The sequence below is a fragment of the Neopsephotus bourkii genome, unplaced genomic scaffold (genome assembly GCF_033783945.1).
Source record: "Neopsephotus bourkii isolate Nb327-2 ecotype Australia unplaced genomic scaffold, CSIRO-AGI_Nbou_v1 NB_196, whole genome shotgun sequence".
NCBI lineage: Eukaryota > Metazoa > Chordata > Aves > Psittaciformes > Psittacidae > Neopsephotus > Neopsephotus bourkii.
In genome coordinates, this window is record NW_026900709.1 from 1,273,916 (window position 1) to 1,418,094 (window position 144,179).

The 144,179-nt window shown below is 39.7% G+C and overlaps 3 protein-coding genes across 6 annotated transcripts; 1 reads left to right on the plus strand and 2 right to left on the minus strand.

Annotated features, from left to right (window-relative positions):
- Nucleotides 1-5,120: 5,120 nt before the first annotated feature.
- GLS (glutaminase) lies at nt 5,121-72,274 on the plus strand. 2 transcript variants are annotated; one of them, XM_061376562.1, is made up of 18 exons: nt 5,121-5,519; nt 13,727-13,823; nt 14,307-14,428; nt 20,905-21,034; nt 21,784-21,863; nt 23,717-23,880; nt 30,162-30,220; nt 37,769-37,801; nt 38,069-38,127; nt 39,285-39,351; nt 39,868-39,918; nt 42,391-42,567; nt 43,661-43,792; nt 45,379-45,471; nt 67,512-67,573; nt 68,485-68,561; nt 68,723-68,786; nt 68,991-72,274. In XM_061376562.1, the coding sequence occupies exons 1-18, from the start codon at nt 5,170-5,172 to the stop codon at nt 69,145-69,147; spliced, it is 1,974 nt and encodes a 657-aa protein (XP_061232546.1). In that variant the 5' UTR covers nt 5,121-5,169; the 3' UTR covers nt 69,148-72,274. The 2 variants fall into 2 exon arrangements, with proteins under 2 accessions (XP_061232546.1, XP_061232552.1); XM_061376568.1 differs by lacking the exons at nt 67,512-67,573; nt 68,485-68,561; nt 68,723-68,786; nt 68,991-72,274 and adding an exon at nt 46,304-46,711.
- A 2,396-nt stretch (nt 72,275-74,670) lies between these two features.
- On the minus strand, nt 74,671-98,275 carry STAT1 (signal transducer and activator of transcription 1). Of its 3 annotated transcripts, XM_061376502.1 has the most exons (24): nt 98,130-98,275; nt 96,225-96,353; nt 95,475-95,619; nt 94,101-94,199; nt 92,704-92,799; nt 91,938-92,016; nt 90,751-90,842; nt 90,007-90,158; nt 89,579-89,737; nt 88,137-88,229; nt 87,677-87,736; nt 86,385-86,414; nt 86,209-86,302; nt 85,273-85,314; nt 84,713-84,796; nt 84,082-84,180; nt 83,446-83,581; nt 81,586-81,641; nt 80,405-80,499; nt 78,084-78,223; nt 77,302-77,487; nt 76,574-76,649; nt 76,019-76,121; nt 74,671-75,489 (listed from the first exon to the last, which is right to left on the minus strand). In XM_061376502.1, exons 2-24 carry the CDS (start codon nt 96,350-96,352, stop codon nt 75,466-75,468), a joined length of 2,268 nt encoding a protein of 755 aa, XP_061232486.1. In that variant the 5' UTR covers nt 96,353; nt 98,130-98,275; the 3' UTR covers nt 74,671-75,465. The 3 variants fall into 3 exon arrangements, with proteins under 3 accessions (XP_061232486.1, XP_061232488.1, XP_061232495.1); XM_061376504.1 differs by lacking the exon at nt 86,385-86,414; XM_061376511.1 differs by lacking the exons at nt 86,385-86,414; nt 87,677-87,736.
- A 2,711-nt stretch (nt 98,276-100,986) lies between these two features.
- Nucleotides 100,987-141,295, minus strand: STAT4 (signal transducer and activator of transcription 4). The gene is made up of 23 exons (XM_061376517.1): nt 141,148-141,295; nt 139,480-139,624; nt 126,984-127,082; nt 126,118-126,210; nt 124,167-124,245; nt 121,690-121,775; nt 120,669-120,820; nt 119,358-119,516; nt 118,393-118,485; nt 117,508-117,567; nt 116,048-116,065; nt 115,875-115,968; nt 114,971-115,015; nt 111,549-111,632; nt 111,186-111,284; nt 109,856-109,991; nt 108,287-108,339; nt 107,369-107,463; nt 106,786-106,922; nt 106,200-106,391; nt 104,860-104,926; nt 104,238-104,346; nt 100,987-102,129 (listed from the first exon to the last, which is right to left on the minus strand). Exons 1-23 carry the CDS (start codon nt 141,273-141,275, stop codon nt 102,103-102,105), a joined length of 2,250 nt encoding a protein of 749 aa, XP_061232501.1. The 5' UTR covers nt 141,276-141,295; the 3' UTR covers nt 100,987-102,102.
- Between the last annotated feature and the right edge of the window lie 2,884 nt (nt 141,296-144,179).

A 144,179-nucleotide genomic window follows, 5' to 3' on the forward strand; every position in this document is an offset into this window, starting at 1 on the left:
AGATGACCTTAAGGTCCTTTCCAACCCCAACCATCCTATGATAAGCCAGCCTAAGTGCTCTGACCTTTGCTTAAATGCAGGCAGCAATTTTACATGTCCGTTCTCAAAAGCAGCTACACGTGTTCGCGGACTCAATTCCCTGAGCTCCCAGGCTCTCTCATGCATGCTCAGCTTAGACATCTGGGATACAGTGGAGCAGCAGATGATGTTGTCCCTTGTTTCTGTTTGTTAGCACAAGGTTACCAAAGCTAATATTTGAGGATCGAGAACATGAACAGAAGATCCAAGTTTGCTTCCACTCCGTGGCCTTCTGTAGTATCAAAACCTGGACCGCAGTTTAATAAATGTTATCAGAATTAAGCATTAAATATGATTGTGGGTGGAATGCATGGAGTTTGGAATGCTATGATTTAGGTATATTATTGCACAGATAACATGCAGTGTGCTGGGTACAGCAGAAAATATTTCTTGGGTAGGTAATTTGTTGTTTTCTGAAGGCGAATGTTCTGATGTGTGAAAAATTTTATACCTGAAGAGTGTTATAACTGATAATGTGCAGGAGGAACGATGGTGCTGTCTCACTGGTGAAGATGAAAGGAAGCAAGTTAACAAATAAGAGTAATAGGAAAAAATTATGCCAGTCTTTGCAGATCATCTTCAATAAACCTACTTCTATTGTTTGCTTGCTCTGTAGTATACACTAGAAAACATCATGTATTTTCTGTTCATGTTAGGAATGTCCCAAGCCCTTGTAGTCTCTCTTCATTTCAGTCTCAGCAAATCATCCGCATATTTTTGTTCCCTTTCTCTGAATTAATTCCTCACTGTCCCTATTTGCCTGGAATGAGAGTGATGACAAATGAGCTGTGGTCTCATTGACACACAACACGGAGAAGATGATTTTGATGTTTTTTCTATTGCTTGTCACTTGAGGGTCACTCCCTCAGCTATCATTTTCCAGGTAAATTTTTCATCTGAATATTTTCCTCCTTGTTAGCTTTCTGAGCTATTATGCCTAAATATCCAAGCCTTCATTTTTTTTTTAGATGAAACTAACTTTATTTACTGCTTATGTTTCTATACTCAGAGGAAGCTACACTGTATCCTTGATACAATCCAACAGGGAAAATTTCTTGTCACTGAGCACTTTTCATTTGAATCAATATCAGAATGTAACCCAAATGTGCAGCAAGCTAGCCTCACAAAAGAAAAAGTTATTTTTAGGAGCTGCTGCTAGAGTCGGTAGGATTACTCTGAATAGAGTATAAATTGTGGTGTCTGGTCCTCAGTCCTCTTTTGGAAAGCATTACCCAGCAACAAATGAAATGGAGCCAACACAACCATTTAAAATGGCAAAGTAAACAGTTCGTGTTGTAGTCAAGATAATCCTTAATTTCTGCTGCTTATCTGAGATCTGCCCTGCCTATCTGATGGGAGGATTTAACCTTCCTGAAAGCTGTTACCAGTGTATGTGCTTGAACTGAGAAGACCTCTTTCCACCTGCTTTTCAGAGCCCTTTCTCCTAGAAGATTAGTACCACTGTGCCCCTTTTAGAAAGAATATCCTCTGAAATATGGATTATTTTTAGAGGCATGTACTAGGAATATTTTGCTACAATACAGCTTAGGGGAAATACTTAATAATGCCTGTTTAAAGAATCCACTTTTTTTCTTTACAGAAGAACCACAATGTCTTAAATTCTCACCATTTTTGTCTTACAAAAGTACATGTATATTTGTAGAAATTAAAAAGAGAATCATCAGCTTATGGTAACTGCCAGTTGTGGAACTAACTCAAAAGAAAAGCTACATGGAATTTTAATTTAAAATTTCTTTGCACTTTGTTGGAAACCATTTTTGTCATTTTCTGTTTCCTTGGGATACTGTGTGGAACACAGAATGGCAGAGCAGATGGCCTGTCTTATCTTTCTATAGAGACAACCAATATCACCCTGTGTGAGAGGGAAGTCTAAAGAGAGTTTCACAGAGGTATGGGAAAGCCTGGTCCAACATCAGGATCAAAAGAAAAATAAGAGTCAGTTTAAAAAGAAAAAAAATTAAATCAATCTTTAAATTAAGACCCTCTAGTATACCTGCATCTTTGGGAGGAGGGGAGAATCACTGAGTGATATTTCTCAGGCTTAGTCATAACAGGAGCAGGGAGTGATGGTCTGAAATATGCAGTAAAAGTTCTCAGAATAGGGAGTGAGTCACTGCTGCCCTTGAACTTTGTGAATCTGAAACTATATTTATCATTTTGCATTGTTCCTGAGCTGTGTATATGCAGTTCCACTCAGAGAGCAACTTGCCTTTTCTGCCCTCACACAAAAGGGAATTTCCAGGGAGAGAAGTTGAGGATTAATTTCTTTAAGTGAGTTTTAAGAAAAGATTAATTGAAGAATGTTTGTGTTGGGAGATTACTGAAGATGCTACTGAAAGGTTAAATAAAGGAACTAGGCAGTAGCATGCAAAGGGGGGGGGGGGAAGAAAGGAAATGAGTAAAATTGAAGAGTTCATGTAGGGTTAAGAATGTAAGACAGGGTGCTGCCATGAGAGGCAAGTGTTTTTGTTAATGTAGTACTTTTTTCCTTTCCTTCCCACAACCTTATCTGCACTGTTTTGAACAGAAGCCAGAGTGCTGAAAGGAAAGATCCAGATCTTTACATTTTGCATTCTTCCTCTTCTCCCCCTGCCCCTACAGGATAAGAAACTAGACAAGTTTTTGAATCAGGTCATTGCTAAACAGCTGGCTTGTGAAAGAGCACAGCTGTCACACCAAAAATATCACCTTGGCACTAAAAGTCAGCAGGATGTCTTGTGTCTGCAGAACTGTGTTCAATTAGTGGCCAAATGCACAGACTGGAAGCATACTTACTGTCTAGTCCTCAGCAGTAGCCCATGTAGGGAGGAGAATGGAAAAGGTGCCTGAAAAAGTTCTATCTTTCTTTCATGTAACAAAACTTAAAAGATGAGAAATATTATTATTGTTATTGGGTGGCGGGACAAAAGAGGCAGTTACTGGCTTGCCGAAAAGACTTGGCAAATGGAAATCCAGAATTAGTTCCAGGAAATATAATAGGTAATGTAATAAGTATGTGAGAACTGTAGGTACTTTGCATTTCTGTATGTGAAGTAACTGCAGTACAGGATTACATATCCCACACTGATATTTCAAGTTTCCTTGTTCAGTGGGAAGGAAAGCCATCAGTGCGCTGAGGCTCATTTTATAGGCATAGATTATCAGCTATCTTAAAATCTGCTTCCAAAACCCCTCATGGCTGTTGTGACAATTTATTAGCATAGGGAACTCCTGTGGGCATTTGTGCTGCTGTGTAAGTATAAGCAAGGGCTATTCATGATGTCTATTAGTAGTGATTGTCTCAAACTTGGAGTGCGTGGAAAACGGGTAACAAAAACCCCTCTGTGCTTTATTTAAGAGCAGTTAAATATGCCCAGACAGCTGAAACATTCAATCTGGGAGGATGGTGTGTGGTGGAAACTAAAATATCGGTATCTTCAGAGTAAAAGATTTCCAATAAAATGTGCAGCAAGATCATCTTAACTCAGAACTACAACTTCTCCACCTCCAACCTCTCCTATAATAAACATACTGAAAGAAATAAACCACCATGCATGGGGAAAAAATTGCTCACAAGGAAATTTCGCAGTAATAGGCTCAGAACTCCAGATGTATTTACATTTTTTTCTCACAAAATGATGGCTCTTGAAGTGAGAAAACTAGCGACTATTTCAACACTGGTTTCCGTGTTGGCATTACTGATGAATTAGGATGGCAGCAGGGCTCCTCTTCTACTGTTACCCATAATGGGTACAATTTACTAATATAGATTTGCACTCATCTAGGACAAATTTAGCTATTGGTTATGTGAGCAAAGAATTTCACTGAGTAACTGCGAAATCCATCACTTCAAGATGCTGTATACTGGCAAGCAGCATGCTGAGATGCTGTGACAGAAGCTTAACTATATGTAAGGAGTGACGTTTATACCCTGTGCTGAAGCCTTACAGTTACTTTCTGCCAGTCTTCCCACTTTGGCCTTTGGCGTTGCATCACTATGGGTCGGTGGCTCCCAAACTGAGACCTGTAGATGAGTAGGAGCGGAATTTTCACACTGATTAATGTTTGATGATGTGAACAGGAAGAGCAGCTGCACCCAGCTCAACCAGGTGCTTTGCTTCTTGGTTTGCTTTTGAAGTTGCATGCTTTGGCCTCCACCAAGTTTCGACATCCAGCTACACCATTCCGATTCTGTTGCAAGTGCATGAAAACCTGTTACCGGGTCCAAATTGGTCTCAAGAGCTTGGAAACTCCTAGTCCCCTTAAGGGCATTTCTAATGAGCTCCAGTCCTTTCCTATAGGGCCTGACGGTGGGGGGCCGGGGTGCCTGCCTTCGCGCTCCTCAGGCCCGGCAGAGGCGTTGCGCTTCGTAGTGAAAAACATGAAACTGGGGGGAAAAAGTAAATCACCCGTTTCCATGGCAACCTAAACCTGACCCCGCGGGAGCCCAGCCTTTTTCTATCTCCCCCCTGCGCCCCTTACACGTCCCAGAGGGCGGGAAGCACCGCCCGGAGGCCCGCGGGGATCCCCGGGAGCGCCCGGCGCCCTGCAGGTGCCAGCCTCACCCCTCTCTCCTTCCCCGCCGCCGCTGGGCCGCAGCCTGGGCCCTCCCGCGCTTGCCAGGGGTGGCGGGTACTCAAACTTCCCACTCTCTCAGGAGCCGGGGCCGGTAAAAAATGGAGGCGGTGGAGCAGGGTGCGGTGACCGCGATGCGGAGCCCGCTACGCCCCGCCGCTCCCCTCGGCGGGACCGCCCGCTAGGGGGCGCTGTTCCCCCCCGCCGGCTGCACCAGCCCCCCCTCGTCCTTGCCTGCCCGCGGGCCCCCGCGCGCCTCTCCCGCCTCCTCCCAACCCCCCACGCTGCGCCGCCGGCCTCGCGCGTCGGGACCTAGACTGCCCGCGGGAGGCTCGTCCTGCGCCGGGGGGCGGGGCCTCGGCTGGAGTGGCATCCCTGCCTGCCAATGAGCGCGCAGCATGCCTGACAGTTACGCGGTCGCCGCCAATGGGATGAGCGGGGGGGCGGGAGCGGTGGGGTGCGAGAGGCGCCGCAGGCCGGCGCTTCGGAGCACTCGGCGGAGGGAAGTGGCGCAGCATGATGCGGCTGTGGCGATCTGCGCTGCTGCGGGAGCTGCTGCTGCTCGGGCCGCCGGGGCCGGCTGCCGGCAGCGGCTCGGGTACCGGTGCCGGCACCAGGGGCCGCCCGTCGCCGCTGGCTGCCTTTGGAGCGAGCCCGCCCGTCTCCCGCCGTGGCGGCCCGGGGCTACTGCTGCCGCCGCCTTCGGCTAGGGGTTTGTGCACTCGCTCGGAGGGAGCCTTGGAGGAGCCGGGAAAGGGAGCGCAGGAGCCGTCGCCGACCCCCGGCGAGCCCCCCGCCGACAGCGGCCACAACAATAACCACGGCGGCGGCAAGGAGCTGGCCGGAGGCGGCGGCGGGGGAGAGAAGTGAGTGCGAGGGGGGCGGCGGGGCCGGGCCGGGCCGGGCGGCGGGATGCGGAGGCGCCATGTGAGCGCCGCCTTCCAGTCGCACGCGTGGTGCTTGCGGGAGGGGGCCGGGCGGGGCGCGGGGGCCGCTGTCCCGTCAGGTGCGAGGGCGCAGGCATCGCCTCTCCCGCGGCCCTGCCGCTGCTGGCTGGGGTCGGTGGGCAGCTCATGGGGCGCGGTGCGGGCCTGTCCGGCCCGGTGGGGTCCCGCGAGGCACAGAGGGCGGGCTCGGAGTGGGGAGGAAGCACGAGCAGACGCGTGGCCTTGAGGAACGTGTGTGCCTCTCGGCGCTGCCCTTGCCGCTGCTCGCGTCCTGCCGCGCCTTGAGCTTCCACCGGGCTCGGCGTCCCTTCCGCATACGGCCGTGCCCGTGTCTTGTTTCAGAGCTCGGAGCCAGCGTGTGTTAGTGTGGCTTTTTCTAGCGCTGCTACTTGCATAAAAGGTGTTTTCCTATGGAAGTGAAAGCTGTGTCATCTCACGTTAATTATTAAAGGCGGTATACATGGTGTGTAGTTCTGCCCGGGAAGTTTAGCAGCGCTGTCTTCATGTCTGCACCTAGTGCAGCTGGGGATGGGTAATGCCACAAATGTTAATAGGCGCTACAGAATGCGACCCTGTGCCAAGAGGTACTTATACGTCCCTACGTGACAAAGGTACATGCATGTCATAGAATAAGATTGTATGTATTTGTGAAGCTAATATTCCTTCGTTAGGAACGTGAAATACTCTTCACAGAATTGGTCAGGGACAGGTGTATCAGCTCCAGTTTGTGATGACCAGTGGCTGAAAACACGGAGAGAGTATAAAGACAAGGTAAATGGACTGATGGCTCTCTAGCATTCTGCTCTGGTAGTCCTCAGCATCATGCAGCTCTTGAAGAAGCCTTGTTCATTTCTCACCTCCCCGTCTGACAGTTTGTCCATTGCTTGTTTGAACCTGGATACACTTAGTAGCTGATAACCATTTACATGAAGTTTGACAGATTAACTGCAGTCCCCATGAAGACGCATCTCCTTTGTGTGTGTTCAGAGCTTGCCCGTTGGCTTTCCTGTAGGCAGCCTGCGTGTCTTATTTGTGCTGCTTTTGGGGCAGCCTAATTGAAGTCTAAACTGAAGTCACTTTCCCAGGCTTTGCTATGCTTATTGCCTAGATATAAAAATCAAAAGACAGAGGAAATAAGGCCAGTAAAGGAATACCTTGTTCTAACAGTGGACGAAGTCTCTGTTACCCTGATGCTAAGAGGAAGTCTTCCACAAAGCCAGCTAGGAAGGCTGCAGCCCTTAGCTCAATAGTTCTGCTTTTGAGTTGTGGTTTTGGGTTGGTTTTCTTTTAGCGTGAACTTCTACTTCAGCATGGCATGCAGTCAGGAAAAGAAGCTCTCTTCTTGTTCTTCTCTTCAGTAAGTGTCTTAGCTGCTCAGCTTTGTTCAAGCCTTTTGTTTCAGTGGGATATAGTCTTCTTTAAAGGTATCGCTTAAAATTGCTGCTGTCAAAATCCTTTCAAAAATACGTGCAAGTCGGGTTACATAACTATGTACAATATAATACACAATTATATGTGTATTATTACGATTATTTTAGTTATAAAATTGTTCATCATATCTGAAGTCTTTGATTTAGCTCTATATGTAACGTTTTGAAACAAAAATTACTCAGCTGTGTCTGAAGTAGGTGTGGTTTATAAAGGTTGTACTTATGTTTTCAATAAGAAATACAGAAAGTACCATTAAAAACAAGTGTGCCAAATATGATGGGGTTCTGAGAATGCTGAAAAGGTAATATATTAAAGGGGTAACATGATCTTAACCTGAGCTTTCATAACAGCTTCCTACGGCTAGCATCAGTTAGGGAAATCATGTCATTTCTAGTATGTCTGGTAAAGCTATGTAGTCACAACCAGTTACACACTTTAAGTCATTTTTGGCTTTTGACAAAAGGATGTATTTGAAAGTCAAATGCTCATTCTTTGAGCCTTACTGCAAAATGAACAAGGAAATATGACACGTAGCATGTAGTTATGAACAAGTAAAAAACTGGAAACAGTTTCTTTTCAGTTCCAGCTCTGCAGGAATTCCTGGTGACGTGTTAGCCAGGCTGCTGGATACCTTCCTTCTTACTTTCCTTGATGCAGAATTATGAAAATCTTCCTTAAGCATTTGTAAATGGTACATTGCATGTGATCATCACTTCTGTATTAAGACAGGGTTTGGAAGAAAAGTTCTAAACTGACAACTGAGCTAAGTCAGAGCAGTCTGTGTTCTGCTGATTCCAGCGCTTTGCAATCCAGAAGTATATAACATTTGAGCTCTGTTTGGCAGATGGTTTGTGGGCCCAACTGGGAAGACAATAGTCCTTTTTAGGCTTTCCTTGTTTTGTTTGTTTTGGGGGTTTACTTTTTTTTTTTTCCCTCCTATTTGCATGTAAGGTTGTTGTTCTAGGATACTGGAATAACCTACAGTGTCAAAAGACAGCACTAAGATTTTCTTGCTTTGCTTGCCTGAGAGTCCTCATTTACAGAGAGTGGGAGTTACAAGTGAAAACCTAAAATGTTTTGTGCAAAAAGTATACAGAAATGTAGAACAGTTTAACTCCTCATAGAGAGAATAAATGATGAGGCCTGTGGCTGATGAAATAACTAGTATCCCATTGCATAACCAGATCCTTCCATGTATTTTTTTTTTCCCTTAATATTTTCCATCACCTCCTAATCCCTGCTATCCAGTCTTCACCCTGTGCATCCACCTGAAACTAGAAATTTCCTTTCCTTTTGGAAAGGAAAAATATTTGAGCTTAAACTGGGACTGGTCACACAATGGTAATTTTGATTAGTGAAGGCTGTGGATTAAAATGCAATCATTTCTATATGTCCATGCCTAAATAATTACAACAGAATAACACGGTACAGTCCTAAATGATAAACTTGTATAATATTTATTACTGTTTACTTTTACTTTTGATATAACTGTGTATTGTTCACTTTTACTTTCATTGTAAGTATGCATTGTTCTTGCATCTTATACTGGACAGTAGTAGGATCAAACATAGTTTATCTAAGCATAAGCTGTTTCTAAATTTTAAAGGCCTTATGAGGGTGAAAGAGAGGAGCAAAGTGTGAGCAACCCTGATTTTTAAAGTGTAGCTAAATTGCAATACTGGTGAGTAGTAGTATGTGGAATATAGCAAATGCTTGATGGAAGTGTGTTGGTCTGGGTTTGGGTTGGGGTTTTTTATTTCTCTTTCCTTAGAATGGCAAGGAAGTGGTAGCACTCCTTTTTAAGGACAGAGGTGAATTTTGGAGATGTCTTTTAAAGTTAATTTTGCTTTTGCATCCAAGCCAGATTCAACTGTAAAGGAACCAGTTGTATAGGAACTGTATAGGCAGCAGTTCATCTCACTGTTACTCCTGTCAGTGTGGCTGCCACACTCGCAAGAAGCTGCGCTTCCAGTACACCTTTCATAACTTCCTTAGAGGCTAAGGTTTTGAAGCAACAGTTCTTGTTTTTACTGTAAACACTTTGACATCTACTAAAGCATGCCTGTCTTTGGTTTAGGTTTATAAATACGTAGTTTTGTCTGAATCTCGGTAAGTTCTCAAGTAAATAAATGGTTATCCACCAGTGTTAATGGGATCAGTGGCTAATTATGCAAGTGGCCAGAAGACAGTTTTTTAGTGACTTGGGTGTGTGTATCTCTTAGTTGGAGATGGTTGTCTGTAGTATGGTGACAACGTCTTTAAGATACCTGTTTTAGATAGTGACTAACAGCTGCGGGTTGCAGCCATTGCAGCTTTTGTAGAATCATAGGATAGTTTGAATTGGAAGGGACCTTTTAAAGGTCGTCTCATCCACGCCTCCTCCAGTGAGCACGGACACCTTGGACTAGGTCAGGTTGCTCAAAGCCCTGTGCAACCTGACCTTGAATGTTTCCAGGGATGGGGCATCTACTATCTCTCTGAGCAACCTATTCCAGTATTTCACCACCCTCATAGTAAAATATTTCTTCCATATATCTAGTATATTTCTGCCCTCTTTTAGTTTAAAACCATTACCTTTGTCCTATCACAACAGGCCCTGCTAAAGATTTTGTCCCCATCTTTCCTGTAGGCTGCTGTTAAGTACTGAAAGGCTGCAATAAGGTACTCCAGGCTGAACAATTCCAGCTCTCTCAGCCTTTCTCCATAGGAGAGGTGCTTCACCCCTCTGATCACCTTTGTGGCCCTCCTCTGGACTCACTCCAACAGGCCCATGTCCTTTTTATGCTGGGGCTCCCAGACCTGAAGGCAGTTTTCCAGGTGGGGTCTCACAAGAGCGGGGTAGAGGGGCAGGATCTCCTCCTTCAACCTGCTGATCACACTTCTTTCAATGCAGCCCAGGATACAATTGGCCTCCTGGTCTGTGAGTGCGCTTTGCTGGCTCATGTTCAGCTTTTCATCAGCTGATATCCCAAGTCATCCTCAGCAGGGCTGCTCTCAATCCCTTCATCCCCCAGCCTGTATTGATACAGGGGGTTGTGCTGACCCAGGTTCAGTACCTTGCACTTGGCCTTGTTGAGTCTTATGAGCTTCATGCGTGCTGATTTTATGAGCTTGTCTAGGTCCCTCTGGATGGCACCCCTTTCTTCAGGTGTGTCAGCTGCATTGCTCAGCTTGGTGTCAGCTGCAGACTTGCTGAGGGTGGCACTGAAATCCCACTGTCATGGCACTGATAAAGATACTAAACAGTACTGGTCCCAGTATGGACCCGTGAGGGACTGTTGTTGGGGACAGTTGTGACCTCATATTTTCATGACTGGTGCCTTAATAATGAACCTGAAACTATTATTAGCAGTATCATATCCTTATATGTTTTGTTGTTCCATAAATCATGTTCTGCATTTTAGCAGTTGCATCTTCAAGTACAAGGTGGGAATTTAATCTCTTATATTGTAGTGATTCTAATTCAGTTTTTGTAAAAATGAAATCCTCCGTGTAATCTGGTGGAAGTATTGTACTGATGCAAAAGGAGGAGGTGAAGGAGGGAACAATACAAATTGCAAAGTCCCTGTGCTTGGAATTCCTGCTCTCTCTCTATATATATGTATATATATGTATTCAAAAAGCAATGTGGAGCATCTGCCAGAATTCTAGTCCACAGCTTGGATTACCACTGAAGAAGTCTGGTTGTGTAATAGTCTGGTGATTAATTATTATTATTATTTTAAGAAGGGAAATAAGTATCAGAAGTCATAATTCATGGAGTGACATAGACTGGATTTTTTTCCACTTTAATTCAGCGGTGGAAATTGCAAGTTCCCTGACTTGAAGAACATCTGTTGAACAGCCCTGTCATGCTAAGTGTGCTCGTGGTGCCAAAACATAGCTTTTAGGTTAGGCAAACATTAGTTACTGACATCACTGACCTGATAAACTGCAGAGCAAGCCTTTCCACCTCTATTTAACTGATAAACTTTATCAAAAGATGGACTATTTGACAAAGAGCAATTTTCTGTAAATATATTGAATGCCATCCTCTTTGCTTTGCCAGCCAGTGCATATCCATTGTTTAATTAGGCTGACTGACTCAATATTGAAAGCAGCAGATGTGAAAGATACAGAAACAGTGTCAAGAGATAATTTATGCTGCAAAAGGTGCAAATATATTTTTAATAGATTAAAATCTCATGAAGAAGCAGGTAAAAATCTTGGTGAAATGTCTGAAATTTTTTGTTCCACACCCTCCCAGATAAAAACTCCACATTTGGAACAGCTGTTACATTCTGAGTAATCGCTCAGGAACTTGTAATTAAGTAGGTTGTCAGTTAAAATTACTCAATGTGTTCCCCGGATTGTCTTGTCAAGGTGAAATATGAAAGTTTTCTCTGTCAGACCTTCAGCAATCCAGTAACAAGTCTTGTAGCAGAGGCATTCCTTAAAACATAAAATGTCAACATTTTGGGTAACTTTGTTAAATGCGGTGTGTAGGGGTGTATGCTGTTAACTCAGAATAGCTGTAAAAAAGTCCATAGCTGCAGAGTTAGGCTGCAGGTAGGGGCTGAAATGATAATTGGTATGTTGGTAGTTCTGGTTCTGCTGGCTTGACTGGATGTACTGTTCTCAAAAGATTGAAAGTGCAGTGTGCTTCGTGGAAGGCCTGAATTTGCTTTAGGAAAAAGGTTGTTCAGTGATTTGCTTGAGGTAGTTGCAAGTTATTTGTCTTGCTTGAATTGCCAGCCTGTCTGTGCATTAGTCAGCTAGCATCATTAAAAAAAAAAAAACCAAAAAAAACCAGACTGGAAGACAAGGAAAGTTCTGTTGGTTTACAAAGCTGTCTTCTGTTCATAGTATGTAAGTACAGTGTTTTAAATAAATTGGAAAATGAGAAGGGAGATTTTTACTAACTGGTTTTCACTGCTAGTTATGAGGAAAGGAGGGAGGCAAGTTCAGTCTAGTTCGTCTTAAATTTAAAAAGGCACTTGGATGTAATCAGATTTTATCAAAACCAATCATAAATGTGGCCTGTTGTTGAGATAGAATAAGCTAGTTTTGGGTGGGGAAGGAGGATTAAATGTCAGTCTGTGAGATTCCACTGGTTTACCTAGGATCTGTGCTTAGTTATAGTTTTTTATTTTTGTAGTTTTAACGCTGGGTACTGCTCTTCAAAGATTTACTAGTCTTGTGAAAACTTTAGACCTGCTTTTTGTATGCATATTCATGTGTGTATAAAAATAGATACATTGCCACTGAACATTCTAGTTTGGGGCAATAAATGTTACTTAATTCTTTATATATTTTTATTTATAGTAATGGGTACTAAATTTATGTAAATAGAAAATTTATTCATTTAAATATTTTATATATTATTTAAATAACAAAGCATATATACTATAGTAACAAACTATTGCCAGTGTTACTAGATTATAAGATTGAACTTTAGAACTGTTAGCTAAAATAACGTAGGACTGCATATTCTGCTTTTCAGTTAGTTTACTGCTGTGTTTACTAGAGAACTGTTTTGGTTTTGTTTATTTTTTGTTTGTGAAACATTGGAACACTGGCTTTCTCTAAACTGACTTTGTCTGGAAACAAATCTAATCACTTCAAAGGACTAAAATAGTTGCTCTGAAGCCCTTTGCTGTCATTGCCCCTAGCAGTTTGGAAGTGTACATTTTGGAAGTCTGTGCTATGATGCTGTATTTAACAGGGGAGGTGTGAACAAGTGAGTGCTGTCTTGTGCTCCTGCCTGCTACAGGGTGCTTTGGAGTATCAAGGGAAGGGAAGACTCCAAGGTTAAACGAATAGAGAGCATCCAAAGGCTTTGAGGGAAGGCTGTCAGTATTAAAAGGTTTCTTTCTTGAAAGGAATCTTGATGCTTAATCTGGTAGGTTTCCTTCACATTTCAGTTAAAATGGAGATGTAAGTTATGACAAAGAGACATACAGTAAGAGTATTTTGGAGTAAAATGCTAACACATAGAATATTTGGAAAGCCAGTGTATTTCCTTCGATAAACATAGTGACCATTGAAGATGTATCTACACTGCATGTTAACCTTGATAAATATGCATGATGTGAGTTACTGCTGCTGCCTGAGCTGGTTCAGGTTACTGCATTATGCAGGTAGCTTTACTTGCTTTCACTGTAACTGATGTAGCTGACATAAGCTTCTAGAAGGGCTTTAGGACTCCTATTAGGAGTTCCTAAAAGCAGGACTAGTTTGGTGAAAATAATATGCATTTATCACCTCTTGCTTATAGAATCACTGGGTCAATCTGCTCTTACAGCTTTATTATGAGGCATGTAGGCCTTTGAGTCTTATAAATACTTTATCCTCTGTGTGAGATACACGTCTGTCCTTGGTGACATCAAGAAGAAAGAAAAGTGATGAATCTGCTAAAAAAAAATCTAAATAGTATCTGAGCAATAAATCCATGTTAGTAAAAATATGACTACGTTGCAGTTAAGAATGCTTGCCCCTGTAAAGGATATGTATGCTACGTGTAATATTACTGTTGTTTTCCTGTTTAAAGCTGAATTAAGCTTTGTGTTCACTAATAAGTGCGTGTTGAAATTAGTGGTAGCAGCTGTATTGGTAGTGTAAATGTGCTTCTTCCTTGTAAATAATGCAAAAATTTGTATAAATACAAATATGCACTAATTTGTCTTTTTTTTTTTTCTTCTTTTTTTTTTTTCCAGTAAAGTGAAGCAAGGGCTCCTTCCTAGCTTAGAAGATCTACTTTTCTATACTATTGCAGAAGGACAAGAAAAAATACCAGTTCATAAATTCATAACTGTAAGTTTCCCCTTCTGGAGTGCTATATGAAAGCCTACTGCAAGGTTTTTTTAACATTCTAAATGCAAGGATACAAAGCAAAGAATTTATTATACATGGATAGCTGCAGCAAGGAATGTAGCTAATTTTTCCCCACCCCCTGTTTCTGTATTTAAGAGAACGAGTGTACTTCTGTTGTTACTACTTTGCTGTGCAAAAGAGTATGCTTTGAAGCATCTGTGCTTCTGGCTGGATTCGGTAGTGTTTGCACACGTGTAAAATGCAGTTTGGCCACTGTGGATTTCAATGATTAATCCTTTTACATAAGATGCAGCCAAAATGGCAAAAGGAAATGGTGAAAGGATCAAAAAACTGTCAAAATGTCTCTGTGTTTAGAGCGCAGTATCAGATGGCTCTCATCTTGATGAATGAGGCTGAGCAATAGAGAACTTGATAGTAAAAACTTATATTCTCATTTTAGTAATTATTGTTTTATTGTAATAGGCACTCAAATCTACAGGATTGCGTACATCTGATCCCCGATTGAAAGAATGCATGGATATGTTAAGATTGACCCTTCAAACAACTTCAGATGGTGTTATGCTGGACAAAGACCTTTTTAAAAAGTAAACTTTCTGTCGATAATGTAATAGTATAATTCTGGATGAGTGTTGTCTGTGTGTTACTGACTGCTCTATTGGGAGAGGCGTATATAAATCTATGCATAACTAGAAGAGGAGTCAAATGCACACTCCTACTGATGCTATTTTCATATGAGTTTGTTATCTGGTTTCATGGAGCAGATGGACTGTGCGATCTCCCCAAGAGTTTAATGTATCAGTGTTGTTTGCATGCGTATCTGACCCCATCCTTCAACTCTGGGTCAGATGCCAAATGAATTGATTGAGGCAGCAGGGAGTATTTAGTATGAGTACATAAAACTTCTCTCTCACTGCCTCACCAGTTTTTAATCTGGAGTTCAGGGTGCTGCTTCTGTATAGTGAGACATAGGGAGTACAGATATAGTATATGCATATACTGTATCTGTATGTATACACAGAGTATATATCTGTACTCCCATAGTTAATTCTAAAAGTGAGTATATGAAAAATAGAGTGACATTAGATTTTAGGATATGTAGAGATGAGAGCAGTTAGGACTGTAGTGACTGTTCTGGTTTGTTTTGGAAAAGATTTATGTGCCATATTTTAGTGGTGCTTTTTTTTTTTTTTTTTTAAGAGAAGTCTGTGGTTAGTTAGCTGAACAATATAAGCACTGTTCAGGTTGTCTTCAGTTCCTTCCAAGCACACTCCTTTGCTCCCCTGCCTACAGTTTCTATGGGCTGAAAGATTGGAAGTATAGAGGCTGTTAAATCTTGACATTAAATTTGTAGAGTGTTTTTGAATAAATATCTTTATTCCAGGGTAAATGACATAATATCTAAAACTTGCTTCTTTTGTGAAAAGTATACTTTTCTCAAAATGGTACATTTTTGCTGCTCTATATAATTGTTTTGAATTTGTAAATGAATGCTGTTTTCTCTTACAAGTTGAAATAAGTATGTGTATAAAAAAGTGTTTATGTACAAATTGTGTGTATGTATTATATGTATATATTAGTGTATATACGTTTATTAAGTATATAAAGTATATCGTATATGGCATATACTTATATATTTACATCATTTATTTAAATATAAAGTATATATGTCATGTGGGTATATATATATATATATAAACATTTTTGGAAGTACATTGAGAAAAAATTGTGTGACAGGATAACAAACCAGTCAACTCCTTAATCGAATTTAGGATACTTCTTAAAGGTACATCATAGACTAACTGTATTCCTGTATTTAAGTCCAAGACCAGGTCTTCAGTGGTTATTTGTCAGTGCAGTAAAAACTCTAATTTGTTACAGTCAGACACCTTCCTGGGTTTGTGGTAGGACTGGAAAGAAAATGCATTTGCTATTATGCATTATGCTTATACTAGAAGGCTTGTTTGTAGTAGTAAACTGTGGATTATGTTTTAGGCAAAGGCTCTACATTAAAACAAAAGACACGTGATTGGAATTTAGCAAGATTAGTGTATTTTTATGTCACGGCTCTAGGATTTGAATCCCTTTGTTAGAGGAGTGCTTGTTACTATGACAATTTTTAGAACTCTTACATGGGTTGCTTCTTGTGTAGGAAGAGTTTTGAGCAAAGACATACAGAGGGTGGAGAAGCGAATCTCTTTCCACATAGCAGATTTTCCTGCACAGCAGCAGGTGTTAACCTTTTTTATAAATTATCCCTCCCCCAACTTCAGTTTTATGTTCTTCCCAGGCACACTGCATTTGCTATGTAGAGACTTGTGCAAGGTTTCCGTGGTTTTTATTCTTCTCCAAGTACTTAAGGAGTGAAATACAATAATGTATCTACTTGGTTGTACTTACCTCAGGACTTTGAAGCTTCAGTTCCCTAAACTCAAAAGTCAGTGGTATAGTTCTGCTGAATTTGAATCCAGAGTTGCTATGATACTCAGATTGACTCCACAACTCATTAAAGTAGGTATGCTTTATTCAGCTGAGGCGCATGGGGGATAGTTCCTCCAAAGGCATGCGCCCCCCAGCGTCATTCTTCCCTCTACGTTTATTCTCTAAAGTGTTACATATGCAATAACACGCCTATACATATTCATATCCTATTCCTGCTTTATATTACAATAAGCTAAAGCTTCCTTCACGCCTGCACAGCACCTTCTGGTGGTTGTGGGTAGGGGTCTTGAGATGAAGTAAACGAGTCTTCCTCATTCTTGAACTTTTCACCTTCATCTTGTACACATGCTTACTAGTCCCCAGGCTTCGGTTCAAACCATAGTTCCAGTCTCAGCCGGGTCTTCACCAGGTGTGTGGTGTTGCAAGTGGAAACTTTGACCACCAGCTCCCCTTATCTGATGTTCTTTCCTTTCTTACACAAGTTTACATTAAGCACCAGCAACACTTTTAGACAAATACTTATTGTTAACTAAAGAGATTGAAGATAATCAGAAGAATAACATAGGTTTAACATTTGGTTATTAATTCAGGCCCCCATCAGCTAGATCATGTAAAGCATCAAGAATAAATGATGTGGAATAGTGTTAGCATAAGCTTGACTGAACTGATGAAGTCCATTAGAAATTACCTGTAAAATATGTTACCTCATGCATCTGTGCCTCTAACAGAAGTTTCAAGATCTTTTTAGCGATTCTAAACATTAGGCTCCAATTTGGCTAAAATTGCTTTATTTTGGAGATTTTTGGCTTTACAGTGCTCTCCACCGAAATAAAACTTTTGGGGAAAAAAAAAAATAATCCCAGTTACAGGGACAACAACTTGGCATTTTAATCTTTTATCTCCAGAGCTTCTGGAGTTGAAGGGTTCAGTGGTGCACATTTTGGACAGAGTGGTTTAGCTGTTCATGTTGCATCTACTTAACATAACATGGTCTTTGTAGAATGAGTGATACCTCACTTGAGAGCAGCATGTTCACTGAGAGCAGAAGAGCAGGCTGGTTAGTCTGCTCTGTGAATTGTTTTCTCTTTTTTTGGTACCTTACGGTACTACTTATGTAGTAGTAGCACTCTAACTATTGTTATATGAAACTTACACAGCTCTACAAATATGAAAGATCATACACACTAATCTTCAGAAATCTAACCGAAAAAAGAGAAGACTTGCAAAAAGCTGTATTTCTTATCTGGCAATATTAGGGTGAGAAGAAGGTGTGAGGCAATCAGAAAGGTGTTATTTTGAAAATGGCTTACACTTGGGTGGTATGAAAGCTACTGAGTAACAGTTACAACTCAGGTTTAAACCTGATTCTTTTTCATATTGATTTACTTGGCTTTGTAGGCTTAGGCTTTGTCACAAGGTGATGCCTGTCCTGCTTTATTGACCTGGAGCTGTGGACTTGCTAGCCAAATTTCCTATGATCTGTGGGTAGGAAGCAGCAATCTGGGTATGTTTTATGTTCTAAGCTAGACAATCTGTTGCTGGATCTCAGACATGGTTATCTATTTGTTGCTGAGGTGCTGTGCTGCTACCTAGCAAGTCCTGAGGAAAACCTTAATTTTAGTTGTGCTTAACCCAGATTATTAATAAATGTTTTCATCCTCTTTGAGCAGCTAGAAAAGTTTTGACAGAAGATGCAGAGGACTTCTGCTGTAATACTAATACTTCATTTGTCAAAATGACATCACTTTTCTTTCTGAAATGTTTAGTAGATATATTTACACTTCTACAGACCTAATCTCGCTAGTTGGAAATAAAGTTTTACATTCCTTTCCATAATGCTTATACTGTAGCTCTTAGAACAGGAGAAAAGGTTTCCATTCAGTTATATAGGTAGCTGAACAGTTCTTCAGAACTGGTGGGAGTGCAGGCTGTTGTGCTTTGTTCTTATTTTAGCAAGTATTTACTTGTGTAGGGAAGCAATAATCAGCAGTGTGAGACAGAACTTGAAAAAGAATAGTAAACATAACAAGTTGTATGATAAAGGAAACAAAATGATTCTATTGTTACGCTAAAGCCCGAAGATTCAATTTAAAAAAAAAACCAACCCCAAACCAAACATCAGACAACCCAACCAAAACTTAAATTTACATTCATGTTATGCAAGTTGATGAAAGTTGTTACAGATGGTAAGACTCTCATCCTCATAAAGCAAGTATATTGGAATCCTCATAAAGCAAGTTTGGAAGACCTGTTTTCAAATAGAGAAAGAAATGCTTGGATTGGGATTTGACAGGGCAGCTTTTATATTTTAGGGTGAGATCATAAAGCTTGGGGAAATGGAAGAATTTGAGGTTGGAAGGTTTTTAGTCTACCAATCTTGAACACTGCTAAAGTATGTGGGAGATAAGGTCTAAGCTGTTTGTCGAATTTGATTGTAGAAAGGTTTTTATTTATCAGTATATATATTTATTTAAATTCCTTCCTGATCTTTACCTGCTGCTGCACTTGCCCTCAGCCTGAGACCATTAATCTCTGAAGGGTTACCTGGAACATAAACTGGTTGGAAACTCTGGTGGGGTGGATATGTCAGTTGCAGAATATTAGAGGTTGTCAAGGCTAGTGTTGTGTTGACTGAAAGTGTTACTTCCCTGTTAATTAGAGTTTTCTAGGACCTCTTATTTTGTCCATGCAGTAGTAGTTCTGAATACTCATCTAGATTAGTTAAACTCCTGTGTTTGGTTTAGTCTGTGAGTTCATATAATTTGCCTGGGTTAAGGATAAATGTCTAGGATAAACACCCAGGCACCGACCTTGGCTGAAGCCTGGGAACAACAGCTGCTTGCAAAAATGGGTAGTGTCCTTAACCAACATAGCAGTTTCTGCAGTGATTTTCAGTCTCTAGGAAGTGAGCATCCTAGACTTGCTGTAAGTTAGTACAGGCATAAAAGCCCTTCCTGTTTCAAAAATGTAATGTGGTTTCAGAGGGTTGTATTTCAGTGCATGCTGCATTCTTTTCCGTGCTTTTTACCAAGTTGTTCTAATAGGCCTAGCTGACCCAAGGAGAGTGCTTAATGCTGTTGGGGTGGTACAGACAATGTAGGACTGCATCTGAATTTTAAACATAGAGCATGTTACGTTGTTACTCCTTCTGCACATGTAGGTGCCTTAAGTGTTACTAATTACTGTTGAAAAATGGTTGTTGCACCTGGAGTAAGTAACTGTAGTTGGTGGCTGCTGGGAACAAAAATTAACAGGATTTTTTGCAAGATAAATAAAAAAGGAGTGCATAAGCATAACAAATTGCAACAAAACCAACTCAACTGCAGTGTTAAAACAGACTAACAAGTATATTACAGAGCGATTCTGAAGATGGAAATAGAAGATTCTCTAATGTTTCTTGTTCGCTCTTGAAATTCCTGTTAGTTGAATTTGGGATAAAGTCTCCCAAGTCCTTTGAAGGATTTCACCCTGAAGGTTTAAAAAAAAGAGAGGGGATTCAAAGGGAAGGTCATTCTGTCTGTTCATTGGTCTTCATGCATCTTAGTTTTGAACTGGCAATAACTTTTAGTAATAAATTATTGGAAGTATTTATTCCAAGTGGAAATATTTCCCTAAAAATTAGTGTATTATTTCGTTGTTCTTAATTTTCCATTTGTCTGTATTAACAGTTTTGTTTCTTTTGTTATTACTGCCAGAAAGCAGAGTATGAATGTGTTAACTGTTTGGAGTTAAACCTCCCTTTCTCTTCCTTGCACTGGGATGGGGCTGTTAATACCCTTTATCAGGTCATATTTTAACTGTTGTGATAACGGCTTCCAATTCCCACCCCTCCTCCTGCTCAGCCCCCACTCATGGCCACACCACTTCCAGCAGCATGCCTGAGCTTGTGTTTCTGTCCTCCCTTTCATCTGTTTCTTCTCGATAAGTCCTTTCCTTTTTACTTCTTCAGTTTTTTAAATGTACCAGATGAACTGATGTTTGGAGGGTGTGGGTGATAATGTAACTGTGTTCTGGGCTAAAAAGCAGCAAAGATGCCTTAGCTGGTGGTAGTTTGAAGCAAGAGACTTGTAGTATTGCTCACTGTTAACTTTTGCTTAGTTTAGAAAATGTTGAGTAACTCCACAGGTTTCGCTCGTACTAGCATGGAACCTTGTTCCAGTTTGGTTTGTTGGCAGGGTTCTCACTCCATTCGTGGTGAAACTAGTTGGAAGTGAGACAGACCAACAACCCTGAACCTTGGAAGTTTGACCTGACTCTGAAATTGGTGCTTACTTGGACAAGAGCTGGGTTAGAGGACCTTCATGTCTTGATCTTAAGAAAGTGGTTGGTTAGATCCCTTATGGAAATTTAGATGCTAATTGAAGGCAAATTGATAGTGTCTAGCAGGACAGCCTCACAAACTTCAAAGAAGAGCTTTAAGTAAAAAGGCATAAGAATGAAGGCAACGAAACATTTGTAAATAATGTAAAAACAAATTTGCGTAGTAGAAAAGACGTGTTCTTGTGGGCATATAACTTCAAGGGACTGATGGTCCTTATTTAAATATCATGTAATTGCTACTTAACTAGGCTTTTTGGCAGTACTTTGTCAAAAATACTAATAAACTTTTAACTTCTTGCAGGTGTGTACAAAGTAATATTGTGTTGCTTACTCAAGCTTTCAGGAGGAAATTTGTCATTCCAGATTTTATGTCGTTTACATCACATATTGATGAGCTCTATGAAAGTGCTAAAAAGCAATCTGGAGGAAAGGTAACCTCTTTGTAAATTCAACTTCAGACTTCTGTAGATTTCTTAATATTAACCAAATACATTCTTCATTGTTGAAGTGGACAGGTTTTTCTTAATGTTTTAGCAAAATGTTAAATTGATAACTTGCTTAAATAGTTCTGGAAGTTCAGTTATGTCTGCAACTTCTAAACTGTGTTAGAAATACAGCTTCTTACCTCTAACAGTCTTTACAGTTTTGAGGTCAGAATGAGAAAATAGCATTGTTCTTTATTTTACATAAACTATACATAAATTATAAAACTGCTGTACAATTTGCCAGACTAAGCAGTATGTAAGAAAAAAAAATCATGCTACCCTGCACAACTGGCTAGGTTGTGTGTCAAATAATTGCCAACACCGTACCTGTGTTCATAATTAAAATTTACTCTAGTGTTTATTTCTAATAAATAAATTGAATACCCTTGAACTTTGTCATATGCTAAAGTTTTATGTGCTTTGAAAAGGTGAACATGCTGTAACACAGAAGGGATTTCTTGCAGAATGTGCTGAAGTTTACACTTTGAAAAAAATGGTTTGATAATGCTCTATACAATATATTATGAGTATAATAATTTCTAATGAAATTTTAGGTACACTAGGTGGTAATTAGTGGAATAATGCAGTTGTATGTTGTGCATCCTTTCCGTTGACATTTATTTTAATTAATGTCTGTTAACACATAGTTAAGTATTTTGGATGTTGTAATGTCTCTCTATTTATTCATGTAATAGGTTGCTGACTATATTCCACAACTGGCCAAATTCAGCCCTGATTTGTGGGGTGTGTCACTTTGCACAGTGGACGGACAGAGGTATATTCTAACTTTTAGATTTTGCTATTTCAGTTACTTGAACTATTTGACATATACACCACTTCATGTTATCTAATGGCTTAATAAAGGAAAAGCTTTATTGGAGTTGTTAAAGAAGTAAAATACACTTGGTCATTTTTCTTAACTTTTTTCAACTTTTCTGTTTATCTGAATTATTTTGCTCTCATAAAATATTGTTTAAATAGTATTTAGAAATACTGTATTTAAAGCTGGATTATGTTGTATTTATGATCCAAACAGTAATGCAGCTGTGTGTAATTATCATTATGAAAGGACAGGATAGAGACAATGCTTATGTAGTATTAATCTTTGGAGGTTTAAGATTTGTCTAACAGTATGCAAGCCCCAAGCTGTATTACTTTTTCTGTAGGTCACGATGTACTTGAAAGTTAATACCTTTTCTGCATTTTAATGTTCTTACTGTACCATTTTTACGTAATTGCTGTATGTCACCAAAAAAAAAAAAATCTGATCCATATTTAAAAAGAAAACAAAGATAGGGAAGCCATACAGAACTTAACATGATTTTGCTTTTTAGTTTCATGGAACTTTGTCCTGTAAGGGTGTATATACATCTTGAGCATAGCTAGAGTCATCTTACTTTTATTTTTCCTTCATTCGTAACTCGATGTAGAAGAGACAGTTATGAGCTGGTATAAAAGGCTGTCTCACACCGACTATCTGAGAAGTAAGGTAAACTATTCCATGTCTGCCTCTGTGACTAGACAGTATGAGATACTCATCAGCTTGCATGTCTCTGCTGGCCTGCAGTTTGGTAGGTTATACTGCATATTCTGACTGACATAATTTTTAGGTGTTGAGGCATTCCTGAAAAGAGCATCAGACTTGCTTATGGTGGTTGTGGATTGGTGTTCATTTTAATGTTATCTTTTATGTTTTGTATGTTTGTTTCTTATAGAGCATATGGCTAATAATCTGTAGGGGAAGAGTTGTACAAGTGAGCTGAAGTCTTTCAGCTTCCTGCTAAAGTGTCTGAATTATAATCTATTAATGGTAAAACAGCTTTAAAAGTAAAAATATTCTCCCTTTTCAAAATTTTAAATTGGCACTTTGCTTTGTTTTGCATACTATAACATGTACTAATGAAAGTTTTTATGATGTTAATTTTTATAACGTTTAATTGTGTGTAATGTTAGTTTTTATAATGACAAAATGGTTTTGTGAGTTTTCTAAAAAAAAGAGAAGAAAGCAAACTTTGGATTTTTGCCATCAGACAAGTGGTTGCTTGGAGCCTTTTGCTCTAGATTGGGCATATGATGCTTGTATGAGTCATTCTTTGATGCAGTCTTAGAGGTTGAAAGTAAACTGTCCAAAAGATAGCATTTAATAATTGCTGTAAAATACCTATGCCATTATCAAGGGGAATGTAAATACAGCTACTTAATTATTGCCCTCAAGTTCTAAAACTGAATTGAATCTCATCTTTGTTTATATAAGCATGGGTTTGTATAGAGGCTATATTCATGTTAGCTGTAGAGTATGTGTTTGCAATTGAGTAGGGTAGGTGTACTAGAGGTCTGAGGTGATTTTATTTTCTCTGGTACAGACCCATTTCTGAACATCGTTTATTTTGTTATATTTGCAGTAATCACCAGCACCTGACTTTGTTATGCTTAGCCTACAGAGGCAATTGTTAAAGCCTTTAAAGCTTTTTTGACATGTTTAAAATGAGACTTAGTAGTAATATGCATTTGGGTTTGGGAGTCTTTTTGTTAATAGTTCTAATACGTTATAGGATGAAGCATTTACCACTGTACTTGCTACAGCTGGCAAACAAGAAATTCAAAATCTCTTTGTTTTGTTTTTCCCAGGCATTCTGTTGGTGATACCAAAGTGCCGTTTTGTCTCCAGTCCTGTGTAAAACCTTTGAAATACGCTATTGCTGTTAATGATCTTGGCACAGAGTATGTGCACAGATATGTTGGTAAAGAGCCTAGTGGATTAAGATTCAACAAATTGTTCCTGAATGAAGATGGTAAGAGATATGTAATACTTAATAATGCAAATAATTTTAGAAAATTACAAAACAAGCTATGCAGGGTTTGGTTTTTTTTTGTTTGTCCGTTCATTTTGCCATATCCTCTTGAGTCTTACTATTAGAAAATGTCCCAAAGTATTTTGCCATCAGCAAGGTAGGCTTTGTCACTTGCTTTAGCCTAATTTAGAATGTTAGTAAAAGATGTTTTATTACTTCTGTTCTATCTGCTAGTTATCCAGCTGTAGGAAAAAACAATGAATTTTGATAAAGCAAGTATTTAAAATGTATATTTATTTAGATGAGTTGATAGCATGCGTTCCTTAATAGTGTCTTCTGTAAAAAGGCTGGTGAAAGAATCAAAGACGTTAAACTGATTTTAAGAAACATTTATATTCCTTCCTTTCTCAGCCGTCTGAGAAGCAGATGCTGGTGCCAAAGGCCAGCACTGGGCAGTTTCCAGAAGGCAAAACTGAACGCATCTTCCCAAAGATTATTCTAAACTGAATTTGGCGACTGATTCAAAGCACTGTATTTTTTCCCTGTGGCAGGAATGCTTTAGCATGTATTTTTCATACATTACTTACCTATATTATTTCTTTTTCCTGTTATACTAATTCTCAAGCATTAAAATGTTATTTTTAAAAACATTGTGGCAAAAATCTGAGTTGAGTGACTCATGTAGCCTTAGAGGAAATACTGGGTGTTATCTCTGAAACACAAATGTTCCTTCTAGCAGAGAACAGGCAACGTTTTCGTTACCATGGTATTGAAATTAATATTTAATTAACAGCATAGGGCTTGGTTTATATTTTGGCAAGGACTCTATTGAATTCTGACTTAAATATCTATATTATTGAATATATTAATGGTAGTTAATTATATTTAGTACATACCTTACAATCATCTTTCCAAACTTATACACAATTTTTTCCTTCTTTTTTATGATGTTAGTAAGTGGTAATGAAATAACCAGCATGCATATATATGGCCAAGAGGGAAAGAAGCCTTTTGTCAAGCTTTGCTTCTTGTTTTTGCTTTCCCAGTTTTTCCAAATACATGTCCTAAGAAAACTTACAGATAAAAAAAAACCAAAAAACCAGCTTTGGTGCTGAAAATTCCTCATTTTTTCTTTGGCTCAATATAAGTGTTTGGTTTTGTGTGTGTTCATTGTGGTTTTTTTTTTAATTTATTTTTAATGGAATTATAGACAGTGTAATAATTTCTTTTTTATTGCTACTTTTAAAATTGAACTATGAGGAGGTGAATTGTTAGGCTGGGGTATTTTATATTACGGTTAGACTTCAAGAGTGCTTGTAAGACTGATGCAATAAGAGAATTGGGATTATTGAAAGTTTCACCAGTGTGCATGAAATTCATAGAGAAGACTAATTCACATGGTAAAAGTTGTAATTTTTAAGTGTGTGCTTGTGTGGCTGATATAATTGACATGAGAAAAATGTGTTAGAATATAACCTGAAAAGCTTCTTAAACAATGGATTTAAAGCAGAAGGTAGGAGTCTAATAAATAGGAACATTTCAGTTATAGGGAGATAGAGAATTTGAGTTTCTGCGAGTGAAGGAAGAGGTGGGAGGAAGGGATTACACTTAAATTAACGTACAGAGATTTAAATGGATGTGTGAAGTTTGGATATGTGGAGTATTTGGCAGTTTAAACATACATAACTACTTTGAAGATCAGATTTGAAAATAAAAAATGATATTTATTTGCTTTATGACTGTTATAATTGAATTTCATGTTTGTAATCAGGATTTGATGAAGTGATATACAGGTATTTGAAAACTGGTTAGCTATTTTTTGTACTTACTGCGTTAAAGATTCAATTTCTTTGTTTACTAGTATTGAGATTTGAGCAAGACTATTACAAAGCAATTTTAAATCAGCTAAAAATGTCAACTTACATGATTCTTAGTAACATTGTTTTAAGTTTTGAATAAAAATTGTGCTACACAATAGAAATTTGGGAATTTCTGCAGCTTTATTAATATTAAATTTTAACACTTTCTTTTAATCAAAAGGAACACATTAAACAGTTCAGAGTTCTGGACGAATAAAGCAATTCCCATGTTAATTAAAACAAGATTTTTATAGTTGATTAAGTAGATCAGGAATCTTGCATAGTAAAATGTATCTGAAGTAGGTATCATCAGGAATAATTTTCCTGGTTATGCCATTGAGCAGTTTGCAGTTTTTTTCATGCCTATTGAGTTTATGATGCAACATGTCTGACAATACCTGTATGCATGTACAGTTAATATCTCTTATCCATACACATGACCTTCTCTTGCTGCTGATCTGTAAAGTTAGTGCTGTAATATAATTTTGTAGAACTTAGTGCAGTAATAAATGTTGCATTGTAATTAAATGAGGGATCACTAGGAAACTGTTTATTCTGCTGAAGGATTTTGTTAACTGAAGACATCATTCTTTCTGTAAGTTATTATCTTGGACAAACACTGTGAGCCAGTTGTACAAGAAAGGCCTAAGGCGAATGATGGACAAAAAAGGTCAGAAGAACTGGCAGAGGAAAAGCACTGTAACTTGAGCTTATTAGGGGAAAGGTCTGGTTTGTCTATGGCTTAATTTCATGGCAGGTTGGTAGAGCAGTTGTGCGAACTGTCAAACAGTTTTGAGATATTAAAAATTATGTATTTTTCACCATTTCAGTAGTGATGTTCAGTGGAGGCGTTTTCTGCTAACTAAATATATTTTCTCTTATTTTGAATTTAGATGTACCTATTAAATATGTTACAGCTGTCTAGGTAAAAGGCTGTTCCAGACAAGTATCTCCTTCCCACAGGGAGCACAGTGCTTCCCACAGTGCACAGAGGCTATTAGGTGGATGGTTTATGCAAGAGGCAAACTGTTGAATCAGTGGTAAACTTAATCAAGGCACCCCAGATAAAGGCAAAGGGTTATTAAGACTTGTGCTTTTCATTAAGGCTAAAAACATGAATTTACTCCAGAATGCAATGATACAGTAATACACAACTTCTCTGCAAGTCTCATAAAAGATTTTTTTCAGTCTGAGCAGATCATTGCCTTTGTTATTTGATTATATATAATGTATGTGTGTGTGTTTATGATGTGCGTCAGTTAGCTTTGCAGAGTTTGATATCTCTTTCTAACAATTAATAGATGCATTTGTTCACCTTTTTGTTGCAATTATGTTATCAACCTTCATTGCTTGTTGTTGTACAGTGTGGAATACCCTTGCGGATGGTACCTATACATCCCTAAGAGGTGAAAAAAATACTGGGGAATGGAAGTGTTATTGATGGGAGTGGAAGACAGCTCTTCTTTGAAATAAGCAGGAATCTTTCAGAAGATTTTATTTAGGCATCCTGGCCCTTAGAAAAGGCCAGTATATAGTAAGTCTGTGGAGAGTTTCTTCATTGTAGAATAGAATAGACTAGACTATTTCTGTTGGAAGTGACCTACAACTGTCATCTAGTTCAACTGCTTGACTGCTTCAGGGCTGGCCAAAAGTTAAAGCATGTATTAAAGGTGTTGTCCAAATGCCTTTTAAAGGCTGACAGGCTTAGAGCATCCACCATCTCTCCAGGATGCCTCTGTAGCTATTGTGGCAAGATAGAAGGGCTATCTGTCAATTACAGTTATCTAACTAGGGGAGGTGTTAAATGGTGTTATCTGGTGCTTTCACTATCACTATCTAGGGATAATAGTGAAAATTTCTTTCCTGGGACATAGGTACTCTGACAAGGTTTATTCTGCTTAGAAGAGGCAGCAGTGGATTAATAGAGAGTTGTCAGAGCTGTAACGTGCTGGTATTAGGCAGCAGGAGACCCTCAGAGAAGAGCTTTTGTTAGTGGGTGGTAAGCCAGACTGCTGTATATCCCCATAGCTGTGAATGCTTCCACGATGATTTTTCCTAGCTGACTTAATCAAGGTGGGAACAAAACACAACATCAGAATTTCACAAGCACATTCAGAAAAGCCCATGTTTAATTTCATCAGAAGGTTCTTGCCATTCTTATGTGAGGGCAGCACATAGAGGTGTGTTGATTGTGAAGGGGCCAGAACTGGTACATGTAGTTTGAGATTCTAAGCAATGAGAGGTGGGAATCTGCAGAGTAGAGGAAAAGGTAACCAAGAATTCCTTGTAACACTGAAGATAAGTGGAGACATCTTCAAGGAAATGAGATGCAGTAGAATTTCTGAGGGCCTGTACTCTGTGGACGTATCACATTGATAAGCTTTTGAGTTCCCAAATGCTAAATAAACATTATATATCATTTTTAATAAAATATACATGTGATGTGTAGAGGGCTGTGTGCAATTTAAGTCATTAATATACTTATGGACTGGAATGATAGCTGATGTTGATGAGAGGAAGTGGTATACCCTAAGTGTAGCTAGAGTAAGAAATGCACAAAGCCAGTGTTATGTTGGACTGTGTGTCTGGAGTTGGGATCTCCAGCTGAAAAACTGGAGAGGGCTTCAGTGAAGGACTACCAAAGCGTTGTGCAGTCCTGGGCACGCAACTTCAAGGAGCAGTTGAAAGAGAAGGTTAGGAGCTCCCCTGGGAGCCACTTAAAACTCTTCAGGAGCAATTGCAAAGGTGAAGGTTTGTGTAACTCTTCTTGGTAGTGGCAGGTGATATAAAAAGGGCCAGCGGCCTCCCCACTGTGGCTTGGGATGTGCAGGCTGGATGTTAGGGTAAACTCTAGGAGGATCAGGATTGCTGGAGAGTTAGAGGATTTGCCGTGTTTGGTGGTTTTCAAGACTTGAATAAAGGCATGACTGACCTGATGAAACCTTGGCAATAGCTTGGCTTTGAGTAGAAGGGTGGAGGAGATGACCTCCAGATGTTCCTTCTGACCAGCAGTCTGTGATGCTGGGGTTTGTCATTTGACTTGAAATGCCTTTGGCTGGTTTTCAGGTTTATAGTCCCTAAGGAGAGAGTTGGGAAGCTACAGAAGTGCTACGTTTTTCTTACTCAAAATCTGTTTTAAATCAAAAGTCAAATATATTTGACTTGAGTTATTGGTCTTAGCTTTTCACTAATATAATAACTTGATTTTTTTCTTTTTAAAAAGTTCCTTTTAATGTTGGTTTTCTGAAAAATATTAAAAGGAGCTTGAGATGATTAGTTTTTTGAGATTATCTGATAGTTCTATATGCCTAAATGCTATTGACCATCACCAGTGTAATTTTCATTACAAAATACATGTCTGCCTATATACTGTGAATATGAGACTAATCTCCAAAAAGCAATCATCTCAAATTCTTTTTAAAATGTGTGTGTATGTTATATGGGAATAGTGAACTATGTGTGTGTTTTTAAAATAAATATTTTGGAGATAAAGTAACTGCAAATAAAAGGAAGAATTCAAACTTATCACAATATTAATGTATTGAGAATTGGTTGAGGTTTTCAGGCACCAGAACTCTCAAGAATCAACATCCTAGTTTAAAGGCACAGCAAAAATGTTAGTTAATACAACAACAAAAGAAGATAATTAGGAGGTAGATGTTAATGAATGAAAGTACTTTTGGAAAATGGCTGAAAAGGAAAGCTTCTTTTGGAAAAGAAGGATTCATTCACATGAGCAGATAGAATGACTGGGAATGCAAAAATACTGTTAATAGGGAGGTTAGTGATGAGAAACTTCAGTGTATTAGGTACATGCAAGTCAATTATAAAGTAAGTTCTAGTGAGGATGAGTAAATTTTTAGTTGCATTTCAGGAACTGCCAATAGGAACCTCTTGATTTTTTTAAAAAGAAACAGGATTTTGTATTCATGTGCAGAAATAAAGAAATTCAAGAACTGGAATTCTTTTTGTTTAAGAACCTGTCCGAATGCTTAAAATCACTGAGGCTTGGTAACTTGCAGGAAAAATTGGGAAGTCCTTTAGGGATTGTTCCACTTAGATGTGTTGCACTGATCAAATCTTGAAATGCTGAGGAGGATTCAAAATCTTCAAGAAAAGAAATGACAGCAAACAGATAAATTTACTGGGCTGTTAATCAGTGTAAGGCTAAGTGTCTTCTAAAGTGTAAAAATACTTCGCTCACAACTACAAAACCTTCTGTATAATGTTGGACTAAAAAATTTTTAATTTAGGATGGTATTCCATAGTCATAACTTTCAGTCATACATTAATACCTTAATATTTATAATTTTTCTCTTAAATGCTAGTTAATGCTTATAATTTTTCTCTTAATCACTCTTCTAGTTTTGTTTGACAAATGTGTCTTGGCATGTACTTGTAATTGAAAACTTTATTTCACAGACAGGCCTCATAACCCTATGGTGAATGCTGGAGCAATTGTGATCACGTCTTTAATCAAGGTAAAAAGTTAATTTTTAGTTTCTCTTGGAGTATTTTAATAGAAGGTAGAAAAAGTATTTTGTGTAGATTGTGAACTGTTTTCGCGTTATTGGATGGCAGTTTACTCATGAGTAGGTAGACAGGATCTGATGTTTTGAAAACTTCCAAACAAGTGCAGTAGTAGATTAGTTGGTTTTTACAAGTAACAGTGTAGCTGACTCTCTTTTTCCTTAGAGTTTTTAGTTTTGTTTCCTTCTTCCACTGCACAGTACTTGATACTCTCTTGAGAGAATTGCCTTATACTTGTTAAATGCTAAGAATATATCCTCAGGAGTATACTCTGTAGCACTCAGAAACATGTTTCTGAATGTCTAATGCTCTTATATAGTATAAAGTTACAAGAATATTTCTTGCTGTGCAAAAGAAATGCACGAGACTATAACCTGTACAGTAGCAATGCAGCTATATGTCAGTCAGTCGTTGAATTTGTCTGCTATTAACATACTCTACAACTAAATTGTGTTTAACTTCGATGCTACATAGTTTCTATTGGTATGTTAAATGTGCTTTCTCAAATAAGTATGTTTGGAAACAGTTACTTGTGTTTTATGGAGTAAAGCATAGCTGAATAACGACAAAAACGTCTTTAGTCCATGATCTTGAGATTTCTAGAAAACTGTATTTGATTTTTCCTTAGTATAGCTGTATGTATCTCTTGAAGTTGTAAGTGGCACAAATTCCATGTAATGCTAATGTTTGCCAGATACTTTATTTGTATTTTCTGCCTTTTGTTTGGTAGCCACTGGTACAATAAAAATACTATTTGGTTTTATTTTTCCTGAGGGTACCTGCATAAAACTGTGGGGAACGTGTCAGTCCCCTGGAGTTTTGAAGTAGAAACTTAATACTGTTACTTCAGAGGTCTAAAAATCTTGTTTTTCTTTTTATGTTTCAAGGTCCATCAGTGTTTTCTACTTCCTATTTCCAAATTGTTGATTTTTTAAAATTACTTAGATCATGATTTTCTGTTATTTTATATTTAAAGAAGGTATAAGAACTCCTGCTTAAAGACATTTATCTTTAATAGCTGTAGGTGAAAGAAAATGGCCTTAAGTATGACAGGTAAATTTATTCACATTTAATATCTTTTTAAAGGTTGACTGAGCATTGAAATTCACTTTGGATAATAGTGAATTTAAAAAACCTGACTGAACACATTTGTTTGAAATGTTAGTCCTACTACAACATGCCCTACTGGTCAGAAGGCAAGACACAAGCATGTGCCTCTTGAAGGCACGTAGTTCTTGATAAATGGTGTACTTCTGAATAGATAACACGGATTTGTTTACTGCATGCAATTGTGGTATTTGTTAGAAGGTTGGGGGATTGTTTTTGCTGGGTGGTTTTTGTTAATTTCTTTTTTTCCTGTAATGTTCTTATGAAGAGTATTGCATTGCACTAACATTTTTTGCATGTGGTAGCTGCACGTCTAATGGACGCATATCTTATCACACTCTATTACTTGTTTCCAGTGTGATTAAAATGTAGATTATATTATGTACTGCTTACACTAAGATACCATTTATCATTTGAATAACTAACCAAAGTAAACATATTCTGAGGAAAATTACACAGAGGGTCACAGGTACAAAGTTACTTAATAGTTGCATTTGTTGTGAAATAACTTCTTCTCAGTCTCCCAACTTAACAAAATTCCTACTAACTATGCAGCAATTTAAGTGATTGGCATCTATATTTGATCTAATCTAAGTCTTTATTTTTATTTTTTTTTCTGGAAAAGCTGGCTTCATTAACCCATGTTTTGCCCTCAGTTCCTGTGCATTCATTCTGTCTGTTAAGGTGTTACTTGCATATCTTGAAGACTCTGTATGGCACTTAGAGTCCAAGAAAATTGAGAGGTTCTTAAACATGGTTGCATTCAGCATGTATGACATTCGTCTAATGGTAACATGTTGTTAGCTATAGAGAGATTGTTGCTGTATTTCACTGTTAAGAATACTTTTACCTCCTTTGATAGTCATTATTTTACCTTTTTGAGAAATTGATTCAAGAAGTCTTCCAAAATTTACGTACATTACACTGAATTTAGCAGCTCTTAGTATGCACGCTCTTGCACACAACTGTCCTTAGTATCTGACACAAATTACTAAGAGATGATGCTTTTTGTCAGAATATGTGATGTTAATATAACATTTGGGGGGGGGGAGGTGTGGGGGGGAAGGATTCTTAGCATCATATCCCCAGTTCCAAATTTAAGAATTTGGTATACACACTATGGAACTTAGAGCATAGACCTAAACTGTAACGTTACATTTAGTCCTTGCTACTCACAAGAAAGTGTGTGTGCATGTTTAGTACATTTGTTTGGCTTACTTGGGCATGACTATGTCATACTTTTACCAGCTTACGTGATTCTTCTGTTGTCATGTGCTTGGAGCTATGATATATTTACATTTTGATGCTTTAGTTCATGCCTCTGTTCTAACTGTATTTGCATTGCACTCCACAGACTTTATGGCAATTTAAAGCATGTATCTACAATAAAATGCTTTAAAAAAAGGACCTCCTGTGGGCCAGTTTTAAGGAAATAAAATTTTCAAAACCCCTAAGGACCTTTTCCTTTGTTTTTAATTGTACAGCCATTTGCCTTTATTACTGCTTACATAAATTGTATAGCAGCAACAATTTTCAAATAACTCTTACCAAAAAGAAAATTGTGGCAGCAATTACAGAAGTTTGTGGAAAAGTGATATTTGATAAAATGGTAAATTCTTCCATGTCTCCAAGGAAATACAGGTGCTTGAAATCAGAAGATTCAGATTTAGTACAGATTCAGTGCTTTGTAACCACTCAGCTTTCTGTACATCACGTTGACTAGGATGAGTCTTCATTGCCTGTAGTATGAGTAGGTATTTAGTGTTTGAGCTGTTGTTTTTCTTCTTAAACCTCAAACTCAATTTTCAAAGCCTGAGAACTCTAGAAATGTCAGTGTTTGTGTCAGCAGTTGCCCACTTACATATATCTTTCCTGACTGGGGAGGATGGCACATTAGAGATGCAAATGAGGTGAAGAGAAAAGGTTTCAGAGTGAAATATGTAGAAGGAGGCAAATGGCTATGGAAGGAATCACCAGAGATTCAAGATTCCATCTGTAGATAGAAGTTTTCCTAGTAAAACAGCAGATACAGTGTTTATGAATCCTCCAAGTACTGACAGCCACATGCACAATCTTACACAGACTGTGATAGACTAGAATGCTCAGTGAAGGGGGAGGTATTCTGTGATGGCAGATTAATGTGGGAAGCATTTAGACATGTTGGGGTGGCACAGCAATAATCATAGTCCTTGCAGAAAAAGTGGTGTACAAGAAGATGAAAATGCTGATCTTACTGACCCTGAAGAAACTTAATTCAATGAAAACTTTTTGTTGTTGGTTTGGGTGTTGTTGTTTTTGTTTTTGCTTTTTTTTTTTTGTACAAAACATGGAGGTGTATCTGATATAACAGTTGGACTTGATCTTAAATGTCTTTTCCAATGAGGCTGATTCTATGATATATTTAAGAGCTTTCTGAATATGCTGATAAGTCATAAAACAAATGAGGCAAAGTGTGGTGGAAAATCCTGTCCAGCTGTGCCAAGGATCTGTTTGCTGTTGGGATAGTTACTGGGAAACCTATACAGTTATGGCTTACTACGTGAGGAGTGGGGAAAAACACATGGTTTATTGGGTATATTTGACAATATAGTTACAATAAATAGTACAGGTTTAGCTTAATTGCTGTATGCTACCCATTGCAGTTACCCTTCCTGATACACTGATGTGTAAATGTACATACATACCACCTTAAAATATGTGTTGGCGTTGTGATCTTCTCTGCCAGATATTTGTCTTTATTTTGGTGAAGTTTCCTCTCTTCCTGAGTTATTAATTTTCCTGTAGTAACTAATTTTGGATAGAATATACTTTCATGTTATTCTGCACTTGCTTTTTATTATAACTTCAGTGTATTGAACATTATTTGGCATAAAATATGTAGTAGTGATGTTTAAAATGACATATGTTGAATGGTCACATATAAATATTTTAATACCTGAAGAACACAAATAATTCCTACATGTATTTCAAATAGTAATAGTACTGGTCTTAGTGGGTCAAATGCTGTCAGTGACAGTGTGCTCTCAAGTATTTCAGAGCTGCAATGGCATGCTAAGCAGTCAAGAGACCAGTTCTCACAGAAAAGGTCCAGATTAACACATATAATTAAAAACATATGCAAGTACAGAAAACTAAACACATTATTAGTTAATGTAAAATGCACAAATGTAAAAAATATTTTCTTGCGTCCTTGACATAGTATTAAGATTATTTTATTTCCTGTGGATTTTTTTCATACAGTGATAGGTTATAAATTTGGCTTAAAAAAAAACCCCTAGAAATTATTTAAAAAATAATCTTATATTATTAGAAGATCATAAACTTCTTATGATCCAGATGTTTTTATTAGCTTGGCTTAGATTGAAAATTGAAAAATGACTTTAACAAGAGACACGTGGTAAGAGCTCATGTGGTCTAATTGTGTAAACTCAGTGTTAATCAATTAAAAGTGGCTAATATTAACTACTTTTCTAATAAATTTTGCCTGATTTTGTTGTTGCAAGCTCTGGTGAGTATCCATGGGTCTCTTCTTTCCTATGTACATGTAGGCATGCAACCTATGCAACTGCTTATATTTTTCTAGTAGAAATACAGATAATGAAAATACCTTGTTTAAAATGGAAAAAGAGAAGATCACTAGAACCTGACACAGTCAAAAAATTCAAATTTACGATTGACAGCTGTAGTATCCATTGTGGCTTTAAGTAGTTACAAAATTGTATTGAGCTGTCTTCTGCAAGTTTGAATTTTCTGCCGCTCAAACTGCTTCAATCTTAACATTTTCGATTTCATTTTGTGTTCATTTAGAAGTGTTTTTTTCATATGCGTATACACACGAGCATGTGTACGTGTGTATATGAACATATGTTCCAGTAAGTGTACTAAGTATTTGTGAGTTAGTGCATGGAATGTTTCCTTTGATGTTCTAGACAGATGTATTGCATCTGAACTTAAACAAAATGCTTTTTGAGAAATATTGTCACAGTGCCCCCAACCTTATACAGTCAAGCTAAAGATAAGAAGCACTTGTGCAAGAACAGAGGTTTACTTGTCTCTTGTTTAAATTATTATGGAAGCGTTGCTCAGTACTCTGAATGTTAGGTTTTTGTATTTGCAGTTGAATTTTAATCATAGAATATGTGTTGCCTCTGTGTCCCTTCAGCTTTTCAGGAGCAGCATATCTCTGTCAGCTGCTGAAAGAGGGAAGCTACTATGTTGGGTTTTTAGTTGTCGTGTGTATGGAAGCAAAGTTTCCTGGCTTAGTTCTGCATTATGCTAAATCCCTACCAAGGTCTTGATCATGTCATTACTTAGGCAAATATTTTAGCTATACGAGCAGTCTAATGTTGGTAATTATGCTTTTGTGTTTGATACAGAATATGTATACAAGTGTTTGGAACCTCAGAGACTAAAAATGCATTATCTGAGTTAGTGTATAGAAAATTTTCTTCCCAAAATACAAGATGAGATGTAAATTTTAAAAGGAAAACTTTTTTATAACAAGTTGATGTGGGAAAAGTTTGCACAGAGTCTTTTGCCCACCAGTTTTACGTGCTGCTGGGAAAGCCAGGTTTTTGTTGAAGGGATAGGAATTTTTTTTTCAACTACACACAAAAGTGAATCATTATGTGTTTATATTTTTGCAGAAAGCATGATCCCTTTCTCCCTCTTTCCTTTTTTTTAACAAAAAGAACTTGTTTCAATTTATTATATGTGTCTAACCATACAGTTACCAATGCAGCGTCCCATGACTAATGCTGACCCACTTTCCCAGAAAAAAAGATGTTCATTGTGCATTTGAAAGGTTGAAAAGGTTGTTGTGGTTTAAATGTTGTTACATATTTTACAGCATTAGGATCTATGGAATATTTTGACAACTGCAACAGTTCAATGAAGTTGGTAATTTCTTCTTTTAATTATTTTTCATTGAACAGATTTGGAGATAAATTTTTAAGACTTGTGTTCTGGTATATTATACAGAAACATTTTGATGAAATGTATCATAATTTTTTTTCTATCTTATTGCAATTTAGTATTGCCTTTAAGAGTAAGGTTATTAGCCTTCAAGCATAAGGTAACCACTGGTGTATAATTTTGACCAAACAGTGTGGTGTTCCTTTCAGCTAGTGATCGTACGTGTATGACTGCACATCCTCTTGTAGCTGAGCTGATGCATGGGCTTCAAAGATTATCTGCAACACCATAATCCACATACAGAGTGGGAAATGAGACTGGCTTTATGTGTTTCATTAAGTAAAATACTGGTTGATACAAAGCTTCAGGTTTTTTGCACGTCCTTCCCCATTCACATACCAAACGCAGTGCAAGTAGTGTCTAGAGTTTGCTTGAGATGTGTGAAACAGAATTATGCTATCTAAATAGAGTATCTTCAATGCTAAAATGATTTATAAAAGCATCTTCTCCACATATATTATTTCCATTTGTGGATGTGGTGCCATTGTTTTTTAAACTTACTTAAAAATACTAGTTGGCTATTTCAAAAAGTTAAAAATTCCCCCAGGTACACCATGTGCTGTTACTTACCTCCCACCACTCTAACCATCTTGCTACAGAAATTTGTGAAAGGTCACCTATCAGAGACCTATAAAGAATTAATACAGTCTTTAACTAGCAGCTGTTAAATTGTTATTAAACTCGAGGGAAGGCCCAGAATAACACCCCTTGTCCTCCAGGAATAAAACAAACCAACCAACCCTGAGAATTAAGTTTCACTATCATCCTTAAGTGGGATTTAGATATTTTTTTTTCCCTTACATGATGTAAAATTCTATTTTTCTAGCTGTTTATTTTTTAATAGGTAGGGCATTAATCAGCTATTAATCAAATCAGATATTTTTTATTCAATTCAAATATTTTTGTAGTAAGGGTTAACACTTTAAGTCTTTCATCTATATTCTTAAAATGAGTGCTAGCCATGGAAATATTTTAACTTCAGTACCTGAACTTTTCCTATGCTCAGCTCTGTTGGTAATATATAAATACCTTTGGGTTACTAATCTAGAAAAAGTTAGTATTTTCATTATAATTATGCTAGTTGTAGTTACATTGGTATTTTTTTACATTTACTTTGTGCTAAACACAAGTTAAATAGAGAGCACTTAAAATAAAGCATACCGTTTTCAGTTTAAAGTCATTTTCAACATACAGGTTGTTTGATAAAGCTCTTATAGTATTTTGTAATTTAAATTATAATTAAAGCTTTATTTATCTAACACTTTAATTTTTCATTAATATATGAAATGACTGTAGTACCTTATTCCTAATTAGCCTCATACCTTAGTTATATGCATTAAAATTCCTAATACTGTTAAGTGAACTAACTTCTTTCTTATGTTAACAATTTTTGTAAATTATTTTTTCTTTTCTTGCAGCAAGGAGCAAATAATGCAGAAAAGTTTGACTACGTAAGTTAATGTTACAACGTCCCTTTTTAACTAAACTCAGTTGTAAACATTTCAAGATGGTGAAGGGATTGCAAGTGAAATTTTAGTAATTTCGGGTGTTTTGTCTTGTCTGCACTTGGTTGTTTACATGTATAGTGATGTGAACTGCATTTGTAAACGTGTTACAAGATTTTTAGGATAAAGCTGGGTTAAAAGTTTGTTAGTTGTAACTTTTTAATGTCTGAAAATGTTAGCATGCTTTTCCCCCATCCTTTCTGTCTCTAACAGGTAATGCAATTCATGAATAAAATGGCTGGTAATGAGTATGTTGGATTCAGTAATGCTACGTAAGTATTTTTATTTATTAAATGAATTTAGGTGGAAAATGCCTCAACTGATAGTTAACCTATTGATCTTATGTCAAAGTTAGATATTGACACTGAAGCTGTCACTTAATCTCTCGTATTAGAGGGTGTCTTTGGCTTAAAATTTACAAGAACTAAAGTTGCGCATGTTTCTGACATCACTGTGGCTAAATGTTACATAAAAGTATTGGTTATCTCTTCAAGATTGCATTACTCTTAGCGCTCTCTTGGTGCTGTGTCCGTGAGAGCTTAAGTGCAGCTCTTACTGGCATTCATATTAAAAATTAAACTCTGCAAGCTGAAAGCTGCGTATCAAATGTTAGCAGGCATACTTTTTACAACTGGGACTCTTCATGCTTGAAAGTAGATGATCTTAAGGTCTTTTCCATCCCTAATAATTCTGTAATTCTTTTTTGCACATTGAAATTATTTTCTAAAACAATTCCCCTCATTAACTCATGTATAGCATTCCAAAAATCTTGAGATCATTTTGAGACAGCCCTAGGAAAATCATAAAGATTCCATATAGCAGAATTGCTTCCAGGTTGCAGTGAAGTAGAATGAGATCAACTAGTGTTTTTCCTGAGCTTTGTTAACATAAAAATCCTTACCATGGAAAGAAGCAGACAGGAGAGAATTACCTATGCTTGTGTCATACAGATTCCTCCTTCAGGTTTCATCCTTAATTAATCATCATGATAAACTGTGCAGCTATCAGTCGATCGTTACCTGACCTGCAACTTGATCTTCAGGTTCCTCTCTAGTCTGGTCAGTGTTGCAAGTGAATTACCCATTCTCTGCAGCTCTTGAGGAATGTTTTATTCCACTGTGGCCTTTTTAGATAATGCTTTGAACATCAGGATCTCAACGCTGCTTTGACTTATGCCAAAGTCAGCTATGTATGCGTAGATAACCAGTACTGTGTGTATTCAGATGTCAAAGCTAATTCAATCCAATTGGGTGTACTGGGGTGAGCTTCTAAGGCAGCATCTGTCTTGTTAGTAGAATGTTTGTGTTCAGCAGTAGTGCATATTTTACATGCAGTTATAGTGAATGACATGGTGTGTGTCTGAAATTCACTGGTTTTCTTTGAAAGTTTGTTGTGTTGCCTTTTTTCATTATTTATTTCTTTATTTAAGGTTCCAGTCCGAAAGAGAGAGTGGAGATAGAAATTTTGCAATCGGCTATTACTTGAAAGAAAAAAAGGTTGATCTCTTTTGTTCATTGTATTTTGACAACTATGTGGTGGGGTTCTTTTAATAGTCAGTGAAGATGTTTTATTTATTTAATGTACAGTATGGCATAAATTATTCCAATGTTGTATATGCTTTCTACTGCTACTCAAAATGTGGTCATTCTGATAGAATGCTGGTTATCTTTTTTCTGCATCATAGCCATGATAATTTGTTTTATTTGTTGTAAAATGCATAATCTGAGCTGTACAGATGACTTTATAAAACTCTTAAATGCAGTTTTCTGATTCAAAGGTGTTAAAAGCTGTACTAAAAATATTTTAATGCCTAGCATGTTAACCTCACTGCACGGTTATTTTTTTAATCTGATGAGACTTAATATTTTTACTGTTGTATTGAAATAAATATTTAAAATCTGCCTAGTGCTTAATGTCCTGACAAGAATACAGATTAATTTGCTTCTGTAAAAGTCTTATTTAAAAATAATAAACATAATTTTCCCTAAAGACTCTTTATTTTTCTTCCTCAGTGCTTTCCTGAAGGCACAGATATGGTTGCTATACTAGACTTCTATTTTCAGGTAACTGACTTGAAAACTGAGATTCGTTATAGACTTAAATTATTAGAAGCAGTAGAAGTTGATTTGTTCATAGATGTAAAGGCTTTAATGGCTTATAGTTAAAACTTGTCAGGTTCTGCTAAACTCTAGAAATGAATGATGTACACCTGATGTATCCAGATTTGGTTTTGTTTATGTGATGTAATTTGATGTCTTTACTGCTAATGCAAAGTAGCAATAATCTTGAAGTTCCTAGCTACTACTGTTTTAAAACGTCTTGTATTCAGTGAGTTTGGCAAAATGTTTTTGTTTCTTGGGGTTGCTGCTCTTTAATGTATTGTGAAGTACTTTAAACTCTGTGTGTAACTAGAATAGTATATGCATGCTCTATTGTAAGCTCAAGGGTAGTGTTATAAATGAAATGAGTATCTCCTCCTTTTTAATTTGGTGCGTATGGGTAAAACGAAGAATCTAGTCATATATGTTCCCCTTCCCCATTTATTTTTTTTTCCATTTTGACTTTCAGCAAGTTACTTGCAACTGTCACAAAGTGAGAGCTTGGCAAGTGTGAGGTGTTTCCTCAGTAAGGGTTTCCTAATGTTAAAACAAACTCAGGTCTGCTGCATATATTGATTAAAGGCAGTTCAAGTTGTGGTACCGATTGAGTCTGGGATAGTTTTTAAAAAAACCCAAAACGGAACAAACTAACAAAAAACCCCACCCAAATCCTCCCCCAAAAAACCCCCAACCCACCCAGATTTAGATATCAAATGAATCTGGTTTTGGTTCATGAGACTTGCTCGTACTTACGCAAATTACAAACAACATTTTTTAAATGCAAATTTCATCTGAGGTTTTTGTATCAGGATGCATCTTTATATGGAATGACTGTTTATGAAATAAGGTGCATGTGATTAGCCTTAATTGACCTTTTATTGAATTGGAAACCAGGTGCAAGTTAATAGTCTACTGTGAGCTTCTGTTCTTACAGAACAAAACAGATAAATTATTTGAATTTACTGCTTGACATGCTTTTTAAATGCTTCCTATCCCACTGCCTCAAGTCCTGGTAGGCTTCTGAATGTAAAGCTTAATAAGTTACAAAATGCCAAAACTAACTCTTCTGTATATTTTAATATGACCTCATTTAGTGCGTTATAACCTCTAATTTCATGACTGTGTGTCATTTTTTCTTTTAACCCTTGCAAAATCCCCTTTTTTGCTCCATCCTCAGAGAAAGGACAGCTCATACATGAGCAGCAGTTCTATTTTCTTCTCCCTGTGCAATGCTTGCTTTCCAACACTTTACTCAGATGCTACTTAAAAGGCTAGTTATTCCTTTTCTTTGGGTTTTGTTTGATGCTCCTCCCTCCCTTGTGTAAGTTGTGACCTTTCTGAGAAGGAATAAACTTTTTTTTCCCTATTATCTCTGTGAAGTGAGGATGGATAATTCTCATTTTAGAGAACCAAGGTACAAAATGCAGGTGCTTAAACTGAGAACCTAGAAACACTTTTTTTTTCAAAGTAGGTGATATTATGTAATACTTCATATGTTTAAAACACAGTTGCCATTTTAGATGCGTCTCTGACAATCTCTTGATTTGCAACTCCAGTTGATTGGACTAGGATGTATTGAGTTTGGCACCCGGAAAATAAGAATTCCAGGTAGTAACTACTCATGCAAACTTGGCTTAGGTAACTTCATGAAGTATCATGTAATGTCTGTTTGGCAAAACCAAGAATACAAGCACTAGATTGTTTACTTTTCAGAGTAGCATTTCAGCTTCAGGTTGAAACCAGCTTATCTTTTGGTTTCTGCAGAAATGAGGCAGCATCAGGTGATGGCATCATATCACATTTCCTGATCTGTCACCAAAGTATGTATAGTTTGTACTGAAGCAGGGATCCTGGGAGAAACTATCGTGTGGTTGTATCATTAACATATCATTAAGTATATATGAGAGAAAGGTGAAATGAGGCTGCATCAGCAGGAAGTGCTGGCATTAAGATTTGCATGTGCTAGAGTTTGCAGCTTTCAAATGTACTTTTAATGATGTGTGGGGTCTTCTAAGGCTTAAAAAGAATAAAATAAAACACCAAACCACACAAAACAAACTCAAACTGAAAAACAACCAAACCCAGTCATTCTGTGGCTTTGCCATTTAAGCAGATGCAAAATACTGAGATTGTTTTCCACACCTCTTCCTGTCAAAGGAACGTAAGGGGGGTGGGGGGAGGAATTGAACAAAACACTAACCTATGAAAGATGCTGTCCCAGACTATTAAGAGGGCTTACAAACACTTGCTGGGATCTTTATAATAGGAAGATTCAGAGCATATTAATTGATGCGGCTAGCATAATCTGTAATGATTGTTAAGCTACATGTTATTTTGATATGTTACTTCTTTAGAGACATATAGTTGATCCTGCTATAGTTGACCTTACTGTGCTAGAAGTGTCAGTTCTTATAATCTCTCTTTCTTTTTCATAAGCTTTGCTCAATAGAGGTAACATGTGAATCGGCAAGTGTGATGGCAGCAACTCTGGCTAATGGTGGCTTTTGCCCAATCACTGGTGAAAGAGTACTGAGTCCTGAAGCAGTCCGGAATACCTTGAGTTTAATGCATTCCTGTGGCATGTATGACTTCTCAGGGCAGTTTGCCTTCCATGTAAGTAGTTTTCAGGTACTTGTTATAGCTGATCAGGAAGGTTAATCTCTGCTGGTGTTTTCCATGTTCCAGGGCTTGTTTGCTTGCTTGCTTCTAGGGAAGAGGAGAGGGTGTTGCATAAATTGTTTAGAAATTAAACACTCCATATCGGAAAATTTCACTTAGTATTCATGGCACTACTAGTACAGCATATCTTATGGCACTTACATTTGGGCATACGTTTCATGTTGGAACATAAGTACTGTCCCTTAAGAAAGGCTGTTCCTGAGAGAAAGCTTATGATACAGAAGTAACTGGAAACAACTTAACTGAAGAAATCCTGTTATATGGGAGTAAAGAATAGCAAAAAGCCTTTGCAGATAGTTGCTTTTTCTTCACTAACTTGGGCTCATGAATTGTCCTCATGTTGTAAAAGTGGCTGTCGTACACAGCATATATACCATCCTGTTTTACAGCAGTATGTTTCTTACATGTAAGTATTTCAAGATATACTGCATCTTACTTGTTTTCAGCATTTTTAAATTTTTCCTTACTACATATACATAAACTTGATTATGATGCTTTTTGTGACCTCAAAGCTGCTACTCACAGAGCTGTGAGGACTTATGACATGTTAATTCCTATTTGAAAAAGCAGTATTGTTATCTAGATTAAAATAAGTAGGTTATTGCGTGATTTCCTGGATGGACTCTTTTGTGTTCTTGAGGTGTTGTTTTTCCCAGTCATTATTTTTTATTTGTATAGCTTTGTATTATTACCTTCTTGCAAACTGTTCATGACAGGTGTGCTTGCGTACTGCTGCTTAGTCACAATTGCTTTTTTATGAGGATTTAACTGTCTTTTCACTGTATTACTGACTGTTACTTAGAGCGAATAATTTTTATGATCATGTGCTTTGAATTGCCACAAACCGTGCTTCAGGTTGTTGTCTGTCTAAAAAGAGATAAGTAATAATGCTTTCCCAGCTTCAGGTGCTTTCCAGATCTACATTTTTATAATGCTGCATCATAATCTTCAGTAAAATGCCTAATACACTGGGTTACAATAGTGAAGAATGTTGACAGAGGACAGCAATTCTCTGATTATTCTATAGGTTGGTCTTCCTGCAAAATCTGGAGTTGCTGGTGGGATTCTTCTGGTTGTTCCTAATGTCATGGGCTTGATGTGCTGGTCACCTCCTTTGGACAAGATGGGCAACAGTGTTAAAGGAATTCACTTTTGTCATGTAAGCTGCATTGCTTTTAGTGCCTTTTGGGTGTGTGTGTGGGTTTTGCTGTTGTTTTTTTGTGTGTATGTGTGGTTTTGTTTTTTCCTTTTGCAGCTGATGCTTACTGAGCTTCAGTTAGTATGGTGAGATCTGAGTGAATTAAATGCTGATTTGTTACTCTTCTGTGCGTAGCAAGTTTCATCTGATCCAACGGTGAAAGTCCAAGAAGAGGCTTTTCATTTTAGTAATAAATAACACTTTTAGTTCAGTGGGCAGTAAGAAAATATGATGCCAGAAGCATTGGAGAAACTTACTGTGGAAAGGCTTTTAAAAGCAACACTGCATGAAGTAATGGAAGAACTGGTCTTTGTGTACTGCATAAGAAGGTGCAAACCTCTATTTACAGACTCATTTTCCTTTCCAGTCATAAAATAAACAATTTTCAAAACACTGGAAATGCAACTGTCATTACAATAAGCGGAAAAGATTCTAATGAAATACAGTAGTTCTGATGTATTTTTCAGTGATTTTTATAAACAATCTGATATGAAACATGTCTTCATAGATCAGACCCAGTTGGACAAGCTGTTTCTAGCTTCGTCTCTTGCTTTGAAATGGGCTGTGGACGGTCTGTTTATAGCAGCATTAGACGCAGGAAAGATTTTGTCGAGAACTTTGTAGTGATGAATAAAGATGTTTTGTGATAGAAGAATGTAAAAAATTGTCTATTTCCTCCCTAAAATTACCTTGTAATACTGATCAAGTAATTATAAACTGGGGAAAGAATCTCAAAAAAGAGAATAGTAGGCTATTTAGAGCCCTATAGGAAACATAAGATGATTGCTAATGTTCAAGCTAGGCTCTTCAAGGGTGTAGTTTATGTGGATAAGCAGCAGTTAAGTGTTAATATTTCTGTTTATCTAACTGTACAGCTGCCAATTAAGGGTACTAAGAAATCATTAATTCTAGTTTAAGTGTATTAAAGGTTCATATGAAATAGTCTTGATAATTTAATATAAAATTTGATATAAAATATCATTCAATACAAAAGCCTAGAACAATAGGTAAGCAAAGGACTTACTGGTTTTTTGTGTGTTATAATGAGACCTAAAACCTGATGATCAGGGCATACAAGTAACATGAATATAACATTCACATTTAAAAATACAACAGCGTGGCAAAGTCCTGTAATTATAATGTTTAATGTAGTAATTAAAACTAAATTAAAGTCCATTATGTCACACATTTTCTTGTTTCATCCTTTTGATTAAAGTTTTATGAACTGAGCTCAACCAGACTATTCTTCCTGTTCCTGAAGTGTTTGAAAAAGCTGGAGTAGAAGTATATTAAAATGGGTATTCTACAGATTGCCGCTTGCTTGGTACTTCTTTAGAAATGAGTTTAATGGTTTTGTTAGAACTTAATCATATCGTTACATAATGTTTGAGGGGCTTGTAGACATTGGTATTGACTTACTAAATAACCTCATTAATGGTTCAAGTTACTAGGTTATGATGTAAAATGCAAGTGGTAGTAGTATTACGATCTTAATATGCATTTGACTGCCATGCAAATAATAATACATGTTCTTTAAATATTTGCAGGATCTGGTTTCTCTGTGCAATTTCCATAACTACGATAACTTGAGGCACTTTGCAAAAAAGCTTGATCCTCGCAGAGAAGGTGGTGATCAACGGGTAAGTTAATATGTGTGTTTAGTGAGCATTGCTTGTAGGCATTAGAAGAAATATGGAAAGTTCTTCTCTAAATGCAGAACTGCTCAATGACATGTATTGCATCAAAGCTTTCATATAACCTACCTAGTTTACATTATTAGTGGACACTTACCTGAGTGGACCACACTACCACGGGGTTTTGTATGGTAGAATTTCATACTAGATTTGTAATTCCATATCATGCAGTTCATCTCCCTTGCTAGACTAAATATGTGGTATCTGATAAAAGTTGCAGTGTCTTACTGTACTGGTTGCCTTTAATAAAGATTTGACCAGCTGATGGGCTTAACCTTTCTGTGCTGTGCTGCAGTGCATGAGATGTGTTAGTGTTTTTTTGCAGTGATATCTCTGAGTCCACAAATCTTGCTGAGAGTTGCACAGGCAGTGAATTCGGATGTTACAGTGATGTGGATAAGTGCCTGTTTCTAAGGAAGCAGTATAAGCAATCTGTGGGAATGAACTGAATCCACTCCAGCTACAGTACAAAAGAGGAAAGTGTGAGAGAGCTTGAGATAAGGAAAAGCTCTGCTTTTATTATCATTAATGTTTTAACTAAGGCATGAAGATTTCAGTGGGAGAAGACACATTAGAATGGTTTGTAAAATGCTTCAATTTGCATGTGGACATCTAAAAAATAGCCAATTTGGAATTTGAATTTTTTGTAAATAGAAAAGAGAAAATAGGAGCTTTATGTGAAGAGGTGAGAGACTTGAGTCTGTTAGCATTGACTGCAAGTATGGATTTTTTTCCTTCAAATACACTAATAAATAATGTATGTTGCTTGAACAACTAGCATTCCTTTGGACCAATGGACTATGAGAATCTCCAGCAAGAGCTTGCTTTAAAAGAAACAGTATGGAAAAAAGTGTCACCTGAATCAAACGAGGACATCTCCAGAACCGTAGTGTATAGAATGGAAGGTCGGGGAGAGCAAAACTAAACGAATGGGTTCTAGTTTCACTCAAATCTTCGTTTTAAAAACCCTCAAGCATCTCTAGATTTAACTTTGATTTAAATATTGTTTGCCTGGTGTTTCATTTATATATACATTTTGTGTAAATTCTGTATGCTATACCAAATAGACTGTCAAAGCTTAAGCATGGGGGGAAGCACATACAAACAACAAAACCCAAAGCTGTTAACTGACTGTTGTAGTTACATAAAACACATTTGCTTAAAAAAAAAGAAGAAAGAAAATAAAAAGGTAAATCTGAATGTTTTCAAAGATATACCACTTTTGTGTATATCTATTTATTTTTGTTTATATCTGAGAATTTTAAGTAAATTAACTTTAATGGATGTGATGTGTCCTGTGATCCGGGTCAGCGTGTAAAGAGAAGAATTTGAATTAAAATATAAAGTAAAGTAACATCAGGAACATACAGGAAGTTCATGGATCTCTAAATGTATATTAAGTGGAGATAGATTCTGAGTCATGGTATTATCATTTTTTTTTTAAATATGAGCTTTCAGATTGTTATGATCAGAAATGGATCCTTTGCATAGGCCGTGCTAGTGAGGTTAATATCTTGTTTGGGTTTTTAAAAATCAAATCTTTAATAATTAATAATGCTAAAACTTAAATAAAAAGAACAAAAATGGCTGGGGAGGACTGTGAGAAGGCGGGGGAAAAAGCCCTGCCTTGTTTGCAAGTTGACTAATGCAGCAGAAAGATTTCTGACCAAACCATTTTGAGTGTCTTGCTAGCTGCTTGTACTGCCAGCTGGTAGCTATGACTCAGAAGCCTGCCTTACTAATAATGCTGTGCTCCACCCTAGAGAGGAATGTCAGCAATTTTGGGTTTAGAGCAGCAACCAACCGAGTAGTGAGCAGGAAGTATATTCCGAGGAAAGCAGATAGGTAGATACTATTAAAATTGTTTACAATTAACTTAATTTTCAACTGCTTATGTGTGTGCATGTTCATATATGACAGCAATATTTTTAGAAGTTATCACATGAGCAGATTTTTTGAGAGTTATCCATAATTGCTACTTTTTAAAGTGTTAGTGAGTTTGCACCTCTGTCAGCTTGCTGAGAAACAGGACTTGCATTCTTCTACAGGCAGCACATCTGTTCATCTGCACTTGATAATCGCTTTTAGTCTCTTGAGTGGGGTGTAGCTTGGCATGAGGTATGTAAGCTTCAGATAGGCTCAGTAGGCAATGCTGGACAGAGAGCACAGACTTGCTAAATTCTTGACATTCTTAATGATGCTAATAATCTTAGAAAGTTATTCTGTGTAAAGCTTTCCCCTTTATAAGTTTGCAGATAACTTGATAGACACCACCCCCAGTCCACATCATGCAGAGTCCTGGTTTATACAACTGCAGAAAACTCATCCAAGTAATGATAAATGGTATTTGTTGAGGATTTTAAAAGATGAAGACAGATAATTCCTTAATAACACCTTTACCCCTTCTCCCTGCCCCCTTGTCCTTCTTAGTTGTCTAAAACTCCAGAGTGCGCTCGTATAAGAGTTTTGCATAAGGGGAGAGTTAGGTTTTTTTCCTGCCCCTTTCTTGACCCATCTGAATATTTATTAATTCAGAAAGATGTGTAAAGCAAAGCTAATGTTCTCTGAGAAAGAAGGCTGTTCTTAATTGCTCTGTTTAGGTATTGTTAGTCCTGTGTAAACATTTGAAATAAGCTCTGATTAAGCCCCGAATAGTTTTCATCTAGTAGTGTGCTGTGAAAGGATCACTTCCTGTCTTTGAAGCCTAGAATTAAAATCTTTAAGGAAAACAATACAGAACATCAATTTTCAGTGAATTTGAAGTCTTACTGAGATAAAGAGGTAAATCTGCGGTGCAGATGTCAGTAATATTGTCAGTAATAAATTGCTGCATAATAGCTGTTTTATAATCTTATCGCTGATGATGAGGTCAGGTTTGTCAGTGCTTATCTTGAAAATAAACTGAAGTAAAGGCAAAGTCTTAAGTTACAAAAATGTCTCACCTTTTTGAAGATTTTACAGTAAGCTAGTAGTTAGAGACAAAACAAGTATACAGATCCTGCAAAACAACATGTCTTTACCTGAAATACCCTCAACTGCAAGGGGGAAAATAAGGTGTCTGCTGATACTAGAAAGTATTTACAAGGATTACATGTTGCTAGTTAAATTACTGATTCAATTAAAAGGAAAGTATATGATGCAGGACTTGCATGATCTAATTCGACACACATAATTTTCTAGGGTTTAGTACTATTTGAAGCTAATTCTAAAAATGTGGTTGAAACCCAGATGGAATAATTTTCCATCTTCAACTTAAAAATCTTTACCATATTTATGCTTATTAGTTATATACAAAACTTGTGGTAGAGACAAGTCCTGCGTGGGAGATCTAAAATTAAGGGAACTACTAGCTCTTTAATATGCATAATAAGAATATTTAGGGGACACCTTACACAATCTTTACTTTAGAGATAGATATGTGTGTATATATATTACAGTTCTGTAATACATGCTTTTAAAGCCTCTCTCAGAATTTAAGCCAGCCTCCAGCCAGGAGGGGTCAGGAGGAGGTTCCTTATTGTGTAACTCGCCCACACTCAGTTTCTTGTTCTGGCCTGCCATGCCTGCAGTTGGCTTGTACTGGTGGCAGGGTACACGGGAAGCAGGGGACCATGGTTGGGCCTGCCATGACAACTTACCCATGTCTACGTTGTGTTTGGTGAGCGGGTCTGAAAGAATGCGGTGACAGAGGCTACTGTTTGAAGTCTGCAACGGTTTTAGTGTTCATCTGTGCTACAGTAATAGCAATTCTTGATATTCAAGCATTTTAGCTGTTTGTTTGTTTTTCTTTGTCAGCATCATTAACATTTCGTTAGAAATGTAAATGCTTTTTAAAATTTTACTTTAGCATTTGTGTTGTACCTTTTGGCTCAGTTGTTAAGTTACCTGTCTCGTTTTCCATTTTTCATTTGCATTGTACGTTATTTATGTATCAATTTCCAGCATGCTTATTTTTGTATTGTTTAATAAATTTATTTTAAGCTGATTTTTATTGTATTTTTTTTCTCTCAATGGAGAACAGATCTGCTCAAACACAGTTTTGAGACTGGAGGTGGTGAGATAGTGAGCACTTCGATCTAAGAAAGATAAAGTTCTGGAGAAGTAGGTGAAATAAGCAGATTTGGTTAAACCAGCCATTGAAAACCTTCCTAAAATTTCTTATACATCTTGTAAAATAATCTAATTATTTTTCTCTTTGAAAAATTTGAATTATTATCTTAAAGTTGAAAGCAAAAGTCAGAGTGGGAGAACTTTCTCGCCATTACTTTTTTGATTATAAATGTCATGGTGCGGTAGGATATTAATGTCACTGTGCATTTGTGTGGTTTTAAAGATACTAATTCAGTAACTGGGAGAATACGTGGTTAATGGTATCAGTGGCATGGTAGTAACTGTTGATCCTGAGCATCATGACTTGAACGATACAGCTTGTAATAAGTCATGCTTAGCAAGGATGGTCCGAAAACACAGCCTAGTAGTAGCAATAGTGGGGTCTGAACAACAGTTAGTTGAATCTGGGTTCCTGGCAAAGCACTTGCCCTTTGTCACAGGCTTAGTTTTTTTTCCATGAAAATGTATTTGAGATACTAAATAGTAGATATATTTATAATGTGATGATTCCAAGGCAAGATTTTTTCACTAGAATCATGCCTATACTGAGAGTGGCCGTAACTATTAATTTAGCTTTTCTGGTAGTTTGGTTTATAAATTGCAGTTACTTGTATGACATTTCTAAAGGTAGATGTATGTTTCATTGTACATAAAATATCACATATCAGAAGAGTTAATTCTCTAAAAGCCATAAAGAAAAGTAAAAGTAGAAGAGCAGTAAGTACAAAGGGAGAACCACGGGTGATTTACTGTAGGATTAGTTTGGCTCTTACTGGTTTTCATTGTGCATTTGTATTGAAAGACCAGTGGGGTGGGTAGACAAATAAAAGGCAGTGGAGTCAGAACGGGGTGGGTGGGAGGGGGATAGAGAATGTTGGGTTTCCATTTGTTCTTATTTCTCTTGGTCTTGATACATACATGTCATTGATGCATGATAGTTAGCTGTGAGCAAAGTAGTAAATTATGAGCATTATAGTTTATTGTAATTTATATCTATTGTTTTAGTATCCAAAACATTGTCTGTAGGCTTTTACTATTTTATTTTTTTAATTTTCTTTAAATATTTCTGCAGTTTTCTGGCGGCAGTTCAGAAGCAGTTATTCCAGTGAAACAGACATTTTTCCAGCAGAGTTCTTCCTGGGTTGACTGAATACAGCTAATGATTTATCTTTAGTGCAGGGTCTCTTGAGGAATTTGAACATCACAAATGTCTATAGTAGTTGCAGGGATGGTAAGAAGCTTTTAGTCAGGTAGAAATCTAATGTAATCTAACGTTTAGTTAGTTTTTTTTATCATGCTAGTATCTTGTCTGTTCCACACCTCTTACCCAGGCTAGAAAATGCATGATTAAGTAGTATGTATAATGATGTGCTTTTAAAGGGTGGGTCATGAACAACCTCATTTTCTTTCTGTTACTTGTCCTGGTGTGTTGAATAGTTGGTTGCAATCTAAATTACCTACTTTGAATCGAGTGTGCTTTTCAAATTACCATTTCCTCATTCTAGAGACTATTGAATGCAAAATAGAAATGCCCTGTTTCCCTCTGTTTTTCATGCAATTAGAAGTTACTTTATTACTAGTATCTAATATTGCTTTATGCAGATGTTGTTATCACTTGAACACTTAGAATTTGGAAGTTGGCTGTGTTTTTTCTTTCAAGACTTGCAGTTCAGTTAATTCTGAGAATTCACATGCATTTCTTTTGTGCATAGCAGAAGTGTAATGGTTACATCTGAAGCTGCAGTTTAACTAGATAAAGGCCTACAGTAGAGTTTAGGATGGCAGGATTGTGGTGGTGGCAAGTTTGTTGTTGTGTTTCTGTGGGGTTTTGGGAGTTTTTTTTTTCATGTGATGGTTTTGTTTGCTTGCTTGTTTTCTCCCACCAGTTGAACTAGTTTAAACAGAGCTTATTTGGGTAATGAAGCTGACATGGAGGCAGGATCTAGAGCTAGAGCAAGGCTGTTTAGTTAAGTGGACCATGCAGATTTTCCAAAAGGAAGAGACAGGCATGATTACATGTTGGAGGAGTAACAGGCATTTTGACACCTCAGCGCTAAGGCTGATGAGGAAAACAAGGTTGAGGAAGGACAAGTGGAAAAGGAAGTAATTCTGAATGCTTTTCTACCCTCAAAAATGTTCCAATCCCAGCCATGGTTTCATGTTTCATTTATGCAGCAGGCATGTGAGAGAGCAGATCTCTTGTACAGTAACACTTCCTGTGTTATAGCTGCTGCCCTGCTCTGGTTTTGACCCAGCTGGCACATAGCTGGTGCTTTCTGTGCTGTCATCAGCATGCTTTCCTGATATCAGGCAAAAGCTGTCTTCTGCATATCTTCGTTCCAGATTTCCTTTGACCCCTTTATCTGATGAGTTACAGCGGATGTTCATCAGTTAAGAAGCACTATTATTTTGTAAATTTTGGGCAGCAGGTAGTGCTTCTCCCCTTAGAGGTCAGTGTGCATTCATTTCATTGTTATTCGGTCAGACTTAGAATAAAATCTGACGTGCCCTCTCATCCCACCCCATGTTTGCACTTCTGTTAATCTGGAGTGATTTTTCAGTGAAATTGCTGGAACTTGATTCTTATTTTTACATAGTTGAGTATTCTGGAAATTTGAAGTAATTGTTTTGCTGATACAGTCAACAAATATCTGTTGTTTTCTTTGGAAGGTTCTTCAATAGCAAAGCACTGTTGTTAATTAGGCTTTTTACTTTGGTTGCCAAAGAGCTGGTATGCAGAATTTGAAGTATTCAAGTGTTATTGCAAGATTCTTGTGCACACTGTAAATTGGGGTTTTATCTTCATACTCTGTCTTAAATCAGGTCAGTTGTACTTCACGTGGTGCAGTCATCATGACCCAGTGCATGAGATTCTGCTGACTATCATCAGCCTAAGAATGAAACCGTAAGATTGTAGAGCTTGGAATGGTTCTCTGGAAATCATCTGCTCCAAGCTCATGCTTACAGCAGGATCTCATCAGTTAGATTGTGTTTCTCAGGGACTTTGCTGGTCAAGTGTTGAACACCCCCAGGGATGGGGTTTCTGTAATCTAACTGGGTAACGTTCCCAGTGCTTTACCACTTCCATCAAAGAATATTTTTCCCTATTTTCCAGTTGAAATTTTCCCTTTCTGCAGCTTATGATGATGACATTCACTGTGAAAATCTGATGGCCTCTAGGGAGTCCTAGAAGTGGTGTAGCTAAAAATGGCTTTTGGTCAGTAATAACTAACATTTTCCCCTCTTGCTGTATTTTTCTACTGGATCCTAATTTTTTTTATGCTCTTTATATCACTGAAAATAGAGTGATTTAAGGATTTGAAAAGGCCAGCTTCCCTTTTTATTTTTCTACTAAAGTGTAACAGGCTAAGTGCAAACATGGAAGTATGTTATTTGCTGAGGGACAGCATGTTACTGTTAGGACCCCTTGTGATCAGAGCGCTTATCAAAACAATGAACTGAGAACACGAGTGATAGGAAGAGATAATGTTGCTTGCTTCCTGTTGATGTCATTCACTAGTCCAGCTTTTTTCCTTGAGGCAGGCAACTTTATTGTTTGTTCAGGAATTCATTCAATATCTGTCTTTTGGCCTGATAGACATGGTTTTTCTTTTATGCGCAGCTTAGGCTTTCTGTATGGGAAGTGCATTTCACACTTTTAAAGGATTATTAAGCTTCTCCAGCATCTAACTGTTGCAAGATAGCTAATTAAAATGTCCTCTCTGTCTGAGACTAAACTGTTCAGATCAAGCACGTTTAACATAACCCCACCTATGCCATTGGAAAAAAGAATGAAGAGTTATGATTGAGGACATGGAGAAGCAGCTAAAACAGCTGAGTATATTTTGCCCCATATACCAAAGGCTGATGGGGAATAATACAATCTGGAGATAAAACCATGCAGGCAGAACATCTGTTTAAGCTAATGAATGTATCTGATGCAACAAAAGTAGATACTGAATAAATCGTCTAAGAAATCTAGAAACTTCTTCCGAATAGTTTAGAAATAACCCTCCCAACAAGAATAGAGTACGAATTTCTGATGAGGTTTCCCCTATTCTCCTGTCAGCCTGTAGGGTGTAGTCAGTCTCTTGCTAGAAAAGTTCCAGTAAGTATCTTTAGAGAACATCCTCCTTTATTTGGGGAATAATTCCAGCTCCAGGTCCCGCAGTTAGGAGTAAACCGTTGTCCATAAGTTGCAAAATACCCACAGCCTGGGAAGCAGGAGCACTGTTCTACTGGGTTATGTGTATATCAGTTGTAGTCAATAGGGCCTTGGAAAGGCAGACATTCTTTTGTCCTATCAGCTTAATACAACTAGTATCACTAAATCACCCATCACTGTTCTGCTTTATTCATGTGATTATCGTTGATCCAGTCCTTTGCTTCGAGATCTTCCAAATCCTGCAGTGTAAGTAATGTCTGTATCCACTACTTCAAAGGCTCTTGGGTTTTGTTTTTCTGCACCCAGAGTTAACTAGTCAGTCCTCATTCCCACTGCTAAGATTTCTGTATGTATTCTGCATGCTTTTTCTTGTTTGCAGGGATTAGCCCATAAAAAGGACTGAACAGGAGCTACCAAAGTCTGTATCAGGAGATGATGATGACCCTAAGATTCCTGTAGTAGTTTACTGCAAGAATTATTGTTCTACCATTTTTGAACTACCAGTCATCATAATTTACTGACAAAACATTATTGTGATAAGTGCTGAAGAAGTTTGACAGCAGAGTAAGCTAAAGTCTTTGGGAGAATCATTCATTTTCTTCCATGTAAGTTGATGCTTTAGACAAGGCAGCAAGATTCATGTATTCCCATCCAAGCTACTGATGGCAAATGCAGACCACCTAAACCTGAAAATTTGCCTGCTCTTCATCTTCTGTCTTGGAAGGTGGAAAGTCTTTATGCCTTGAATGTTCCACTTGATCTAGTAAAATTTTTTGTTGGAATAATTTGTCTATGTACTATTCCTTTGTCATGCATTTCATGGCAAACAACATAGCAGTAACATCGTCAGGACAGGAGCCAGGTTGGGTATTTCTATTACTTCCTCTTGTTAAGTCATGGTTCTCTGGAACTGCCTGATTGACTGCAGTTACTCTAACTTGGTTTTCCTTACTAGGTTTTGTTTTGCTTGCTGCTGTGATTTATGAGTTTATTAATGTTCATGAAATTTGTGTCTGGTGTGGTTTTGTTTGGTTAAGTGGAATCAGCCAACTTTAGGTCTGCAGTCTGGTGAAAGATCATTAAATCTTCATCTTTTTGGGAGTCTTGTCAGTAATATGCTGCTTAATTCTGTTGTCTCCAAGAGAGGCCTTTTTGCAGGAATTGCCTTCCAGCTACAATGGTTTCTGCTCCTGGGATCTTGCAGTCTGATACTAATGGAGTCAATGGCTCTTAATCTTAAACTCTGCCTTGTTTGGGTTTTCTGTGTACCCCTTGAAGCAGTTCATCTTTAATGATGGTTCTATCTGCTAGGAGGGGGAAAGACAAACCAGTCATGCACTGGTCTTACCACGTTTCCTGCTGTCAGCCTGAGTTCCCCCTGCCTCTGTACAGGACAGAAGAAGCTGCCTCATCCATGCACCTTGGATGTTCTCACAATATTATGTAAGATTTTCTAGCTTAGTATTAGTTTGAATGCTCTGATTCTTGTGGGAAAGGCTTGTATGCAGGAGTTCAACTAAACTTTGGTTCGTGTGACCTCTGGAGTCATTATTGGTGAAGGATGGATTCTTCTGCCTCCACTGGGGGAGACAAGGGTGGGAGTGCATGAGCTGAGAAACATGGCTGGCCAAAACAGCCTTGGCTCACCCCCTGGGGTTTACACATCTCAGGAATGGAATTAAATGGGCATGGTCTTTTTGAAAGAATCTCAGTTCCTGAAGGTAAGTACATGTTTCACTTAATCTAGTGAACATTTTGTTAAATCATGTAACTCAATTTGTTTTAATTAAATAGTCTTATCTGTAATTTTAACAGTCAGCTTGCTAGTACTTTAGAATTAATTGGTAGGCATAGCTGTAAATAATGAGTCATTGCAAATTCACAGTGTTTGTTGTGATGAAATTAGGTCTGTTTTGGTAGCTTGACATCTTCAAGGACAGTTCAATCAGTGCTGTTGTTACTGTCTTTCAGGTACTTGAGCTAAACCAAACATATTATAAAGTAGGCTATTGCTTATGGATTCAAAAACTATATTGGAAATGTGTAGTATTTTAAACTTCATTTACAAGGTACTAAATCTCCTTTATCACTTAAAATTATGTGAATTAAATGTAATGGTCTGAGTATGCAGTCAGCTGTAGAACTGAGCTCAGTCCTGTCTATGATTCTTGCTTTTTTCCCGTCTGAGTTAAAGGATGGTTTTTTGACCCTTTGAAGAGCTTATATCTCCTGCCTGTTAGTATTTAAGATTAATTAGCTTTTTCACGGGTCGTGAGATGTTGTTTTGAGGAATACGAGTGAGAGAGACTCTTCCCAGAAATATGTGTCTGCTTGATGGCCACTTATGAGCGAGAGGTTTGTATTGGAAGAGGTGAATTCTGGTTTAGTCTGTCTTTCACGGATCTGGATGTGATTGAAGGAAAAAGTACCTTTTGCTCCCAATTACTGCTTCCTCTGAACTTGTTAGGCTTTTAACATTTTATGCAAAATAGCACAGTAACAGACCAGAAAAGATGCACAAACGGGGTACTGGGCTAGTTTGTAGGCAGTATCATTTTTAGATGCTTTTAAAAACCTAGGGTAATTTAAAGTATTCTTACAAAAAGGACTTCAGGCAGAGAAGAAACGCTGTTTACTGTAAAATCATAGGATGGTTAGGGTTGGAAGGGAGGAAGGCACCTTAAAAAAACAAAATGAGGCATTGTTTTGCAGTTTTGGGTGGCATAATCTAGCACTCTAAATTTTCTGACCCATCTCTAAAAGGCTTGGTTCTGAAGGTAGTATGAATAGTAGAAATCCATTTGAAACCAGCAGGTGAGTAGGGAGTGAGAGGGAAACCATCTCTGCTCAGCCTTCAACTGTAGGAAGGCTGCCCTTTTGTGACTTCAGCTTATACGTTTTGCAGTGAAGGAGACTAACAGTTGTTCTTAGGTTGAAGGAAGGAATTTACTGTTTCTATTTTTTTTTAGTTTGTTTTTGCATTTTTTCTGGTGTTGAGGGAAATGTGCAATGTATATGTTTGATTTAATTAAATGTTTCTTACGTTCAGCTACATACACAGCTTCTGCGACAAGTACTAAGATTGAGCTATCAGTACAAGCGTGTTTGTACATTAGTGCTCCTGTGTCTGAATTGAACTTAGTCAGTACTCCTTGCTCTGTTCTCAGATTTAAGCAGACACTTTTAGGATCATAGAAGTCTTTTTCATCAGTGTGTATCAGCCAATTCAGAAATGTACGATGTCAGAAGCAGAAAATGACCAACTTCATTCTGAAAGATTGAATTTGGATTTGAAACAGTTTTAAAAGCTGAATTGCAGTAAGACTTTAAAATCCTACTGGGATTTTTCCCATCTTGATACTTGATTAAAAAAAAAAGATAAATCTCAGGTTCACATAGTTTTCCTGCTGAATTGATCTGTTTGTTAGCAAAAGTACCTGTCTTACGACTTTTCCTACCTTCTCGCTCTATCCAAAGTGCGCTCTGATGCTGAGGGCAGAGGTGGTAGCTGCAGTGTTAGCCTTCTGAATTCTCTTCGCTGGAAATTCTCTAGAAGTTCTCTCATGCCCTTCTCTCTCATGCCTTTACTTGCTGCCTGCTAATTGGGCATCGGTTCATTTCCCATAACCTGCTTAGCTGCTTTTAGCAGCTGCTGCCTGCTGCCGTCCTGATCTGTCTTTGATCAGTACTTTAAAGGTCAAAAACCCTTTCAAATTAGAAAATGATCCAGCACATTGTATCATTTATAATAGAGTATAAATTCACAAAAAAGCAGGAATATTACCTAAAACAATGTGTTCCTTGTATTTCTGTCTGATCAACTCAACTATCCAGACTCAGTAAGGGTCTATATGTAGGTTACAGAGCACTGTAACAGGTCTTGCAGTCATAAATGCAGTTGGTGCATCTAAGTGATGCCGCACTGGAAGCTGTTAGTGCTGTGCTGCCATCTGATATGGCTATGGGGAGACAGGAAGTTCTTCTATGAACCCAGGGGAACAAGTAGCTGGCTCACTGGCTTGCCTGAGGTTTTTGCAGCTATTGCAGTAGACTTGGCTTAAAGCTGCTTTGGGTACATTAATGTGAAAACACAGCCTCTTGTGTGGCTGCAGTTTAGATGTAACTGATGGGACATGCAGCTTTCAGTGTACACACGGGTGGTGTTTGAATGTGGCTGCTGAGAACTAAGGCAGTTACCGAGGAATAAATGTTTCATGAGTCTTAGTTTTCTACCAGCAGCACAAGCTATGTGGGTAATTGCTGTGCAAGTGGCATTTCAAGTTAATTCCACCAGAGAGACTCCAAAAATAAACTCCATGGTAGCAACTTTGAAAGTCACTGGTGTAGCTTTGGCTCCAAAAACAAGTGCAGCACCCGCAGCTGGTAAAAGTAAAGGAGCTGGGTGTCATCAGCATCCTCTGTCCTGAGTTGTGAGCAGGAGCTTGCACCACCTAGAGGAAAAGAAATGATAGTTGAGGTGTTACAAAATGGACTGGAATGAAAAAATGACAGAATCTTGTTTCTGAGTTAGTTTCAAAGCACAGAAGAGTAAATATTTGGAGATTCCTCAAATTGCATGAGGAAGCAAGGATCAATAGTGCAGAAAATAGGCTAAAGAGGTGGGGAGAGAAAGTCTTGAAGACAAAATGGAAGTTTTATGGAACAGCTAGCCTTGTTTGTATTTTCAAGTATTTCTGTATGTCATTCGTGTGTGTATGTGTATGCATTAATTTATTCACATATCCTCTAGTTACTTATACAAAAATGGGAACAGAGATCTTCCCAAGGAATTCCAGCTTTATAAACTTGTTACGATCCTTGTGTTGGTTTAAAGTTGGAGCAAGAGTCTGTGTTAGGGGTAGTTGGCGTTAGGTTGCTGTAGAGCCAGGTGGGGTCTGTTGATCACTTTTACCCAAGCTGAAAGACTTATTTTTGCATGCTTCACAAAGTCAGAGAAATTCCCTTACCTAACTTAGAATCAGGTAGTGTTGTGGCTTAATGCAGAGGCTGCTGAGATTGCCTTCATTGACTGCCCATCCTGAGAAATGGTTGGGGGCAGAACCTCCCCAGGCACCCTCTCAGGATGCTTCAGAGCTGGCCCTCACCTGGGTGGCATCTAAACTAGTCTGGGATTGGGTGAGTAAAGCACAGCATGTAGGTTTGGGTGTTGTATCCTGGCAGGATGCTGGCACTGGGGTGGGGCATGTGGTAAGTATGGTGTTTGCATCTCAGCTGTGGAGTGGAGGTGATGCTTAGCTGTGCTGGGAGACCTCTGCTGAGAGCTGTTACGCCTGCACTCCTCCAGCGCACCATGGACATCTAAATACCAGTAGCAGTTCTTCAAATATGCTGGATGTTGGAGATCTGTTTGTGCCAGACTGAAAACTGTCTGTTTTAAAAGCTCTGAGAGACTTCAGTGGGAAGGTAGAGTAATACTTAAGTGCTTTTGACAACCCCATGCTCTTTTGCTTAGATACTTCTTTGCAGTTCAGCCATAGTTTTTACTTTTAAAAGTAGATGTTTTGCCTTTAAGTAGTAACCCTCACTTTATTTCATGGGCAACCAAGCAGAAGCTCAGTTGCAGAGATACTGACTTACAGTTGAATTTTCTTTCCCTACAAAATACAGCTTACCTTCATGTTGAGGAATAGTGTTTTAAAGGAAAACTGTGTCTGTCTCCTCTGGGCTTGAATGGCGATTTATTTTTTTCCCCAGCACAGAAGAGTAAATATTTGCAGACTCTAGAGTTATTTTTGCACTTTCCTCAAATTGCATGAACAAATGAGGATCAGTAGTGTGGAAAACAGGCTAAAGAGGTGGGGGGAGAAAGTCCTGAAGAAGAAATGGACCTGCTTGTTAGCAGATCCTGGAGAGCAGATGCCAGCTTACTGCACATTAATTGTAAATACAAAAGTGATCAGTTGCTTTAAAGTTAGTGGTCCTATCTAGTGTCTGAATGTGCAGACACTCCGAGATTCATCCCTGGTTTATTTTTGTCCTTTCAGGGATTATTTGCATTTTAGATTTAATTTTGAAGTTGAAGCTTCAAAATTCATTTTGGGAAGGTTTGGCTTTTGTTTTTTTACAATTCTATTTTGAAACCTTACCGGGAGGGAGAAAGTAATCTATGGGCTGTGCTTCAGTGTTGCTGAATTACAAGTTCAGTGTGAAGAGCTGGGTGACTGAGATTTACTCAGAGTGCTCTAGATTTACTTTTTGTTTATGTAGGTCACCACTGCTGTTCCAGAATTTATGTTGGCGTCTTAGATTTCAGGGATTTTTTTTTCCTTTTGGTAATTTTCTAAAAAGCTGCAGTTTTTCTGGAGAACAGGAGGAATGTGATACTCAGGTGACCATCATTAGGGGGTCATCTTTAGGAAAAGTAGAGAGCAGTGACTGAAGTTGAATTTCTGTTGATTTTGGAGCTTTTATTACTCTGTGCAAACCCTTTTGTCTCCTGTAAACTCTTTGCTCCTGCCTTACTTGTTGGTACTTGGTCATTTGCACAGGTCAGGAGAACAGGAAGAGTTTATAAGAGTCAGTCTTTTCCCAGTATGAAACGTTAATCCTTGTTCACTGGACTAACACGCACCTTGGATGGCTTAAAAATCTATTTTCTGCCTTCCAGCGTTAATCCGGCACTGAGCTGGATTAGTGATGCCGTGTGCTGATAACAATGGGTGCGAGAGCTCAGCACGCACAGCAGTGGCTGTGGCTATGGGTGCAGGGGCACCTCAAGGTCTCTTGGCAAGCAGGGCCTTCACTCGTGTCCACTGTGTCAGTATGACCCAGCTGCCAAATGGGGTGGGAGAGTAGAGACCATGTAAGAGAAATTACTGAGCACGTGGTGCTCTTGTCTTTCTCCTTGTTGTCACAGTGTGCTGCCAGGATTTTCAGTTTTGGAATAGTGTAGAATCACCATAGAATCATAGGATAGTTTGGGTTGGAAGGGACCTTAAAGCTCACCCAGTTCCAACCGCCTGCCATGGGCAGGGACACCTTCCACTGGAGCAGGTTGCTCCAAGCCCCTGTGTCCAACCTGGCCTTGAACACTGCCAGGGATGGGGCAGCCACAGCTTCTCTGGGAAAACTGTGCACCACCCTCATGGTGAAGAATAATTTGGGACAGGCTTCTCATATAATTTATGTGAGAAGCAAATTGTGCTCCATCATCCTCAGCTGTTGGTGCAGGTGCCAGAGGAAGATAGCCATGGTATCATAAATGCAGGCTGTGTGTGCTGCAGCATTGGTAGGTTTTAGTGGTGTGGAGAGCTGTGCTTCAGATATATCCAGACAGGTCAGTCCCGTTTCTCTGGTGCATCGTGCACTGATGAAGAGCCACAGGACTTTATTCCCCCTTCAGTGGGTGTTCCAACTCTCCTGCAGCTGGAAGCATTAGTCAGGGTCTGGGTGGTGGGGTGGTGGTGGGGTGTTGTGCACCAAGACTCTTGCTTATCTGGGACCTGCTCTGAGATCTCAGGGCATCAGGACGTGGGGTCAGTATGACAGTTGCTTGTCATTAGGAAAGTCCTGAGCTGCAAGAGCTGAAGCTTATATCCCTGTTTATGTCCACACCTCTGTGCTGTGCAGGGGAATGTTTAAAACCGCTCTTCAGGCCATTTAGCGAGGAGGACAGTGTTCCCAAAAGGAAACACTGGATCCCAATTTAAGCACAAAAACATAAGACATAAGAGAGTGGTGGCTTTTTATCTTGACTAGCTCTACTGTCTCATTTTTACCTCCCCTTGTATTTGAACCTGTCGGCACACTGGGTCTGGTGCACAGTAAAGTTCTGATATGGCAGAGTTCTTCAGAAACAATATGCATTCAAACAACCCTTTTTCTCCAGTATTTTGAACGTCTTTTCTGACTGCTAACCTGTGGCATTGTCCCTAAACACATGGAAAGCGCACTGGAAAGATTAGGGGCGGTTGTTTGTTTATTCCTGTTTGTACTACCTTAGCAGCACTGCCTGTAAACTTTTGTGCTCGACTGTATTTGTTTGCCACCTGGAGAAGCAGAAAAGTTGGAATTAGTCCTTTTTTTTAGGCTGTAAATTCTGTGATGTTTTCAAAGGAATTGTGTGTGTGCGTGTGAGCTCTCTCAGGAAGTGGGACGTGGTAGGAAATTAAAATTCAGGTTCTGTGACCTTTTTAGCCAAGAGCTTCTCATGGAATTAGTCCTGCTCTAAGCTAAATTAATTTTTCTGAAGGATTTGTGTTCTTTGCGTGCACATCTGTCTGGCTTTTCCCTCTCCTGACCCAAGCAGCAGATGGAGCAGCAGCTCGCTGGAGCCATGGCAGTGATAGCAGTGCAGGATGGATGGCCCTGTAGGAGCAGGGACACACGAGCAGGTGCAGAGCATGGGCTGCCAGGGTCAGCTTGCTTGGGTTTGGTTCTTGCTTAAGATTTGGTTGTTTTATAGCAACACTGAAGCATTTGACCCAATGGGCAGAAGGTGCGAGCTTGCTGTTCATTCGCAGCAAGACCCCAACAGTTCAATTCCATCTCTGGGCCTCAGTTTCCCATTCTAGTGCTGTTAACGAGAGCAGCTTGTTCTCCTGTGAAGCGTTTGGAGAGATCTTGTGTTGATAACATTAGAGTAGGAAGTAATACATGTTCTGTTCTTGTACATTTAAAGTCCTCTGAACTGGTCTGTGTTGAGAGAAGTGAGTCTCATCTCAGCCTTGTATGGGGGTTTGCTGTTAGCCATCATGAGACTGACTATTGAAGTAAGTCATCTTGTGTGGGCTGGATTTGGGCGTGCAGCTCAGCTAGGAAGGACTAATTTGGTACAAATACTCCACCAAGGCTGTTCCCACATACCAGTCAAGCCTTTCAGATCAGTTAGTGTATTGACATTCCGCTTGTGATAAGTAACCTCAGCACATTAGTACTGAAGTTAAACTGGTATTTCCACTGGGGTTTTCAGGTTGGTACCCTGGGAATTGAAAACCAAAGACTATCATGTCCTACCAAAGTACTTTGATAATGTGTTCACAGAGAAATGGGGGACAGCAGTGCACTTGCTGGGCACGTGCTTCCTAAAACACAGGGGTGGCCAGCGTGTTTTGCTGCTCTTCTTCCATTCCTGTGCAGTTGGCTTCCCATCGCAATCCTGCTGCTTGGAGGAGAGTAGTTTGGAACTTCTAGTGCAGTCAGGCTCAGGAGATACTTAAAATAGCTGCAGTATGAAAGCTTTGGAGTAGGAGTCACTGTAACACTGATCCTTTATATCTTTCAGTGCTATATCTCACTTGGTTTGGGGTTTTGGGTTGAGTGTGTTGCTTCTTTTTCCTTTTACCTTGCATATGTTTATCTGAACTGTCTGTGGCTTCCTGCTAGTCCGAACTCCGAATGTTGCCTTCCTTTAACTTGACCTCGGTTCTTCAGCAACAACATTCTTGGTTTTTCTTTCTTGTGCTGCTCACGTTCTTGCCCATGGACTCACAGAGCTGTTTGTTGTAAACTGCCTCTGGAGGTCATGGTCTTTTGGCCACTTCCAGTGTGATGCAGGACAGTTCCCAGCATTAGCTTGAGTCCATCATGGCTTCAACCAGCTGAGTCTGAGACCTCTAGCACCTACCCTGAAGGTGAAAGTACAAGGTGTGTGGTCTGGGACTTCTGATCTTAGTGTTGAGTGACACAAATATCCCTGAGGAAGAGCTTCCCTTGCTGGTTTCACCACTTGGATAACAAGGATTATGCCCAGCACTTGGGAAGGATTGTTGTAGAGGGTTTCATCATAGCTGAGAGAGTAGTGCTGTGCATTTCTGGCACAATGACAAGAGAGCTGTTAAGGTCCTCTGGCATGGTGCATGCAGGTTATTTCTGATTTGACAAAAGGTGCAACGGTTTTTGCTCTGGGTTTGATATTACTGCATAGCTGTTCAGTAATGCTTGACCCAACTCATACATAGCAAAGGGACTGTATCCCTTTTCTTGTTACTAAACTTCCATAGTTAAAGAGTTCAGCATGGTAGAAAACTAATTTATGGCTGTTAGGTTGAAGGTAAACTTTTTGTTCTTGCTTCTGAAGATGAGGGAAAACCTGTGTTCATCAGTACAGCTAACAGAAACATGAGCACTGAATGTGATATATAGAAGATAATGAACCACTCGGTGAGAAACTCCTTGACAGTCCCTAACCACTTAAATGAGTTGCCTTGTCTCTTGCGCCCTACTTAGTTTGAATGGATATAGCTCATCTGTTGTCTTCGATCTTGTTTTTTCCTCCTCTACAGTAGAAAAACCCAAATCACAGTCATATGTTCGCTGCTCCCACTCTGAGTTTGTTTGGCTCCTGATTTTTGCAATGGATCTGTTATTTTGGGCTGACCGGCTGCGAGTTTGGGGGTAGAGAACTTTTACTTGTGTTTTTGAAGCCTTGATTGCGTGTGACTTCATGGCAGCCCAAGTGAGACTTGATGCAGATACAAAGCTTCTGGCAGCAAGTTGTTTTCAACTGATGTCTTTCTCAGTGTAAATAGCCTCTCACATGATGGTTTAATTTATCTGCTGCTTAGGTTAGCATTCTCTTGAAAAATGAGAGATATTCTAGAGACAGTTGATGGAAACTGTATCTTCTTCCTTTGAATTCAGAGTGGATTTTGTGTTTGCAAATTTTTAGATTTTATTCTTGAATTCACTTTTTACATCCATCTTTGCTGTTCATGCTGCCTTTTGAGCAGTTTCTTTTTGGTCCTTATAAAATACATCCAGGCCAAAAAATAACTGTGCTGTTGGTAGAGCAGGGTGCAGTTACAGAGTTAGAGTGTGTTTTGTTGCTAGCAAATCCAGCCTAAGTCTCCCATAAAATCATTGAAGTCTCACTTGAAACAGAGGCAGGTAGCCCTATGGGGGCTGTTTCAGCTATGATGTCTGAACTCTTGTCTGCTTTTCCTTCCAGCTTGAGTTCATTCCTGACCAATTTTGGATAATTATTCTGCTAACAATTGTCCTCCTAAATTTGTTTGTGTCCTGCCTTTTGTATCCCATTACCTTTACTGTTATACAGAGAGCAGTCGCATTTCCTCTCAAATTTTATTTTCTGAACTAAAGAAACAGAGATTTATGTTTTTTCTTTTTGTCTGGGCTTGTGTTTCCTTTCAGTCCGTCAAAAAGTTCAGTTTCATCAAATGTGACCTTGGATTTTACATTTATGCTTTAATGTTTCCCAGATTGCTGAAAGATCTGGCCCAAGGTTGTTGTGTTAGAAAGCGTCAGGGATCTCCAGACTGCACTTTGTCGCATCGTTCTAGGAAATGAAAATGTCTTGTTAGCAAAATGCTCAGCTGAATCCAGAGGGATTCTTGGCCCCAGCTGCACTTGAAGGTTATTTTTTGTGAGGAAGGAATGTGTGTTATTTTTATGTTGTTATTTTAGTACAGATTTGCATTTCCCAGAAATGTAAGGAAGCCCAGCCAAAATTATCATTTACTTCTGAAATGGCTTTTTATTAAAAACAGAACGTCGTTTGCTCATCCTCGATGCTGAAAAGGGACAGTGTTCCCCACCTGAAGAACCTGCAGCGTCTGAGCGCAACCAGCCTTGTCCTGTTTGCATGGCACCAGCATTAGAGCGATGCTCAACTTCTTTCTCAGCAAGGAGAACTCCTGAATCATATTGGTGAAACCTAGAGATGATCAGACTAAATTCCCCTTTCATACCTGTGTGTAAATACAGTTTGCAGCCCAATGGCTGTAAAAGATGTATGTTCTTTTAGGAGGCTTTAATAATTTGGTGCAAGTGTGGTATTTTCTACTGAAGCCTAAGGAGAGCACTGTTGGGTGTTTGCTGTCCTTAACCAGCCTTGGTGATGGAAGTCTCCACATCCAAGCCACGGTTGCCACAGCAAGGATGTGACACAGAAGCCCTGGAGAGTGCTTGTAATGGTTTGTTCCTCTAACTCCTGTGCTGAGCCAGGGGCTGGGAGAAGGCAGGGGCAGCCTGGGAGGAGCTGCCTGTGTTGTGGGGAGAAGAGGGGCCATAGGGGTGAGTGAGCTCAGGCAGGGATGGCTGATTCTGCATCCAGAGCAAAGCCCATGCTGACGTGCTGTAGTGTTGTCACTGGGTTTGGGTTTGTCTTTTTCAGAAGCTTTACACTAAAATCATCTTCATAAGAGGAGCAGAATTGCTGCAGGCCTGTCCTCTGCAGTGCTTGGTCTGGGACATGATGTCAGGGTTGCCGCAGTTAAAGGTGATGCGGGTGCTTTCAGGTCATTGCTGAGATAGAGCCCAGGGCCCAGCCTTTGAAGCCAGTCAGGTTTGGGAGCCTCCTGGGGGATACTGAGCCTCCTGAGGAGGGATGGAGACCTGCGGATCTTGCCCAGCAGGTCTCACACTCACTGCGCAAGGCTGGTAAGCCTGAGGAGCCCCAGAGTGCAACCTGCAAAGGAGCCGCAGGGGTTTGTGGATACCGGAGTAAGGAGAGTGGCTCTGTGTCCCCTTGTGTATCCACCCTGGCCTTTGTGCCTCCATCTCCTTTTGCTTCAGTCCCTCTTTGCGTCAGTGCACATTTGAGGTGTAAAGAATAACAAGCAGTTCCTCGGCTTGGGTTTACAGGAGGCGCAGATGTTGGCTCATCTGTGGCCCTGTGAAAATATGCCAGTGTTTCTGCGGAAATCTGTGGGAGGCTTGTCTGTGGGCCATGATTCTTGGTTTGTTTCTCCTCCTTGTTGTAGAAGGTCAACACAGCATTGGTTTTCTCCTTTCTCTCTGTTACTTGGCTCGTACCAGTGACAGAACTTTGCAGGCTCAACAAGTAGTGCAGTATTTGGAAAGCTGACTGGAAATGACTGAAATGGTGCCTAGAAGTGGCTGTATCTGTTTATGAAAGACGCTAATGTGGGATGCTTAAAACCATCTCTTCTTGTCAGTTTGGGTTGTTAAAACCAGTGGAGTTGTTACAGCAAAGGTGTGTTAAAATGTGCATAAGACAAAGTTGGGGTAGCTGAGCAGTAGCATTTCTTATTAGAGTAATTAATACAGCTGAAAAAAACACTGCTTTGCCTCAGGCTTTACCCACATTACTTGATCTAGGAAGATTCTGCTTTTATCTGCCTCGAAACCTTGCTGTTCTTGCAGCAGCTCATTATGTGATAGAATTGCTTTAAATGGTTTATTTGAAGAAAGCCTCTGTGTTAGATGTATGTAAAGAAAATATGTAACATAAAGCAAACCCAGTGCCATTCTTCTTGTCTGCTAACATAGATTTCTTCTAGCATTAGGAATCTTCTCTGGAAAAACAAACCCACACACAAAAAGAAAAACCAAAACAGAAAACCCTCCAAAAAGCCCAAACCCAGTTTATTTTCTGGAATGAGTTAGTCTCATGAGTTACTTATGCTTTTTTGCATTTTGCAAAGTGACACTGTCTTTGTAATTCAATATTCAGTATCATTGGGTAATCAGAGTGAAATCTGGTTTGTTCATACGGCAAGGCTCATACTTTTTACCACAGCAGGGTAAAAATGCACGTTTTGTGGTTCTGTTACTGTCCGTATGACTTCAGCCTTGGAAAGACAGACCTGAAAGCACTGGTAGCAAAGCAAGCTGAAACAAATTCTTCTGGTGTTTTACACTATACTGCAAGATGTGGCCAACATTAACGAGTTCATAAACGCTGGATCAGCTCTGGCCATGCTGGAGTTTTCTGGTTTTCTCTCTGAGGAAAGAAGCTAAATAAACAGGATGTCATCTCTCTTTGTAGGTGAAGTCTGTGATAAATCTTCTGTTTGCTGCCTACACGGGGGATGTGTCTGCACTCCGGAGGTAAAAATCAGTGTGGGGTTGGGAATAGGAATGCTGCTTGTTTGGTACCTGCTGTTATTGTTTATGGATATGCATATGCACTGTGTCTATGTTGGGAACATCTCAGCTGTGCTGGAGGCTGGCTGTGTTCACCCAAACACCAACCAACCAAACCCAACTCAAACCATCACAAAGGTGTCCTCATGCTATGCTGCAACCCCATTGCTTTATGTTTCTTTGGATCATGGTGAAATAAGTTTCCTTAACCATTTTTTTTTTATAGTCATGGCAGAAAACCCTAGCTGTGCTCTCACCTGCTTTATAATTCAGTTCTGAAACTGACACAAAGATTCAGGCATTGTTGTAGAGGTTAGAAAAACTAGCTTTGCTTTTTAAAACTGGAATAGAATCTGTCAATGTTAAAAGTAATGATGGTAAGAGACTAAATGAATATATTAATTTGGCTAGAATATGCCTAAATACAGCTAGTGAATGGAAAAGCACGTATAGTTTAACTCTGCTGTCCCAGAGCAGTTTCGTGTAATGGAAGAACCCTGCCAATAGCTTAACTCTGGATTTCGGGTTTTTAGGTTTAGGAGCCCTCCCTGGATTTCCTCAGGTGGCATAAATGTAATTTGCCTTGTATGACTTAGCTTGTCCATGTACGATTTTAAATCAGATGATATAATATTAAGTTTCCTGTAAAGACACTTTATGTTTCTTTTTAACAACTAGAGAACTGAAAGTTAAAGCCAAAGCAATAAGGGCCCCTTTCTTTATAACTGAAGGTAGGATGGGCTCTTGATACCATTCATGTCTTCTTGCAGTGGAAGTTTCATTGTTGTAGCTTAGGTGTATTGTTCCATGCTAGTTCTGTAGTTTGGTTTAGTTATGTAAGACTTTTTTTTGGTAACATATGTTTATTTTTCTAGATTTGCTCTGTCAGGAATGGATATGGAACAAAGAGACTATGACTCACGAACAGCCCTGCATGTAGCAGCTGCAGAAGGTAGTGTCTCCTCAGATGTTGTTTGCTATCAGTTGATGGAGTGTAGTCATCTTGCATTAGAGCATCTTCACTCTATGTGCATACCTGCTTTTAAAACATTTGTATATACATAGGTACACATATATAAAATATATACACTCACAAGCCTATTTTTCTTACAGGACACGTGGATGTTGTTAAATTCCTATTGGAAGCATGCAAAGTGAATCCTTTCCCCAAAGACAGGTGAGTGGTTTTACTGAAAGTTTGGAGGAAAGACGCTAGTAGCATCTCTCCGAGATGCTTTAGCACCCCTGAGGAGAAGGGTCTGTCAAGTCGGATTGGAATGTATTCAGAATTACTAGCACAGTATGCAGAGATGTAGCTTGTTGGTGCTTTTGGCTCTGTGCTTAGGTGATGATCTTGGAAATACCGTGCTCCTTCTTGCAGGTGGAATAACACTCCTATGGATGAAGCTTTACATTTCGGACACCACGATGTGTTTAAAATTCTTCAAGAATATCAGGTCCAATACACGCCATCAGAGGATTCCAACAACGGGAAGGAGAACCGAACGGTTCATAAAAATCTAGATGGCTTACTATAATCATCTTCAGCTAGATCCTAAGAATCAACTCACCTATTTAATTGTGGTATACATAAGTAATGAAGAGCGTGTGTGTTTCTATCTGATAGTGGTATATATTTTACAGAAGTCTCTGTTACTTCAGTGTTATGTTACAGGAGTTTCTATACGCACAGGACAAATCCAATCTCTCTCTAAAGAAACAAAACCAACTAAGAATCTCCCTCCATAATGTGAGCAATATTACCTCATGCTGCATATAATTGATGTATAAAAATATTTAGCTGTTGTTGGCTTTACTGTGCACTACTTAATTTATTTTTGTGTTCTATGTGAACTCTAGTCTGTGGTCAGGATTTTTTCTGCTGAGTTTTTGTTTCCTATAGCCTCTGTTTCCAGTATGGCCAAGGTGAGCCAGAGTGCTGTCAGGTCTGAGCGCCAGTGAGGTTTTTCACAAGCTGAGGATGCTGATGTAGATTTAGGCTGGGTGTGTTAAGTAAGGATCTGCACTTACCGCTGGGAAAATAAACCTAAGTAAAAAAGTCCACCTTGTTTACATAATATAAATATCAACAGAGTATATAGATGAGTTGTCAATGGTCTAGACTTGTTCTTAGGTAGTCTTGTCACAGAATTTGTTTTAAGGTTTTTTTCTGACCAAATGGCATAGGGGAATGGGACATCAAAGAGTGCTTAGTGAGGTTTTTGTTTTGGAAGAGTTTCTTTCAGTTCCCTTTGTCTCACCTCCCTCCTCTCTCTCCATGTTCAGCTGCTAAAGTACTTCCCCTGTCACTGGGGAAAGCGGGTGCTTCCACTCTATGCAGTTGTGTTCCTAGCAAGTACATTTGCACTACAGCAAGCCTTGGCAAGCTGCAGAACCCCCCAGTGGGGCTCATGTGTGCTGTTCTTGGTGCTTGCACCAGGAACCAGAGAGGGGTATGGAAGTATGTGAAAGGCAAAGTACTAAACCAAATATTGCATGTAGATCTGACTTACTTTAGGCTTGCAATAAGGAACACTGACAGAGTCAAACAGCTTTAAGGAGCATAGAGTCAATCAAAGCATGAGTAGAGCAGGAGATAAGCCAAATTTTTGGGTATGTTCTCTTCTTGCACTACCATCAACCAGGGAGCAGGATATTGCACCAGTGGGGTTCCACTGGTGCAGAACACATTCAGCATCAGGAGCACAAGCAGGTGATGCCTTTTGTGGTGAATGGTGGCACCTCCTGCCTTGCCACTGGAGCCAGCTCAGCATGTGCCCCATCATGGGAAATGTCACTGCAGATACTTGTTTGCAGAAGTATGTTACTTGCTCCCTATCCCACGTGCAATTGCTTCTGCTGATACTGTGGCACAGAACCTCTGAAGTGAGCAGTCACTGAAGGGTTGGATATTCACAAAGCACCACAGATGTGCACATAGGCAAGAGTTTTAGCACAAGAATTATAGGCAAGAATCGTTTAGCACATGGAAAAGGAGATTGTGTTTGACAGTTGTGTGTGTGGCTGTTTTTATTCTAGCACATGGTGTACAAGCCAGCAGTAGATCTCAAAGTCAAAATTTTCTGTGTTGAGGCACCAAAATCCTCCTGAAATAATGCCCAAATCCTTTCTGGAATGGCCCAAGCACTTTATAAAGATGATCCAACCACATTATCCTCCTTTTGCAAACTAAGGCATAGAGAGAAGTAACTTCTCCAGAGTGACCCAGCAGGTCAGCATGGCTGAGAGTAAATCCTCTCACGTTCCTGTACAGGCTCTGTTTGGTATATGCCATACTGCCTCCTGGCAGGGAAAAGTGCTTGATACTCATCACGAGCAGCGACTGTCCTCATGATGGTGAAATCTTGGAAGAGTCTGAAAGTCTAAAGGCCCAACATAGCATTTTGAAGCTGACTGGTATGGTTATCAAACACTTCTCATCAATCTTACTGTTCTTAAGCTGGGGGTTTTTGTTTTTGTGGTTTTTTTTTTTCCTTTTTTTTCTGGAGATCAGCTATTTTTCTGAAGGCTTTTAACCCATTCTTTTCACGTCCTGTATCACAGCCACCCCACTTCTAACCAAGAACTACACAAAATGGCCCCTGGCTCTTTGAGCCACATCAGTCACACAGTAGCACAAGGCCTCTGCCCTACTGCACCCTGAACTAAATCCCAGCATGTTTTCTCTGTCAAATTTAGTGTAGAGGAATATTTTCAGATGGATTCCAGTGAAGTATTCTGTATCTCAGTGCTAATCTGACTACTTCTACGTTTTATTTCCTATTAAGACATATCCTTTAGCTTCTCAGAAAAATACCTGATTCAGCTTTATTTAACTGAAATTTGCATTGCTTGAACTGGCATTTTTTAAATAGAGGTATATTATAGAATACACGTGTATTAAGAACCAAACCAACCCAAAAGAAGCATTTTAACTGAGTTAACATTTAAGGATCATGGCTGTCCCTAAGCTTAATGCTTTCCTGAATCATACTGAGTGCTTTTAGCCGGTCCTTGCTTCAGTGCATTTTTGCTGGTTAGTTTTAGTATTTTCTCATTGTGAGAAGATGGATTATTTTGTAACGTCCAATTCAGTGATGCAGCTATCTAGACATGGCGTTATATTTATAAATATCAGTAGATGCAGTACATTGGTTTGGCTGTTTAGCATTCATGACACTGACATGTAGATTTTATCGTAAATAGCTTTTGGTTATCTTATCAACCGCTGACTTCCTTACGCTCCAAAGAGGATTCCCCCACTCCTTTGTTTTTATGTCATGTATGTTTCTTCTGTATCACAACCTAAAATCGTCAAGCTAACTTAATGCTTTGTACTCAGAAATATTGTGATAGTCTTAGCATTAATTAGGCCTCTCTTTGTGAACAAAATGTATTGTACCAGATTTTTTTGCTTCAGAGCTGGACTATCAGTGACTGTACTTACTGGCAGTGTACTTCTGGTCATTGTAACTGACTGGGCTGATCTTGACTCTTACATTCGGTATTGTGGGGAATAGACAGTGACGAATGTATTTCTAGCAGTTTCCCATGAATGAATCTAAACTTGAGCTGGGCTGGTTCTGAAAATGAAAGTTATTTATTTTAAGAAATAAAATCCAGATAGTGTTGCTTTTTACAGCATAATAAATGGAAATACCAAGATGATGGTTGTGGTGGGTTTTACTGGTTTGTCTGTGCAGCTGATGTTGAAATAAAGCCTTCCGTCATCGGGAAGGCTGTCCAGGAAAACCTCCTTTGGCCATTTCTGTTGTGCAAAGCTTACAGGAAGTCAGAATGAGTTTTTCTGATCTGGTTTTGCTTTATTTCCATATGTCCTTTCACTGGTTGCTTTTTCTTAAAGGGATTCTTATGTGGATTGGCCCAGTGCCCTCAACAGCTCTACCTTTCTCATGCCTACTCTTCATCCCTGCTATCCTTCACTGCACCAACTCTTTCCTTTATTGTACTTCTGTCTGTGTCGTTAATATAAGAGCCTGACAAGCGTGAGACACTCAACACCTCCAGAGAAAAGTGGTGCAGGAGAGGGCCAGCTTGGCAGCTCACCAGGTTTAGCTGTAGGTCAGTTATCCTACTGACGAACTCCAGTTAAGAAATTCAAGTTTGGTTTATTAAAGTTTGGTTGGGGAGGAAAAATAAGAATAATACATTATTCCAACAGCCACCTTTCAACACCCCTGTAATGCAGATGGGCAGAACAGTGCAGTGAATTAAGAGCATCTGTACTGCCTTTGGACTTCACAGCTCTAACTGTTGCATTGCACAAACAAGTTTAAAATGAGTACATTTTAAACATTGTGAATACAGTAACCTACTGGCAGACACGTCATTGTGGCAATAGAAGTAGCCAAAACACAAGAGAAAGGACAAAAGTGTCAACTGTGACAGTTCCATTTATTTAAAATGGCAAAAGGCTATTCCAGCAGGGGAAAAAACCATGGGTTTTAGAACTATTGGCTGTGTAAAGACAAAGCCATGAATAAGGCTGTGGCTTTAAATCTCACCAGAAAATTTCACCCTGATTGATAAAATTGCACTATAATGAAAACAAACTGCTGCATCTAGTACATGAATACAAGTGTAGCTCAAGAAACAAATGTTTGATTTTTGTATTACAATACATGTTCAGCTAGTTACAGAAAGATAAAGGCATTCAGCTACCGTGTGAATATTCTGCAGCACTGTAATCTCTGTAACACAAGGCACCAAACCCAAGTCAGTTTAGCAGTGCTTTCCATTTAGATACGTATCTTACTGCTGTAGGTCCTTTCACTTTTCTTTCTCTGGAGTGCTACAGGGGGGTACATCAGTCTTCCTGCGCACAACGTTAAAGTGTCCCAGTTGTTTAACATGTAAGCAGCAGGTGATCAATCAACCATTTCTGGGTGGTGGAGAAGCAGCTATGCCACCCCTGAGCCTCACTGGCCACTGCTGCCCTCTGCAGGATGGGGAATAGACAGCAGCAGGGTCTGCCACAGCAGCAGCAACTGTGGCACAGAGGGGCTGAGGTTGGAGGGACTGCTGGAGGCAGTCCAACCCCAAGCTCAAGCAGGACCTGTACCTGAACACATGGATCCAGTACCAGGGTTCTGGAGCCCCTCTGCTCAGCCGTGTGCTAGTTAGCAGTCTGGATTAATACATGCCCTTAGTCCAAGACATCAGCTACTTAAGACAACCTCGCCTCGTAACTGTGAGTTGTTAATTATCTTCAAGCATGCAGAGAAACAAACCTGTTCCTCCTCTGGTGGAAGCACAACTTCATTCTTTAAGTGCTAAGGACTGCATATCCTGCAACCATTACTCCATTTAAATTGAACTTCCTTCACTTTCCTGGGCCTTATACCTAACTGCAAAACCACTTCAGTACCAAAGTTGGTAGGGTCTTGCAGCTATTCAAATCAACAGTTAAATACATGCCCTGGTTCATACTGCATCAGAAAATTAAGTTCCATTCCACTTGTTACAACCTAATGGAGCACGTACTATTGTAAAAGATACAAATTCACCAGATCCTCACCTTGGCAGATGAAGCACAGTGAGTAAAATAAGAGTAGTTTCTTGTTTTGTCTGGTACTGCAAGTGCAAGACAGCACAACTGCAGACTACAGAGGCTTCAGTCTTGATCGTACACATGGAGTTGCAGTCTCAGCATGTGACAATGCAGCTTTAAGGTGGTGTCCTAAGAAGTGCTTTTTCTTAAGAAGCAAACAAAAATGAAATCTCACTCTCATGAGATCCACCCCCCACCCCCCCCTCCCCCAGTCCTGCGTTCAGCTCTGGGACGTGGAGCTGTTGGATCAAGTCCAGAGGAGGCCACAGAGATGCTGCAAGGGCTGCAGCAGCTCTGCTCTGGAGCCAGGCTGAGAGAGCTGGGCTGGGTCAGCCTGGAGAAGAGAAGGCTCCTGAAGGGGAGACCTTTTAACAGACTTCCAGTACCTAAAGGGGGCCTACAGGGATATGCTGGAGAGGGACTTTTTACGAGGGCATGTAGTGACAGGACAAGGGGGAATGGTTGTAACCTGAAAGAGGGAAGATTTAGGTTAGATATTGGGAAGAAATTCTTTATTGTTACAGTGGTGAGACACCAGAGCCAATTGCCCAGAGAAGCTGTGGCTGCCCCATTCCTGGTAGTGTTCAAGGCCAGGCTGGACGAGGCTTTGTGCAGCCTGGTCTAGTGGAAGGTGTCCCTGCTTGTGGCAGGGGGGTTGGAACTGAGCTTTAAGGTCCCTTCCAACCCAAACCACTCTGGGATTCTATAATGATCTGGCTTACGATTTTTCAGTATGCCATGCCCTCAGAAAAAGTAAAATCAGGACAAACTCCAGCAGGATGGATTCAGTGTGGCATACACCTGCAGAGTGTTTCTCTTCTCCTTTCTGTGACACAGATGAAAATTCAAAGCTATGAAAGTTCTTCAGACACACTTAAGCAAAAGGTGCAAGCTCTCTTAACAGAACCTCTGCAAAAGAGCTAGTTTTCCTTTGAAGCCTTCTGTGTGCAGCCAGCTGTTTTACACACTATATTTAACTAATTCTATTACACAAAAAATGCATGTTATTCATCACTCTTGCTGTGGACCTCTCATTCCCGTCTTTGCTTTGGTACGGTGTCTCACTAACTGGAAATACTTTAACAGAGAACTTCTAAACCAAAGAAGTGCATGGAAGGAGGCTACTCAGACTGCTGTTCATATTTCCATTAGTTAAAACTTGCTACTGGACCTTCAGGTGAAGAAACCAAAGAACTGAAGTGAAGCATGTCACCAATTCACTGGCTGCAAAGCAGGATGCATAAGCTAATCAGCGACGTTAATGATGCAGTAAGAAGCTCAACCTTTAACTTGAATACGCTGAACACATCTGCAAAAAGAAAAGCAAATGTCAACTAAACTAGCCAAGTAAGGCTCTAGTTTTTGCTAACTACAGAGCACAAGCAGGTCTTCACCCAGTAGCAGCAGATTTACATCTTAGGATCAAAATACCATGGAGGGAGGAAGCTTGGATTTGGGTTTTTTCTGAAGCACACCCCAAAGGGATGGCTCTGCGCTGTTAAGAGGCAGTACCTTGCCAGCCTTGGCAAGGCAACACTGCAAGCCGCACACCTTCCTCCAGCTTTCCTCCTCACCCAGACCCCACAAGAAGGACCACAGTGTTACTCCTTCATCCCTTCATCCCTTCCTGCCTTCCTGCAAGATACACACTGGTAGTTTCGTTCTCCTGTTCTTCATCCCTATCCCCATCCTCACAAACAAGTGGAAACAACAACTGATAGCAATCCCAGTCTAACTCTGGATTCCCAGCTTTTTCTATGCATTTGAAAGAAGGAAAAAAAAGGAGAAAGCAAATTCTGGCTGAGCCCTCCTGCAAAAGGCTGGGTTACGATACATACCACAGTGTCAATCTCTGCTGGGCCCACCATCCGGGACACCTCATCAAACTCTTCAGGAGACATGGGAAGCAGATTTTCTGGAGACTGGAGCCTGGAGGGGTGGCTAACAGAAGGAGAAGGGTAAGGACAAACCTTCACTAAAGTGAGGCACAGCTGAGCTATCATGTCTAGCTGAGTCCAGAAGGACTGAGGTCTCCTGTGAAGACGACCTAGCCTATGAGCAATACGCCATGATTTGCGAAGCCAGCACAGATTTAAATGAAACCTGGGACTACTCAGTCATCTACATTCTAATCAAGCAAATCCAACAAATCTTTTAAGAACTTGCTTTTCATGAAATTATTTGCCAGTACAACTACCTGTAAGTTTATTGGGGTTTTACCTAAAAATGGTCTTTCAAACACAGCACTGCATGAATGTGGTGTGATCAGATCCTCAAAGGGAAAGAGGGGCCCCTGTCAGGGCCCCCTCACTTTAAATACTGTGAAGAGACAAAACTATAGCAAAAAAGTTATGATCAGCTCCTAAAAACCCAGCATTTCTGTAGAAACTTACACTTCAGATACAGAGATTAACTCAGTCTTGATGTAGCCGTTTCCCTTGGGACCATCCAAATCCATAGGCTCTGGTGCTTTAAGGAGGGGAAAAAGAAAAAAGTTTGGTTTTGGGTGTGTTTTTTCTCGGTGGTGGTGGGGTTTTTTTTAGCAAGTTTACTTCACTTTGCTATCTTTATTGTACCAAAAATAAAGCCTGTGACCCAGATAACGTGCAAGTCTCTTATGCATTTTACAGCACTAAGATGATTTTATTCCATTTTTTAGTCCGCTTTTCATTTCTGCTTTTCCCCTATAGAGAATGGGGAACAAAACCTCTCCTTCAGTTTGATGTAGTTGCATCAACACATCCTGCCAGGCCCACACAGCCAGGATCAGTCCTGTGTAACAGTCAAATATGAGTCATGGGTCCAGCTGTTAGCCAGAACCTGCATTTCTGAAGTGTCTCACAGGCTCATTTGAAAGCTGAATCAGAGGGCCAGCGACAGCAACGTTTTCAGGTTTTGATCTGACTGGATCTCATGTTGTGCCTCTTTAAAACCAGACCTTTTCTTAACCTACTAAAGCTTAGGTGCCTGTTCTCACCTTTCAACTGAGCAGCACTCAAGCATGGGATAGGCTGCCAAGACATTCACTCTGATTGCTACCCTTTCTTTCTATTACACAGTGCACAAGTACCTCCAGAACAAACATCACACTTACACTGTGTGAGTCATTTATAGCACTTACCCTCCTTAGGCCTGGAGTAATATTTGCCAAAGGCATTGTCTTTGGGTATATCTGGGTACAGAAATCTCAGTGGATTTTCAGGAATGTTTTCAGCTGCCATCACTTTGTAGTTGCGAATGATGTCAGGGAAAGTAACAGCAGAAAGCTCCTTCTTGGTGTATGGTTCCACTGAATGGAACTGGGGCTCTGCAGGTGAGAGAAGCAGCAACTCTTAAACGTGGTTTCAAAATAGTTTTATGTAACTGTCCAGTAAAGCTGCAGCCACTTCCACAGATTCATAGGTCTGTGCTGCAGATCAGTATTTAATGACCATCAAAGGAAGCAAAACTGTTTTGGGGGATAGAAAGGCACATGCAGGGATGGCATACAGTGATTGCTCTTGGTGTATTTTGTGTTTGGAATGACAAAATTAATCTGAGGGATAAGGTGCTATGTGTTTGGAGGGAGATGCAGGTGCACATGTACTAAAGGTGTTTTGCTAAGAAAAAACCTGCGGATGTAGGGGAGACTGCCTAGGCAGTGTGTCCTCAACAGAATTCCAGGCCAGAAGCAGTATCTGAGAAGTGGTACTAGTCCCAGCTGAAACCTTGAACAATCAATTGACAGTGTGGCTTATGAGCTACACTAAGGTTATGTGGCTGCTGTTGCTTGCAGCTTGTTGCTTGTAAGGGTTGGGACTGCTAGGGTGGTGTATTGTATTGGTTCTCAGTGTGTAAGAGAAGAGCATAAACATGACTTCTTCTAATGTAAGCTCTTGAAGACAAAGATGTTCTCTGACTTACCAATTTGAGATCCTTCTACCCAGGTAAATGTGATTGCTCCCTCTCTGCTGCTTTCACTGAACCTTAGCAAAAATGTTCCTGGACTCTGGTCCTTCAATAAAGTACGTTCTTTCTCTTTGCTGATGAAACCCATGATGCAACTGTAATGTTGAAAACAAAGCTGAGTTTACCCCTCAATGTAAAACCTATGCTGGGCAAACTAGGAGAACTAAAAAGCTTTTGTCAATCAAAAGTGCTTGATAGTGAAATGTGAATGTGAAAGCCTCACAGAAGGCATTGTCTTGGGCATAGCTGGAAACCTAGCAGTACGATTGACAGCTTGAGCTACTGTGTGGAAGCCATGAGTTGCCACAGCTTCCCCTTGCACTCCTCCTTCAGTCTGGTGGCTTATACAGGTGTTTTTCTGAGCTCAGAATAAAAGCTGTGAGGTAGAAGCAGAAGTAAAGCTGTATGTGTGTAATATGGTCAGATCCCAGCCAGTAGTTTCAACTTCACAAGTCGTTTCTCTTTGGCTGATGAAACCTTTGCTAGCTACCGGACTGCATTCATACAGGTATGGGGTTTGTTTCATTCCTGGTGCACATTCTCTAGATGAGCTGTTTTGTTTGTGTGACTTCAACCCCCCAGAATCGCTATGGTCAGCAGGTGTAATTGTGTGGGCAAGGCAGCCATGTGGTTACTGTAAGAAATGGATTGTTGGTCTGAACAGGTACTGGGGAGGGAGTTGTACAAATCAGCAGCACTAGGGCATAACCCTGCTCATACCCCAACTGCTTCTATAAAGGGTCAGAATTTATTTATAATGCTGCTTGTTCCTCAAAATACTCTATCAATAATTAAGTTTTGAGTGCTGATGCTGGCCTTCTGTGCATTAAATTATGGAAACTGCTTTCTGCACAAAAACTACTAAATCACGGTTTTGCTTAGAACTTCAGAGGGCCTGTTCAATGGAGTCTTGTTTGTTTTGTTTTGTTTTTTAATGGCATGCTTTAGGTAATAAATGTTCAGTAGGAAATATCCTATGTATAATGAAAGTCTCTTGCCTTCCCATCTCTCAAGTTCTTAAGGCTGTAGTACTTACTATTTTGTAAAAAAAAAGGGAGTCTCTATCCTAATTAACACTATAGATTTGTCTCTTTCCCACTAAAATATCTTTGTAGTTGACAAGTTTTCCCTTCGGTTTCCCTTTTTTGCCTTTCCAGGCAATAAAGATCTCTACCCAACAAATCCATCTGAGGGAGGAAAACCAAACTGCACTAAATCTCTGGCTTTGACTACATTCGGGATTTGACTTGTGCCACCTCTTTCTGTTAAACCCTAAGCAGGGGGTTGTCCTCACACCTGAGAGAAATGAGCTGTGCTCAAGACTGTATGCTATGAGAGCCACACGCAAAAACAATCCTGTAGGCACGCAGCCATGCTAAGGCAGAACACCGAATAAGACAGAACTGCAACTCTGCTTCAGTAATGCTGACAAAAGCTCCTGCTGCACTGGAGTCCACTTAGCTAAGAAATAGGTAGGTTTTAGGCAGTGCAAAAAGGCCTTGACAAAACTAGGGGGTAATCATTTTCAGCCTGCTGCTGAATGTAGCATGACAGAACACTGCTGTTGTAGATCCTGAAAACTGTGGGATGCAAGATGCTCCACTGTGAGTGTGCTATTGACAGGGTTTCATAATGTGGCTAAATCTAAAATGCAGGATTGTGACCTTGGCTTGTCCTGGTTTTGGCAGCAGTTACTTCTGAAATAGGCAATACCAGAACTGAAAGTTTACTAAACCTGTAGTAAAGGGCAAATCGAGCTGGTTCTCCTTCTGGCAGGGTCTTACTAATTAATAATACTCTATTAAATCTATTAATAAAGACTACTTTCTGGACTCACTGCAGATACAGATGTTCAGTGTGGCTGCTGCCACCTACAGGAGGCTCACAATAGGCATGTGGGTAGGGTTTTTGTGTTTCGGTTCAAACGCAGATGATCCCTTCACGACTTTGTGCTTCAGTCTTCCCCATCAGAGAAGAGGGTTCTAGAGTGTGAAAAGAACCTACTCACAGTGGGAGCAGAGGCAAAAAAATATCTAACATTCAAAGCCCTGCTCTGTGACTTAGATGGGACAGCTTGGTCATCTGCTGGTTTTGCTTTAAGCAGTTGCCTCATTAGAGCTTCCTCACTACTAGAATTCATCTGCCTCAGACTTTTCTAGTTCCAAGCCCCCCTTTATTGGATCTGCATAAACAACCTCAGGACCTGAGGATGCAATTTCTAGCCTAAATGGAGATAGGAGGCAATGACCAGATCTTTAACTTCAGTCAGGTCTTACCCATCATTCCAGAGACACAGGAGGTGTTTCTTAATAAGCTCCAAGATTCCCTCAATCCACAGCCAAAAGGGGAAATTTTTATCATTTATATTTTCCTGGAATTCAGAATATGGCAAGACAGGGGTGGGAGAACAAAGGTAACGAAACATGAGTTCTGGTAAGCAGAGAGGATGCAAGCTCTCGATCCTGCCAGCATCTACTTTTTGTAGCACTTTTCTTCCCTCTTTCTTCTGTCCCATCCTCCCCATATTCTCTTACAATTTTCCCCCCCTTTCCGTTTGTCCACTCCAGGACAGAAACTACTGGGAATGAAGCATGTACTGAATCTTAAGGCAAGAGGCAGTGTGACAGAAATGCCTGTTTAAGCCTGCAGTACCCACAAACGTAATCCATAGCTTCTCTTGCAAAAACTCTGGTTTAAAAGCAAAGGTGTTGGCTCCTGCCTGGGCCTTATCACAGCTCTTGGACATCCAAACCATCCTACTGGACTTTCAACCAGGCTGGCTAGCAAAACAGCTTAGAGACACTTTCTGTTCAGACTCTTGATTTCAATTCCCCATGAGACATCTGTATTAATGAATTTGAATGCTTGTAAGGCACAAGAGATTTGCTCTTTCCCCAGAGTCTGCTCCTGCCTGCTGCCATCACCTGCTTATCTATACCAGTTTAGGATCTAAAGCCAAAGAAAATGTGAAATGTCATCCTGTCTTGATGCAGCTGGGGTTATAAAATCTAATGATGTGTTTTTCTGTCACTGTGCTGACCCCATTGGCCACCCTGTGCTAATTCTCACCCTAATCCAATTTTCCCTAGTCTCACAAGTGTCCTTCCCTATGACCATCTTGCTGTTTGGTTTTGGTTTGGTTGGTTTTACATCTTTTGTAACAGCTAAAATGGAGAACTACTAAAAGCAACTGTATTAATAATTAAAACATTGTGTTAGGAAAATGCATCTTTCAGGGTAGTTTACATGGCTCAAAAGCAATCTCAAAATCATCTACTATTATGAGCCCTTTTTCCTCTTTCTGCTGCTACATTAACCTCACCACCAAAACCTCCCACAGCCATGTAAGCTCCAGAATAATTAGGATACACTACTGAGAAAGTACCCTGGGAAAAAAAGCCAAACAAACCAAGACAGAGCTCCCTCTTCCATCTCAATGTTTAAATTGTGTTCATACCTTGCAGAATCTTGTCCAAGGAATAAGGCAATCATGAGATCCTCCACTTGTTGGCCCTGGACAGAATAAATTGACTTCAGTCATGTTCCATAAGTTACTTAGTAAGGCTGAAGGGAAAGTAGCTGGAGAACCAAGTTCTGACTGTTTATTTACAACTCTGAGCAGTTGGACTAAAATGAAATGGAAGGCTACTACATTTTTACAGCTCATGCACGGAGAGCTTGCAAAGTTCGCCTCTGGAGTTCACTGCATCAGAATAACCAAACGTATGCATTCCAATACAAACGTATTGATTATGGGCACCAATTAATTCTGACACTTTCTACACTGTGCTATACCTAACACTCACCACTTCAGAATGCTTCCATTTTGAAATGGAAAGGGGACTGTAATCTTGCACATCTCTCTAGCAAAACAAGAAAACTGCAACCTGTAAGCTTTTCTATGATTCTATGATTCTGTAGGAGCTCAGCAGACCCTACAATGGCTTTATGAGATTAAGCACTCTACTGTCTCAATTCTAGTGACTTGTAGGCTTTGCCCCAGGAACTCTTGGCTCCTAGGTCTGCCCCACAACAGACTCATCTCACTCCTGTTGCAATCGTTTCCTTCCTGCCTTGTTTTTTATGTCAACAGTGTTTCATAAACCACAGCCAAACCACAAAGAGAATACTATGCTGTGACTACAGTAGCTAAAGCTTTGCAGACCCTGACTGTATTCAGAACCAAATTCCTTCCATTACAGATCATGGTACAGATTTCAATAAAGTCAGAAATACGCTGCTTTTTCCTCTCATCTCTCTAAAAGTAAATTGGGTTAGGGAAGCTTGTTTCTGATGCTGCTAATCTTAAGAGATCAAGATTCTGTCAACTTTCACATCACAACAGCAGCGAGTTGTATGCTGGCACCCTGTTAGCTTCCATTAAGGAGTCCCAAATATGTCATGTTCAAATACCTGGATTTTTTTTAAGTAGTGAAATACTTCTGGATGTAGAGATAAGATTTAAATAGCATCCCTACTGTTACCAGAGCTTGACAAAATCTCTGAAGCTCTGAAATGCAAGCTGACCACAAAAATATGGTCACTTTGTCTTCATGATGGCTAATTAAACAAAAACATTACTTCCCCTGTGGAATTTTGACAAGTAATCTATTAAATCAGTAAGCTTTTTGTCACATCTTGTGTCTCGGGGAAATCAGAGGAAGGGAATTAGACACTGAAATGCTGTACTTGCCACCTAGACCCACTAATGTTTCCTGAAACTTAATGTTAGTGGAATATACCGAATCAACAGCATTTTTATCTAGAGGCTACTATGCACACTCAGTAGCAGTGTCAAGTGCCCTGCCTATAAGGCTAACTGACAAAGAGCTTGGACACAACTCATGGACGGTTAAGCTTTTACTAAGGACTCTTATCTGGGAGATGACAAATTCTGTATCATTTAATAGTTTCATAGTGTTTGCATTTTGATCCTGCAACTCTGTTTATGCAGAGAAAACCCCTACTGTAGCTGAAGGCATGCATGAAGTTAAAGTTAATGGAGATCGATTTAAAAACAAAACAAAAAAAAGACATCAAACAGCCACCTTAAAGATTGACTAAACATATGCAGTAGCTCTTCCAAAGGCAGAAGTATCCCCAGTCTGCATTCCTTAATGAACAGAGCTCGTAAGTTAGAACTGCAGATTTTATAATGACCTTTACAAACTCTACCGTACTGAAAACACTTCAGTCCTATAAAGTGATATTGTATGAGGGGGAAAAGGTATGAGAGGAAATGACAAAACAGATTGCAGAAAAGACCTAGAACTAGCTTCAGTTCAAACAGGCCATGTGTGATGGAAGCAGACCATACCAAGTAGCTTCTCTCCCAACATGCTCAGCTGATCTGCGTTAAGTCCTCTCTTTGTTACAGATGAAAACTGCCAACTCAGAACTTCAGAAAGTTTAGACCACTTTGCATAAGGTGGATTCAGAAAGAAGGACAAGTTCTGGAATGGAAGGGAAAAATACAATCTATAGTCAATAAACATTAATTTTGGAGTGGCATTTGAATTTACAGAAGCGTAATGCTGAAACAAATTGCAGACTTAAGAATAGATGTCAGTCTGAGACAACTCTGCAAAAGCAAGTTGCTATTCTGACTCTTTACCAGGAAAAGCAACTTCTGGGATGATGACTCTGCTTTGGACTTGCCTTCTCACAGTGGGCAGAATTCCTAGATCACTCAAGTGTGCTATATTTGAATTCCTGGATGTTTGTTTGGCTTCTCACTGTGTACTGTATATGCTGAATACAATGTACAGTAGTATTCTTATGTGGGTTTCAAACATTGCTCTGTTTAGCATAGGGAAGTAAGTCACTGTGCTTCTCTCTGTACCTAAAAGCCATTAAGAGTCATGTGCATGGAAAAAAGTGCAGCAGCCACTTGTATACAGACAATGCTTGAAAACAGCAAATAGTATTTCTCATACATTTTCTTTTCAAATACCTTGGGATCAGTAGACAGCATGTTGAACCATAAGATAGAAGCCCATCCACTTGGAAGCTGGCTCACATTTGAGATCACAACAATGGGGAGGGATGTGGTCTGAAAGGGACACAAAAGGAAACACGTTGGGCTACCCTGCACTGGTCCTGCAGTCCTCCTCTAGACTACCTACAAACTCAATTCCATTGTAATTCCTCACTTACATCAGCTTAACTTTTCAAAGTCTGTGTGTAGGGGTGAAAATGTTACTATGATGAATTATTAGAAAGACGTGGTTTTGTCTGATCAAGACTTTCATTTAGTGTCAGTTATGACAGCACTGATATTAATGGTAAAGTACATAGCATATTGCTTCTAAAATAAATTAAAACTGATACTTAGAGAGCTTAAGACACAGGGCTGGTTATCAGACACTTTGCAAAGCACATCTACTCCTATTTACCCAGAATTCTGAAAGCATTCTCAGTGTATCTGTCTATGCAGAGATGTTGTGAAGTGTCATTCATATATTTGAAATAACTGAAAGTGCTTGATACCCCAGTACTTCAAAAAAAAAAACAAAAGGAAGTTTAGATTGTCAGCATGAGTGACATACAGGAATTTAAGTCCATTTGCATCACCTAAGACATACCTCTAGGTCTATTACCAAGCCAGGCTGGCACAGCTGTGTCTCAAAACTCAGAGAGTGAAGTTCTTCTGTTACAATGAGAGGACCCTTTAAAAGAAACAAAAGCCAACAAACCTTTCAGAGACTGAAAATTGTTTATGGGGAAGGTAAGAGGATTTATCACAAATGAAAAACCTTTTATGACAAAGATGACTTGCTCTAGACCTCAGAAACAGTTTACAAGTCAAAGTCAAGTGACGATGCTGATTTCCTAAAACTGCCTGTTAGAATGGGTATTCTCTAGGCACTTTTTTGCTCCTACCTGGAATCCATAGAGAAATCTGTCCTTGCCTGAAAGTCCTGCTAAAGCTAGATGCTAGTGAGGGAGAGCCCTGAGGTGACACCGTTCTGGCAGCAGTTCTCATTTGTAGGCACCTTCTACACAGACTGTTCTTAAGACACTCAACTTGTCTCCTATTAGTCTGTCATCCCGTGTGGTTCCTTGTGGGGTTGAGCAGAGCACCGTCTTAAATGCCTTTTTTGTATTATTCTAAAGCTTTACAAACAAGGTGAGTGCTGCTTACCTCATTTGTTCTGCTTCCTGCATTTTTCTGTTCTTTCAGTTGCTGCAAACAGACAAAAAAAAACCCCTGTCATTTCTGTCAGCCACAAATGAAAGTGGTAGAGGGTGGAAGTGTCTGCATGCTCTGGCAGTTCAACTGTATGCGAACTTGCTGCACTAGTGTCTGACTCTAGCTGGTTCTACGCTGTGGAAGCCAAAGGATTAAATTGTAGGTAGCTACTATTTTATAAACCATTCAGCTGTGACAATAGATATTGCACCATTATGATGTCTTTATGTAAGAGGCCTTATAAGAACAGAAGTAGTGTGAAATTGGAAAGGATTAGATGAAATACTGGTTTACTGAAGTACCCCTCTGAAATGGACAATAAGCTCTACACAGCATCTGCTCTGGGCAATGAAGGGAAGAAGGGGAAATCCCATGTTCACTTGTCAGGACTTGCATTCTTCCTTTCATGTTGTAATGGTGGAACCAATTTGACTTATCTCACAATCTGCAGATCAGAAGTGTTGTATAGTTTGCTGAAGGCACTGACTTCCTTGTAGCTGTCCATTTCCTCTTCCAGACCCAAAACTCTTTAAACTACTCCAAGCTTTCCTACCTATGACCCTTCCTCTTAAAGGCCCAGAAAAGCATTTCTAGGCTTATTTTTCTTACTCCTCCAAAGAACTCATTGCAATATGACCTGTATGGCAGTAAATACTCTTGTTTTTATTTCTGGCCCTATTTCAGTGACAAAAGCAGTAGCTTTTCAATTGAAACAGGCTAAAGATTTCAAAAAGAGAAGAACAAAGAAAAGCAGAGATGACCACAGTTCCTCTAATAGAAAAGGAAACTATGACTTCAATAACAAAAACAATTTATCTCCTTCCTACCACACCCTCTACCCACACAATTAAATGGATGTGTTAATAAGAGACAAAAAAAGTCCCCTACCAAGTGCCTGAATTCTGCTGCTAGACTTCCATTAGTGGATTCTTCCATGTTCATCACTTTTGTGCTTGTTCCCAAAATATTAAATTTCCTGAACCTTCACAAAGAGAGAAAAAAGATTTGAGTCTGAAGTTCGTTGAAAGAACCCAACATGAACATACCAAACTGATGCCACATACCCTTTGACCGAGTTCTTCTCGCTTACATCTCTGTTAAAAAGAAAAAAAGACAAAGTAACAATCATCTCTAAAAGATTCTGCCAGAGACAGAAAATGTGTGTGTGTTTTAGTGGTTGACAGAGCAGACTGAGAACTCATAAATGCTTCTGTGAAAAGTGCACGACGTGTAAAAGAAGCAATTGGTTCATGCAGTCAACATCAATATTGTGCTACACAGGGTGTCTTTTACTGAGGCTTCAATTTTGGTATGGTAGGTTTATAATCAAAGTCCTTTCTTTTACTGGATAGGTTTTAACTCTTAGTCTGAGAAATTATATAGTACTGTTATTCCAAATCTGCTTTCAAGCCATACAACTTACCAAATAAACTGCTGTGCCACTTCAATCTGTTTTCCCAACCCTTGGGATTTTACTGAATTGTGTTTTATCTGCACTTCTCAAAGCCTCAGCCCCCACATCCACCACACAGAATTTCTTTTTCGTTTCCTTTTCCCCATTCCATGCAAGCTTCTGGACCCCAGATGTGCTTCAAATGAACAGAATGCCCCCCAAAGGCTTGAATGGCAAGACAAAAACCCACCTACTTTCTTAAAATCATGGCCACTGTCATTACTTTGGATAGCCTGCTACATTTCTTTCCCTGTCCTTAGAGTAAGTGTTGAATTCATTTGAATTGTACTGCTTATAAAAAACTGAACTTGCTTACACAACGTTGGTAGTAGTCAGCTTAGACTGCTTTAATTTTTTCACTTAACATGTGATATGTTAATGGTAGACTGCTTATACCCTTAATTCAGAGTATAGCTTTAGATAGCTATTCTAGAGATAGCTTTAGAATAGCTATTCTTCACCAGGGACTACCCAAAAAGTAAGACTTTTAAAAGACATGGCTGAATTCCATGCAGTTGGAAACAGTGGAGCTCAATTCTCTGCTTTCGTCTTGTGCTAGCCCAAGTGAAACTCCCACAGCAGAGAAGAGCAGCATGTGCTCTGCAAAAGCCCAACTGCTGCTCTGTGCCTAGACTGATTTATCAGCAGTGAGCTCTCCTTGATACACCTGAGTGGAGCTAGTGGTGAGAAGATGAGGTTGTCTTTACTCTGTGACACATCTCCAGTGACAGAGAGATTTAAAGCAAGGCCATGAGTATAAAAAATGGAGGGTATACCTGCTGCCATGGAGAACCAGCCTGCTCCTGGTCAACTCAACACTTAAAATATCACTGCCTTTTGGATGTCTGAAGATGGGGACTGCTTACCATTAATGTATACAGGGATGAGAAAAATGCAACGTACTTATCGAATAAGACTTTCACTTTCAAGTTGTAGTTGAATTCCTGCAATTTCACCAGCAATCTGGAAAGAGAAATTTTTTTTTAATGACTGCAGCTGCAAAAGACAGGTTCTCTTCTACTACTAAGCTGCATAACTCAGGGTTGCACACAGTCTCCAAGCTTGCTCCATACAAGATAGCATTTAGAGAGGAAAGAGATGGACAAGTTACTGGTTTTGCTGGCAAAGTTGTCTGCACGTATTTTCTTGTCTCTGGATACGTTTCTTGTATATTCAATGTCCTTCAATTCTGTTAATGCAAGATAAACTTTGCTAGAAGACAGACTCCCTGCCACATGGCACTTTCCTGCTCTTGACCATGGCACCTGGGCTACAGTGTAAGATACGCAATCCTCTCAGCTGTAAGAAGCTGGTGACACAACAGGCTTACCACAAAACAGGAAGGGGAAAGGGGAAAACATACCTTAGCTTTACAGTAAATTGTACTCCTGTCTTCAGGACTAGTGGCCTCTGAGGATGTGTTGGCATGCAAGGCTGCCTCTCCACCACAAAGGAGCTATGGAAAGAACAGATTAAAAGAACTCTTATTTATCAATGTTGTACTTAAGGAATAAGAAATTATGTAAAAAGAGAACTTCAAAAGAACAGTGAATTACCAGTAGTACTACACACTTTGTTCATTCAGTTTCAATCTACACAGATGGGTATGTGTTGGTTTCTTTCATTTGTATCAATGGGGCTAGAAATATTGCAGATTGGAGATTTCATAAGGATTGGCTTTTCCTAAATATAGTGACGGCTTGTGGAAGGACAGCACTACCTCAAACTTCCCTAAAATCAAATGGCATATAAACACTGATGTAACTCAGCACAATCTAAGGACAGCGTTGCTTTGTTTGCCAGCCCCAGCACCTGCTACACTTAGCTACAGTGCTCTGTAACAACATGCCGAAGAGCCAGATAAACTAGCTGGGGATTTGATAACAGCTAGCTAACCCCATGAAGGAACCTCCTGAGGCTAACCTGTTCTGACACTCCAAACTGTTGCTCTTTTGGGTGCCTTTTTGTGTAGAACTGTGCTGCGTAGACCTAAATCCTGAAACTTACCTAGCCCTGTGCAGCATGGAGTCCTTTCCTTCAACTACACTTACAGGCAAGATAACTAAACAGTAGCTTACAGGTAACTAAACAGCAGCTGGATTTCTACAGCTCTTTCTCATTGCCTTCACTTCATTTAAAAAACAGTACATGAGTTTTCCAATTGAAGATTAGCGGTCAAGGCATCTGAATGGGACTCAGAAAACCTGGGTTCTAGCCCCCCATAACAGAGTGTTACCTACTATATCAAAGCCCCTCTCTTATCTGCTAGATTCAAGTCTTCTGCAGCATCCATTTGTCTACTGTATGTTTACAGAATGGGACTCTGATCTTATGTTTGACAAATATCAGCTAGAGGATTTTGCGTTATGGAGATGGTAGAAATAGGGCTGACATCCCTAAGCTGAAGAGAAAGAGGATGTGCCCAGAGACAAAGGGTTGGAGAATCTAGTGTACATTTACCTTGGGCATAGTTTGCTGCCTCCATTTACTGGAGCTTTGCAGGGCTGAAGTTTAAAGCATGAAAAGGACTAGCAGCCTAGGAGTTTGATCTGTAATCAATGCATGTTGTAGCATAGCTCCTGCCAGGTTAAAAGATGACTGATCACAAACCCTTTCCATGGGCCTAAACCTGTGGAAATCCTAGATGGAGTAAATCTCAAAAATGGTAATTTAGTTTAATGTTTGTGACAAACCTCAGAAAACCTCAGAAAATGCAAAGTTAGCGTGCAGGAAATACTGAGGGAACAGAAGAGAAGGTGCTCTCCATCCATTTATTCATGCAAAAAGACACTTCTTGTCTGTTACCTCTGGATGAGTTGTTTGAAAAGACTGTGTGTTCGGTCCTGCAGAACTTGTTTATTTTTTGTGATGGGATCAGGGTCATAGGTAAACTTCTGTTCCAGCTCCTCAAGCTTTTTGAGCTGCTGACGAACTTGCTGTAGACTTTCAGCAACAATTGTGAACCTACAATTACACAATCTTATTACTTTTAGCATGTTCTTGTAGTGTAATAATGCTGAGACAGCAAGTGATTGTCCCGAAGGACTAGGCAGTGCACAGAGAACACTTCTTTCTCACTGGAAATGTGGTAAGGTAATAAAATCAATGAAATGTAGTTATACTGTGACAGAATGAAAATGTATAATACAAATCACCAGGGTATTTCACAGATCCAGTGTTCTTGTAAAACATTACAAGTTCCCATCCAGTGCAGTCCTTGACTACAGACTTACCAGTTCTGTAGCTGGTCAAGACAGGCGTTGGGTGGGCCACCAATGCATGCTGTCTGTTGCCTGCGTTTCCACTCCACCAGCTCCTCATTAATAAGAGCAGTCTGTGTGTGCTCTGTGGCATTCAGCAGCTGTACTATCTTGTTCACCACTTCCTACAGAGAGTATTAAATTACCCTGTGTATTAAAAATACTTCACACAGGAAATCTAAGTACTGTTTTAGCTAATGCTATCTGTCTTGCAAAACTCTGAGAGCATCTCAAAGTACTAACTTCTGTCAACAGAGGTTGTTTTTAGAAAACACCCACTTCGTTTTAACTGGAGTAGTTGCTACAGTAAGTGAAGGAACAACGGAGAAACAAAGCACATTCAGTATTGCTGAATTCTGAAGAGCCAATGTTTCATGGATGTCCCAGGTGTGTATCTGGGATTACCCAGTGTTTGCTGTAGTTTTGAGCGCTACAAGAAGAGTGAGCACTTTTAACTCTAATGTTATTGACAGGACACCTTTTCCCTCTTATTGTTTAGCTTTACCTGAGAGTTTGATAAAGGTTCCTTAAAGAGAATTAGAACTGCTTACAGAGATCCCAGATTTTCAGTCAGGGTGGAAATAATGAAATCTTAATACAACTAATAGTAGTAAAAGAGTTTTCTTTTACATAATTTATGCCAAGCCAATGAAAATCCAATGAAAATGCAGTCAAAATGAAGTGCTGTTGCCTCCTGAAAGAAAACTTGAGTGCTACCTTTCTCTTCAGGTCAAGTGATAAAAACATCTTATTGAGATTCATCTGTTCTTTCTTATATTCCTCCTGCGACATACTGTTGGACTCGTGCTCTGTAAAATAAGTCCAAATTGTGAAGGTGATTTGAGTGCTGAAGTACGAGTGGGAAAAACACTGAGGGGAGGAGGGGACCTGCCTGGCTAATGCCTAGGTATATCTTTAAAGCTTAAGGGAGAAAATGTTTACTGCCTTCTAGGTTATTTTGATTCCTCCTTTCCTTCTTCTGAAAGGACAGTCTACACCTGAAACACTAATGCAAGGGAAAGTTGTTATCCCAGTGAAGTAATTGAGATTTGAGTTTGCTTATTTCTTAAGAGCAAGAAACTAATCCAAAATAGTTATATTGCATAAAGATACATGCTGAGCAATTTCTTCTTATGCTGACTTCAGACATTAATAATTAGTATTTAACCTTGCAACAGTAGCTAACTGTTATTTTAAGGGAGGATGTTTACAGCCTCCTGAGGATAGCCCAGGCTGACAGATCCTACAGTCACTCTAGTTATTACCTCTGCTGCCAATGACCTTAGGTTAGAGGTTCCCATCTGCCTCATAGAAGTACTACCTGCCCCCGGACACAAAGAGCAAGATCGTGGATCAATGCTCCCTTTAATATCTTCTGAACACATCCCTGTTCTGAGGGACAGTCAACTGCTAATTTGTGTTGGAAACTGAAGCTTTTTCTAGAACAAAATCAAAAAGACAGATCTACAATGAAACCAGCATGGACTACAGCTGCATGTGCTTCCTTTGGTAGACAAACACCTACAAAACTTGAAGCAGGAAGGCATTTGTGAAATACAACATAGCAAAGAGAAGCCTAAACTTGAATATTCATGTGTAAGGTTGAATGATCACAAAATCTATAGGGTTTGCTATTTCTAGTACCAAAAGGATATAAAGGACAAAAGGACACTGCATTACAAAGAGGCTCTTTTAGTTGTCAGGACAGAAGCAGAGGATGCATTTTCAGGAATTCAGGTTTCAGCATAAAGCAGAATTAATGAAGGAGGGACATTATCAAAGCAGAATTAATAAAGAAGGGACATCGCCAATAAGTTTGGCTACATCTCATTAGGTTTAGAATCCTGACATAAGAGTTTACCGTGACAAAGTACATGCAATGGGATATGTCATTGATAAATTACCTCTATTCTGCAAGGTTTTACATTTGAAGTCATATTCATCTTGTATATCCTCTAATGTCTTGATGTCTTGCTCCACATCCTACAAAGCACAAATTAAGGTGGCCACAATTATTCAACACCTTCATGTAATGTGTAACTTGTGATTAGGAACTGTATGGTATCAACCCTTTACAGAGATGAAGTCCAGTTTTGTAGCCATGCCTTTTCCTGGACCTCCCTAATAGGAAATACGCCTAAACAACTTTTTACTGACTCTCCCTTCCTCCTCCTCTTAGCTAACTATAATTGTTATTAATAAAGTATGGAAAATATGGAGTTCATGAGAACCTAAGCTACAGTGGGAAACCTTGGAACAGTACACAGCATTTTAAACAAAACCTCAAATTCTTAGAAATCTTTTTTCCAAGCAATATCTGTCATGACAAGACCATAAATACATATGCTAAATGAAAATCTATCTTCTAGTTAATACCAAATTAGTCAGTATATCACTTCTTCAGAGTTTTTTCCTCAGTTGCCAGTATTTCAGATGGGTAAAATATTGTTGTTAAAATTTAGGCAAAAGAAATTTGATCTGGCTAAACCAGTCAAATCCCAATCTGTATTATGTTGCTACTAACAAGAAACTATCCATTTTCAATCACTGGTTATAACTTGAAAACCAAACCATTTTTCATTATTTTTATTTTAAAATAACTCATGTACTGAAAGTTTTCAACATCTGTGAATCAACAAACACTGCTTTAAAAAGTTCTGCTATACTTACTATAACACGGTTTTTTACACCTTTAACTTCTCCATCAAGCTCCTTCTGTTTGTCCAGCATCCCAATCACAGTATTCTGTATGCCCCCTACCTCCATCTGAGGAACAAACAGAACAGTAACAGACATCAAACCAGAGTGACTGATGACAGCAAATACTTTTTCATTTAAGGTAAGTTAGTGGCTTTTGTTGACAATCAACCTGATGAAGCTGGCTGTTTCTGACAGATCATACTAAGTCTTTATAATACAAAATTGGGTTCAGATGAATCTGCAGAAACAAGGGAGGATTAAAAATTGCCTGTTGTGTGGTAATGATGCATTTTCATCATAGCAATATAAAGCTATAAATGTATTTTGTTTTTTCTCTGCACAAATACGTTCTTTTTATCTTCACATATCTTCTAAATGTATTTCAAGGAAACAGCAGCCCTGAAGGCTGGATGGCATCTACATCAAGTATTACATTCATCCATATGGCATACGGAGAAAAATGGGCTAAGAGTAAAGAACACGACGTGCTCTTACTCAAATGGGATAAGTTGGTACATAATTTCTTTCCTACTGAGCATTCAAGCACATTTTAGATCTCTGGGTAGTTTTTTCGAAAGCCGACCCCAGTAACATTCAGGAATATTATTACATGACATCACTTGGAGGGAGCTGCAGTAATTTAAAAGGCAGGATCTTTTCATTCTGCATGTTAACAGTACCACTGGTGTTAGAAACTTGCTATTCCTCCAATGCAGGACAGTCAGGAATGCACTATTGCTCTAACACTTCAACTTGAATACTTTAGATAACCTTAACTTATTTGGTAAACTGCCAAAGGTCCCCCATCATAGATTTAAGTCAGACTATGAAGGCAATCTGAGCATACTTGTGCATTTGGGATTCTCCTTTATTTTTTATGATGCTTATAATTGTGCTTGCTCTGCATTTTAAGTTCTCAGCTTTGGGAAATGAGAACACTTACCAAAAAGCAGAGCTAAGGCATGGTGTTTTACCTAGTGCCAACAGTAAGTATAGGGTGATTTATTTCCCTTTTTGATGACCTGAATGTATCACATGCAGCTGGCAGTTGTGAGTGCCATGTATCATTGGCATGAGTACATTAGACTATACAGAATAATTAAGGGGAAAAAAAAAAAGCGCGTAGCTTTTATATCACTCAAGGAATAGCAACTACTTCCTGGCCATTTCCCCTCCAAACGCTTCATGCAGCACAAACAAGGCACACTGTCCAGCTGGTACGTATCAGCGTTCACTCTTTCGTCGCTCAGAAACATATTGCTGGGCAGAGAAGATAGCCTGTTTCTTCTTTCAGTTTTCTTCCACTCCCTCTATCCCAAACAATAGAAAAGTGTAGATACAATTGCAGTATGTTCCAAGACTGTTACCTGATTTGACAGCTGGGCACTGCTTAGAATTTTTCTCTCTTCTTTCAGACAACTACAGATGATCATTGCCATTTGTATTGGGTCTTCTTGGAAATTATCCTGGCATTAGAGACAGTCTGTTGTTAAAGCTCATACCCATAATTTCTTATACTTCAGTAAACAGACTGGCAAAAAGATCAGTGGATAACTGTGTGTGTGTGTGTGTGTGTGAGAGGAAACACATTGGTCATAGCATAACATGCTCCAACGTTACAGGGGGTTTGACAGATGCAACCATCTCAAAGAATGAGTTTCTATTTTAGTTCATCAATGTATGAAGAGATGGAACGTGGCACAAAACAACAGGAAAGGGTCAGAGATATTACTGGGAGAATTGAGATACTACCCTACAGTCCCAGAGAGAGTGCATCTTCTCTTGAGAGCCACCCTCCCACACCTTTGAAGTACAGCTGCTGGTTTTGAAGGGCCGGGGTTCTAGTTTGGCAGGTACAGCTCTTGCTCAGTAATGTAAAGGAGATGTGTGTAGCTGCCATTTATGAGCACACAGTCAAGCCTGGATACAGATTCAACCTTATGGTTTTACATGCACGCAAAGTTGAAACATGCTCTGGATTGAGTACAACCCTGCTCCGCTTGGGATGGTGTTGCTGAGCTGTGCCAGCCTTCTTGACTGATCTTTCATTGGTGGTCTGTAGTTACTATCAGGTAAGTACAGCCTGGTCATGTTTGTTCTGAAAACAGCCCCTAGTCACCAATTTGTGGTGGGGAGAAGCTAGGTGTGCTGTGGAGAAAGTGACTCTATGGAAGACCATCTGGCATAGAGCCCTACAGGGAGGAGGTAAGGACCAACTAACAGAAGTAGGTAAGTCACTAAGGATTAAGTTCTGCACTGCCACTCACTGCCAATTGCTTTGGCCCTTTTCTTTGTCAGTACAATACAAAGCACAGAAGTGCCGTCTAATGACAAGTCCTTTGCTATTAACTGTAGTTCTGTGGTTATATTTGAGGGATTTCTTACCCTGTGTTTGTTTTGAATCAGAAACTTATCAGGATGCTCAGGAAACTGGCTGAGGAAGGGGTGGAAAAAGTGAAACTATATTCAAGTGCTCCACGTACATACAGTAAACACTGTAGAAACTAGAACTTTCTTTTTCCTCGTGTTCTCAGAAACTGTAATTGCACCGGTAATGAAACTAACTTTCTAACTGTAGCAAATTAAACTGAAAGTAAGACAACATTTGGATTCTGGTTTTTAAACTAGGATTCCCACCTTCTCTGTGAAAATCCCTCATTGCACTGTAATTTGCCTAGAGGCATCCAATTGCACTACTGGAGCAATTCAAGCAAATGCATAGACATATACCCCAGGCATACCTGAAGGTTACGTTTGCTTTTCCTTATGTTGTGTTGCAGCAGAAAGTTGTTTTCTATCAAGAATCTGCTAAACTGATCATCAAGCTGTGACAGCAGGTCATGGAATAACACCGTAGCAAAAGATACATTGTTGGCTGCATGTTCCCTATAATAGTTTAAGGCATACTTGTGTTAAATACACTTTTAATACAGCATTCAAGAAACGCATACAGGAGTAAATTATTTTTAATCCCCAACTCCAGTTGTAGTATATGCAAGCAGTAATAATTACCTTCCAATATAAGCCAGTTTCATTGACTTTCCTTAATACAAAATGCTGCCTGCTCTATTTTTGCCATGTTCTGTGCAACTTCATTTACTAATCTAAAGAGTAAATCTAAATTCTTTACATACCTAAAGAGAAGACACTCCACAAAATCTTGGCAAAAATCTCAAAAGTCTGTGAACAGTGAGAGACTGAACTGCCAAGGTAGCAACTGATGGGACTTAAAACAGCCAGTTTTGTTACAGAACAACCAAGGGAAATACGAGATAGATAGTACACTTGTTATTCTAGGTGTCAGTCCCCTCTAGAAAGGGGGCCTGAAGAAGGGCAGGAGCAGAGGCTATAGCACCCACACAGCTACTGAAGTGTCCTACCCTCAAAGGTTAACCTAGCAGCTTGCTTCCCCAGTATTCTGCTGCCGCCTGTAACTAAACGTATGAAAGCATTGCTTAGCACGCAAGCTGAAGGCCAGTTTCTATGCTTACCAGTCCTGGTTTTCCAGCCACTGTGCCAGGTACTGCCTGATCTCCATAGGAAAGCTGTCATCATATAGCTGGTGAACTTGCTCCAAAAACTTGGAATCAAGTTGCTGTAGCTGATACCACTGAGCCATCCTGGAGAGAGGTAGGAGTAAGAAGAGTGTAAACAGTTGTCTTCCAAGCAACCATTACACATAATGGAGCCCTGCTTGCCTGCCTGACCACGGGAAGTGGGGAATGAATTCCTTATTTTGCTTTGCTTGTGAGCATGGCTTTTGCTTTACTTGTTAAACTGCCTTTATTTCAACCCATTAGTTTTCTTGTTTTCACTCTTTGGATTCTCCTCCCAATCCCACCAGGATCCTGTACACTGCCTGACTGAGATCCTGTATATGGAATTTCATTTTCTGTTAGTGCAAATGAACACCCCATCACCAAGAGTGTGAGTGGGGAAAAAAAAACCCAAACCTCTAGGGCACCCTTTTTCAGGTGATATTTGTGCCCCATTTGTTGCTCTGAATATAGACTAGATCTCAAATCACCTGAAATGGAGAAGTACGGGGAAGATTTTTTTTCTGATACGTAGTTCCCAAGACAAATTTTCAGGTTAAATCCAAGTAATCCGTGCAGCAGATAAAGGTTACTTAATATCAATATGACTTACAGAAGCCATGCTCTACAATGACACTTCTATGATAGAGTGGCTTTATGTTCTGATGTACGGTCTGTAGCTGCAGACCAGTTACAGTCTTCTCACTGGGCTGCAGGTTAGCATCCTGTAGTGGAAATGGCATATAAAGATATATCCAAGGATAAGTCCAGGATGAGAACACAGGTGGTGGGATGCAAGCTCTCTCCCATCTGCAACTTCTTCTTAAAAGCGTGATAAGACCTACTTGAAGAACAGGGTGGCAAGGGGGTAAAGGGCTATCTTGCATGCGGCTTACTGCCAGTCCGTGTTTCCATGCCTGTTCCCTCAGCTGCTGAGTGGCACATGCTACGTGTGAGAAGTAAATGAGAGTTTAAAATGCAATTATATTTAATGTGAGGGCTTTGAAGATTTCTATACGGGATTGAGACCAAGCATGGAATTTGGATTACAAGTAACACAGCATTTGATTATACTGTAGTGGCACCAAGTCAAACAGTTCAATGTGACACTGGCAAGGAAAGCTAAGCTGGAAGATTTTGTCTAAATACATGAACTTAATTATTTTTCCTCTAGTGCTTAAATGCAAATGTACCCCAATCTTCCTGTGTCTTAAAGCAATCAGACTGGGAAAGAACTTAGGGTTGGTGGCAGAAACCATCCAAAGAGGTGGCTACAGAGCAATATGACAATGCAGTAAATGTGATCCTTGAGGATGCAAGCAGAGAAACACTTAAAAAGCAGGAAGTCGGCACCTTTTGTGGAGATAGCACTAGAGAGACCAGTACTGGGATACACGGATCGCAGTATATGACACTGAGATACTGGCTGTCACTGACAAGTGAGGTGGTATAGGATGGACATCTTGCTCGTCTGCCTTGTCCTGGGTAAGGGCAACATAACTGCAGCCTCTGGAGAGAAGGGCCCCTGCTGGAAGCGCCTAAATGGGTGGCTCATCTGTAGCTGTGGGGGCCCCGGTAACACCCCTGCACCAAGCTCGCACTCGCTCCTGGCTGCCCTCTAACTACATTCAACCCCGCCGCCTCCTAACAGTTCACGTCGCTCCCGGGTGATCGTAGCCCAGCCGCGCGATGGCAGTTCAGGAGCAAAGGCCAGGGGATTGCCGGCCCCGCCGCCTAGCACCTCGCATGCCTTCCCCGCCCCGCCACCGCGGCTCGACGGGCCCGCAGGGCGGACAGCGCTCCACGTCCCGCTAAGGGCGGCCGGCCAGCACCGGTCCGCCCTCGACCGCCCGCACTTACCCGTGAGACGAGGCTGCGCTCTAACCCCGCTCCACGACCCTCGCTTGTGTCCAGAAATACCCGGGAAGCCGTGGACCGGCTGCGGACCGTGGGGCCAATCAGAGCCTAGCCCCCTGCAGCCTCTGCCAATAGGAGCGCGGGGATACCGGGATGCCCCACCCACAGCCCTTTCCCTTCCGCGTTGGGTAGTGGGGAGTGATCCCGGAGCTGTGCTGCGCCCCCTCCGCGGCTGAGCCGTGGCGGGTGGTCCGCCGGACCCCCTGGAGAGCTGGGCGGGATGGACACGCAGAGGCTGCACCGTTAGGAAAAGGCTGTCCATCAGGTGCTGACAATAACAGGGAGAGCGCTGACCCCAGGGACGCCTCTGTTTCTGGCACTCCCGAGCACTGCTGTGTGGAAGCGTGTGAGGGAATGTGCAGCCGTCGCAGGAGCTATGAGCAGGTGTAACTGTGAAAGGAAAGCACGGGCAGGAAGGAGGTGACACTGTCTGGAGTGAAGACTCTTAGTAGATGCCTCCCGTTCCCCCAGGAGGAAAGACAGGGAAGCGTAAAGCTCAAAGGGCGATCCCTAAACAGCACCAAGGACGGTGAGCTGCCCAGCGGTGGCTGGTGGCAGGAAGCGGCTGGTTAGTTACACCGGGCTTATCTCCTGAGGTGCAGTTACTGCACCGCCGCAAAGCTCCCAGTGCCGTACCTCGCCTCCCCCTCGCAGCCGAGTACAGGCTCCGAGCACCGCAGCCTCAGCACGCCCCTTAGCAGATCCTGCCTGGCCTAGTGCGCAGGCGCGGCGGAGGCGGGAGGGGAGGGCGAGCCGGGAACAGCCGCTCCACGTGACTTCTGGGAAGGCAGCGGAGTACCCGAAAGGGCCGGCTGAGGGGAAGTCGAAACCGAAAGCAGAGGCGGCCGGGCCTCCCCCGCTCCGGCCCCGCCCACCCACCACCACCCCCGGCCACCCCCCGCCACCCCCCGCCACCCCCCGCCATCCCCCGCCACCCCCCGCCACCCCCCGCCACCCCCCGCCATCCCCCGCCACCCCTTCTCTCTGTGGCGGTGAGAAAACGACCCTTTTGCAAGTGCTGCTGGTGGGATACTCGCTGGCGGAGCAGTGGGGTGCCGCTGGAAAGCAGGAGCTGGGTCAGAGTGCAGCCATGGTCTCAACTGCACAGAAGGAAGGCATGCCAGTGCAATAAGGGCTGTACAAACACAGTTGAAACCGCTATGAACTGTAACCCAGATTTTCATCCAAGTTACAGAAACTAAGAATGCCTATAAACTGCAGGTGGTTGGGTGTCTTAACAGTTCCCGACATTTGTCAGTTGAGAGTTTCCTTCCCAGGGAATAGCTTGACAAAGTAGTTTTGGTTTCCTTCATGGAACCTTTCTTGCAACTGTGTTATTTGCTAGGACGCTTGGTGCTACTTTGCCGTGACAAGTTTTGTCTTGTGTATGATGTGTCAACAAAGGCCGAATTGAATTAAGTCCAGGATTTGATGCAAGTCTGCAAGGTACTTGGATCCTTTTTGGTATCTTTTTAATGGTATGAAACATTACCAAGTAGTTGGTATAAATGTGGCTATAAATGAAATCTGTAGCAGAATGTAACTAGCTGTTTTCACTTTTTTTTTTTTTTTTCATTGGAATCATTAGTGCGATGTGGCAAGACAAAACATACAGAACAATCACATGGGCTTTTTTTATTTTCCTGTTATTTTGGCTCTGCTGTTGCAAAATACAGTAAAAGCACAACCACAGTATAAGTACTTGTGGCAGAGTCTGAGGCATCTCTTTCAGTACAATTTTTTTCTCTCCTCCCTCTCTCTCCCCCCATTGTTTTACTAGAGAACCCTGTTCTTACTCAAAGTGGCATAAGGACAAAATTCTCACTTTTTTAATGGAAGAAGGCTTGGACTGTATATATTTATCTTACAGAAAATGACCCCAGTGTTCCTTTAAAGGAGTGAACTGATTTAAAGTCACATGGCTTTCAATTAAACATTAAACCTACCCCTTGTAAACCTAATTTTAAACAATAGTAGGAGCTGTAATGCTAAAACTTTATCCACAATGCTATTCAGTGACACAAAGTGTATTGTGTTAAAGTCAAGTCTTGAAGAGTTGCATTGCACAGAGAGCAGGGAAGAAGGAGAGGGAAGATCATTTCATGTGCCATAGCACATGAAACAGTATTCACAGTACTCACCCTGAAGTTTAGATGGTCAAAAGGACAGGTTACCCGCCATTTCATTTGTATTGAGGTTAGAATGAAAAGGCATTCAATTAGCAGGTGTGAGGTAAAGTTACGTTTGCTGCTTTAGAAGTCTGTAACTACTTGTAGTTCAGACTTGAGATCATCACAAGGAAGGCTTGACTCTGTTCTATCTGGAAAAAATTCCACAGAAGCCCAGGTATCCAACTTTAAGCTAAAAAATCCATTTTTATTTATGCTGGTCATATAAATTACAGATGTTACCAAACTATATACACAATGGTTGTTTTGGAAAATTATTTATACATGATGCTTTCTGAGGGAAAAATGACTTCTTATCTGCAGCTTGCTTTAATTCACTCTGATGAACAGAGACATGTTCTTTCATGTCCCTATGTAGCACAGAAATATCTCATTGCTCGGTTTCCATTCACTTGCTTTCAACTAACGTTAATAGTATGCATGAGAGGAGTGAGTAAAAAAGGCAAAACGAAAGCAAAATTCGGGACTTACTGATTCAAGGAGGTTGTTTTCCTCCCAGATGTCTAATTTGAACCTAATTTGCAGAAGAACGCAAGGTGCAAATGTGCCAGTGTTTGCATGCATTAACTACATATTCTGCAGACAAGATTTAAATCTTGAATGAGACTGTATACATGAAATACAGCAGCCTTGGAATTGCATGTTTATCATTAACAGGGGTTTTGGGGATAATATTGATAGGAAAATGAAAAAAAACAAAATCAACAACAAAACCAAACAACCCAAACCCAGCACTACACAGTGCCTGAAATAATAAAAAAAGAGAATATTTTAAAAAGGCACTTTACCATTTATACAAAAGCTAGTTATTCTGCTTATTAAATGAGTCTGACAGGCATGTAATACTTTGTCATGTAGCAGAAATTGCCCAGTGATCAGCAAATGCTGCAGCTCTTCAGTAACTATTTATTTAAAACTGCTTCCCAGTCCACATTTACCAGATAGCATCCAGACGCTGCCAGATCAGTTTTTTCCACGTTAAACTCTGATAGTTCTTGCTGTAGTATGTGAGTGCTTTATGCACAAATAGATTTACTTCTGCACTTCAGCAGCAAAATGGAGACAGCCTTTTGACAGCACAAATGTTGTGTCTGTTTCCTTTCTGGAACACCCTTGTCTTGCGGACCTTTTTTCTTCCACAACTTGTGCTGTGGTGGCACGTAAAAATCTATGCTGAAGCTAGTCCATCTTTGGAAAAAGCAAATCCCGGACACCTATGGGACATCTCAATTCAGGGGGATGAGAATCTTCGCTTTAAAACAGTCGCTAAACCAATAGTGTGCAAGATGATGATTAAACAGAAACTACTTAGAACAATAAATCATCATTTCCTCACACGCATTAACGTCTTTAGTTATCCTTACGTGCTATTTTCAGAAGAAAAACATTCTGTTCTTGTACTTTTATTTGGAGCAATTCTATGGACGATAAATTTTACTTGCAGAATTATTCTGCTGGACCTTCCTTGCTGAAGTCAAATGACCTCCAAGCCAGAAAGGATTTGGCCTTTTATCAGTAAGGAGAGGAATTCTGACTTGCAGGAGGCTATTTGTAATCCCTAGGGAGAAGATTCCTGGCTTACATGATATTGGTAACAGGGTCCCAAGAATAACATTTGAATGGTTTCTAGGAAATGCTGATTTACAAACATGACGGAGGGGCAAAATTATAAAAATTACTGCATCTTTAACCCACACATGATTACTGATTTTTCTGGTTTGTGAACTTCAGTCAGTTGAGTAAGGAGAACTCAGCTGCAAGAAAAGAAGGAAAAGATTAGTCTTGTGGTAGTTATTGCTGTTCATTCAAAAGTAACTGCACATTAAACCTTCTTTGGCTCCATGTAATTGCAGTGTCATTTTGACAACATAATACAAACTGAGGATCCCATTTCTGGTTCTTCACAAAATACTGGAAGGCTCATTAGAAAACACTATGTGGTAGTTGCAATAAAAGAGACATTTTTATATGAATTTCTGTGATTCTTGCAGCCTATGGATTATGTATTGCAGGATTTTTAGTGAAGTCTTGTTTTCCTGATGTGTAGGGAAACCTGTGGGGGGGGGGCTAGAAGGGAATTCAGCAAGACTACAGAAAGTGTTTCTTTTTGAGTTACTGAGTTATAGGATAATTTGTTCCACTGCAGATTGCACCCTTGTTCTCCATATCTCACACAGTGCTTTTTCACTGGCATCTTAGTGAGAGAACGTATTGCTTTAATAATGCAGATCATCTGCTTGCTCTACTTGGGCACATCTTCACTAGGGTAGTTTGTTGTATGAATTTTGGATGATAAAGAAAAAAAACCTCCTTATTTTCCTCTTTTCCATTTATCAAGTTAAATAGAATGTTAAAAGTAAGGAGGGAATACTTAAAATCCTCTGAAACTATTTTCTCAGCTAATTCTAGAAAATATTTCTAGTTAAGAGCCTCTAGAAAATCACCTACCATTTAGCAGCACTGAACCACTTCTCTAGTACCCTTAAAAACTGCAATGTGATTGTATTTGACCCTCCCAGTTCATTACCAAACACATGGGGGGTTTTGTACAGTTATGACTCCAAAAGATTGCAATGGTCACAGCTTGTTTATAAGCTCTGGAAAGAGCTGGTTTGAGAATTACTGTTGAATGCTAAAAGAAACCAAAAACATTTGGAGCCTGATGATAAACAGAAGTGAAGCCAACTGTTATTTGCACTCCTAAACTTTGAGAAAGGCAAATGCATACTGGTTCACAAATGCAGTTTAGGTCAGAACTGTTTTCATATGGCATAAACCAAACAACAAGCGAGTGGGGTCATGTCTCAGATTGGGTGTGTATGTTTTAATACAGACTTTCCATTCAGGGTAGTATTTCAGTTTTAGGTGAAGAACTAGTTTGCTATTGGAGAAAAAGGTGAAGAAACAAGAAAAAGATACTTTGCTCTTGAACAGATAGATCTTCAGCTTGCTGTATATTAAAGAGCTCCTCTATTTGTATATAAAGTTTAGCTGTGCTTCAAATCATCAGCAGTCAGGATTCTTGTTTAGTTTCGGTCTGTGGGTGAGGAGGAGTGTTTACAGAGAGGCATTTGAAGGGGAGTTGACAGGCATTTAAATGCATAACTATTTTAAGACCGTAAGTCTTAAAAGTCTTAAAGAGAAAACCAAGACCTAGTATTAAAAAGGAGGTATTCTTTTAAAGCTGTCAAAGCCAAACCACTACTTTGTTTCCTGATAGAAGTCTGCTGGGCAAATCTCCAGTGGCTATACATCAGTGCTCAAAGTATTCTAAACCGCAACGATTCAGAACACAATTTCTAGTCAGTAAGTAGAAAAGGGAAATATTTCACATAGGATGTTGGTACAGTATTTTCCCAATCCTTCTATATATTTAGTGAATATTACTTTTATTTGCTAAGAAGATTTTAGTTGACTTCTAATTTCTGACTTTGGTACCTCAAGTAAAAACTTGCAGCACAGAAAAGTGCAAGTCTGCTGAATCACAAGCTTTTATATTCCTTGCGCAGCTTCCTTACGCAAGACAAGTCCTTTGTGCTAGCTACAGAATTAGTGTAATCATTATGTATTTGTCAGTGTAAAGGTTTCATTTGTGCAAGAACTCCAGGATCTTTGAATTTTGACATTCACGATTCACTGGCCAGTGTGTCAGACAATTTCATGTAATACAGTGATTCAAAATATGCTTGTACATCCTGTCCAGTTTAGAACAGGAAATGTCTGCATTGCGTGATGAAAGAGCACTGATTTTTCTAATAATTTTACAAGCAGCCTTTTTTATAAACAGCATCTGTGTTGTACATGTTCAACCTGCTTATGTATGTACAGCATTAACTTATGAATGGAAAAGTTTACAACATACAGCAGTTTCGATCACAGTGGGACTCAGGTGTTCTCTCAGCACAGCATAAACACTTGGAGACATTGGAAGAAGATCTGATGGAGAATGTGGATCTGTAGAATCATTTAAGCTTAAAAAAAAAGGAAAAAGAACAAACCACAAAAATAATCTTAAAAGCAACCTAAATCCCTCTAACTTGATGCATAGCAACGGAGTAGGGTGAATGCTTAAGTTAAGCTTATACTTGGGCTTACTGGTGGCCCTGTAAGCACAAGCTAACAAGCTGGTATAGACTTAAAAATGTAGGAGATAGGATGAAGGAAAGAGAGGATAAACCTGACTGTAATATAAGTTGCTGGAGAGAAAAAGGAGGCAATGAAAGATTAGTAGATCAGAGTACTGTAAAGCCTTCATTCAAATTTTACAAATGTTTTGCCACATGGATGGGAAAAGCACCATAAAGGTGAAGTTCTTTACCTCCATTTCTTGTCTTTAGCAGTTGTTGGCCAAACAAAAAACCATGCAATGTGTTGCTTTCCTGAACTATTAGAATGGGAGAAGGGAGGCAGGGATAACTTTGAAGCAGTATGTAAATTTAATAAAGATAACATTTGAAATGTAATACATCCATAAGAATACTTACATTTTGGAGACTGGGATAAATACAGAAGGAACGTAACCTTTGCCGCCTCCATCTGAGGGCTTTGAGACTAAAAATAAATTTTAGAAATTAAATATTGCCTACTAGTTTTATTACTTATTTGAAATCAGACATCTGCTCTAAGTGCTGCAGACCATAATATATTAACACAGAAATGTTGCTGTTCATGTTTGAATAAACAGCTATAAAAATGAGGGGAATTCCTGAGACTGGTCTTTGGGTTCAGGTCTTAGTCACATAATTAATTGACTGTGCTCCCTTTATATGAATTGCCCTATCAGAATATAAGACCTGGTGAAAGAGATCTTGGTGGGGTTTAAAAAGCAAATATATCATCATTTTACAAGCTTGGTAATTCTGAGCTTCTAGATTTCAGTTCTGCAAATGTTTGTGCTCTCTCTCTACAGATACAGCTTCAGCAATGTCTTTTGCATGAAATTAAGCACACGCATAAATTTTTAGAGGATTAGAGTATTAGGCAAAGTCAACTGCATTAAAATGAAGAGGAAAAGCACTTGTAGCGTCCAAATATTTTTGGGTAGAGTAGGAATTTGAACTCAGATGGAATTGTAACCTTTAATATTGGAAGTCTAGAAGAATGTGTATTATCTACTAAAAAAATCAAGGCCTTGAGGGCTTTTTGAGCAAGAGCAAGTTTAGTCTAAAAATGGCCTGACCTGTAACTTAGGCAAGAGCAAGTGTGGGCCTGAGTGTATTTGAAGCCATTCTTGCCTAGTCTTTTTGTATTTTTCAGTTCCATTGCCAGGGTTTTTTAAGAACATTGTCTGCCATAATATCTTTGTAATTGCAAAGTAGGTCAGCAAAAGGCAGTGTAGGTAAGTGACCTTTTGCTATAGTGTTCCACCTAATGAAATGAAATAAAATGGGTCTTCCAAGCTGTTTGGAAAATACAGAATTCCCTTGAAATTGAAGAGACTGCATGCTACTGTAACAATTAGAAAGCCAATCAGCAGGATGACTTTTCAGTTTCATCTCCTTTTAACACTCAAGCACTGAATTTTGTAATGCATTGGTCAGGAAAAGAAATAATCCTGATTTTTTGACTGTTTGTACCCAAAGATCTATTTCCATGCTTCTTTGAAATATTGTTGTTGTCTCCTCTAATATAACCTCTAAGACCAAGAATGTATTTACAAAATGAAGCTGTCTAAATGATAGACAGATGTTAAAACACTTATCTTGATGCCAATTAAAGGAGGCATCTTAATCTGTTCTCTTTCTCCCCTCCCCACATTCCTCAAATTGCCTCTTGACTTTGCAGCTGCTTTGCAGAAAGGGCAAATAGAGAAATGGAGCCTAACCTTCATTTGGCTGACAGCTGTAGTGTTTGCCAAATGCCTTATCTTTGGGAATGTCTGGATACAGATACTTCAGAGGATTTTCAGGAACGTTGTCTGCCATAATAACTTTGTAATCACGCAGTATGTCAGCAAAAGGCAGTGCAGATAAGCGACCTTTGTTATAGGGTTCCACCGAATGAAATGTAACGTCTCCTGTAAAAATACAAAGGCATCACGACCACTGATAACTGGTAGATCAGCATCTACTGCTGGAATGTATTTTTGCCTTTCTCTTGCAATTTACACTGGTGTGGGTTTTACCTGTTCAGATCAGCTTTCAAGATACACCTTCTGCGCATGTGTATGCAAATGTAAAGCCTGCAGTAAGGAAGTTCATTTCCTAAGGAACTTAAGATAGTTAAAAACTGAGAGGTAGATTTTCAGAGTTTTATGTTTCAGTAAATACAATACTTGTATCTTGGCCAAAACCATACTAAGACATGATACTCCTGAATTTTAGTTTCAAACTGAAGAAACCATGGCTTCTGTATTACAGGTGTATTGCAAAGTTTGAGGTTTATGTTATTTTTTTTTTAATTATACTTACCATTTTCTAACTGATCCACCCAAGTAAAGGTAATTCCACCTAGATTGCTTTCACTAAATCTTAACAAAAATGTTCCTGGTGTCTTGTCTTTGAGCAAAATTCGCTCCTTTTCTTTGCTTACAAATCCCATTATGTACCTGAAGTGTAACAAAAAAAATCATGGGTTTACGATTGGGAAAAAAGTACAGATTTCAGTCTGTTCAGTGCAACTGGCCAAACTTTATATAGATGTTCAAAGGCTGGTTACAAAAGCTTTACAAGGTCTTGAAACTATGACAAAAGCTTTATGTGATTTGTAGGTGGAGCTCAACGGCATTGAGCGCAGAGTGCTATGAAGCATGATGAAATTTATGTCAGTACTTGACTGTACACCGACAGAACTGATAAATAGATAACCTGCTGATTCTAAGAGATTCAGTGGTGTTCCCTGCTGGTAAAATATTCCAAAAGTTATAAATGGGAAGAGGGAGAAGTTTTAAACTCTTTGCAAACTCTCTTCTGCATAGGTAAAACTGAGATTAGTAAAGAGAAAAAAAGACAGAGCAGGGAGAGATCAATATAGAGCAGTTTCCTCGTTGCTCACCCATCAATCCAAAGAGGAAGAATGTGCTTTTTAATTAAGTCCAGGATAGCTTCAAGCCAAACCCAAAAGGTAAAAGACTTTCCAGGCAAATGTTCCTAATGGTTAAAAAAAACAACCACAAGAGAAGTGAGAGGTGTTACTCAACATCCATATGACGTGTCTGTCTCAGTATTTTAAGAATAATCTAGTTTGTTCAAGCCAGAATTACAAATTTGAACTGCTGGTTTGAGTAATGTTTCTCTTTCAGCCTGACATAAAACCAACTGATTTTTAAGATATGCATTGGAAGCACCTCATTTTTCAAGAAAAAAAAAAAAACAAAACCCAAAAAATAACCCCACAATCATTGTTTCTTTCTGGTTATGAAATTCCGTTTTGACAGAAATGATGACAAGAAAGTTGAGCTTTCTTCCAAGGTTCCATACTTATTTAAATAATGTAGTTAATGAGAATAAAATGATTTTACCCTTCTTTCTCAACAATTTATCTGTTCTTCATCAAAGTTGCCGAATGTATCATCTGACTTGAAATAATTTAGGTTACGGCTGACCATATGAAAAAAAAATACTGTGTGCTTTATGAAAAATATATTGTGTCGCTATATATATGAAAAATACGAAAATATACTGTATGGTTTGCCAGCGCAATCTATTGGCCATTTTCAGAAGTACATAGGGCATGCTATAATGACAGTTTTCAATATCTATAGCAATGTAACTCTATATTATATCTCTTAGCCCAAACTTTAAAATTCTGGAAATGCTATTTTCCTAGTTAAACTTTTACAAGGAATGTGATTGTGCTGGGCTGTAAGTCCCACATATCCCAAGTGGGAATCTTACCAGTAGCATCTGGGAGATAGGCACACACATGGGCAGTAAGAGAAAGAAGAATTCAGTTTCACTTTTGGAACCCTACCTTGCAGAACTTTGCCCAGGATAGCTGGTAATCATTGTAACTAACTTGTTGTCCTGAGAGGGAAAAAACAAATAGTGAGCCTGTGTTTCTGAAGTCTTGAAATAGATAAACCTTGATATTCTGTATAGTTGGTGCAGGGGGAGAATTACGGTACATCCAGACCTGGAGATGGATTGAGAGGGGTATGCTAAGGGGATGTAGATCAGATTTTCTGTATTCTTTTGAAGCAGCTGATAATAGTAGTTTTGGAAATATTTGCCTGAAGTAGTGTGGGACTTTGTTTCTGCAACACTCTATGCTCAGTTTCAGTTTTTAGCCTAAGTCTTACTTCTCTTGGAATTTGCTGTACCTTGAACCTCCCATTTTAAGACAGTTTCTTTTTTCTTATGATTTCTGTGGATTTACAATGGCAGCTCTCAACTCTGCTACCTCCACTAAGCAAGGAATCTCCAAGAAACCAGCAGGGGAAGTGACTGTTACGCAGGGAAACCAGTATTTGCTTCCAGCTTTGAAACAATAAAAGTAAAGATTCCCCCTGGTCTTTGACAAATGCTTCTGTTCCTGCCTAATGGAGTTTCTTACAGTTCACCGCATGTTTTATAACTGCTTCTTCTTCAGAAACAGATAAAGCTTTCTTCTGCCAGCCTTCTTCTAAGGCCCCTCTCCTCTGGGGGACAATCAGATCAAAGTGTTCAATAGTCCATCTCTCTGAAGCTACAGGGCCCCCTTGCTATGTTGTCACTGGTGAAGGATGGGTCCCAGAACTAAACAGACCCACACAGACAGGTACTAAAACTGAAACAAAACCTAAACCAAACCACATAAGCAAGCAAAAAGACTTCCTTTTGATTTCAGATGCATGAGATAATTACTTGCTAAGGTAACAAAATAACATCACAGTTCAGTGTGACACTGATGCCCTCTTCAGTTTAGCAGTCTGGAAGTTCAGAAGTTGAATCATTTTGTGGTGACAGTAAGCTGACATGTGCTTTTCTTTAAAGAAAAAAATGTCTCTGTGGCATTTTTGATGTCAGCTCTGGAAGTGGAGGTCATGCTGTCTGGGCTGTCTGGGGTTGTTTTCTTCACAGTAGATACAATGGGGCTGTTTTGGGTTTGTGCTGGAAACCGTGTTTTAACTAAAACACAGGGATGTTCTAGTTATTGCTGAGCAGAGCTTACACAGAGCCAAGGCCTTTTCTGCTTCTCACCCCTCCCCAGCAGTGACTGGGATAGGGGGCACAAGGAGCTGTGAGGGGACACAGCTGGGACAGCTGACCCCAACTGACACCATCCATTCCTTATGGTGTCATGCTCAGCATATAGAGCTAGAGGAGGAAGAAGGAAAGGGGGGGATGTTTGCAGTGATTGTGTTTGTCTTCCTAAACAACCATTACATATGATGGAGCCCTGCTTGCCTGGGAATGGCTGAACACTTGCCTGACCATGGGAAGTGGTGAGCTTAGCTGCTGCCTGGTGTTAAGCCACAACATACGCTTGAACTCATTACCTGCAACTATCAAATATGAGAGCTCAGGAGCAAATAAAACCTGTATGTTTCTACACTCTTACCTGTAAGTTTCTCTGCCAGCATGTTGAGCTGCTCAGAATTGAGTCCACGACCGACATAAGAGGAAAATTGCCAGCTCAGTACTTCTAAGAGCTGACTTAAAGTGGCAGCAGGAGGATTATTAAAGAAAGACAAATTCTGCAACAGAATTAATGCTTTGTTTAGACAGTTAGCAACCATGAAATACACTGCAGTCTGTGAAGGAGGCTGCAAGTACTTGAGCAGAATCTGGAAGTGTTAAAAACGAGGTGTCCAGAAGGGGATATATTGGGGCAAATTAGCCAAAAGGCTGACCCTTCCCCCTGCAGGCACCCAGCAAGGTCCACTTGTGTGCCTGAGCAGAGTTGTAGGGGGAAACCCCTAGAGAGAGACAGAGTCCACGTGTGCATCTTGGATGATGAAATTTCTTGCTATGCTTCTGATAGCATTGTATATTAAGACAGTGAAAATATGCTTAAGTCTTGTCCAATTAACGCAGATAGTCTCATACTTTAATATGTTTGGTGCATGGAAATCTTAAACCATCATGTACTCATAGTGATATGCTGTTGAATCATTTGGCTCATCTTAGTTTTTCATTCGGTTTCTGGTACATGCCATAAACATACTAAAGACTGTGCAAAAGCTCTTTGGGAGCATCACAGAGTGATTATGTAGTCCAGGCTGGTGGTTGGCTGGCCTGCCATTATTCTTAGGCACACTCCATGGTCAACTCTCACCCTTTCTCTCCAAACACTCTGTGATTGCCACTAATCCCTGACTGAAAGCATGAGAGCTACTGACAGCATTATTCTACAGTCTGCAAACACTGTAGACTGAGTCTAGAGCCTGAGACTCTGCTTTTGTTCACAGTTAGAGCCCCTAGAAGGTGCTACTTGACATTTACCTTCCCCACAGAAAGCTCCTATAAAAGGTATGCAGGAAAGCTGTACTTGAGTACATTGCAGACCCACCTATGCACCTACTTTGACAGTTTTGAATTGTACTTGTACTAATAGAATTATTTTGTACCATCTACAGCTTTGGTCTATCACATCCAAAAAAGACAAATTGAAACTAGAAAAATTGTGGAGAAAGGCTATTGACTGTCTTTAGTTTAAGAACTACTACTCTAGCCATAAAAAGGAAGGCTAAGCATGCGTATGGTTTTGTATCTGTGCAGGGAAAAAAAGGATAAAGCAAACATAAACCTATGATGTTGATAACAGTGTATGTGAAGAAAACAGGTCCGATTTGAGGGAAACACAGCCTTTTTATAATGAATAGATTTGGTAACTGACTAATAGGAAAGTGAAAATGCAGCAAGTCAGTACTTGCACACTGAAAACCTACCTGAGGATCGTTGGTTGACAGATTGTACCAAATAATAGAAGCCCACGCATTGGGTAGCTGGCTGACATTGGAAATCATCACTACAGGCAAGGAGCTGGTCTGGTGGAAAGAATGAGTGCAGTATGTAAATGCTGCCAAGGAAAGTGTTAGTGCTCTGTTATACTTTGTTTTTTAGCCTCCTCTTTCTTCCTTAATCATACAATTCTGTCCAGAAGCTCTGGAATATTACGTCTGCCTCTGCTCACTGCTGAAGATAACATCTAGGATACAGACCTGTGGTCTCACCCAACACTATTGTTCTTCCATAAGCTGCTGGAAAACACCTTTTATTCTTGCCTCAAAAAATCTGGCTCAAATACTCACTTCCAAGTTTATAGTCAATCCATACAGGCAGACCTGTGTTTCAAAGCTGATGGAATGCAGCTCCTCAGTCACCATGTGAGGGCCCTGAGGGAGTAAATAGGTTATAAAACTGTGAATGCAGAGATGGTATTTAACACTGTTCTAGTGATCTGACTGCTGACATGACACAACTTCGCAAGAAAACACATATCCAAGATATAAGTAGAACAGGAAAGAAGGCAGTGAAGGAAATCATTTGTTTAACTCTGATGTTAAATTAGTCCAGAAGTCTGGTGTGTTTTTTCCCGATGAATCTAAAAAAAAGAAAACCCTTGACATTGTTAAAGCAACACTTTTAAACTTTAAACTTTCACCTTTAATTTTTTTCTAAAAGGGTACTTTTAAACACAGATTTTCAGACAAAATGTTAACGGATTATTTTTTGTGTCTGATAAAGAGTATCTCCAACTTTTCTTTTCCTAAAGTTTCTTTACTGAATAACAATTCTGATTTAGAAAGAGATGTTAAACTTCAGGAGAAACAACCTAGAAATGAAAGAATAAGCCACAACTTTAATGACAGGCAGACAGGTAGGCTGCCTCTGGGAACACAGGCCTGTCATAAGTATACTTAGACAGTATACTAGCTGAAGGAGTACAGACCTAAATCACTAATCCAATGTAAATCTGGCATTAAAACGCCAAGCTTTTCCAGGTAGGGAATCTGTCTGTCATAGTTGATTAAAGTTTGTAATACAAGCATTTTATTTTGATTACAAACCAGCATAGCTCTGTAAAGATCCAAATCTCTGCCCCTTGGGAAACAGGTCTTTTTACATATATTTCCATCCCCATAAGTAAAATCTATCTGTCCTTTTCCTGTGTTGTTGTTTTTCCCCTCCCCATCGCATAATTGTTTTATCAGACTTGTAAAAAGGATCAAAAATTCCAAATCAAGGTGCTCCCAATTATTATGCTACTCTGGTTTCAATCAGTGTAAAATAAAACTATTCCTTGGGAAAGTGCTTTATGGACTTATCTTTCCCATGGAACACCTCCTCCAAGACACATGCAGGCCACTGCAACCAAAAATACTGTATAAATAAGGGATTGAGACCACAGGAGATCCTCAGGTATCTGAATAATAAATCTGCCTTGCAAAGGGAAAATCCAGCTTAGAGCTGAGGGCTTTTACATGAGATAATTATCCATCAAGTGAACTCAAATATTTTAATACAGGTAGAATCATCCAATGCTTATGTTAGCAATGACTTCCCAGGCTGATTTTGACCAAGGAGAAGCTCTGGCTGAGAAGATCAGCAGTGTCACAGCTCAGCTATCCTAATTCTCCACAGCTCTGAGTTTTACATAGTTATAAAGGCACAGTATGTGAAAGTGGGAGTAAAATGCTACCAGAAGTAGAACACTAACAGTTTTACACCTACATTTTTGCATTTGCTTGTCTTGATGCAAATGACTTGGTCAAAGCAATTGAGAGGCCAGCTTTGAGTTTCAGTCTTGCTAATCAGGTTGCAAGTTATTCCATTCAGAAACACCACACGAAGGATGCACAAGTATCTTCTGTTTTAGGTTCTTGCTTAAAATTCTCCATTCTGATCACACTTTTGCTTTGTATTTAAAGACTGCTTGTAATAACTTTTATGTTTGTACAACTACATCTGTGATGAGTGATTTTATTATTAAATATTTTTTTAAACTTGCCAGTACAACTTTCCCCTCGGCACTTCCACTCTGCAAAAAAAAAGTGTACAGAGATACCTTAAACCAGTATCAGATACTTTCCCTCCTAGGTAAGTAAGTGGCATTCCTAGAAGCATTTTATGGCTGTAGTTACCTTGGGAAACAGCTGTGGTAGCACTGGCAGAGGCTGTATCATTGGCTGCAGGCTTCTGACTCTTGCTTCAGTAAGAGATTTATGTGCATATTTTCACTGTCAAATAGCCATGCTAAGTTTACAGTGATGGGCCACCCTAGTGCTTGTGTGTACTTGTGCATTCCCCCTCCCTGTCTGCTGCCTCCAGCATGGCATGGATGAGGATAATCCTGCCTTCTCCCCTGCTGGGGTGGTCCTCCTTTCCCCTCCTGGCAGAGATGCAGAAGGTGAATGAAGGCATGCAGTAACTGGGATTCTGATTTTGTCTGTGACACCTGAGGCACTCAGGAATTATAGAATAGTTAGGGTTGAAAAGGACCTTAAGATCACCTAGTTCCAACCCCAGATCCAAGAAGAATGAGGCATAGTAGAGCTGTGCAGATGCTGAGGAAGGGGAAGGGGTTAGGAGTTGGGCAGGGGAAGACACATATGGCAATAAGGGGTGCTAAAGGGTAACACAGGAATGGAAAGAGTGCTCTATGATGCAGGTGATCGCAGGAACACAGTGTACTGGATGTGCTGATGTCAATACTTCTGGTTTCTGCTCTCCGCTAAGCAAGAATGTGTGGATTTTAAACTCCCCAGCTAGCAAGCAAGCACTTGCAATACCTTTTCACTTTGTGTGTCGGGTGGTACGTGCATATCTCTGAAAACAGTGTACTGGATGTGCTGATGTCAATACTTCTGGTTTCTGCTCTCCGCTAAGCAAGAATGTGTGGATTTTAAACTCCCCAGCTAGCAAGCAAGCACTTGCAATACCTTTTCACTTTGTGTGTCGGGTGGTACGTGCATATCTCTGAAAACAGTGTACTGGATGTGCTGATGTCAATACTTCTGGTTTCTGCTCTCCGCTAAGCAAGAATGTGTGGATTTTAAACTCCCCAGCTAGCAAGCAAGCACTTGCAATACCTTTTCACTTTGTGTGTCGGGTGGTACGTGCATATCTCTGAAATCTGGGTATTGCAGAGTATCTGCTGGTTTGTTAGGGCTGACATGTCATGGTATAAGTGTCACCACAAGAGGGGAACCTACAACCACAGTCGAATGACTATTGGTAAACTAAGCACACTTTTGGTCCTGGTTGAGGCATGCAAACTTCTTTGATGCAAATATAATTATACCCTTACTTCAGCTGTAAACTTGGCCAACAGAACAGAAGAAGAACCATTCCTATAGGAGAAATTGTTTCAACAAAAAACTCACAAAGCTTCTTTTTCCCAAAATGTAAGTGACCAAAAAGGAAGCCTAAAAGAGGAGTGCATATATTGAAATTATTACTTACCTTCTATTGTAACTTTTAAAATATACGATACTAAGGCATGTAATTAAAATTTCTGAGTAGTTCAGAAAAGTTCTCATTATACTATCATATGACAATTGGGTCCTATACTTATTGTAAGGATAATACATATTTCAAAATCTAACAACATATGAATCACAGAATCAACTAGGTTGGAAAAGACCTATTGTTGATCTTTGATTTAAATAAAACTCAATCTTAAATATTTCTGAGAGTAATCAAGAATAACATGAAAAGTAAGTGCACAAACCTCATTTCCTTTGCTGCCAGCACTTGATTTCATTTCTTTGGGTTGCTGTATAAAGCAAAACAATGTTTATGTGCCAAAGAAATTATAGACAGAAACACATATAAAGGCCATATTTATATTTAATAAATCCTAATTTTTTAAATTTTAATATTTAACATATTTAACCATTATGTTCTTCATATGATAAGGTTTTATTCTCGATATACACATACTCCGTGACAAAGGCTCTGACACTATGCCTTGGAAAGTCTATTCAGTGAATAGTCTTTGATATTTTTAAATATTTTTTTAAGAAATTAACTTAATGTAACAAAGTGTTAATTAGGGTGCTTACAAAATGTATAATAGAAAAAGCACTAATGACTGTCACTTTCCGTCTCCTGTTGCAAACCTCCACTGACTCACTGCATCTGTGGTTAAGCTCTAGAAAATACCATAGGGGAGTGAGTCCAGTCAGAAAGCATGGCTCAATGGGTTATTAGAGAATCTACAGAAGTAGTGCTGTAGTCCCTCAAAAGACAGTTACTGCACGCAGGCATTAGTTTCAACTAGATCTAGAGCATTCAATTATAATTTCCCCTAGACAGTGGTGATGTTTGGTTTGGGTTTTTTTTCTTATAAATAAAACCCAGTTTCTGAGAAACTGTAGTTCAGCATAATTAGTCTTCTCCTTTTCTGGTATTAGTTAGGATTTGTTTTGGCATTTCAGTGAAAATATAGTCTTATCTTATGGAATGGATGAAGTATGGAATGGGATAAAGAGGTTCTAGGGGTAAACTTTCTGTATAAGGAAAAAAAAAATGAGTGTGTATATTTGACAGTAATACAGTTCTCCCAGTGTAGTCTTTAAAGACTCTTTGATTTCTACACAAAGGTATGCAATAGGAAAAGAAGTCAAACTTACCAAATGTCGAAATTCTACAGACAGGCTTCCATTTGCGGATTCATCCATGTTCATTGCTTTCATGTGTGTTCCACACAGAATGAATCTACGGTTACTATGGGAGATGTTACAGTTATGTACTCCAATGATGTCATATTGGTTAATCTACGAAATATGATGTTTTATATTCTTACCTTACTGTTGAAACATTCCTAAAATAGAAGAGGGGTAGGGGGAGAGCGGAGAACAGATTGTGAATCAATAAATGTATAAGCCATAACCTGTACTGAGAAATGTATCTTGAGGTGGTAGATTTTGCGTTGTCAAAGTTAACTTGTAGTACCAGTACAACCAAGCAACAACTTCCGAACTAAAGAACTGAAATTTGCACCTGGCCAGATGCAAGTAGTATATTTTATCTAGCTTTTTCCTCCTACTGGAATGATGTGGGTATTCAAAGCTGCAGCACTATCTAATTACCTGCATGCCTGTGTTCTGGAACAATACAAGCCTATGTATTTAGCTGATGGTGTATGGGGAGAACACGTGCATAGCAGCAAACCGGACAGTACACAGCTTTTGAGAGAAACAGTCCTGGCTTCTCTGATACTGTTTTCCTTCCTTCTTTTGGGCCAGCATCTATGTGCATGTGGTCTAGGTGGGCTTTAGCAGCCTTTTGGATCACCTTTGCTGATTTTGAAATCATACCTTGACATCAAGTCTTCTGTCCTGTGTTTTATCATGCTACGGTGCCGTGACCTATCTGTCACCAAGTAAGGGGTATTGCTTAAAATAATACACCTTTTTTCAGTATTATTTACACCTTAATATTTTTTTAATTTTTTTTACACCTTAAAATAATACACCTTATTTTAAGTGTATTTTAAATAATACACCTTTTTTTTATTTTAAGCAATACCAGTAACGGGTATTGCTTAAAATAATACACCTTTCTGAGAGAAGATGCATCAACTCAAAGAGACACCAGGCAGCATTAATACTGTTTTCACATAGTATAGACAGGCTCTGAGATGCTTTTTAATTAGGAAATTATAATCAAAGAAGCTGGGCATCTTGTTCATTTGGGTTTACTATAAGAAATGATGCAAACATAAAGGAGAACCAAACATTTTGGAAGGAGGAGTTTACATAGCAGCCTTAATTTCAAGCAGGGGTAAAACTGTAAGCAGCCAATTCCTAATAACATCATTAGCTTTTTAAGCACGAGATTTGGGTGCTACTTGCAGCAGCTGCATCAAAGCTGCTGGGCCTATTAACACGGGTAGAATTAAGTCGTATTTCAAAGCTAACTATGCAACGTGGTGTAATTTAAAACTTTGTGTGATGCTACTATTTCAGACCAATGAATTTTATTGAAGTCTTGAAACAAATCTTACATGACTTCCTGCCTCCAATTTGAAAATACCAATTAGACATAGCAGCTTTTCTTCGAAAAAGACAAGTCTTCCACATTAAAAATAGAAAAGCATTACCTTGGTGTTTTAACTATTTGTGTGTGTGGGGTGTTTTTATTTTCTTTGGGGATTTTTTTTTTCTTTTTTTTGGAGCAACTTCTAAATCTGATCCGGTAGCAACTGAAAAACCTGTGTTTTCGTAGGGAGGGAGAGGATATCTTCATTTTAAAGTTCCTTACTTGTCAATAGTTGCTTTCACTCTGATCTGGTAGTTCAGCTCTGGCAATTTAATCAGCAACCTTCAAAACAGAAAATGTAAAAGTAAATATTAATAGAATAAATTTCTCAACAGAAGATATTGGAGACCAGTTGCTTCTCACTAAAGTGTCTGTAATAATTACAATCTGAAAACAGAGCAGCATATAGTATTCCATCATGATTTACAGGGTTGTACACTCAGTAAGAGGAGCTGGGCTGTCCCAGTGGCAGGTGTTCTACCCTCCCTCAAGTATGTGGGGAAGTTAGTATGTGTTTGAGGGAATGGCTAGAGAGAGACAACAAAGAAGTAACAATTAAGGGATGGATTTATCTAATTTGACTGCACTGTAGATGTACAAGTATTTTCCTTCATGTACCCTTTCCACACCACCTAACCAGCCATATATTCTTGCTGTGAGGTGGAAATGAGAGTTCTCCAGTCTTCAGTCTTTTCACAAAGTTGGGCAAGGAGATAGTGGGGGTGAATCAAGTTGTCATTGATTCACCCGAGCCCCCCAAAATGAGGAAATTTCTCAAAAGTGGCTCTGAGTATTCTGATGTTGGCTTGTATGATGTGGGTTGTTATTTACTGAGTTTGCAAAGTCATTAAAACAAGATTTCAGTGCCTACAAAACCTGAAGTTGCTGACTTTTGGCCACAATCTGCCTTCCTTCCTCACAGATTTACTCTTTATTGCCACTTATTACAAGTGACAGGTCCTGTGGCACTTATATCTCCATTCCAGAAAATCTCCATGGAGTCAAAAGGGTCTCTAACACAAGTTGGTCTGCGTTGTTTCCTAGATTCAACTGGTGTAAAATGCAGTATGCAAATGAAGGAGTTTATATCAGATTTCCCTTCCTTACCTTAATTTAACAGTGAACTGTATTAACGTTTTAAGAACCATTGGCCTCTGGGGATGTGTTGGCATGCAGGGCTGCCTTTCAACCACGAATGAACTGTGTGAAAAGAAGTGAAAAAATAGATTGTGAGGAATATGCATAAACATGGAGCTGTATTAGGTGGGGTGGCGAGGGAAGTGCTTGGATCTCCTAGAGAGTATTTCTCCGCAGATGTGAAGCGGGGGGTATGTATTCCAACTCTCAGCTCTCAAAATGATCCAGTGGTATAACTTGGAGTTGACTTGTTCTATACATCAAAAAATAAACCCCCAAACCAACAATTCCATAGTCCTAAAGTACCAGGCTGATAAACATCTGGAAGACCAAGGCTTTTAACAGAACCATAAAGCAGAACATGAAAATACAGAGCCTGGCTCCAGAGGAATTAAACAATCATTTTCTTTTTTTTTTCATTTTTTATAAAGAAAAGTTGACCATGTTTTGCTTTCAGATAGTAATTTGTGGTGTATCTCCAGTATAGCGAGTAAAAAAGGCAAGAGGGATGATGATAATTTACCTATTCATAGAAGGGTGAATTGGGCAGGGAAGAATGTCTTGGTGGGGAAGAGGAAAGACAAGAAACAAATTGGCTCCTGCCACTTCGAAAAACCACAGCCAACCACCACAACTTTTCTCAGCACTATGTACATAACTCATACTGAAATAAGTGGATTTTGTGTGTTCACTTAGAGGCAGAACCTGATCACAAACCTTCAACTGCTGAACATGAGAAGCTGCCTGGCACCTTCAGCTCCTAGGAGTTTTGATGATGGTTGTACGTACTTTTTATATTGGAAACTTGGTCTGCAAGATCCTCAGGGATTCAAACTTGTTTCATTTTTTTCCTTCTTAACAATATGGTCTCACTGTTGCCAATAAATCTGAGTCAAGTCAAATAAACTTATGTACATTGAGAATAGCTTACGTACTTCCGGAAGAGATTGTATAGCAGAAAGTTGACCTTTTCCAGCAGCTGAGGTCTTTGCAGTGGGATTGGGTCCCCATCGTAAGTCAGTCTGGTCAGCAGTTCATCCAGTTTTTCTAGCTGCCTTCTGACTTGAAAGAGACTCTCTGCCAACAGCGTGAAACTATAGCAAGACAAAGGATTAGTTTGCAATCTTCCATGTAAACCATTTCTTAGAACGTAATGGCCGCTGAAGTTCTTGCTTGGGGAAATCAGAATCAGTGCTGACTGGTGCTTTCTAGCTTTATCCAAACTCATGTCCATTCATCTTTTGTTCATGGGAGTATATGAATAAGTCAGGCAAAGTAACTACTTCATTCCAAAAGGAAATACTTATGCAGTGGGTGTCATCAACAGCAATGCTATGCTGTGTGATAATCCAGAAGAAATCTACACATGCTGCCGACGTTTTATATGCCGGGAAACTGTGCCAATGTAGTGCTTTCCTATAGCTCAGTAGTTTCACAAAATACACTCTTATTTAAAAGAATAATATTTGTATAATACGCGCAAGTTACCAAGACTGAGGAAATGTAAAAACAGTAAGGAAAATCAAATGCAAACACACTTGCTAACAGTTTAATGGGTATGTGTGTATAAAATCACATTTTAAAATCTATTTTTAACATCTTAATTGAAACAAAAAAGACTTCAGTGGAAAAACAAAAAAAGGGAGGCAAAAATTACTTTTTTCTTCCAACCTAAAAAGGTTTCTGGTTGTTTTCCTTCTTTTCTTTTTACCTTACCTTTGCCAGGAGAGAATTTTGATGGGAAAGAAATTATCAGGACATTGACATTCCCTGGCTGCATTATCTTTTTAAACATAATGCTATTTTCTTTTGATTTGCAATCAAAAGCGCAAGTTGTCACAGAGACTAATGCCATTCAATTCCTGCATAAGCTTGAAGTCTGGAAGCGTGATGTACCTACTGAGTCAAAGCATAAGGTGTCTACCTGGCTCCGGACTAGACAAAACTCCCACTGTCCTCAGTGATAAACTCAGTCAGCACAGTTCTTACTCAAGCAAAACCCCCAAGAGAGCATGTATCACTCCAAAAAATGAGTGATAGCTATGGCTCAGCCTCAGCAGTTCACTAATATTATTAATGCTGGATAGCAAATACTGTCCATCACAGCAAAATATATTTTTCAGTATTTACTTTCTTAGCTACGCATGAATTTGCTGCTGTTGCAGCTGATCTAAAGGAATGATCATTTCACGTGCAGCAGACTTCCTGTGGTTTTCAGTGGAAACAAAGGCTCAAGGCAAGTTTACCAGTTCTGGAGCTGATCAAGCCCGCCATGGAGAGGACCCCCAATGCAGGCAATCTGCTGCCGTCTCTTCCAGTCCAGCAGCTCTTCAGTCAGCATGTTGCTCATAAGCATATCGATTTCATGAATCACACGCCCTATTTTACTGAGTACTTCCTGTAAAATAGGAGAGGTGTCACTAACTGACCACAGGGAGCAGCCACAAAATTCAGCAATTATCATAAATGCTGATTGCATTTGTTTTCAATTATTTTGGAAGTAACTGTATTTGGTCTCTCACACTTCAGTCTGTAACTCAGAGGTGACTGGATTCATCACTCATTGTAACTAAAATAAATCCTGAATCTTCATGAACTCTTCCTCAGTAAACCATCTTTTCTGGGGGGTGCGAGGGAAGATGGTTGCATTCTTTGTGGGCATAACACCTCCAAAAAGCTGACACTTACAAGCACTTTCAAGGTCAAAAAGTTCTCCTTTTGATTTGCATCACATCCAGTGCATTGGGATTTTTTTGCTTGCTTGCTTTTAACCGTAAAAAGTACGTGGACTTGAACAAATTGCCTAAATTTACAGTTTTCCATGTCAGCAAAGAAGTAGTCAGGGGAATATTTGTCATATTTGCAAGTCTCAGTTGCTGAACAGAGCAAATACCATTGGTGGGTTGTTGTTTTTCTGGTTTGTTTTTCTTGGCAATTATTATATTACATTTACTTTGAATGTATTTTATTTACTTTAAAAGCTATGGATTGCCAGCTAAGTTATCCATTTTGTACAGCATGTACGAGATGCCCTTACCTTACTTCTAAGGTATGTAGAACCATATCCTTGATAGAGCTGTTACTAAATTGCCAGTTTCTTAACTGCTAGGTAAAATTACCCGTACACACCCTAACTTTATGTGGATTTTTAACTCCTCTGTTATTTGTTGATCTGAGAGGAGAATCTAAAAGGTGCATGTACACATTTGAGTATTTGGCGTGGGAATAAGGGGAGAAAGCAAAGGGATCACAGAACACGTCACTAACCTTTCTCTTGTAGTCTAAAGTATTGAGCATCGCCTGTAACGCCAACATTTCCTGTTTAATGAGGGTGCTGTTTTTGTCGCTCTGCTCTGCAAGGGATGAAAAAAAAAGCAGTATAAATGCATGTGTGGCTGCATGTGAGTGTTTATAAGGAAAGGAGGGAAAGGAACCACAACCAGAGTGCAGCATGAGCTAGTGAAAAAATAAACTGCAGGCATCAATAGGTTGTGTAATAGCATATTTCATTTGAATGGACTAACTTTAGTACAAGTTTAAGATAAGGTTTTATGAGTCCACACTTTAGGTGTGTATGTGGAACATGAAAAGGTAGAGAACATACAGACGATACCTAGAAATCTATAAATGTCTCATGTGCATCTGCATGTGTATTATGTACATCTGTCTTGGATCAGTGATGGGTCTGCACTCTACTGAAACATGCCTGTGGTGTCAGCAGTCAGACTAAAGCTCTTTGGACTTGATGTGAATTATGTGTCTGGCTGAGAGAATGGAGGTTAGGCATTTGAAATGGAGAGAGTGTTAATCACCGTGGGGATTTCAGCAGCCAGGAGTACTGATCTCACTGGGCATTTCCCTCTCTCTTTCCCTTCTATGGATCATGCATTAGTTTCAAGCTTCCCCAAGACTGCCCCATGCTCTTCATATGCAGGTCTTCCCCACCCTCACCTTCCCCCACCTTTTGCTGCTCCGCATCTTTCATGCCACCTTCAAAAAAGAAATGGGTGCCAACTGTGCCTCTGCTAAGCTCTGGACTGACATCTTCCTATTATGTGAGGGTAGATGCTTCAACAGAGGCAGACAAGTAAGTGATTGTCAGCTCAGCCACAGCAATTGCTCACCCATATTGTAAGGTACTACAGGCTGGCTGTGCTGGTGTAGAACATTTATTGACACAATGAAATTTTAAGCCCTGAAAGTCATTTATGTAAGCATGTTTCATTTTGAAAGTGGGACAGGCTTCAATTATCTGTGGTCAATAATTATCATTGGCCTGATGACTAACAACTTATTAAACCATATCAACTTGATCTCTTCTGATTGTCTGGCCAGATCAGGTCTTAATCATAAAGGACTGACACGTTTAAGAGCTCAGACATTTCAAGCCCAATATCTTTGCATGGTAAAAGGGAGATAATATGAAGATATCTGAGCAGACACAGATGGACCTCAGTTTCTTTTCTGAAAGAGATCATGCAAGGACTGTTGCCATATGCAGATCTCAACCATCACAGGCTGATCAAACATGCATTGAGTGCTTACCAGCTGGTTATCACCACTGTAGTCAAAAAAAAAGAATAAAACCCCAAGTTAGAGGCTAAAACTCGCCTTTAGAGGCTAAAAAACCAGTTTTGCACAACTCTGCTAGGGAAAAGAATAGGCTTTTCTACATCCAAGGAAGTCCCTTATCAAAAGTGAGGAAAATGGAAAAGTTCTTTAAATTAAGGAAAGTACTACTGTTCATGCCATTATGCATCTTATCTATGGAAAATATTTATACTTGACAACATCTTCTTTACCTTGTTAACACCCAAAAGTTATTATGTTCCAAGACTTTATAAACACCAAAAAATCCATTTTTATATTTACATACATTATCTGAGTAACTGTGATGGTTTTGGCTGGGGTAGGGTTAATTTTCTTTGTAGCAGCTAGAATGGGGCTGTGTTTTGGGTTTGTGCTGGAAGCAGTGTGGATAACACAGGGATGTTTTAGTTATTGCTGAGCAGAGCTTACATAGAGCCAGGGCCTTTTTTGCTCCTCACCCCACCCCAGCAGTGAGCAGGATGGGTGGCACAAGGTGCTGGGAGGGGACACAGGCAGCACACCTGACCCCAACTGACCAAAGGGATGTTCCAGAGCATATGAGGTCATGCTCAGCCTATAGAGCTGTGGGAAGAAGGAAGGGGGTGATGTTCAGACTGAGGACATTTGTCTTCCCAAGTAACCATTACACATAGAATCATAGAATAGTCAGGGTTGGAAAGGACCTTAAGATCATCTAGTTCCAACCCCCCTGACATGGGCTGGGACACCTCACACTAAACCATGCCACCCAAGGCTTTGTCCAACCTGGCCTTGAACACTGCCAGGGATGGAGCATTCACAACCACGATGGAGCCCTGTTTGCCTGGGGATGGCTGAACCCCTTCCTGACCATGGGAAGTGGGGAATGAATTCCCTGTTCTGCTTTGCTTGTGAGCATGGCTCTTGTTTTACATATTAAACTGTCTTTACCTCAACCCATGAGTTTTCTCACTTTTACTGTTCTAATTCTCTTCACCATACTAAAGGGTGGGGAAGTGGGGAGGGGGGAGGAGTGAGTAAGTAGCTGTGTGGTGCTTACTTGCTGGCTGTTGATAAACCACAATAGTAATGCACAAAAACTCCCTGATACTGGGGTCTAGCTGCAGAATCAGCCGTTTCATAGACAATCTAAAAGATATTACAAAACCTCTTACCTAAGCTTTGTATTGTTTTATACCTGAAGTCAAATTCCTCTTGCAAATCTTCCAAGTATTTGACATCTTGGTCAGTCATCTTTCTCAGGGAAAAGAAAGTAAAGTTATTTGGGTTTTCACAGTGACATAAAAAGGAATTTGCTTAGTAATGGGCAAATGCATGTGTAGTATTTTTCCTTTCCTACCATTTCAGAATCCCTAATCAGTTCTGGGAACTCTTGTTTACTATCTTGTATACTTTGAAAAAGCTGATTGAATTATAAATGCACATTTATAAATACAGATTCATTTTACTTGTTCAGAAAGCCAACTATTACTCTCTTACCCTCAGTCAAACAGTAGCTGATACAGCTTAACCACCTGTTTACTAGCTCAGTGACACAGTGAAAGTAGGAATGATTCAATTTAGCCTGAGCTAAATTTAAGTTACTATACCAATAACATAACACTCTTCTTGGAGTTTTAAATTGGGGCAAATGGATTATTTTTCATTGACTTCAATGGAACTGGAATGGGGTGTGCAAATCCAAGTAAGATGGAGCCAGAGACAGCAGCAGAGCTCAGAAACTTCATTTGGAGAATTACTTAGGCATTTGGGTAAAGAACTGAAACATTTTTGCTGCTTTGGCTTTTTGTAAGGGTTTGTTTTCATACGTACTGCAAAAAGTTTAGGAGGTGTTTTCTAGTAACTGAACAATGATAATTCAAAAAATGACACACCAAAACAAGAAAAACTGTAGGCAATCATCTGTTTTACTTCGAAGGTCTTTTCTATGCTGTTTATAGGAAGCCTTGTTTCTGTCAACAACTCATAAAAAACACTTCTTAGTTCTCCGAGATGTGCAAGTGCCTGTCAAAATACAAACACTTGTTTCCTAAATTAGGACACACAGAATTATCCATTTTTGTTTCCTCTTTATTTTGGATACTAAACTTTCAAATTATATGTGTAAAGCATGAAATTATATACACAAGGAACTGGCTGATTTCTGTGTTCAACTTAATTGCCTACTAAAAAAACCTCATTTTCACTGGTCTTCAGGGCTGGCTGCGCATCCCCACACAGGCAGAAGGAGCAGCATGGTAGCCTGCTGTGTTGCAGCTTTGTTTTTGCTCTGCAACTCTTTTAGCTTAATACATATATAGAGATCTAGTATCACATTCTTCTAAAACTAGCTTTATCCTTATAAGGGTTCAATTTCTCTAACACTTCTTCCCCATGTAGGGGGGACACTGATGAGAAAATGCTACTAGGACCTCTTTCTGCTATACAAGAAGCGTCGCTCTTGAATGGTATAGACACAGGCATGTCAAATGTAACTTCTACATGAAGACTGCAGAGCTGAAAGTGGGGCTGTAGTAGTAAAGAGACTGTAGGTAATCTGAATCTGTAGGTAACCCTGCCTTAAACTGAACAGGCATGTATTCTCTGACTGAGCTTTCAAGGTCTTTATGGAACATTGCTACAGGTTCGGCTCAGCCCAGCTCTGCCCTGCAGTGGTATGGGAAACTCCTGGAGACTGTTAACCATCAGCTCCCAGTATTCTCCCCTCATGTCTCCTAAACACATAATTATGTCACGTAGCCTTCAGCTTTACAAAGTCCTTGGTATGTGACTCAGAGGTCACAAAGGCTAGCTAGTGCTAGCAAAGAGGTAAAGTTGCAGAAATACATTTAGGTATGTTCTTATTGCACCCAGTGGTCTGCCTGCAACTCACATAGGGATGAGTGGGATAGCTTTAAAATAGGTTGGACCCAGAGCAGCTGTAAAAACTTGGAGATCCAGGTATGTCCTGAGTAGTCAGTCTGGGCTGAGGTCCTCAGAATAACTGAAAAGGGTTGGTGCCAGCTTGCTAGCAAAGGCATTTGAGCTACCCAGCTTAAAGGTAGTTCAAGTATGTCTGTGTCAAAATAATGGCTGTGTAAACAGCAAACAGGACAAATATAATACCTGAGCACTGTTCTTGATGGCTGAAACTTTGTGTTCTACATTCCTTTGTCGTTCTGAAACCACAGAGTTCTGCAGAGATTTTTCCAGTGGCCCCTGGAACACATTGAACCAGATAACGGGCGGATGAGTAATACTAACAAGTGACGGTAACTGTACTGTAAATCCTAGCATAGAGAGGGAATTCAGAAGCTCATCTTCAACCAGCTGGGGACTGGTATAAATAGGCAAATCTGTTTAGTTCCACAGATCTGAAGAACATGCTCCTTTAACTTGGAAATCCAAAAAGTGAAAGGGTGTGGGTATACTGGAAACATTAAATATCTAGTTAATTAAAGAAACTGAAACATAGATGATTAGATTTCTTAAAAACACCTGATACTCATATAAGAATACTTATTACATCCACAGGTGATTAAAAAGAAAACATATGACTAAAAAATTGTTTTTCAATCATGTAACAATTTCCCCAGATGGTTTTATGTTGTTTGAAGAAAAAACTTTAAAATTTTATATAAAACCTATCAATGCCTTTGCAACATCAGACAGAATGTCTTTTACATTGCATAATTAATCTGAACTAATGCACTGCATAATTTAAAATATACACATCTGTTTTGTGAAGAATAAGCTCTTTAAAGCCTTTCCCACAGATTAGACTTTGAAGATTAGCTGTGACATAGAAGTCACTTACAGCAGTGCTTGCAGCAGCAGAGCCACTAATGAAGTACAAATATGAGTTTAAAGGGCAACCTTTGGCAACCCCTAGCACACACAAATCACTCAAGTGAAACAAAAGGACAGGATTTGGTCCTAAAAGCATGTGAGCAGATTAACATGGAGCAGATTAGTGAAATGTAATTCATTACCTGTACTGGCATGCTAGCTGCAGCCAATATTCTTCTTTCTTCTCTTAAACAGTTCGAGATGATCACTGCTATATGCATGGGATTACCATGATATTTGCCCTGCAGGCACAAGTAAATACAACTTTTTAAAATTCGGAATTCAAGGTGTCACTCTGAAATCACAATGTGCTTCAGTGTCTATGAACTATGGTTTGGTTCGGATGGAAAAGACTCTCTACTGTTCTTGACCTTTGTTAGTGCTGGTTCAGCCTTGCAGTGCAGCACTGGTTAGTGCTGTTGCCATAAAACATTCTTAATAATGTTCTACAGAGATTATAAAGATACAACTCCAATGTACATCATCTGAAGATCAAATTGCTGCACTGCTAACACAGCTGTTTTGAAAGGGCTTTCCTGTCAGCCTATTCTGTGCACGATTTTATCATGTCTTCCATTGTCAATAGGATGCTGCTGTTGGCAGGTAGCACTTCTGCCAACAAAAAATGATAAGCATATCAATACAGTAATGATGCAAGCAGAAAAGCTTCGTCAGCATAAAGTGGAAGACTTCAATTTTAATGTCTATGGACAATTTAGCCTGAGAACCAAAAAAGGTCTATATTTTTACACCACCATAAAATAAAGTGTAGAATTGCTGATGCACTGAGGACTGCGTACAATTTGAACGGATACTGGTTTGTTCTGTATTTATCAAATTGGAATGATTGAGGACTCTCAAGCAGGTTCTTGCATGGTGATGTATTCTTATAGCATTTCTCAATATTCTTCATGCCTTTTATTCAGTATTCACGTATTCATTCAGATGCCCTTTATTCAGTGCTCATAGAGTTTTTAGCCATTCACTGGATGAATCTTTTCTGGTTTTGGACTTGTTCTATTGTCCTCTCTTTCTAATTAGTTTTTATTCTCATATTTTGCTTCCACTCAGAACTTGATTTATTTTTGCTTTCTCTAAATGTGACAAAATAAGTTTACATGTACTTACATTCATGCCATATTTTCCTTTGGTATCTCACACCAATTGTTGCATTAGAAACAAGTGTATGAACACATCTGATTGATAGAAATGTGAACACACTGCTTCTATATGCCAACTACTATGATGACAGTGAACATGAATTTCTAACACTTTTTACTAGACAAACAGAACTGAAACTTTTCCTGGATGCTTTTGTACAATATCTAAATAATCTGAAAGGCTTTTTCATAATGTTTTGACTTCAATTATAAGGTAAAGAAATATTATATTAAAAATGATAATTTTAATCATGGAGACTTGGTTTGAGCTGCATAGTGTTAAATACCATGCTGTTGGTTATACCATGGTTCCAGGTAGAGACTAAGGTGAAAGCTGTATGACTCTTAAAACTAAATAATTAGTGTGCGAAATGTTCGTTTGTAAAGTAGCTTTGACTGGTGTGGAATTGTTGGCAATGAAACTTAGCTCTTTAATGTTTCTAGGTCTTCTGAAGTTTTCTCAAGACAAAGTACATGCCCCACAGTGCAACCACAGCTGTGCCTCCTTTGATCTCTTTAAAAGCAATTCAGGGTGGTGTATTACTCCACCAATCATCTGTTTTACTTACCCTGAGGATGGCAGTGATGGACTAGACTGTGATTTTAGGACTTTCTCTGGAAAAAATAAGTGGTGAGTAATAAATACTACACCACGATAGGCAGTCTTAGATGAAACACTAAGCAGGCCTTTGCTGGGCAGCGATGGGGGGGCTTTAATGTTAAGGATACACTGTTGATTTCCATGTCAGACAACAATGCCAAAGATCTCATTGCTCATTGCTCCCTGACAGCTTCTTGGCTATAGGGGTAGTAATTATGTTCCCACTGCACACTTCCTTCAGCACAACAGAACTTCAGGTCCAGGAATATATACATATAGCCTGCTTTATTTATGTCAGGATGTAACTTTGGGAAGGGAATACAGGAACGTGGGAGATGGCTATGCTTTTCCTGCAAAAGATTACGAGCAGAGTGGAGTTTCATGTAGAAGTAAGGTAAAGGTAGGGTCCAACAGCAACAGCCAGAGAAAAGTAACTGCTGCGAAGAATGGTTACGCTCCTGGCTGTGCAGTACCAGCCCTTGTTTTGTGCCAGTCTGGTGCCTGCCTGGTTCCTTAGCAAGCCAACCCAGACTGCTAACTAGGATGGAAACCACTAGTGCTTTTTTGCTGAATGGGATTTCTGCTTCTCAGTGAGCAATGGATGAGGTGGTTGTCAAGGACTAGCACATGTGGAGTCAGCAGAGGTTTGCTGGGAGAGGGGAGAACAGGCCTGCCTTGTTTCTGCAGTCAGTTGTATCGCTAAGCCTGTCTCATCTGCACCTTGATGAGGGGAAAAAAGTCACATTTTAATGAGGCTTGGGATGAAAGCTGTGATGAGACATCTGGTGTAAATCCATGGATGTGCATATTAATTCTTCAGTTAATGTCTGCTCATTTCTGTTTGTTTGCTGGTAAAACAGGGTCTCACCTTCCACACAGATGGCTACTATATGAAGACTATACCTCACACTGGTACCTGTAGGCTATCCGAAGCTACAAAGCTTGAGAAGTGTTAAATCCTGGTTTACCACTGCCCAACAGAATTCAAGCCCTCAAAGGACTGATAGTTGCCTTTTGTTTTTACCCTGTGACAAAAAGGAGTCAAACCAAAGCTATTTACCAAAAGCCAAGAAGAAATACAAATTCTTGGAGCTGGAAAATGTGTTTATGTAGAAAAGGCTTTTAAATAAAATCTTCTAACAGTAGGATGTTTTAAAATCCCCAACAAAAAATGCCAGGTATGTGGGACTTTCCTAGCATTTTTAGATACTGTTCATATGCAAAAACTCTCTTTTTTTCTTTGTTTCACTAAGAGAAACCCGTCTGAACCCAGAGATAAAGTGAATATTCACTTGGTTTTTTTCCTATTTCTCCTCTAACTTGTAAAGCTCTAATAACAAGTTGTGCCCACAGTGATTCCCATACTTGTGCCTGTCCAGTGCTTGTTCAGCATGACTCAGTTTGAGCAGATAACCAAGCAGGTCAACAGAGAACTGCCACCTGCTCTCCTGAAGCAGAAGTCTCTCAGACTGGAATAAGGGTGGATCTTACCAATAGCTTCATTTGCAGTAATCTAGCAGTTGGATTGCTACTCCATTATAAAAATTGATAAATAATAAATTGTAATGTTAAATATCTCAATAACTGAAACTTATTAAAAAACAATCATTACTAAAAGTCACAATAACCGATGTTTTAGACTGTCAAAAGAATAATACTGAATATCTTCCCCCCATGTTTTATACTTCTCAAAGGTAATTACACTTCAGAACATGCCACTTCGTATTCCTTTATCTGTCTGCTGCCAACTGCTGCTCTTCTGCACTTCCGTTTTGTCTTTGATGAAGAGCAGAATCTGTTCAAGATGACCTTCACTTCTGAATTACTAATTGAAAATTATTTCCTATCATTGAAAGAGAGTATAATTTGGAATGTAAAGGAAATTTAACAACAAAGAAGTTTGGGTGGAGGAATCCTAACTTACTGTGACATGAGCATTGACAGCCAGGAAAGGAGGGAAGGGTGAGAATTCTGTAGTTATGCAAAATTGTATTAATAAGTTTACATATTTAGGCAGAAAACTTATAACTGTTTTGATAAACACCAATAAAGAGAAATTGAGGATTCACCTTTCATCTGATGTTTCAATTGGAAACATCAGTCTTACCTGCTAACAAACATTACTGTAATTCTGTGGTTCTTAGAAATTTTCTTTTTCCTCCCTTCAGTTTTGATGAGGTCTTTCATAGAATCATACCACAATTCACAACAAACAACAATGCTCTTATTTTGGGCTTGCTTCTTCTCAAATAACTGCCAGCAAGATGCTGAATTCAAGCAACCGAGGAGGCTAAACTTTCATTCTGAACAGCTGAAGATTTTCTCTGAATGCTGATGACACTTCCTTGGGAGAAAACCTCCCTATCACCATGCAACATGCACTCACTCCACCCCAGAGACATCTGCTGCGGTAGTAACTTACTAGATTGTGAAGAACAACAAAGAGGCATTTCTGCAAAAAAACAACGTGTACCTTGTAATGTGCCCAGTTTAGACCCTTTAGCCAAATTTTAAAGCAGCTTGAACTATTTGGAATATGTTAAAGATGCTTTAATGTAGAAGTATGTGCTGTGCAACCTTTAGAAAGTCAGTCAGGGGTTTACCTGGTTATCCCCTGCTTTTCAAGATGACCTAAAAAGAACTTGAGTAGGTTTTAATGCTTTCTAATTCTGAAAAAGCTCCTCAGAATTTGGTTATTTTCCCCCTGATTTTCTCTTTATTCACTCCCCCCCCCCTTTTTTTTTAAGCTGTGAAAAACATCAGCTGTATTTTTTTCTCGTTTCTGCTAGAAAAACCCTGCTTGAGCCTTTTAACTGTATACAGTAAGAGCTTTACCTGGAGGCATGGAATTGTTAACTAGTATGACTGTTGATGTATTTTTGTTGAACAAGTATTTAAAGCAGCTGATAGAAGGGAGATGGGGCACAGAGAGACAGGAAACAGGACTACAAAGTCAAGCAAAACTACATTTCCATCCCTGTTGCTCAGTTGTAATATGCTTATTATTTTACTAAGTCTGATACTCTGCATCTTTCTAGATAAGCAGATATTTCATCTTTCATGTAAATAAAAAAGGGGGAGGAGGAGAAAAAAAACCCTTTTATCTATGATTTTATTTTTGAAAGAAAAAGACTTTGCTATAGTTGGGTATCTCAAAGAAAAGTGTGGGTGATAAGGCATAACCATCCTCCATCCACACGTATTTCTCATATTCACCACCAAATATGACAAACATTTTACCTTGGTTTGTTTTCTAGCTTTGCTTATGCATCCAGGCAGAAAGTCCAGTGAAGACAGTACTAGAATACAAAGAGCCTGTCCTTGTGTTACCCTGATATAGGTAAAGTGCTTGGGAGTTTCTTGAAATCCTGTATTTAAACAGGTTTAAATATTAAAAAGTCTTTATTAAGAGATTTTAATTAAGATTTATTAAGAGTAATACCCTTACTAAAAAATATTTTTCTACTAGGAAGATGGCTCTGTTTTATCTAGGTCTTTAAGAGGAAGTACCTGTGACACTATCTGTTTAGACTGCTCTTCTTGACTTTTATTTTTAGATTTCCCCTTCCTCCTCTTGAAATACATGAGAGAACTTAAAGGCATTAAACATCATTGTTTTAGACAACTCCTGTGATGTGTGGGAAGTCCTAACACATAGGTCTGTAGTGTTGTACTTTTGCTTTTTTGGTATCATATAATGTGTAATTTCCAAAAGTTCATACCTTTAGGGCATGTGCAACCAAATTGCAATAGGCAAAGCTATAAAAGCACAGTGAATGAGCTGTGAACACAGAGATATTTCTCCTGTCTCCCAGTTTGTCCCCAAATTCCACTGCTGAGTCCCTCCCAGCAGACACAAACCCAGTCAGGGAACAGTCTATAGAAACAGCAGATTTCTAAGCATAGGGTGAGACACAGCAACAGAAAATATATGCCTATAGGTCTCATCATCAGATAGTAGAACTGCGTTGCCAGAGGGGATGAATAATGCAGTGATGCTTCTTATTTAAATGAGATTTGCTTCAGAATAAATACAAGTAGAGCATTTCCTATGAAAAACCATAAAACAGCAGAAAAGACAGAGGACTGATTTCCCCCTCCCACTCCATCTTCAGAGCCAGGTATTATTAACTAACCCCTCGGGCAGATGTTTGACTGCAACTGGGCCCTTAACACTCTACAATGAGCAAAGCCCACAAGAGGTTCTTTAATTTGTCTGCTTGTGTTTTTACTTATGTTTCAAAGTTAACACTTATTTGTTCTACAAAACCAAACTGAAATATTTATAAGCTGTTAGAGTTGTGTTCTTTACATAATAACTAGGAACTCAAAAATACATGACTTTTAATAAGTAACCTTTTTTTTGGTCTTGTAGGGGTAATTTTTACAAATCCTTACTAGCTGATGCGCAGTTTCCAGCCCATGATGGCAAACAGCAGACAGCTGCTTTAGCACAGACTTCTGTGTGGAGTTCCCATTTGTAGGCCAGAATTTTTTGTAATCAGTTTTAATGGTTGAACTGGAAAACTTACTGGGGGCAAGAAGCCAATACTATATCAATATGAATTGCATTAGACAACTGGTTCAAAGCACATTTCCTACTATAAGCTGCTGCTTTGTTATCTGGCAGTTTACCTGAGCAGCAAGTATGTGTAAATAACATTTTGAAATGGATCTCCTGTGGTGTATTAGAAACATTCTCTGTTTTGTTCCATTCTCACCCTGTTGTAAGCTTTAACAGGAAACTGCAACTTCAACATCAATGGTTATGTTTCCATTCTTTGCAACTGTTTCTCAGCACAGTGCTTATTAGAATTGTTTGTTAAGTACCGACTGGAATGTTGTGGTTCAGATCTAATGCTATTTTGTCCTTTTTCTTTGATATACTTAAATATTAGGATCCTTCATGCATTTACCTTTCCAGTATAGTGACTTGTGTAAACAGTCACCTGAACTAAAAGCCTTTATATGTTTATTTTATATCTATCTGGAGAAGCACAAAGATGGTCTTCTCATTTCAGATGGAAACAAGCTGGGGAGTATAACTGGGAACCTGAAACAGAAAAAGGAACACACTGGTGTGTTAATGTTTTAAATAGCATTGTGTAAAGTAAGGTGCTATTTGTTTGTAGTACTTCAAAACAGGGTAAATTTTATCTAGAAATAAGTGCCATAATGTTAATATATGTTGATTAAGATAACAGAAGATACTTTCAGATGCTATTCAGGATCTTTCCATAAAAGGTCAGGGCTGCACAGGAGAAAGAAATATGACTAAATTATTATTTCCTAACTTCATCGTGTAACTATAGTGCTTCCAAAAGCTTGTTATAACTGGTGATGTGAATTGGCAAATTCAGTTTTTCTGCCTCACCTCTCCCTTTGTAAGCACATCCCAAGGTGCGCATTCAGACCTGCTCGCTCAGGCAGAATCCCTCTTGCCCTTCCTCCCCTCATCCTAGGCTCTAGCAGGGCTGTGAGTGGGTAAAGTTCATCGGTACCTTAGAATCTGCTGTGAGTATTAAATGAATATCATGAATATACATCATTTACAGCAAATTGTTCCCCAGAGCACACAGTATACTCATTAACTCAGGCTTCAATAGCAAACGAGCAGAGCAGCCCTTCTTATTATTCCTGAAATCTGTTATTTCACTTTTATAAAAGAAGATTTATGTAATCAGATTTTCCCCTGAATACCATAAACAGTGATGTGACACGGATGCATGTTGCCATTAATGAGAAGGGATTGCTTTCAAAAGCTGTCTTGAGGCCAGAGTATAAATGACAGCTTCGATTATGAGTAGGATGATTCTGGGAATTTCTGCTTTTTCCTGCTGTCATTGCCATGCACCCATTGGGGTGTGCAGAACAGCCCCTGGCTCTTCATCTCCTGGGAGCTCACCTGAGCCCTCACACAGGACAGGCTGCTTCCCACAGAGCTACATCTTCTCTAGCAGGTACCTGCTGAGTGCTCCCGATTTCCAGCTTGGAGTGTGAAGGGAGGAGAACATACTTGAGGTGAACACCCTGGATTATACAGAGACCAACGGGCAATCGCCCGCTAGCACTGATCCTAAATGGAGCAGTGGGACACTGGGGTCTGCTGACTATCTCTGGTTCCCAGGCTGCTTCAAACCTCCCCTGATGCGCTGCAGCCCAGCTGCAATCCCCTAACCAAAGATCTTGGCACATCACTCAGGAAGATGGACAGTGCCCATCTTACATGTGTGTCTCTATCTGACATGGGCTGTCCCTCAGTGCCAAATCTACTCCTGTATTGCACAGGGACAGGTTAGCTGTCATTTAAAAACATGTCTTCTGAAAACTAAGCTGTAACTGTTCACAGGCTAAGGTTGTGCAGACTGCTGCAGCTGCAGTTTGGCTCCTAGAAGTGGTAGGCAGCTCATCCAAGCTTAACATTTGCCCTTCACGTTTTGTTGTCATGGCAGCAGCACAAACCATTGCCTTGCACAGCACTAAGCTGCTTTGCTTTTCTCCATGTAGGTTTTAAGCAGGAGAAAGAACCACATACATAATTTCCCCCCTCTTTTCCCCACTGCCTCCAAACATGTTCTCTCCTCATCCCTTTCCAGAACCGGTGCTGGGGGAGAGGCAGGAGTTCTGTAGGAAGATGGACAGAAAATTTAACCTTAGCAAGTGACTGTGCTGTACTGTTTCCCACTGAAGAGCACAGCAACAAAAGGCTGCTTGCTATAAAAAGGAATCCAATCTACTAACTAAAGAAGCAATAGCAATGTAAGAAGTAAATATTAAGGATTTTAACCTAAAATGCTGGCCCTGATTTTAACAAAATATGTGCATTTATACCAGGTTAACATGAAGAAGCAATGTTTCAATGAAAGCAAGACATAAAGAAGCAAATTACTGAGAGCTAACAGCAACCTCAGCTGCCCAGCTAAGTTTCTCAGCACTGTTTTCAAGTTCTTGTAACTTTGTCAAACTGTGTGTCTTCTGGTCAGTGTTTCTTTTTGCCCCAAGATAATGTTGGAATGTCAGCAGCCTGAGCAGAAATGCCATGTTCCATAGTTACTCTCTAATGGTGAGAGAATAGGGATGGTCCCTGTGGTCTAAAAGCAACAATGCCAGGCAGAGTAGTCTTCCTGCTAAGACTTCTACTCTTTGCCCGTCACAACACCTAAAATTGCCCAAAGCTGTATTGCAAGTATGAGCAGGCAAGTTCTCACTTCTTCCATTACTTCCATCATTATTTTCATGGAGCAACTAAGATGTTTATGTAAAGACGCTTCAGGTGAAGCTCAGAACAGAATGTTTTCTCCATTTTATAACAAAATTAATCCCAGAGAGGTCTTCAAATGGGGTGTCCTTGGCTGTGGTGCTGGTAACTTATGGGCATAATTCTCTCCAGATTCAATAACAGCATCAGGAATGGTGTTTTTAATGAGTCCTTTACTGTCTAGAAAACAGCTGCGCAAGCCATTTGTAAAGTGTGCATTGCTTCCTCTTCTAAGGATGCTTTTAATAATCTAGCTATATTTCTAATTAAACACTAGTCCCTCACTTTGCCTTTGTAAAGAACTACAGATTGTGCCTGAATGGCTCCAATTTTAATTACTGTATTAGTGCTATTGTTATAGTATTTGATAACGTATACCAGAGCTCAACATACTGCCCTGCAATAATGACAAACACTGGTTTCCAGCATTATCTAGTTTGACAAGTATTACTCAATATGGTAACACAATTGGCCTCAAAATAAGGAGCAAATATTGCACTCAGTTCACGTATTGAGGTGAAACAGCTGTGTGTGTGTGTGTGTGTGTGAATGCCGTATATGTCTGTATGTCTGTGTGTGTGTGGTACAGAGGGGAAGGAAGGGGAGTGAACTGTGACATTTCAAAGAAGTGCTTGCGCTAGAGAGCAGAGATAAAGGTGGGCTCATGGTAACTCACCTTCAGAGAAAATCAAACCAACGCTGTTCGCAGAGTCACCAGGAAGGAAAAGGTGTTCACAAATGCGGCTTTCTTCCCTTCTTAGGAACTCGGTCTTCCCTCCATCCAAGACAGTGAAGTATCTCACTAGTTTTACAGCATACCTTTCCAGTCTCAATTTCTCTAGATGGCATGTTGGGATGAAAGGGACCACGGCACTGTACTGTGTGCATCAGTCACCTTTTACTGGTGTGGTCTCATGAAACACTCACAAACTAGCTCAGATTGCAAGAGTTGGGTATCTGCAAGTGCATCCAGCTGTGGGAAGGAGCCAAATGCCCAGTTCCAAATTCCCAGTTTCAGCAGTAAAATACAATCAGTGATGCATTAAAAAAAAATACATGATTTGCATACTCAAATTTGAGGACATGACAGCAGATACTGTCTATTAGGTCATGTACAGTTCATACGTGCTCCATTAATAATACTTGATAGTTAAGAATAGGATGTCATCTGATTACAACCATTATAGCAGTTTTTTCCTGATGTACTTCCCTAACCAATTAAGAAATAATTTTAACAGCTGAAGCTTAGGAGACTTCCTGAGCAACTCTGTAGAACATCTATGTTAGCATCTATGTTCTACAAATTAGAAGTCATAACATAATATGTTACACAAAAACCCCAAATACCTGTGTCACAGATGTCTGAAGACAAAGTTTAAGTGATTTGTCTTATCTAAAATAACAATAAAAAACCCCAATCTGGCCCTACTCCAGTTTATACAGATTATTTGGCAATAAGAACAGACTGTAGGTGATAGCGTGAAAGGTCATAGGAAATCAGGAAAAGCTCTAATAGTGAAAGTGCTGTTCAGTATCTGGTGGTTCACACCCATATTTTGAAACTGAAGGACTAGCTTTTTATCTAAATACAGGTTATCTGCTGTCTTGATCTAATGGAGAAAGGCCAACATTATTAGCGATGGAGAGAGCTGTTGTATTATTTTGCTCTCAAGACGGGTCCTTTTTAATAAGTGGTGTAATTCCAGCGTAACATGTTCTCTCAGGAAGTTCATCATGCTTTAGACTGCAAAGCTACAGACCTTTGCAACCCAAGGAAGCAGAGAGACCTTGCTGCTTGAGAAAGCTTGCTAAGTCAGGGCTTTGCAGTGCTACAGGGTGATAGAACACATTGGTGCACATTGCAATTTGTGTGGCATTTCTTTCCAGAGCTAGCAATCGCATGAAATTATGGGTTAGGACACCCCATGTAGACCTTTTCTGTTGCTTTATGTAGAGAAGGAAAATACTAGGTCTGTTGTATACTATAGCTGTACAGTTGTAATGGAGACACCTGAGTGTTTTGGCTTGTTCTGTGCTCAGATCCTTGCCACCTGAGTAATCACTTAATCAGAAATCACTTAAAACTCCCCTTCTTTTGTTTTTCTGGAATGAGCCTGCTTTGCTTTATGCTCTTTGGGAAGCACATCACAATACAACTTCCAAACATGCCAGGACTTAAAGGAAAAGGTTTTCATTCTGTCCATTTTCACACTGCCTGTTATGTAAACTTGGCCATGTGTGCCCAAGGCCTGATTACTTGCGTTGGTATGCCCAATTTCACAGGGCATGCAGAGCTGACACTTCAAGCTTTAGTAAAAGTTTTAGAATAAAATAAATGGTATGAAGAGGAGAAGGAACAGTGAGAGACCTTAATTTTGTAGAGCCTGTATGTAAATATATACCAATCCTTTTGCTGGTGCACATTGTGGTGGTATAATCATAAATGCACAATGTTTTAAGCCAGGAATACACCAATGCAATTCAGTGACCTGAAATGCTCTTTCTATGTGTATGCTGCTGTGGGAGGATACCCCTGCTAAGTGATACAGCTCTCTCTTGGCCCTACTGTGGTAAAGTGTGCCAAGATCATGCCAGAAATAACAGGATTAACCTTTTATGCAGTTAGCTCCAGAAGCAGTTAAGTAAATCTGGCATTTGAGCAGTATTGAAACCATGGATAGTGCTGCTACACAAACCAGAAAAGATACAAAAGCAACTTCAGTTTTAAGTGTCATGAGACTGCTTGCATAACAGTGGAAGAAAAAGTGGTAACAATGGAAATACTGTCACATTTTCAAGAGACCTCCGTTAGGGATAAAGAACAGAAAAACACAGAGCCGTAAAGAAAACAAAACAACTGGTTATGCTAAGATTTTCCAGACTAGTATATATATGTATATATATATATCTCTCTCAAATAAAGAAAACATTTTGCAAGCAATATAATTCTCATTTAAGTACTTATGGAAAACACCATCAAAGGAGAGAAAAAACCCCAAACTTTCATTAAGCTTAGATGAATATCTGTTTTATGCAGAAGACAGATAGATGTCAGGAAGTAAGTGACTAATGAAGTGGAACTCTGAGAATCCTTGCTTTAGATAAACAATTATTAGAGAAACATTCAGCCAATCAAAATAAATATCATTTTGCAGAAGCCTAAGGGAAAATCCTTTAAGCTATTCATAACAAATAATCCCAGCTAAGCATAAAACAGCAAACATGCTAATGATTTACAGGGGTTCCTTTTTCAGGCTGCTGCTTTAAGCCCCAAATATGTATTTTTATTCCACAGTTAAGTATCTGTGTCTGAAAGGTGGTAACTACATTGGTGATAAACATTAACATCCATAAGCACTGCAGAGTCACACTGAAACACAGACACACACAGAGCTAAGAAGCCACAGGACTTGCAAATGAGCAGCATGCATTAAAATGTGAATTATTGTTCCACAAAGTAACAGCCAGTGGAATTATTTTGAACTATCTTGTTGGAGTCTTGGTCTTCCCATAGCAATCAGGACAGCTCTGAGCTGCACACAGGAACAAACTGCTCGGCAGAGGCTGGGCACTGCCTTTAGAAATCAGTGTGTAATTTGTCATCTGCAGTAACGACCCACCTGCAGCAGCTTCCTGATTCTTTTCAGGTTGTGTATTAAGAGGAGATTCTTTTCCTGTGAAACCCGGTCCAGCTGTTCATCCACTTGTATCAGCAAATTCTGCAACAGGATCGTTGCCATTGCTTCATTGTTGGATGCAGCCTCCCTAAAGAATCAACATTGAGAACCACACATGTTTAAAAGGTCATCGAGTGTCAATCTATCTGTACAGAAAACTACAATCTATTCAGAAATCTAGGCAGGAAAAGGAAGGCTTCAAATATATGGTGACTTGCACATGGAGGTTTGTGAATGATCGACTTTATGATCTTTTTTATTTATATTCATTTAGATATGCAGCTATAAAGACAGGGTGAGGATGTTCTTAGCACAGCCTATGGAGTCAGCCAGAGGGGAGACAACCAGGGTTTTCTAGTCTCTGGTCCAGGGAATATTTAATCATTTTTAGCCCACTTCTCAGAGGACATGGGGCTTATGCATGCTGTCCCTCCCCCTCTGCCAGTCACACACAGATATCATTTCAAAGTTGACAGTGGGCTCGAAGTCCAAAAGATAGTATGTTCTTACAGATTTCATGTAAAACTGGCAAGTTGGCAGAGGGAAGGAATCCAAATTAGTGCCTCCACTGAGGAAAATGGCAGTAATAACTTGCTGCAGGAGGCAACAGCCAGATGGCCAGTCAGCAGATACAGATCTTCACACCAGGCACCAGATGAGCCTGTGCCCAGCCAAAATATTTGGGGATACAGGAAGACTCTGAAGCTACTGGTGAAGGGTGTGTAGGGGACAAAGGACACAAACACAATCAGGCTTTCCTGGTTCTGCTGTTTATGAAACATGAGAGGCAATAACGTTAGTGAGCTAAATAGAGGAAGATAGACTTTGGACTGCATGGCATCCTTGTCCTTGGGATATTCTCTCTCCTTGCTCCACAAATGGCAGATGTCTGGTTTTGAGATATGCATGCTAAATCTGTCGAAAAGGAGATTTTAATGTTTCCCATGTTTCTACAGACCCATAAACACTGAGCTATAAACAGTAAGGAAAGACTATATTCCCTTACAGATATCCTTTTTTGCGATAGTCCTGTGGATTTAGCATGAAAAATTAAGATGCTTCTTTCTGGCACAATTAATACAAACTTTGTTTTGACATGTAGTTCAGAATTTTCTCAAGATAACTATCCAATGAGTTTGATGTAAATTTGTGCATAAATTCATCTTATAGAGAACAATTCCTGCAAACGGCTGGCTTGTTCTCCAAGATTATATATCCAGCTTTCAGCAGACACAAGTGAGGAGTTTTATGATGTAAGAGGTAAATATATAACATTTCCATTGAAAACTAACTTGGTTTGGGGTTTTTGGTTTTTGGGGGGTTATTTTTGTGTTTGTTTTTTTTCTCTATGAAAACCCTGTAATGCCATTAATTTGCTAGACAATTTTTACTGGATTTTGTTTAGGATTAAGTTCAAATGAAACCTCACCTCCACACATTCCTTAAATTTAAACCTTGACAGTTCAATGGGCTATATCCACTACTAGTGGAATACTATTCTTGGGGTGCAGAGGCCTGCACAGTTCACACATGAGCACCCTAAAATCTGGCAGATAATGAAATAATTAGTCTTAACTGAAATCGTATGAGAGGGAATAAACTGAATCCTACCAATCTTGGCTTTCTATCCATTGTGCTAGTAAGTGCCGGATTTCCATAGGGAAGTTATCGTCATAGAACTGGTCTACCTGCTCCAAAAACTTGATTTCTAGTTGCTGAACTTGACTCCATTGGGACATACTGCAAAAGAGAAGACAAAACATCTTTGTCATTGAAAGGTGAATATGAATTAATAATCCAAAGTGCATTAATCGCTTTTGTGGTAGTTTTTGTTATGTATGTTTCTGTTTATTCTGTCTTTTGAAACAGACAGTACTTGAGTAAAGTCACTCAGATAAAGGGAAGAGGGAGAAAAGAGGGAAAAAAGAGAGAGAACAGGGAGAAAAGAGGGAAAAAAAGAGACAGAAGAGGGAGTAAGACCATTAAAAGAAGTTCTAGTTCTCACATTTGAATGGGCACCTCTGCCAATTTCCTGCCTTAGCACAAATGTTTTGGGGTGCTGTATGATGCTTATAAAACAGGGAGATTTACAAAGTGTCTCTCACCAAGAGAAAAAGGTTAAGATTGTACTCCTCAAATCCAGGTAAAACTATTCTTATGAAAGAGTAGTAGAAAGCAACACATTTGCTCCCTTTCTAGTGAATTTATATCACCCCATTTTTTCCTGGAGCCATAATAGTTGTATGTTACTGTGCTGTTCCTTGAGCCCCACAGATTCTGTTTGGAGAGTATTGTTTGTTTTCCAACATAAATTGTTTATCTAGTACATCTTTTCCATCTGTAATTGCCACAGAGTTCTGAGATTTGATGTTACAGAAAGAAAAATGAGAAATGTAAAGTCATATGAAAACTATAAGAAAAGCAAGAGCAGCACTGTACTAAGTGTAGCATAAATAGCCCAATGACAGGCTCTGAAATTCTACTGGAAAAACTATCCCAAGCAAGTTTGGGCTGTTCACTGAGATACTGGAGTTAGGAGCTTGGTTGCTCCAGATGTAGCTGGACTGAATTAATACCTGCTTCTCTCCATGGAGTAAACAGATTGTTTTGGGTGAGCAGGCTCTCCACATAGACACCTCAGCCTGAATGACACTCTCTGCTTAGGAGAATGTTACATTTCTGGTACCAGCAATCTGGGGTTGCGCCGGGTCACCCATCATTAATCCTACAGGTGAAGACATCATTTTCATTGTGATTTTTTCAATGCAGGAAAGACTAAAGATAACACATTGCCTGAGGGCAGGCAACACCAGGCTGTAATTCTAGGTATGGCATGCAGATAAAAAGTCAGAACTGAGAACAGTCCATCCTGGATGAGCAGAGGAGAAGGATGCCCTAAGGCCTGTGCCCTGGGATATCAGCCTGCCAGTGGGCTCTGCCCACCCTGACCCCTATACCAGAGGTTGTCTTCCCTTTAATTAGGGTGTTTGCATTAACAAACCACACAGAATCCAGATATGGTCTGAAGGTTGCATTGCAGTAGGTCAACACAGAATCATAGGATAGTTAGGGTTGGAAAGAACCTTGAGATCATCAATTTCCAACCCCCCTGCCGTGGGCAAGGACACCTCACACTAAACCATGTCACCCAAGGCTCTGTCCAAACATATTACATCTGTCTGAACACTTCTCATAGGATTTTTTCTGGAGAAACAAACAAAAAAAAAAGATGAGATTTCATCAAAATTGACATTTTTTATGGAAAGCTGACCTTTCCATAAACAGCTTTTCTATTTCCAACTCTGAATCATAGTTTCAGAATGTCAACAGTTTGAAGTAGAGAATACATCATATTTTTAATGCTGTGGTCTTTCATTTTGTGTTTCCTTAAGTCAGAGGGGAAAAAAAAATAAAATCATGAAATACGTCAAGGTGTAACAGTGTCCTGAGTACTTACTCATGCAAAAGTAAAGGTGATAGGTTTTAGTTTCTCCTTAACAAAGGCTGGATGGGATAACTCTGTGTGTGGTATGAAGGACACTGTATATAACATCAGTGGGAATGTGCCCAGTGACATTTCTCTCCTCTTTACTAGCTCCATTGAGAGAGGAAAATATATTGCCTAACATTTACCTCATTTCTTTACGTTGCTGAAAAGTAGTATATGGGAGTTTCACTGTCTGCCTTGCTATACTGGGAGTTATAAAGAACCACAGGCCTCATTTCTTGAGGTGCAAGGAACCAAGTCATGGTGCATTAATAACACTCAGAAACAAAATGAAGATGCCTGCTCCCTTTTAGTGTGACTTTAATTGCAATTTCTGGTGATTGTGATATCCTAAAAAGGTAAGTAAGAAAATTCAATATTATTACCTAAAGAAAAGAAAGGGAAAAAGGCAAGATTATGTGTAGGCTGCAACCCACTTCAGCCTTCTATGGACCAGCGTGCAGGGATGCTCACACGCATGGACACGTGGGGACAGCTTGTAGATGGGGGTTTTGTAACGGTGCTGGGTACAGCGCACACCGGCATACATTTCCCATACACTGCACACAAGGAATCGCACAAAAAGCTAAAAAAGCCGAGGCAGCTGCTGTTTGTTCTTTATCGCCCCCGAAGGCCGCTAGCAGAAGCGGGCGACGTGTAACAGCGAGTAGCAAGCAGCAGGCGATGTCAGCAGTGAGAGCGCAGCGGCTGCGGGCCGCGCTTCTGCTGTGGCCGAGTGATGGTTTAACTGCAGCCGGATTAGCCACTGCTAAACGTTACGCGAGCATCGCCCGCGGCACAGAACCGGAGCAGCCCCGGCCCCGCCGCCCGCCGCCCCCCGCTCCCCACTTGCCTGCGCCCGCGGGTCCCGGCCGAGCCCTGCTGCCGCCGGTGGCTGCTGCCTCCTGCCCGCTCCCCGCCCCGCCGCCAGCTTTATGCCGCGCCCGGCGCCGGCGGCAGCGAGCGGCCTTCCTGTGCGTCAGGCGGGGTGCGCCCGCGGGGCCTCCAGCCCGCCTGTGTCCCCGTAGGGTTGTGGGGGGGGCGCGGTGAGGATGGCACCATCCGCTCCTGCGCTGGTGAGCGCCGGTTCAAAGGCAAAGGGCTTGGCGAAAACGGCGTGTGCCATGGCTTCTTCCTACAGCATCCCTCGTTTCAG

Coding starts and splice junctions, on each gene's coding strand:
- GLS (XM_061376562.1), top strand. CDS start 5,170: ATGATGCGGCTGTGGCGATCTGCGCTGCTGCGGGAGCTGCTGCTGCTC. Junction 21,864..23,716: donor TGCACAGTGGACGGACAGAG/GTATATTCTAAC, acceptor TGTTTTTCCCAG/GCATTCTGTTGGTGATACCA. Junction 67,574..68,484: donor GATGTGTCTGCACTCCGGAG/GTAAAAATCAGT, acceptor TTATTTTTCTAG/ATTTGCTCTGTCAGGAATGG.
- STAT1 (XM_061376502.1), bottom strand. CDS start 96,352: ATGGCTCAGTGGTATCAGCTACAGCAACTTGATTCCAAGTTTTTGGAG. Junction 90,843..91,937: donor TAAAACCTTGCAGAATAGAG/GTAATTTATCAA, acceptor CTTATTTTACAG/AGCACGAGTCCAACAGTATG. Junction 88,230..89,578: donor TTCAAACAACTCATCCAGAG/GTAACAGACAAG, acceptor TTCTTTCCATAG/CTCCTTTGTGGTGGAGAGGC.
- STAT4 (XM_061376517.1), bottom strand. CDS start 141,275: ATGTCCCAATGGAGTCAAGTTCAGCAACTAGAAATCAAGTTTTTGGAG. Junction 139,625..141,147: donor TGGATAGAAAGCCAAGATTG/GTAGGATTCAGT, acceptor TTGATTCTTTAG/GGAGGCTGCATCCAACAATG. Junction 117,568..118,392: donor CAGTTCACTGTTAAATTAAG/GTAAGGAAGGGA, acceptor TCTGTTTTGAAG/GTTGCTGATTAAATTGCCAG.